The sequence below is a fragment of the Pleurodeles waltl genome, chromosome 8, assembly GCF_031143425.1.
Source record: "Pleurodeles waltl isolate 20211129_DDA chromosome 8, aPleWal1.hap1.20221129, whole genome shotgun sequence".
NCBI classification, from domain to species: Eukaryota; Metazoa; Chordata; class Amphibia; order Caudata; family Salamandridae; genus Pleurodeles; species Pleurodeles waltl.
In genome coordinates, this window is record NC_090447.1 from 242,709,969 (window position 1) to 242,854,147 (window position 144,179).

Here is a 144,179-nt window from a genome sequence, read left to right on the forward strand (position 1 = left end):
ATTAGCAATTACAGTGACAAAATGCTCTTTCAAGTTTATTGGCAACATACCTATGTCACACAGCTCTAGTCCATGAGGAATCTAAGCAGATGTCACACAGTGGGACCCACATCTGTGAAATCGTAAGGGAAAGTGAAAACTCAGTGACCATACACTGGGTGAAAACGACAGACAGTAGAGAGGTAGTAGTGTTAAATTACATGTAGTAGGCAGGTTTGTATTCTTACCTGTGTCTCACTGGAAATATTGCTGGATCACTGAGTCCCTGCTGTGCATGTCTTCTTCCCCTGCTTCCTCGTCTTCACTGTCCACAGGCTCCACAGCTGCCACAACACCGCCATCTGCACCATCCTCCTGCAGAAAAGGCACCTGTCATCGCAAAGCCAAGTTATGGAGCATACAGCAGGCCACGATGATCAGGCACACCTTCTTTGGTGAGCAAAATAGGGATCCACCTGTTATATGGAGGCACCTGAACCTGGCCTTCAGGAGGCTGAAGGTCCACTCGATCACCCTCCTAGTTTGCCCATGGGCCTCATTGTAGCGTTCCTCTGCCCTTGTACTGGGATTCCTCACTGGGGTCAGTAGCCATGACAGGCTGGGGTAACCAGAGTCACCTGCAAATGGTGAGGGACAACTGTTAGACACGCACTATCCCCAGACCCAGACAACCATTCCCACTGACTTGCTTCCAGGTGCTCACCTAATAGCCACACACTGTGCCTCTGGAGTCGACCCATCACATAAGGGATGCTGCTATTCCGCAGGATGTAGGCGTCATGCACTGAGCCAGGGAACTTGGCATTCACATGGGAGATGTACTGTTCTGCAAAACATACCATCTGTACATTCATCGAATGATAACTCTTCCGGTTTCTGTACACCTGTTCACTCCTGTGGGGGGGGGACCAAAGCCACATGTGTCCCATCAATGGCACCTATGATGTTGGGGATGTGTCCCAGGGCATAGAAATCCCCTTTCACTGTAGGCAAATCCTCCACCTGAGGGAAGACGATGTAACTCTGCATGTGTTTCAGAAGGGCAGACAACACTCTGGGCAATACGTTGGAAAACATAGGCTAGGACATCCCTGATGCCATGGCCACTGTTGTTTGAAAGGAACCGTTTGCAAGGGAATGGAGCACTGACAGCACCTGCACTTGAGGGGGGATTCCTGTGGGATGGCGGATTGCTGACATCAGGTCTGGCTCCAACTGGGAACACAGTTCCTGGATTGTGGCACGGTCAAGCCTGTATGTGATAATCAAATGTCGCTCCTCCATTGTCGACAGGTCCACCAACGGTCGGTACACCAGAGGATGCCGCCATCTTCTCACATGTCCCAGCGGACGGTGCCTATGAAGGACAACCGCGAGCGCAGAGTCAAACAACTCAGAGGTACGTACCCACAGTTTGCACAGAACACCATTCATACACAAAAGGCGGCCTGTATGTGTGTTGATTCTAGGCCTAGGTATGTGTGACGCAGTTGGAAATGAAGCCATGTGGACCCCTGAAATGGCGGCTGCCTGACCTCTAAAGTGGGACAATGGGATGTGAGGTAACTGCGCTGGTGTTGTACACCGTCGCGGTAGGCGGTCGAAGACCGTGGCGCAATGCTACATTGGACCCTAAGGGTCTCAGGGGCCAATGGCGACGTACGCCGGCGGTGACGGTATGCACCGCCGCGGATGTGACCGCCATTTTCTATCACTTCAATCACTCGATACCGGATCTTCGACAGGACCGGACCTACACTGCAAGTGCTGCTGTGACCTCGGTCTGGAAGAGACAATGGCTCGAGTGTCTGGGGAAAGGGCCCCTGCCTTCACATCGGAGGAGTTGGAGAAACTCGTGGATAGGGTCCTCCCCCAGTACACGCTACTCTATGGTCCTCCAGACAAACAGGTAAGTACACAGGGAGCATGTTGTATGGGCTATGCCTGTGTGGAGAGGGCTGGATGTAAGAAGGAAGGGGGAGAGTGCTGCGTGCATGAAAGACGGTGAATGCATGCGCCACATGGTGAGGGTAGGGATGGGGGCCAATCCCTTCGACGGTGAAGTTGGTAATAACTTCTCTTTTTCCCCTGTACATTTCATGTAGGTCAGCGCCCACCAGAAGAAAGATATTTGGCGTGCCATCGCCAAGGACGTCCGGACCCTGGGGGTCTACCACGGACGGAGCACCCACTGCCGGAAAAGATGGGAGGACATTCGCCTCTGGAGCAAGAAGACGGCGGAGGCTCAGCTGGGCATGGCCTCCCAAAGTGGGAGGGGTGCCCGTCGCACCATGACCCCCCTGATGTTCAGGATCCTGGCGGTGGCCTGCCCGGAATTGGATGGGCGCTTGAGGGCATCACAACAGCCACAAGGGGGTGAGTTCCCTCTCATTTATTATGACTTTGCGCGCAGTGCAGGGGTCTGGGTGGGGGAGGTGGGCTGTGGGTTTCCCTAGGCCAGGGCGAGTTCCGTAGGCAAGGCCCCTCTGTATGTCAGGCCATGTGGCACCCCAGCCCACCTCTGTAGAGTGCCAAGTACAGCTAGTCATGCCCCTGTGTCATCTATGTGTGAGGATGTCATCCATAGCCTCGTAGGCCATTTCCCAGAAATTGAACAGTGGAGCCCAAGAGCACGGCGTAGTGCAGGGGGCTGCTGTGTCTGTCATGTCCGCCAATGGTAGCGGTAATGCATGCACTCAACATGTCTTTCTTCTGTCTCCCCCCCCCTTTTTGTGGTCTCCCTGTTCTTGTGTGCATTAGCATCATTAGGCAGAGGAGCAGTGGCAATGGAGCACAAGGGAACTGCATCCCACATGGCTCTGGAGGGCGACACTACGGAGTCTGAATTCACCAGTAGGACGGAGGGCGAGGGGAGCTCCACGGCGGGGACAGGAGCTGACACCAGCGACACGGACTCGTCCTCTGATGGGAGCTCCCTTGTGGTGGTGGCAACATCTGTGCCTCCCGCATCTACAGGTACAGCCGCCAGCCCTCCTACCAGCACCGCCCTCCCAGCAGCCCCTCAGCCTTTGCCCCGTGCCCGCTCACCCAGGAGGGTGGGCATCACCTTCGCCCCAGGCACCTCCGGCCCTGCCCTAGTCACCCCTGCTGCCCTCAGTGAGGAGGCCATTGACCTCCTCAGGTCCCTCACTGTTGGGAAGTCTACCATTTTGAATGCCATCCAGGGTGTAGAGAGGCAGTTGCAACAAACCAATGCATTCCTGGAGGGCATTCATTCTGGTCAGGCGGCCCTTCACTGAGCTTTTCAGATTCTGTCCTCAGCACTGATGGCAGCCATTGTCCCCTTCTCTAGCCTCCCCCCTCCAACTTCCTCAACCCCGACCCAATCCCCTGTACCTCAGCCTATCCCAAGCACACATACAGACCAACATGCATACACGTCAACACCCAAGGAAAGCTCAGGCAAACATAAACACCACACATCCCACAGGCACTCACGGAAGCATCACACACATGCAGACACACCAACATCCAATGCCTCCACTGTGTCCCCCTCCTCCTGATCTCCCTCCTCCCTCCCAGTCTCGCCTACACTCACACCTGCATGCACTATCTCTACAGCCACTACGTCCATCACCAGCACACCCCGCTCACGTGCAGTCACCACCCCCACTACCATTCACACGTCCCCTGTGTCCTCTCCCAGTGTGTCTGTCATGCCCCCTCCCAAGATACACAAACGCACGCACACACCCACCCAACAGTCATCCACCTCACGACAGCCTCCAGTGCATGTACCTTCACCCAAAGTCTCCAAACGTACACCTCCTACAACCACCACCTCTTCCTCCACTCCCAAACCCCCTCCAGCTACCCGTCCCAGTGTGTCCCAAAAACCTTTCCTGTCCACCCTTGACCTCTTTCCCACACCTCCCCCACCCCGTCCGTCTCCTAGGTCCCGAACTAGCACCTCAGCCACAACATCTCCCGGACCAGTGGTGCCTGTAGTCACCGGAATCTGGAGTGCACCGGCCACCAGGGCAGCCAGTGTGGCACGGAGCCACAGCACAGACAGTCCCCCACCTGTGAAGCATCAGAAGTTGGCCAGTGCCCGGCAGGAGAGGGGGAAGACTCCAGCCACCAAAGCCGCTCCCAGGGGTCCCGTTGGGAGTGTGGAGTCAGCTGTGACACCTTCCAAGGTGGGGAAGGGCCACAAGAAACCCGGCAGGTCTGGGAAGAACAGCACGGCGGAGAAGACAGCCATCATCCCCGCTGCCCAGGAGGCCACTGCCAGCACCAGCCCAGCTGCCCATGAGGCCAACGCCAGCACCAGCCCAGCTGCCCAGGAGGCTAGCACCAGCCCAGTTGCCCATGAGGCCACCGCCAGCACCAGCCCAGCTGCCCAGGAGGCCACCGCCAGCACCAGCCCAGCTGCCCAGGAGGCCACCGCCGGCACCAGCCCAGCTGCCCAGGAGTCCAACGCCAGCACAAGCCCCGCTGAGCCATGAATGACTGCCAGCAAAAGGCCCGCTTGGCCATGAAGGACCGCCACCGCTAGCCCCGCTGGGCCATGAAGGACAGCCAGCAGATGAGACCCTGCAATGGAGACCGCCATCTGAAGCACCGCTGAACAGGACACCGCCATCTCAAGCACCGCTGAACAGGGCACCACCATCTGAAGCACCGCTGAACAGCGCACCGCCATCTGAAGCACCACTGAACAGGGCACCGCCATCTCAAGCACCGCTGAACAGGGCACCGCCATCTGAAGCACCGCTGAACACGGCACCGTCATCTGAAGCACCGCTGAACAGGGCACCGCCATCTCAAGCACCGCTGAACAGGGCACCGCAATCTCAAGCACCGCTGAACAGGGGACCGCCATCTCAAGCACCGCTGAACAGGGCACCGCCATCTTAAGCACGGCTACCCCTTGAGCGGGAGGGGCACTGACGCAACTGAGTCCGTCACGTGGTGAATGATGCACTCTGGGCACCATGCCCCCTCCAGAACCAGTGGAGACTGTCATCCACTACCTCTGTCCTTAACAGGATGAAGCACTCTGGGCACGATGCCTCCTCCAGAACCAGTGGAGACTGTCATCCACTACCTCTGTCCTTAACAGGAAGAAGCACTCTGGGCACCATGCCCCCTCCAGAACCAGTGGAGACTGTCATCCACTTGTGAGACTGTGGCTTTGCACTCCCCAGGATTGAACAGTGGGCAGACCACCCACTGTAGAGACTTGAGAGACTGTGGCTTTGCACTCCCCAGGATTGAACAGTGGGCAGACCACCCACTGTAGAGACTTGAGAGACTGTGGCTTTGCACTCCCCAGGATTGAACAGTGGGCAGACCACCCACTGTAGAGACCTGTGAGACTGTGGCTTTGCACTCCCCAGGATGTAACAGTGGGCATGTGGCCCCCTCGTGGATTTGGCGTCGTGCACTCAATCGGCTGAGGTGTCCCCCCTTTCCCTCCCCATGAGGTGCCTGTTTAGTTGCTCTCTGATGCCCCTGCAGTGTTCTCTCCGTCATGGTCGGGGATCTTGTGTGGGCCTCGCCCATACCGTGTGGTCCCAGTGTTCCACGGACTATCTTAGTGCACTACCTGGACTACTATGCTTGGTATTCATTTTGTAAATGGTGTATATATACATTTCTGCCTACTTGTTTTTAATATATTACAATGGTTACACTAATTTTCTATTGTCTTTGCATTCTTCCGGGGGATTTGGGGGGTGTAACTGTGATGTATTGATATGCATTTGTGTGTGTTGTAGTGGGTGAGGGTGGGGGTGTTGCGTGTGTGTGTCCCTGTTTTTTCCCTCCCCTGTGTCATAGGTGCAGTACTCACCGTGGTCTTCGCCACCGCCGTTCATGCTCCTGGTAGAGGAGCAGGAAGAATATCGCAGGGAGAATTTTGAGTTCCAGGTCCATGGTGTCCTCGTTCCTCGTGGGGTGTGTAGAGGTGAGCGTTTTACCTTCGAAATTCCTGTTTCCAACGTGTTTTTATCTGTGGTGAATCTGCCCCGATAAAGGTCTCGGATTGGCCTGTCATAATAGTCTCCCGCCTGTCTGTTGGCGGTGACCGCCGCGCTGTTTGTTTGTACCGCCGTGGCAGTCGGAGTGTTAAAGTGGCTGTCTTTGTTGGCGGTTTCCGCCACGGTCATAATTGCAATTTCTTTACCGCCGGTCTGTTGGCGGTTTTACCGCCACTTTAACACCATCTGCCAGGGTTGTAATGATCGCCAAAGTTATCATTGATGTTCTCTCCATTATCGTTTGTGAAAACTGAAAAACCTTGTCTATGGAAAGCTTTGAGTGCTCTGAAGTGCATAAACACTGTTAACCACTGACTTGCAGAAGTTCTGAAAACGCAAAAGAAACCCTGGCATTCAAAAAACAACAAAGATTGAAAACAAGAACATCTATTTATAGCATTGAAATGTTTTTAAGAACAAATTTTAAATTCTTCAATTATTTCAGGTCTTTTAAACAGCCTACTATATTCATGCAGGAGCAGTGTGGTACCTGCCACTGGCTTTTCCCTGGTGGGCTAGTCCTGATATAACATGTTTGTATGTATGTATGCGTGTCAATTATATTTATATAGTGCAAGCCTAGTCAAAAAGCAGCTGAGTGCTGTCATGTTGCCAAGCATGTAACAGTTGGAGGTGGGGATTTGGAATTAGTCACCTTGGCCCATATTACCATGAGTGCCCATTTTCTCTGTTTCTGTCACAGCACACCTTAAAACGTGCGCTGACCACAAACAGAGAAAGTGTGCCCTATTATGGTCAATGCACTGCCCTCAAGGCAGCGCAAAGTGGTGCTGCCCTGGGGGCAGCACAATTAAGTGAAATACGCTCCAGCTGCTTGCAAGGTGCTCCATCTGTCACTGTTCATGCAGCATCCATTTGCACTTTTGAGAGGGATTAGAGATCTTCCTCCAGTAAATGACTTCACCTGACTGGAGGAGGATGTCTGGTGGGTCCATTTGGCCTTTAGGATGCGCACTGAAAGTGTGCCACCTTTTTGAGGCGCACTTTCCATGTGCCTTTGCTCCTTCATCCATAATACAGCATAGAGGCAGAGGCTACATGTGCGCCAGAGCTTTCAGTATTAAAAAAGAGGTCGCACAAGCATCTGAGGCCCCTTTTGTAATACCAAAGTGCCCTAGGGGAGCACACAGCATGCAAACATTCCGTTTGCAACCCGGGGCAAATACTGTAACATGGTTCCAGGGAGTTAAACCTGTAAAGGCATCAGCTCTCTTGTAGACTCCATGGGGTTACACAGACCAAATTGGAATGAACCCTATTTACAAGAGGACTTTACCTAAGAGCTTTTACCACAGACTTGGATTTTTGTTTCATTTTGTGGGGGTACTGACCAAGGTGTTGACCCTGCAAGACAGCAGCAATTAGATGTCAAAGCAGCATGTGTAAACATATAACTTTGAATAACCTTCTGGCATTCACTGCCTTGGCACACACTAAAACTTGGAGGTTTCTGTTCTGGCATCTGTAATTATATCGTTTTCCTTACGTGGTTAGTGCCACGATGTTAATCGATAGACAGGGTGTTTCTGTGTTAATCTCTGTGATTAATGTTTCTCAATTTGCACAGTTACACAACACAGTTACAATTTTAGCAATCCTTGGCAAACAACGCTGTTAGCGACACAGTGATTAATAACACGTTGCTATAGTAGTAAATGTTCTTTGCTGCAAAATTAAAAATGATGTTAGTGGCACAGTGGTCAATAATTCTTAGTGATGTCTGAGGCAACAAGCAGTCAGTAAAGCGCAGTCCACGTTTTCAAGGGTTAGCATTATTCCTGGTGTTTTGAAGATAATAATCCCTAGTGATCAAAGTGTGTGAATAGCTTGTTAATCATACACCCCTTCGAGTGGTGCTCACTGACACATGGCAGGGCACTTAAAGATGAAGCAGTGTGTAAGGTCTGTCTTACGGTTTCTCACCGACTCTTCTCTAGGTAATGGATTTAGGTTTGGCAGAAACTGAATTGCTTCTTGAGCGTTCACAGTACCTGGCACAAGCTTCTTGGAATGACTAACTTTTTATTTAGTCACTCAAAACACAGCTGCTTTTCATCTCGTGGGATTTGGCAACATCGAAAATGGCTGCAGCTATTCTCCCGTCTGCTGTACTATGAGTACCAGTGTCGCAAACTGTTCTAGGAAGCTCTGGCAATGATGACGTTTTAAAAGGTGTCTATCACTGGATAGTACATCAGGAATAAACATAGCTAGAGTGCAAGCTCTCGCCAGTGGGCCCTCCCATAACCCAATTGAGCACAGAAGCCGAAGAAATGTACCAGGGCCTGCAAAATAGAACCAACCAGTCCACCAGTTCGTGGGTTCCTACTAACCAATATCTTAGATGTATGTGTCACTGTACATAATTTCTCTGTTGTAATCCTAACCATTTGTGGTAAAACTGGATTATTGCGTGCTGCCACCTAACAACATGAATGACGGGGAAATTCTGTAATTAGTCAGAACATCCACTGCAGCTCTATTATGTAATCACTGAATCAGGACAATGTATTTTGTGTTTATTGCACATTATTCTGATGCAGAACACATTTGTTTACAGTTAAAGAATCAAAGACTTTTGCGCCCTCAAATTTAAAAGAATTATAATGGCCCACCTGTTTTCCCTGTCATTTGAATAATCACAATTTACCCATTCAAGTCATAATGCTTGGTGAGACACATAAGACCGGCTTCAACTTTGATGTGGGGCTAGGGTTTTGTTCATACCCGTGTGGGAGCAAAAATTGTACACCATTATTTTAGGACACCTCAATTAAAAAAAAAAAAAAAAAAAAAACTCAAATGTTCCACGGAAAATTCTTGCACAAAGAGGCGACCTCCCCAATACCAGTTTAGCGGAGTACCAAAATAAGTAACTGAGACCACTCAATATTTGCGTTCTAATCACAAGGAAAAGGGTTTTATCACAAAAATCACAAAATCAAGTGGCACAGAATAAATGCCAAAAATTTGAAAATGAAAAGTTATTACAGAGTAGTCATAAAAATCTGAAATCATTCCAGTTCTCAAACGAACAACAAAATTAGAAAAGGGTCGGACAGCATCCTTACTAGCATCAATGAAAGCTCAAAAATGTTCTGGCTCAGCCCCAAAATGAAGGGATTCTTATACACAATTACAGAATAACAAATGAGCTAGCACAGCAATTTCAGCATGAAATGATGGTAACAACTTTTTAACAACTTAGAAGAAATGAAGTCAAAACTTTAACACATAACCACTATTTCACGATTGAAACACTGCCCATCCAGATATGTGTGGACAGAATATGAAGCATTTAAAAATATTAATTCGCACAAAGAATAGGACTCGTTTACCCAGCGAAACTACAGCACAAAGGCCTTCAGTGGTACAACATATAAGGAACACTACAATTTTCATTAAAAGCCTTGTATTCATAACAATGAGAAATCTTTAGATAAGATGTTTTTGTTTCTACAGAGCTTGTGAGGAGAGAAGATGTGCAGGGGGACATAATTGGAAAAGGTGGATACAGGTTAGAATGACAGAATCAGCATCCTTTTATTCAAGATGGATTTTTCACATAAATGTGACGCAATTAATTTCTGTTAATAAACGCACGCATATACCTCATAATAACCTTGTTTCAACTGTAATGATTTTAACTCATTATTTGCATATTGGATCCAACGTAAAAAAAAAATTCTAATAATCATTGCACAAAATTTAAGTTTTAAAACCGCTTCCACAATTTATTTTCCCCATTCAAGTCGTAATGCTTGGTGATTCACATAAGACCGGCTTCACCTTTGATAGTACCACACAACCGTACCACCTTTGGGGTACGGTTGTATTCATTCAGGTTCATTCAGGTTCCATCGCACTTGGCCCCCAAATACCCTGCAAGGAAAGGAGAAAGAACAGGTTCTTCTAGTTTGGGATATGAGCTGCACCACAGTAAAGATGACTTTTGGAACGAGAAGATAAATATGCCAAAAACTCAGCAGGATAGCTATAGGGAGGTTCCCCTTCTTCAGCAGCCTGAATCAGTGCATGTAATCAGTCTTGAATCTACAGGTCCTTACTATGAACGATCTGCAGATGTTTCCGCCTCCTGCATTGCTTCTCTGGCTTAATTTCGCACCAGGTTCAGGCCGTGTCAAAAACACTGGCAAAAAAAGGACATGATGTGCAGGGACCCGTTACAAATATTATAAAGGGATAAGGGGGGAACCTCTCGCGTTCAAAGTAAACAAAGGCACAGAAAAAGGAAGGTGAACAGCAGAGAACGAGAAAAGGAAAAACGCCCAGGTGCCTCCCACTCCATTTTCATCAAAACGAGAGTGCCATTCCTCCTTCTCCAAATCATAGAGAAAACACATACGAGCGGCATAAAAAACGTGACAGAAGGAAACAATTAAAAGTGTCTATTTGGATTTCACCAGTGACAGATACTGACACTAAACAATCATCTGTGAATGCCACTAAGGAAATGTCCTATAATCATTATGCACTATTCTTGTGTGAGTGTAGATACCACATTATAGCAGATATCGACAGAACATTAGCACAAGCAAATATTAGAAAGTTAATAAAGTGGATGTGATAAATACTTTATGAATAAATATTAGTTTATCTCAAGAAGCACCTTGTTTACAAGTTTGCCATGATGTGGCATTCTTCATTAGCCCCACCGAGGCCGGACTCACCGTAGCGGGTATCGGGCGTTTCCCGGGGAAGCTGGAAGGGTGGGAGCCTCTTTTGTTCCTGGGGGTCCGGTTTGGAGCAATGCAGCAAGTTTAAAAACATGCAGTTTCTTGTATATTCAACTCTTTTCAGGCAACAATACATGTGCCAATGGGCAGCTGTGGCACATCTAAAATAGCACAGAGGATTAATATGCCTGCGGTAAGGAACGTGTACTCTGCAGATCACATAGCTCAGTGGGTTACTGCTTTAGGCAAAGAGATCCTTTTGTTACTGTGCAGTTCATAACTTACAATTATAATCTTGTACAGTGAGCTGTGAACTACATGCATGGTTCTGGTTAGAGAGTTATGCCTTTCTCAGTCTTTCATTATCCCAATTTTGCTAAAAAAGGTTTGTTTGGGTAGAAATACATTCTTATTAGAAAAGTCAACCTTAACCACGGTGTTACGTTCTGAATCCCCATCCCCCTTTGAAGTGTTCAGGCTCGCTCGATATGCACCGTATTGGGACTGGTCTGATGAAATTATCCAGGGCTGCTTGGGGTACCCAGTCTGGCCCTGATCCTCACATAACTTTGCTTGGTTGACAAAGCCTCTGCCGAAGCAGCCAATGCATGTACTTAACTGCATACTACTGTCTGACAGATAGGCTTTCGCACCAGCTCCTTTGGATGAAGATGCCCCTTTCTGGTCATTAGAAGACTAACAAAGCCAAAAGGTAAAAGGTGTTTAAAGCAAAACATTCGTTCTCAAGACATGCCTGAGAATAAGAGCAACGTCTTTCTCAGACATTTGCCTTGAAAACTGGCATATCGACATCTCAAATAAGTACGAATATCTTAAACCTTAAGCTAATTTCATAATACACAAGAGTCTATGTTCAATGATTGCATTGTGAAAGTTTTGCCAAAAGTGGCTAAGGGTACAGGAAAAGGGTGAAAGAATATAGGCACACATGTGTATATGAGGTACCTTATCATGAAGGCTCACAGGCTCCTGCTGTTTGTCAAGGCTTTACCAGCATGTTGATGAAATGTTGATGAAATATTTAGCCAGCATGTTGATCAAATATTTTTTGAATTTCCAAGACTTTCCACCCCTGTGTAAAGGTCAATTAGCCGGTCAATATAGCGTTATCATAAACCGATACTTCTTCTTAAATGTGCCCTATCCAAAAACACTCTCACGAAGAACCCCAAATAAGTAAATACAAATAGTTTGCCTCTGCTGGCCAATTTGATATATGGTATCTCAGATACACTGTACACTGTTTAAATTGTTGGGGGTTGAGTTTTGAGATATGAAAACTTGGGATCAAAATTCTCTGACAAAAGAGAACACGACTAAAACGTGGTCACATTGTTGATCATAGCTTTCACTTTATCATAATTTGATAAATGTAACAGGGAGAATAGATAATTTTGTGGTGAAAATAACACATTCTCCGTTATGAGGCCAAGCTGTACTTGAAGGTTATATATGGCCATAAAATTGCCTAACTGAAGACTTGTCTTGATAAATAACAGCCTGGATACCCAGGACCTATTTCAGGTTGAACCTGACAAATAGTTATTCTTACAGCATTCAAACAACTGTCCACGAATGATTGAATGGATGTCTGCACTTCATGGCTTGTCAATACTGCCAGGTTCCTGTGCTGTCAAATTTTTGCCAATCTTAGTTTCAGAACACACATAGTACAAAGATGCAAGTCCACCTGGCATACATCTTCCCTGCTCCTCATAGTGAAGCCGTTTCCTCCAGAAACTGACTTTTGTGCTGCAGTCCTGAAAGTGATTCTGTCCCGTCAGAGGAAATAATATTTCAACCAACAGCTTGACCCCCTCCACACACACACCGAATCACTAGAAGAGCATTATTCATATTGCAGCGTGCCTCATAAAATGTTTTTTTTTAAATAACGATAATCCAATGTTAAAATGACCTGCCCCTCAATTATATCTTTTTTTTTTTAATTTGGTAATTGTTATGATGTCCTTAAAAGCTTTCCACTCCTCGTGTTCTATTTCTATACACCCCAGTAAATAGTATTCTAAGGGCCAGATGTATGAAAGGGTTTTACCCATTCTGTGTCTATGGGAAAATGTGTTTGTACATATGGCTCTTTGTGATTTATATTCCACATAGTAATGCATGTTATGTCTCCCGGAAAGGTTGATTTTCCCTCAAATTATTAGTCAAAAGTTGAAATTGCATTGGTCATTCCTTTGTGTAAAGATTTGCTCTGTTTTTTTTAATACTAAATATGTTTACTCTATTACCTTGGCGATAATTACTGTATAACTTCATAGTTGTTTCTTACAATTTAAGCAACAGTACCTCTTTCAAAATGTGTGGATATTACACATTTTTAGTGACACCCCATTATTCTTCCCTTTTCTGTCAGGATTTTCTGCTCTGTGGTTCCTCTACTACCTTTGCAGAAACTGAGTTCAGTTTAGGTTGCATCCACAACCCTGTTGTCAAAATTTCACATCATCTTTTCTACACAACCCATCCCCATCTGTGTCCCACCCGATCCCAAAGCCCGACCTCCTATTAGGCTGGTGGAATGCATTGCTAAGTGTGGTGGGAAGGCAAGAAAAACACACCGGCATGTCGCTGTGTGGTGCGCATCCACTTGCCTTAGTAGCCAGCCCGTCATTATTGCTGTTCTTGCGCTTGTCATCCGAGGGTGGCTGCACATAGAGGACGCTATTGGAGAACACAATGACAAAAATCCAACATACACAAACAAAGATATCAATTTTCAGATTAAAAAGAGTCTTAATCTATAAAAATCATAAGATGCATTATTTTAGCACAAAGTACCTGGAATGCATGAAAAATAAAGAAAAAATAGGATGAAGAAGGTAAAAAGTTGGTTGGATGACCATGCAAAAAGGGCAAGTCCAAAAAGGAAGTTAAGTCCAACTGGCAACCAGAGGCTAATGGTACTGGTCTCTTATACTGTTTGAGGGACAATAGAGGGATGGACCTGCTTTGGGAAACAATAGATGGTTCTCCAGGAACTTCTATGGACTGGTCCTGCAGATGAGTAACCTCCCTCAGGAAGGGGGCACTGACTCAGCTAACACATATGTGTACTACAATATGGCCAAAGACGTGAGCCCTAATTAGTGCTACAGGGGGTGTATTCTGCTGACACGCTAAAGAGGGGCTGCTGAGAGAGCCCTTGTGAAAAGGAAGATGCAGGCACCCAGGCAGGGGATATATTCAGCAAACAAGAGTCTTAAAAATACAGCCCACATTAAAAGTAACATTTATAAGCCAGAAAAGCTGAAGAAAATTCACTTAGTATCTAGAGCTGACAAACAGAAGTGAATCAATACCAACATTTAGCAAATCAGTCCAACGTGGTCTGTGAGATGGGCCTGTGAAGCCTATTCCCAAGGTGGGCAAGGGAGAAAATGAACTGTGCAGCATTTAGCTACAAATTCCTTAAGCCCCCCCTGGGAGATCTGAGTCCCTTGGGGTGTTTGCAACCTCCTATGATTTTTCATGGGGGGCATGTGTGGGTCACACACTCCAGAGCATTCTTTGACCCCCAGGGACCACATTGAAAGCAAACAATGCAAAAAGTAATCGCCATGGGGGACTCCATCCTCCCATAACAGACGAACATGAGCACCAACATGTGAGGATATGTTCCCCTTTATCTCCAGTCTCAAGTCCCAAGGAGAACGGTTGTGCAGCTTTACAGTAGTTGCCTAAGTCTTCCTGGGGTTACATTTATTCCCCTAGGTTAAGTTTAATGTTGTTTCAAACATTTATGAAATGTGTGATTTGCACATAGAATCTAGAGTGTAGAGACACCTGTCAGTTGGTCATATGACTGGAGTGGCATCAGGTTAATAGTAGAAGAAAGACTCATGAACACTACTGAGTTAAATCAGGAATATTTTATTCATTGGGTTCCATAGCTAGCCAGCCAAGATGGTGGTCTCTTGATTCTATCTATTGTTTCTGCATGTATGGTAGGATAGCTAGTTTTAACATGAGCTGAAACACATCCTTCACAGACCATCTGCACTGAAATCTAGATTAATGTTGCTCCCAGGACCTGTTGGGGAGCGATTGAGGCCATGAGGACAGTCTTGCTGTGGTCTGAAAATCCTTGTAACAGGCTTCAGCTGTTTGCTCTGACATCATTACTGAGGGACTGATCATTGGGCTAGTTTTGACCTGAGGCTGGAGTGCCAGGGACTGATATGACCCTATACGCAAGGATATAGTTCTGAAGCTACAGTCACCGCAGCACTCATGTCTGAAGGGGGCCAGGATTGGCTATTTCCAAGTACTGCCTGCTTCTGGAGCTCAGACAGGAGTAGATCCACTTCATTTGTGGAGCCAGAGCCCTGACCACCCTGCTGTTTCTGGACCTGTGTGCAGTGGGTTCAAATTCATGGACCCCCATGGGCCTATAGGTGGCTCTTAATTTCAAGTGAGCCTGGCTTTGATCTGGTGGCTGGTTCCACTTTCTGGAGAGGAGGAGCTGGAGGAGAGTGGTGCAGGTACCCTGCCTGGGATCTGTTGAAGTGCACCATGGCACTTTGCCACCCAGGCCTTAGATTGTGCTTGAGCCAAGAACGGGCAGTCTGCCTAAATGTTTTAATTTTTCCAACCCACCCTTGTTTGCCCCTTGGGCACACAGAAAAGTGTTTGCTGGCCTGTGGTGGTTCGGGGCCAGGACTTGGCCAAACTAGTGGTACCTTCTGGATAACTATGGCCAGAGCACTGCTTAGTTGGTCTGGTGGCCTCTTTCGCTGTGGGATGAGGTATTCTCCTGATTTCCTCAGAGGATTCTTACTTGGTATTTCTCCCCCTCCCCTCTATTCATTGGCAGCATACATCACACCTTCCACTTACCCTGGAATACACTGTTGAAGAAAGCCCTCAATCATCTGCAAAGATCACCTGCTGGGGATAATGATGGTGAAGGGGAAATCAACTCAACATGCTCAAACATAGATGGACTGGTAAGGCAAATCAATAAAAGTGGACCGTCCACATTCTGATGACACCTCACCCGGTGCTGCTTCCGTGCTGGGCACAGATGTCATTCTCCAAGCCATTAAGGATACTAGGACTGCACTAGAGGGTAAGAAGGAGGAGATGGGGCTAATGTGACAAGATCTTCACAACAAAATTGAGAGAGTGGTTGAAGCACAAACTCATCTATCAGAAGCTAAGGACCAGACTGAGGATATGAAGGGAACCCTTACTCAGTTGTTGGCCAGCTCCAGATGCCTAGAGAACAGGATTTAATGTCGAATAGAGTACGGTGCAAAAGCATCGGGTTGCTTAGGTTACCTGAGGAGGCTGAGGGTCAAGATTTCAAAACTTTCATGGCATCATGATTGCGCTCCAAGGTCCTGTCTTCATGTTGCATCATTAAGAGGACGCACAGGGCAATTATGTAATGACCACCTTCTGGTGCACAATCTAGTCTCTTGATAGACCCTCTTCTCAATCAAGGTTATCATGACACAGTTCTCAAGGCAGCTTGAAAGAATGTCACTGTACAATATGAAAATTCCATTATAATGCTTTCCCAGATTAAACATGTGTAGTGTAGCAATATCATCACTCATTTGCTGAAGTTAAACAAGAGCTGGAGCTAGGGAGATTACAAATGCCCTACTGTAACCAGCCTGGTTGCATGTCCAGTTTAATGGCAAGTACTTTAACTTAAATTTCCTTGATGAGGCATGGACTGGGTGAAAAAATGAAATGTGTAAAACAGTCCTGAGGAGAGATCTCAATGGCCAATGGCCATCCCTGGCCCCTCGCAATCACCCAGGCTGCAGCAGGAGCAATAATGCAAACATTCCCCTTCACAACATCAGGGCTCTTCACAGGACACACTGTTCAAGGAAGAGGCGAGTGACTCACCTACAAGGTACCATCTAGAGGCTGCAGTTTCATGGCATGCCTGAGCTGTAGGGACTCTTCTTCAATGTCCTGAATGAATGAACGCACAGGTGACTAAATATTTGCTTCTGCCTAGTTAATCCCATTTATCTTCACAAGTGCTGAATTATGAAGTACAGAAATTGCAGTACACGCAACTTGTCCTTTACAAGTTTACCCAAATGCAGGGATAGTGTAGAGGCCTCTCACCTCTATCACTCAATTATCAGTTCTTATATTTACATTGCTTAATGCACTACTGTTCTGTGGCAACAGATATTTAAGGGGCAGAAATATTAGCAGGGAAGTATTGGGTTTTATGTTTTCACAGTTTACCATTTTTGTTCCTAGTTTAGTTGTCAGCATTTTGATTTTACAGTTGATGGATATCGGTGGTCTGCACACTCATCTCACAGTACATGCACAATGGGGCCCAACATGGCAGGACATAAAGACTGATGTCCTAACTCTGCACTCATTACTGCCTCCATTGCCAGACCCTCTATTGATCTAATATTAACTGCACAGCATAGATATGGAATTCTGTAGAATTATATCTTGGAACGTAAATGGTCTTCTAGACAAAGTAAAGAAGGGAACCACCTGTGCCATACTCCCTGCCAAGCAAAATGCACCTGATGTCCTTATCCTACAGGAAACACACCTTATGAAAACGCAATGCAACCTCCTGAGCCATTTGGGATATATGAGAATCCTCCATGAATGGTTTGCCATGGGGTCAAGAACTCATTCCCTCTCACTTCTTTCACAACGTAGTCTGACCCACTTGGTCACTTTGTCATTTTCCATTGATCTATTAGAAGAGGCCAAATGGATGGTGATTAGCATCTATGCACCCTCGGGCTAGAGAAAATGACTCTCCAGTTCCTCTAGGTTGCCATACTTGCTGCTTCTTTGGGCACAATGGTGGTTACAGGTGACAGTTCTATTATGGACCCAGTGATGAACACACACACACACACACACACACACTAGGGACTTTTCATGTAGACGTGATGCCTTACAAGACTGGTCATCTTCCTTGGCCTTAACTGATACGTGCCTTAAGGGGCAAAAGCACACTAGACAATTCATATTGTTCTCACCCGTTTCTTTTAATCTCGGATAGACTACATATTCATGTCAATTGTTGATACTGCAGCAATCACAGATGTTCAGATGCTCACCAGAGGGGATTCAGACCACTTGCCTGTGAAGATGCATCTCTGAAGACAGGTAGAGGAAAACCATGGGATTTGAAGACTGAACGAGTCTGGATACCCACCTGGCGGATCTCTTACAGGAGGATCGAATCAAATAGTATGAAGAAAATAAGGACTCTGTATCATCAATAATGGTCATGTGGTAGGATTTTAAGATAGTCATTGGGGCAGGGCTAGGTCGCATTGCACGGTGTGAGAAATTGGGTTGTTTGTTTAGTGGGGTATTCAAGCAACAACCACAATCCCTGTCAGGGTGAACCTGTGCTTGTCGCTATGGTAGCTTGGCACAAAAGCAGTCATTCTTAGCTTACTGGCAATGTGTAAAATATTTATGCAGCACACAAAGATTAATGAAGTAAAAACATAACATTAGAAATAGCCCATACCAATTTTGAAAAAAAGTTAATCTTAATAAATGAATAGGCAATAAATTGTAAAATATCCAGTCAGTAGAACAAAAGTTAAGAACTTTTAAAGTTTATAAGAAAACTAGCACCTAAAAGATCACAGAGCCAACTGTAATCATCTAGTTGCACAAGACAGGGACAAAGTCGAAAGCAATGGTGAACTGTGAGGGAGCGCTGCTCAGATACAAAGATTGGCTTGGGTCCGTTTTCGGTTTAGCTTCAGGCTTAGAAGAAATTCTCAAGAAAATTGTCTGAGAAGACAAAAATCAGTAGAACAAAGAAGTTGACAGTGTCTGAGGAGGCTGCATTGTCAACTGGGAGTGGTTGGCCTTCATTCAAACTTAGGGCCTGATTTAGATCTTGGCGGTAATTGGCCCGCTGTCAGTTTTCCAACTAAAAACCCATGTGTTGTCTTGGCAGTCCCATAGGCGAAAGCTCGCTCGAGTCCCGGTGACTCCGCAAGAATTCCCATCCATGTTGATGACAGCATAGGAAATTGTGGCTAGCAGCAACACTTCAGCCACCCTTGCCCCCGTGCCTATTTGGATGTGCCTAATCGCCAAGCCACCTGAGGCAGTCTGACCTCCACATCTCAGTTGGCAAATGTAGGTGGAAAATAGGGTGAAAACATACCTTTTTTTGAGATTCTGCCTCTGTTTTTGAACTGGACACTACAGGACAACACCTTCCGTTGATGCTGCCAATGGACCATGGTGAAAACATGACCCCCCGTTGCCAGACTCGAAGGTAGGGAACCTGCATTGCCTGTTTATGTTGTGTGGGCAACGCATATCAGCTAAGGACTACAACAGTGATATACATGTCACAGTAATTTATTTAAAATATTGTGACATGCACATGTCAGGGACGCGATTGGGTCAGACATGGATAGGGGCACACTAGTACATTACACATATCACACACATAAGCAACTGTCATTTTGGTGTTAGAATTCATTGCAAAAGGAATGCTGGCACCACAATGACTGTACAATCACACTTGTCAACCGTGTCCATATGTGTGCATTGCATGGGGGCCTGTACCCGTTAAGTTGTGCTTCCAGTTCTGTATGTGAGTCAGTACGTATGTGTATGTGTGCACTGTGATTGCTGGTTCAGATGGAGGGAGCTGGAGTGGATTATGTGGTTGTGTCAGTATGTGTGCCACTTGGTTTTGGTGTTTGTGTCATGTGTGGCTGCAATGTCAGATGTGTCTGTATGCTGTGTCACAGATTTAATGTGTGTTTGTGGCATGTGCATGTTGTGATGGAATGGCAATGGATATTAGTGTATAGGTGGTGTGTTGTGTCATGTGTGATACAGGTGTAGACATGTGGAATAGATACAGTGCGTGTGACTTTCCTGTATTCGATAGTCACTGACATTGTCCAATTTCCATTGGGTCCAACAATGGTCTCTCTCTGTCAGAAATTCACTGGCAGTACATAAACCTGCAGGACTGTAACATCTAAATGTGTTCAGCAGGAACGTGGCCAGCTGACAGCTAGAAAGAGTACTCCATAGTAGTGTTGTGTGGCTGAACACGCCTGACTTGAATGTGTTCTCTGGGCTGCCACCACGGGGACTGGCAGTAAGACTGTCAGGATCTAAATCAGGCCTTCAGCAGCTTTTCTGGAAGTTAAGAATTTCTAGTGGGTGAAGCTGCAGGCTGTTGCAGATGATGACTCTATTAGGCCAGATACTACTACAACGAGGATCCGTTGAATAGAATTTGTGCTGCAGAGAAGGGCATAGGAGGAGCTTCCACAAACTCTGACGCTGCACCTTGGGCGGATTGACGAGCAAGTAAGTCCTGGTCTCCTCTCATTTCTCAGAGCACTATTTAGTCCCAAGGATTGGATTTGGGATATCTGGGTACATTTATCAACACTTCCAAGAGTTCAGGACTGGAGGGGCACCAGGTAGAACACCAGGACTCACTCAGACAGGGTACAGTCGACAGTTCAAGAATGTTAGAGACTTTTCTGTTCCAGAGGCTCTGATCAGGAGGCCAGATAACTAGCCCTTGGAGTCACTTCTAAAAGAGAAAAGCAGGCCTCTAGCAGCAGGTTAGATCTCTGAAGCTCAGGACAGGCTTCAGGCAGCAGGGCAGTCCTTCTTGGAACAGCAAGACAGTCGTTATGAAGTACACAGAAGGCCACAGCAACAGGCAGTCCTCTGAGAGTCCTTCCACGGGTCCGGAAGTGAACTGGAAAGTGAGTCTGAGAGTCTCTTTTTTTATCCTTGGTGCCTTCTTCGAATTGGGAGCACATTTCGGAGGTTCCTCTTTCAAATTCCTTGAAATTTCCAGCACCCCTTCCCTGGCTCTAGCCTGGCTACAGGTACATTCAATTAGTGTGAAGTTTATAGTGTGTTAGCCAGGTGCCTATACATGTGCAACGGGGCTGGGCCAAGCTCTGCCACCCCATCCTGCCTGAGATATCCAATGAAGGCACACCACATTTCTCTATGGTGTCGCTGTCTGAGAGGAATATGTAAGGGCCAACTGCCACTTCCACCTAGTCATGTGACACAGAAACAGGCTGAAGGCACCAAATAGTTAGGTCAGGAAAACGCCAGCTTTCTATAAGTAAAAGAACAGACAATGGACAGAATGATGAACAAATCAAACATTCAACGCTAGTCTCAGCCCTGGGTACAATCCATCCTCTTTTTGGGTTCCATACCATTCCAGCTTGGACCCAGTCATGTGCAAAAAAAAAATGATGGATTACTCCCAGATCTCTGTGACTGGGGGTGAACGTTTGCATTGTTCAGCATACCATCCATCATCTGTTTGTTTTCCTTTTGTCTCCCTAAATGGGAAGGGTATGCCCAGACGTGTTTCCCCTGCACACTGCACTACTGGACTCAGCCTAGCCTGACTGATAGGGGTGATACTCTGTAACCGGTTCCAGGATGCTTGTTTCCAGTATAGAGAGAACCTGGCCTGGCAGTTTGGGCTGGACTATTCCCTTAGTGAGCAGGGTTCAGACTGAATTTCATTCAGCTGGGTCCAAACTGGGGTGTAGTGGTGGGAAAAAAAACAATAGATTAAGGCCAGATTCCTGTGCCTGGAGCTGAATGTTTCTCATTGTTCAGCTTTCCGTCCATCATCAGTTATTTTTGTTTTTGTTGCCCCAAGTGGAAAGGGGTTTGCCGAGATGTGGGTTCCATGTTCACTGCGCTGCTGGATTCAAGCAAGCCTGGCTGATAAGGGGTGATACCCAGAAACAAGTCTCAGGATGCTTGTCTCCCATCCATGGATGACCAGGCCTGGCAGTTCTGGCTGGACTGTTCTCATGGGGAGCAGAGTCAAGACTGATTTTCATATGACTCAGTCCAAAATGAGGTGGCATGGTGGGCAAATAAATGATGGAGTAAACCCAGACATCTGTGACAGGGCGTCACTGGTCAGCATTCTGTCCATTATCTGTTCTTTTTGCTTTTGCCACCATAAGTGGGAAGAGTATGCCCAGACGTGGTTCCTGTGCTAACTGAACCACTACATACGAGTTTCCCTGGATGATGAGGGGTGATCACACATACTGGTCCCAGGTTGCTTGCTTCCAGTCCAGGGAGGACCTGCCTGGCAATTCAGGCTGGACTGTCTCCATGTGGAGCAGGGTCAAGACTGATTTGCATTATCGGTGAGCTGTAAACTCCGCTCCCCTGACAGAGTTCGCAGAGTTTTGCCACTCGTCGCTCTGCTTGGAGTGCAGATTTTCACAAAGGCGGAATTTACTGGCACATTCAATCCCACTTTGTTTTTAAAACTGAATTGTGTCTTCCTTGAGTTATTGCGAGTGTTGTGTTTATTTTTCATTTATTTCTATAATGAGTGTCACATATGCAAAGACGTTGCTGTGATCTTCCCGAAGCTGTTGTGTTTGTACTACTGTGGTCTGTATAGTGGGATCTTTGTGTCTCCTATCCTAGTCCTAATAATCTTCCGATGCCTGGGAACATAGAACTGAACTTGGAATGTCCTTACCTCGATCTCTACCATGCCTGTTGCAACACTTTGAGTTATTATAAGCACATGAGAGTTTTTTCAGATCAGTATTTAAATGCTTAGTAAGTGCATACTTAAAATTAAAGGTGATATTATTATTATTAACCTTGTGATTTTAGCTAAATGCATTCATTATTGAGGAAAATGAAATCTATACAGTTTTGAAACTGCATTTGATATCTTGTTGAGTTATGGTGATGGGGACCCAGTCTTTTACTGCTCAATGCTTTGAAGCAGGTGAGAGATGTTAGCAGCTCTTATGCTTAATGTACCTGGCACCCAGGCCATACTATATGTTGCAAGGTTGTGGCAGGAGATGGACGTTTGTTCTGCTGCCTCTGTGGCACGGAGCCTGGTCTTGAGACAGCAGGGGCCCTCTAGTGTTCTTTTCCATTTGTTTCCATGCAGCCAGTGATTCAAAAACATACTTCATCAGAGATGTCAGATCTGCTAATGAAGGTTGGGCACACCAAGCAAACTGAGGCCCCCTTTATGACTTCAGCGATCTTTCCACAAGACCACCCAAGTCGCAGGCTCCAGAAGACGGCCAGTGTTGGCGGTCTGAAGACTGCCATGTTGGGAGCCCATACAGATATCCGCCCATTTACAGGTGGAAATCTGACCCCGTTGCCCTGGCCGACGGCGGAAGAGAGGCATTTCCACTGTCAGCACTGACACAACAGGAATCTGCTTGCCGTGTTACGATACATAAGACGGTGCAGCAGTTACCTGAATAGCGGTGTGGGGGGGGCTGTGTTGTGTGCATGTGTGTGGTGTGCGCGTGTATGTGTAGCAGTATGGGTGTGCATGAGTACGTGTGTGTATGTATGTGTGCGTTGAGGGGGTGTGTGTCTGCATGTATGCAGAGGGGGATGTTTGGGTGCAAGTCAGTGGGTGTGTGTATTGGGATGTATGCGAGTGGGGGTGCATGTGTGCAAGTTTGCGTGTAAGTGGGGATATCTGTGTTAATGCATGCAGATGCGAGGGTGCATGTGTGCAAGTCTGCGAGTGAGTGGGGGCATATATGTGAATGCATGCGGATGAGAGGGTGTATGCAAGTGTACAGATGAAGGGGGTGTGTGCAATTATGCGGATGAGGGTGTATGCAAGTGTGCAGATTAGGAGGAGTGTGTGCATGTATGCGTATGCTGAGGGGGAGTGTAAATGAATGCATGCATGAATTAAGAGGGAGGTGGGAGTGTGAAAGACTGCGGAGGGGGTGCGTATGTGTGAGCGTCAGTGGGGGTGTGTATGTCAGTGTGAGAGTGGGTGGAAATGTTTGTATAGATGTGTGCGGTAGGGTGGGGGTATTAGCAAATGTATTGATGTGTGGAGGGGGTGTCTGCATGTGTGTGGACTTGTAGGGGTGTGTGTGCCGGCAACATAAATGGGGATTCCTGTCGCCCGGTGTGTTAACACCTGGGTTTTTGTGGCGGGGTAACCACCGCAAAAAGCATGGCTGTTCTCTCATTCCTAGTATGGCCAGTGGCCTTAGGCCTGCTGCTGGCCGGGAGGAGCTCACCACTGGCTGCAGCGGTCTGACACACGTAATGTGATGGTCCTTACTGCCGGGTCTGTGGTGGTTAGATCGCCACCGAGTTTGATGGTCTCATGACCACCAAACTTATAATGAGGCCCTAAGTGTCTGACCTGAGTGAGCTGCAGCGGCTGCAGAGCCGCAACGTGAACTTCCTTTCTGCTGCCACATTTATGGGGCTGAGGATCACAGAAGCAATTCCAGTCTCAAATTTCCAAACCGAGTCCCTGAGTCCTGGCCCGGGAGCTTATTTTAGGGCGGTTGAAGTGCTTGTGCTCATTCGGCCAGGCAACAGGCAGCAGTGCAGGTCTAGTGTACTGTCTCACCATCTGGTGTTACATAGATTGGTATCAAGTTGCCCTTGTCAGTCAACATTAGATAATGAATAGCCCATTTGTCAGGGCTGTGCAAAACGCATTAAGCTCCCAGGTGAAATCAGGAGGCAGCCACTAACTACCGGAAGTCTCAGGGCAGGCCGGTATTTACTATTAAATGTACCTCATTATTAGGCCTGGGTAGAGTTTGCAGAATTCGGGCACTCTGCATTACGTGAAGTAGCTCTGAGTTTCCATGTTTCACAAACCGGCAAGGAGCAGAGTATGTTTGCATCCATGAGATTTGGTTTTGGCATTCTCTCTGAACCGCCACGAAGCTCTAGCGCTACTAGCGAGCACACAAGAGACTATGTGCTCGTTCTTGGGTTTCCGGCCGCACATGCAAGATTTTGGGCCTCATTATGAGTTTGACAGTCTCAGGACCACCATTTTGGCGGTGGCGGTTGTAGTGCCAACAGACAGGTGGAGAAGACCGCCGACTTATGACTATGGGTATATTTCCAACAGAATCTAGCTAAGGCACCGCTGGCACCGCTATGGCGGTCAGACCACAGTGGATGACGGAAGGCACCTGCAGGCCAGCGGATACCCTGTTTCCACTGGACAGATTATGAGGCAGCACACCGCCAAGGTTTTCACTGCGTTCACTCTACCATGGAAACACAGACGGAAAAGAACTGCATAAAAGGAGACACCCACCGTCAGGAAGCCATACTCTCCTGGAGCTGCCATTAAACCAGAACTAGACGTCATCCCGCTGCTCCTGGTAGTACAAAGACTATGGAATGTTTGCTGTCACCACACACACTTACCTATTACTGTTGTATATTATCAATGTATGTACACCCACACAACATATCATCAGGAATGTGGTGCAAGTGCAACAACCACACCCTGCTACACACTGACACCCACATTCAAATACAACCGCACACACTCACATACACAGTACACACACAATGACTAACACACACACACACACGTCAAAAACACATGCTTATGCACTGTAACGCTGCACTGGTCCAGTCACACACAACAACAAACAACACCAAAACACGTCACAACAACACCACAACCACATCATCATCAATACGTTGGCAAACACTCACAATAGACACTAGCCAGGGACACATCACACATACAACATAACCAACAACCAACAGTCAACAAACACACACAATCACACAACCATACAACTTACTAATCGATACACAAATCACACACATTACATCATATCTATTACACTATACACTAAACATGCACAGTGTCAAAACACATCAAGCCACACGACACAGCAACAAACACATGTCAACAAAACACCACTCAATATCATGCCAACTAAATATTTCAAGCAGACACATGCCCATGACACACAACACATCCTACCACTATGGGACAAAAGCACTGCACACAACCTCACATATTGCACAAACAATACAAGTAGCACAAACACCATGAACACAAATACTGACACACAGCCAATGTCAGCCAGAAATACCTCCATACTGGGAAATTAAATGCATGACAAAGATGTAACCATTAAACCAATAACAGGTTGGTTTTAAATATATGAAAAAAATCTGAAATTGGAAACTCAAAAACCATAGGCCAGTCCAGGCACAAAAGTCTGTATGCATACAGTGCACATATGTGTGCCCCACACTTAACTCCTGACTGCTATGTAAACACCACAGATAGGGGCATGAAGGGGGCAGGCTGGCACTTCTGGGGTTATCAGAGAATGGGGTGGGGAATGGGGCATGTTTGGGAGGGGGGCCTTTGGGGTGTGGCTTGGGAGGTGGGGTTTAGGTTTATGCTTAGGGGATGGTTGGCTTTTTTGGTAGGGTTAGACTTCTTGTCAGGGGTAGGGGCATGGATACTTGCGGGGGAAAGGGTAGGCATTGGAGGTAGGAGGGACAGACTTGGGGAGTGTAGGAGACTCACAGGGGAGAGATGAGTAGGGAAAAGGGTAAACTCCGAAAGGAAGGCTTTTTTTGACACACAGTCGTAGCTAAAGGGTTTAGGTGTGTAGGGAGAGGGAGTGGTTGTAAGAGGTGTTGGTGTGGATGTCTTGGGTGCATGTTTGTGTAAGGTATGCTTGTGGTTGCTGGGTGTCTGTTGGGTGGGCGTTTATGTGTCTTGGGATGAGGGGGATTGAGGTGCCGGGGTAATGCATGGTGGGTAAGTGACTGTCTTTCGGGGTGGTGACTGCAGGTATGGTGGAGGTGCTGCCCGTAGGAGTATCAGTGGTTGTGGTGTCTCTGGGTGTGGTGACTGGGGTAGATGTCCGGGGGGCTGCTGTGGTGAGGTCTGTGGGTAAGGATAGGTATAGTGGCTGAATCTGTAAAATTTGGTTGGTGTGGTGTCATATGGTGTGTCAGGTGTGCTGTTTGTGGTGCTGGGGTGATGGGGGTGTCCGGGCAGTTTGTGAATGTTGCTGTGTGTGCATCTATATGTTGCTTGTGTGCATGCTGGTGGTGTGTCTTGTGGTGCTTATTTCTGACAGAGCAAACCATGGATGTTGAGGTGGATGCATGTGTGTATATTTGTGTGCTTTGACTGGGTCTGGGAAGAGGGGTTTGAGATTGAGAAGAGAAAGGTGGAGGTTGGACGGTAGACAAAGAGTGACTGGCTGCCATCAGTGGATGCCAGAGCCTGAAAGGATCTCTATAGGCTAGCCTGTGCACTGTGAATGCCCTCCAGGGATGCATTACTCTGTTTCATTTGAGTTGCCAGTCCCTGAATGGCATTCATGATGGTTGACTGACCCACATAGATGGACCTCAGGAGGTCAATAGCCTCCTCACTGAGGGCAGCAGGGATAACAGGGGCTGGGGCAAAGGTGCCTGCGGAAAAGGATACGCCCACCCTCTTGGGTGAACGGGCATGGCCAACTGGGTGGGGAGCTACAGGGAGGGTGGTGATAGAAAGAAGGATGGCAGACAGAGATGGTTCTGGCGTGGTCCCAGATGGGTCCCCTATCACCAGGGAGTGTCCACAGGAGAGGATTCCAAAGATGATGAACTGGATCCTGTCTCCCCCATGCACTCTCCTCGCTCGCTGGGCCACTAGGTCCCTCGGTGTCAGTGGCATCATGCATGAGGTCTCGTGGCCAGCAGATTCCCCACTCAGCTGTGCCCCATCGCCTTCGCTTGCTGATGCTGGAAAACAGAAAGAGCGGTAAGGTAATCATATTCTTTTTGAACACTAAAATCACACTGTACATATCAATCAAATTACATCCACTTGTACTACCCCCCCCAGGTAGAACCAGGTTAGTGCCAACATCACATCACAACTAGATACCATCTACACCCCTATATTACAACAATGTCACACACCAGCTAAGCCACTTCTTGCACACCTACTATACCATTATATCAGTAGAGCCATCACACTAACCATTCTATGACAACCTGACTTGCCAACATGATTCTAAATCCCTAGCCACAGCAACATAGTCAACCAACAGCCAAGCAATGGGAATTAGTGGTAACCTTCATTTCAAAGTATAACATAGACAAAATCCACACATACCTACATTTTTAGCTGATGTGATGCACCATGAAAGGAACCTCATCATAGCCAAACACAAGACAGCATGTTGCATAGAAGCCACAACCATCTCTTGTCAGAGTCCACAATCTTCACAACTGACATTTGCAAACATGCCACAACTACATTTCTCTTTTCATGAATTGAAGTATGATAGAGTCTAAACACATGTCACCAACACATGTCCCAATAGTCATGTAGGAAAGGATCAGACATAATTTGTGGAGCTACTCATCTTAGACATCCTTCAACTGTAAATAAAGTCATGTAACATACAGGGGCCATACAGGGGCCAACTTAGCCCACAGAATTTACCAACAGACACTTCCAGGTACCATACCGACACCTTAAATACAATGTATACCTGTCATGTGCATAAAGCCCACACACACACTGCAACTAATCATGATGAGTGGCAACATCAAAAGCCCACCATACAAGTGGAAACATTGATATCCACACCTTCGAAATTAGGAATCGCACATCTGTATATGAACATTACAATGCCACAACACCTTTCTGAGCTCAACACGATGGAAACAAACACCTTGAGGCAAACCAAATGACTGACTACACATACCATTCCAACAACATGTGAAGGTGAACTATCACACCTGTAGCACAATTACGCAGTACAAACAGTAGGATTCCATACAAAAAACCTTCAAAACAAATCCACAATAGCAAAAGTAAGTATGTTTAACTTGCATCACAATGTTGACATATCTTATCCAAGCACCACTTCTCATGACGATGATAGGGACATAAAGTGGACCACAGCAGAGTCTGGGTGATGCCAGGAAAGGCAAGGGCAAAAAAAAGTTCCAGAAACAATTATAACCATGGAAAGGGTTAATGATGAGGAGGATGATGACAACAAGTCAGTAATTGTGGAAGCTGGCACAGATGAGTCCGAAATTACTATCCAACCTGCTCTAAGGTATGTGGCTTAGACAGCACTGCCAGCTCCCATATTTGTAAACCCCCAGCAGAGACCTGTACCAACCCGTACCTCAGTATAAGTATGTACTGCTGAGAGGCAATCAACCAATCCACCTATCACCAGTTCTTCTTCAGGCAATCCCCCAGTAAGAAAGGACTTCTCTGCAGTTTGGGACTTTTTCATGAACATGAGGAGAACATTGCAATACACTCCAATTGACAATGTAGTATTCATCTTGATAAGCCTAGTTCATATTATGGTACTGAAGGCCTGCCAACCCATATGAAAAACCAACACGCAATCCCGTAGGAGGAGAACCTTAAAAAAGCTGAGGCATGTGATTGCGATGGTGAAGGTGTGCAGAGCCCATCTACAACTCATCAAATCATGGTGGAAGGTGAGAAAGAAGAGGGTGACATCCTCAAGCAAAGCATCCCTGTTACCAGCAGTGTACCAGAATCACCTGCCTCAGCAACGTCACAATGGGAAAGGAAGACTCAGAGTCAGATGGAGTCACCGCCCAATGTTACATCTTTACAATCGGAAACTGGCAAAAATGTCAGGCACGGACCTCCACCCTTTTTCTTTTCTGGAAGGAGTGAGATTTTTAGAGCTTGTGGTGCAACCATCTGCCTAAAACTGAAGGTTCCAAGTCAGGTTTAGTTTGCCACTGTTACTGTTCCAGCACTGCATCATGATGTGTTGCAATTGATTGGACACAGTTTGCAACAAAGTGTTGTCTATACTACCCACCTGACAACAGACATGTGGACCAGTTCTTAAGCTACTGATTACATAAGCATCACTGCGTACTGGATCTCTTTTGCGGGGTAAAGCAACAGCCATCTACAGGTCTTGGCCCTGAAGACATTTTTCAGAATGTTCAATGGCATGCAACAGTAGCCACGTTCACCATGGAGAAATACCATACAGCTGCAAGGATCTTGGTTGAATTTAATAGCAAGATGTTTGAATGGCTGTAATGCAAATGTCTCTGAGTTGGATTTGTTCCCTAAGACAATGGCAGTAACAGTGTCAAGGCCATGACAGATGTTGGCTATTTCAGGGTCTTGTATGTGGTGCACTGCATCAACCTGGTTCTACAACACTTTCTAAAAAAAGAAGACATAGGCCCTCATTACAACATTGGCGGTAAATGCCGCTTACCGCTGTGCAGAAGACCGCCAACACACCGCCAAGGCCGCGGAATTCTGCCACACCTATTACAACCCACAGCTCGGAATATGCCAAAATCTAAACACCCACACAAGTCTGCCACACCAAAGGTCAGTGATAAACTGGCGATAACAAAACCTCCACCGTCACGCCAACAGGAATACGCCCACACGATCACGACCCACGAATCCACGCGGTGGTCTTTCAACCGCGGTATTCCATTGGCGGCACACACTGCCACGCTCAAAATACACACACAGTTACAAAACACAACCATATTGGACAAATCGAAATACACACACCTGATACACATACACACACCACTCCCACACACACAATACAATATAAAACACACACCCACATTACCCACAAACCCTTACTACCACAATTGCGACTGAAGGCCAAAGAGAGACACCACATCTGCAAACTAGCATCCGCAGGCACTCAACACCATCACTCACACAACATCCACGCACAAAACACCACACACCCCTAAACATCACCCCACACATCACAACACACACCACCCCACACATCACCCACACCACCCCATGGCACCGCAAAGACACCCCACGTTTTCTGAGGAGGAAGTCAGGGTCATGGTGGAGGAAATCATCCGGGTAGAGCCACAGCTATTTGGAACACAGGTGCAGCACACCACAATAACTAGGAAGAGGGAGCTATGGCGCAGAATCGTGGACAGGGTCCACGCACTGGGACAGCACCCAGGAACACGGGATGACATCAGGAAGAGGTGGAACGACCTACGGGGGAAGGTGCGTTCCGTGGTCTCAAGACACCAGATTGCAGTTCAGAGGACTGGCGGCGGACCCCCACCTCCTCCCCCAGAACTAACAACATGGGAGGAGCAGGTCTTGGCTGTACTGCATCCTGAGGGCCTCGCAGGGGTAGCTGAAGGAATGGACTCTGGTAAGGCAAAGCTTTCACTACTTCATCCCCCACCCTACCTGCATGCTATCACATACCCCCACCCTCGCCCTCACCCCCATCACTCCTACTCCTCACATATGTCCCCCTATCACAAACCACACATCCCAACACCAAGCCCTGCATGCAACAACAGAGCATGGACACCCATCACCAATGCATGGCCACTGCACATACCCACACACACCTCTAAACAGTCAGCACACAAGGTCCTACACAAAAATGAAAGCACTGCAGTACAGGGTCACCCACCCATTGCACACCATGGCACACACAGATGCAATAATCATGCCTTTAAACCCCTGCAGGACCCCTACCCAACGTCACCGGACAGGAGGGTCCAGACATGTCCACTCCACCCACAGATGAGGCCGACAGTGATGACAGCAGCTCTGTCCAACTGGATCTAGATGACCAGCCCGGCCCATCTGGGACCTCGGGTCAGTTGGTTCCCCTCACACTGGCACAAGCCACAACAGAGACTCCCCCTCTGGAAACATCAGCACAGCACCCACCCAGCAGGGCCATACCTCTGTCCCCCGGACACGTCAACCAGCAGTGTGTCCACCACTACAGGGAACCCAGGCTAACTCACCACCCCAACAACACCAGGGACCTGGGGGCAGTGGTCACACGTTTTAGAGGATAGAGGCACAGGAACACAGGGGAACTGGGAGGGCTGCTGTGCGACAGGGGGAGGACAGGCCCAGGGAACCACTCTCCACGAGGCCCTCTCAAACATCATGGGAGCCTACCACCATTCCCAGGAGATGATGGCAATGGTACTAGCCAAGTTTCAGTAGACCCAGCGGCTGCAAGAGGAACAGTATTTGGGGTTCAGGGAGGAACTCAAAAACATCAATACCACCCTGGGCACCATTGTAGCGGTGCTGAAGGAACTCGTCAACACCAGGAGGGACACTGTGGCACAACAAGGGGCCCCTGACACTAGCCTGGACGATGAACTGCCCACCACCTCCGCCGGCACTAGTGGACAGGAGGCACCGCCACAGGACGACGACACCAGCACCCCACCCCCTGCAGATGGAGAACTACCCCGCAAACGGTCCCTGAGATCCAGGACAAAGACAGAGAACAATGCCAAGACCCCTGCCAAGAAATGAGACCACCCTGATTGTCACCTTTCCGTTCCACTTTGTCACCCTGTCCATCTATCAACTGCCCCAGCTCCACTTCCTATGCCCCTTTGGACAATGCACCTGTGAAACAAATAGACTGGACTCTGCCATGGACATTCCTCCACCATCACCCCTGCCCATTTTAAAACACCCTCTAATATTTTGCACTTAAATAAACACCCTTAAATCACAAAACAATCTGGAGTCAGTCTGTGCTTTCGAAAATGTGTATTTGCAATAACTGTGGAAAACTGATATATCCATTATATTGTCAACATACCTATGTCACACAGCTCTAGTCCATGAGGAAACAAAACAGATGTCACACAGTGGGCCCGACATCTGTGAAATGGAAAGGGAAAGTGACAACTCAGTGTCCATACACTGGATGAAAGTGACAGACAGATGAGAGGTAGAACAAGGGTATCAGATGTAGCATGCAGTGATGTCTTGTTACCTGTGTCTCACTGGAAGTATTGACGAATCACTGTGTTTCTGTTGTCATTATCCTCTTCTTCTGGCTCACCTTCTTCACTGTCCACGGGCTCCACAGCTGCCACAACACCTCCATCTGGACCATCCTCCTGCAGAAAAGGCACCTGTCGTTGCAAAACAAGTTGTGAAGCATACAGCAGGCCACGATGATCTGGCACACCTTCTTTGGTGAGTAGAATAGGGAACCACCTGTCATATGGAGGCACTGGAACCTGGCCTTCAGGAGGCCGAAGGTCCTCTCTGTAACCCTCGTAGTTCGCCAATGGGCCTCATTGTAGCATTCCTCTGCCCTTGTCCTGGGATTCCTCACTGGGGTAAGTAGCCATGACAGGTTGGGGTAACCAGAGTCACCTGCAAATGTCGAGGGCCAACTGTTAGACACACAATACCTCTTTAGGATATCCCCAGACACCTAGTCACACTGTATAGTGTCCATGTACTCACCAAATAGCCACACACGGTGCCTCTGGAGTTGCCCCATCACATAAGGGATGCTGCTATTCCTCAGAATGTAAGTGTCATGCACAGAGCCAGTAAACTTGGCATTCACATGGGAGATGTACTGGTCAGCCAAACACACCATCTGCACATTCATCGAATGGTAACTCTTCTGTTTTCTGTACACCTGTTGACTCCTGCGGGGGGGACCAAGGCCAAATGTGTCCCATCAGTGGTACCTATGATGTTGTGGATATGTCCTAGGGAATAGAAGTCACCTTTCACTGTAGTCAAATCCTCCACCTGAGGGAAAACGATATAGCTGCGAAAGTGTTTCAGCAGGGCAGACAACACTCTCGACAACACATTGGAGAACATAGGCTGGGACATCCCTGATGCTATGGCCACTGTAGTTTGACAAGACCCACTTGCCAGGAAATGGAGTACTGACAGCACCTGCACTAGAGGGGGGATTCCTGTGGGATTGTGGATAGCTGACATCAGGTCTGGCTCCAACTGGGCACACGGTTCATGGATTGTGGCACAGTCCAGTCTGTATGTGACAATTACAAGTCGCTCCTCCATTGTCGACAGGCCCACCAGCGGTCTGTACACCAGAGGACGCCGCCATCTCCTCACCTGCCCCAGCAGACATGCTCTATGGATGAGAACAATGAGCAGAGAGTCAGCCAACACTGAGGTACAAAAACACAACTTAATTCAATTTTTTTTTAAATCCGCTAGGTGCCTGTATTAGTGTGTATGCAAGGCCTAGATATGTGTGATGCATTTGAAATAAATGCCATGTGGCCCCCTGAAATGGCGGCTGCCTGACCTGTAATATGGGACAAGGGGATATGAGGTAACTGCGCTGGCGTTGTACACGGTTGTGGTAGGTGGTCGAAGACCATGGCGCAATCCTGCATTGGTTAACATTGGGCCCTATGGGTCCCAGGAGCCAATGACGATGTACGCCGGTGGTGATGGTACGCACCACCACGGACGTGACTGCCATTTTCTATCTGTTCACTCACTTGATACCTGATCTTCGTCAGGAGAGGACCTACACTGCAAGTGCTGCTGTGACCTCAGTCTGGAAGAGACAATGGCCCATGTGTCTGGGGAAAGGGCCCCTGCCTTTAGCATGGAGGAGTTGGAGAGACTAGTGGATGGGGTCCTCCCCCAGTACACGCTACTCTACGGTCCTCCAGACAAACAGATAAGTACACTGTGAGCATGCTGAATGGACAATGCCTGTGTGGAGTGGTGTGGATGGAAGATGGGGGGGGGGAGAATGAGGCGTGCATGAAACGACGGCGAGTGCATGTGCGTCATGGCAAGGGTAGGAATGCGGGCCAATGACTGATGGTGCGGACGGTTATATCTTCTCCTTTTCCCCAGTACTATTCCTGTAGTTCAGCGCCCACCAGAAGAAGGATATTTGGCGTGCCATCGCCAAGGAAGTCCAGACCCTGGGGGTCACCACAGACTTAGCACCCACTGCTGTAAAAGATGGGAGGACATTCGCTGCTGGAGCAAGAAGACTGCCGAGGCCCAGCTGGGGGTGGCCTACCAACGTGGGAGGGGTGCCTGAGGCACCATGACCACCTGTATGTCCCGGATCCTGGCGGTGGCGTATACGGAGTTGATGGGCGCTTGAGGGTATCACAGCAGCCACAAGGGGGTGAGTACACTCTCATTCAGTTGATTCTGGGAGCATTGGAGGTGTCTGGATGGGGGAGGTGGGCTGCAGGTTCCCCTAGGCCAGGGCGAGTTTGGTAGGCAAGGTCTCTTCGTAAGCCAGGCCATGTGGCACCCCAGCTCACCTGTGTTCAGAGCCAACTACACCTAGTCAGACTCCTATGACTTCCATGTGTGCAGCAATCGGGCATAGGCCTTGTAACCCATGTCCCTGTGATTAATTAGGGAACTCAAAGTGCACGGTGCAAAGTGCACGGTGTAGAGCAGGGGGCTTCTGTGTCTGTAGTGTCGGCCAACGGTAGCGGTATTGCATGCACTCAACATGTCTTTCTTCTTTCTTCCACCCCCTTTTTGTGGTCTCCCTGTTCTTGTGTGCATTAGCATCATCAGGCAGAGGAGCAGTGGCACTGGAGCAGGAGGGAGCTGCATCCCACATGGCCCTGGAGGGCGACACAACGGAGTCTGAAGCCACCAGTGGGACGGAGGACGAGGGGATCTCCACGGTGGGGACAGGAGCTGAGACCAGCGACACGGACTCCTCCTCTGATGGGAGCTCCCTTGCGGTGGCGGGCCCCTCTGTGCCCTCCGCATCTACAGGTACAGTGGCCACCCGCCCTACCAGCGCCGCCCTCCCAGCAGCACCTCACCGTGTGCCCTGTGGCCGCTCACCCAGGAGAGTGGGCATCTCCTTCGACCCAGGCACCTCAGTCCCTGCCCCTGTCAGCCCTGCTGCCCTCAGTGAGGAGGCCATTGACCTCCTCAGATCCCTCACTGTTGGGCAGTCTACCATTTTGAATGCCATCCAGGGTGTAGAGAGGCAGTTGCAACAGACCAATGCATACCTGGAGGGCATTCATTCTGGTCAAGCAGCCCAACAGCGAGCTTTTCAGACTCTGCCCTCAGCACTGATGGCAGCCATTGTCCCTGTGTCCAGCCTCCCCCCTCCAACTTCCTCCACCCAGACCCAAACACCTGTACCTCAGCCTATCCCAAGCACACCCTCAGACCAGCATGCACACACCTCAACACACAAGGGAAGGTCTGGCAAACATAAGCACCACACAGCCCACAGGCACTCACACAAGCATCATACCCATGCAGACAAACCAATAGCCACTGCCTCCAATGTGTCCCCCTCCTCCTCGTCTCCCTCCTCCCTCCCTGTCTCGTCTCCACTCACACCTGCATGCACTACATCTACAGCCACTACTTCCATCACCAGCACACCCATCACCACACCCGCTCGCATGCACTCACCACCCCCACAACCATTCACACATCCCTTGTGTCCTCTCCCAGTGTGTCAGTGAGCCCACCTCCCAAGGTACACAAACGCAGCCACACACCCACCCAACAGCCATCCACCTCACGACAGCCTGCAGCCCATGCACCTTCACCCAAAGTCAGCAAACGTACACCTCCTACAACCACTACCTCTTCCTCCACTCCCAAACCCCCTCCATCTACCCGTCCCAGTGTGTCCCAAAAACTTTTCCTGTCCAACCCTGACCTCTTCCCCTCACCTCCCACACCCCTTCAGTTCCCTAGGGCCTGCCTTTCATGGTCCCAACCCAGCACCTCAGCCACCACATCAGCAGGAACAGTGGTGCCAGCAGTCACCGGCTTCTGGAGTGCACCAAGCAGCAGGGCAGCCAGTGTGCCAAGGAGCCAGACCACAGACAGCCCCCCACCTCAGAAGCATAAAAAGTTGGCCACTGCCCGGCGGGAGAAAGGCAAAACCTCTGTCACCAAAGGCTCTCCCAGGAGTACAGTTGAAGACAGCTGCCCCACCATCCAAGGTGGGGAAGGGGCACAGAAAGAAAGGCAAGTCGCCGCAAACCTGCACGGCAGACAAGACTGCCACAAGCACTGCTGCCAAGGACACCACTGCCACAAGCACCGCTGCCAAGGACACCGCCGCCACAAGCACCGCTTCAGAGGACACCGCCGCCACAAGCACTGCTGCCAAGGACACCGCCGCCACAAGCGCTGCTTCAGAGGACACCGTTGTCACAAGCACCGCAGGCCAATGAGCGCTGAACTCTCCGATGCTACTGAGGCCGCCACAAGCAGGATGAAGCACTCTGGGCACCAAGCCCCCTCCATAACCAGTGGAGAGATACACCCACTACCTCAGACCTTGGCAGGATAAAGCACTCTGGGCACCAAGCCCCCTCCAGAACCAGTAGAGAAAGGCATCCACTACCTCAGTCCTTGGCAGAATGAAGTACTCTGGGCACAAAGCCACCAAGCCCCCTCCAGAACTAGTGGAGAAAGGCATCCACTACCTCAGTCCTTGGCAGGATGAAGCACTCTGGGCACAAAGCCCCCTCCAAAACCAGTGTAGACTGTTATCCACTTGAGAGACTGTGGCTTTGCACTCCCCAGGATACAGCAGTGGGCAAACCACACACCGGAGAGACTTGTGATACTGTGGCTTTGCACTCCCCAGGATAATGTAGTGGGCAAACCTCCCACTGGAGAGACTTGTGAGACTGTGGCTTTGCACTCCCCGGGATAATGCAGGGGGCAAACCACCCACTGGAGAGACTTGTGAGACTGTGGCTTTGCACTCTCCAGGATAAAACAGTGGGCAAACCACCCACTGAAAAGACTTGAGAGACTGTGGCTTTGCACTCCCCAGGATACAGCAGTGGGCAACCCACTCCCCAGGATAAAGCAGTGGGCAAACCACCCACTGGAGAGACTTATGAGACTGTGGCTTTGCACTCCCCAGGATAATGCAGTGGGCAGCCCACCCTCTTGAGAGACTTGTGAGACTGTGGCTTTGCACTCCCCAGGATACAGCAGTGGGCATGGAGCCCCCTCGTGAATCTGGTGTTGTCTGAGGTCTGAGGTGCCCCCCCATCCCTTCCCCCTGAGGTGCCTGTTGTATTTCTATCTGATGCCCCTGCAGTGTTCTCTCGGTTTTGAACGGGTACTGAGTGTGGGCCCAGTGGTCGACGGACTTTAATGGTGCAATACCTGGACTTGTATTCTTGGTGTATATATTTGCTTATAGTGTATAGATATTTTTGAGTACTGGATTTTAATAGATTACAAACGTTCAAATCATTTCCTTTTGTCTTTGCATACACCTGGGGGTGTAACTGTAATGTATCATGATGTATTAGAGTGTGTGTTGTAGTGGGTGAGGGTGGGGGTGTTGCGTGTGTGTGTCACTCTCTTTTCCCTCCCCCCTCCCCTATGTCGTAGGTGCAGTACTCACTGTGGTCTTCGCTGCCGGTAGAGGAGCAGGAAGAAAAAGGCAGGGAGTATCTGGTGTTCCGGTTCCATGGCGTCCGGATTCCTCGTGGGGTGTGTAAAGGTGAGCGTTTTCCCTTCCAAGTCTTGTTTTCACTGTGTTTTTGTTCGTGGTAAATCCGCCCCAGAAAAGGTGGCGGATTTGCCTGTTGTAATACTGTGGGCGGTACATTGTCCTCTGCCTGTCTGTTTAGCGGTTATCACCGCGGTGTTTGTTTCTACTGCCGTGGCGGTCGGAGTGTTAAAGTGGCTGTCTATGTAGGCGTTTTCCGCCACAGTCGTGATTCCATTTTTTTACCACTGGCCTGTTGCCAGTTTTACCGCCGCTTTAACACCGACCGCCAGGGTTGTAATGACCACCATAGTCAGCAACATAATGACCACCTGCAGATGAATCTACACTCACTTCAAATGTTCATCTAAAGCCTAGAATCAGTTGTGGATTTTTCAGTGTGGTGACAGTATACCAGTTAAAGCCCTGATACAGGAGGTGCAAATATGTTGGACACCTGCCACTTCTTGCTGTGGTTTCTCCTATCTTTTTGCTTCTAGCCTCCCACTTTTGATTGTATACTGAATTTTGTTTTGGCAGGCTTTATGACTCTAGGTACCTTACCACTGCTGACCAGTGCTAAAGTTCAAGTGATTTGTGTCCACATTTTCTTGGTGACTGGTGCATCGATGATTGGTATATTTGATTTACTAGTAAGTCAGTAGTAAGGTGCACCATGTATTGAGCCATCCACAAGTAGCCCTGTAACTATGTGTCAGATATGCAGCTACAGTGTCTGTGTGGGCAGTTTTAAACTACAATTTCAACCTGGCAAGTACCTCCACTTGCCAGTCCCAAACCATCCCTTTTGCTACATGTAAGTCGCACCTAAAGTATGCCCAAGGCAGCTCCATGAGCAGGGTGCAGTGTATGTTAAAGGTTGGACATGCACTGCTTTGTTTTACATGTCCTGATAGTGAAATATTGCTACATTTGGTTTCAAATATTGCAAGGCCTATCTCCATTAGGTAACATGAGGATTGCTTTGAAATATCTTTTAAGTGTAATTTCCTAATGGGAGCAAATAGAGATATGAAGCTTGGGGTCTCTGAACTCAAAATTTAAAAATACAATTTTTGGTGTGGGTTGGTTTTTAAACTGTAAGTTTGAAAATGGCCCTTTTCGAAAACTAGTCCTTTTCTTGCTTAACCATTCTGCAACTCTGCCTGTCTGTGGAGTGTACATCTGGGTCAGGGTGACAATTGGGCTCTTTGTGAATTCACCACAGACAGTCACACAAAGGGAGCTGAGGTGTAACCTGTATATACGGATGGGTCTTTCTGAGTTTCAGTGAATGGAGGAGCTGATACTTTCACCTGAAAAGGGCTGTGCATTTCCTAAAAAAAAAGTAATCTCCAACCCCCTGAAATGTATGTGAGGGCAGGGCAGGAAAGGCAGGGTCTTATGAACTACAAATACTTTTCTTTGAACTTTGCCTATTTCAAAGAGAGATATGGGTATAAGTACTGGACCTTTGACCCCACACAGTTAGACCACTTCTTGACTGAGAGCATTCTGCCAGGAAGAGGAGCCGGATGCTGTAAGAAGGACTAACACTTTGCCTGTTGCTTTGTTGCTGTGCTTGCTGCTTCTGTCCTAGGAGTGAAAGTACTAGACTTTGCTTTCTACATCCTGATTTCCAAGGTTCTCCAAGGGCTTGAGTTGAGCTTACCTCCTGTGAAGAAGTCACAGGGACATCAAAGGCTTTATCTGCAAGCATCTGGGCTGCTCTGCTGTGAGCCCTGTCCTGTCAAGTAGTGCTAAATCCAGTCTGAGCCATTGAAGGAGGTTTGTGGTGCTACAAGGAGAAAATCCATGCATTGACCCACAGCGTCAATCCAAACCGACACAGTGCTGTAAGGATTTGACACATAGCTGCTGCCCACACCAGAGGATGGTCCCCACTTGATTCAATGACCACAGTTTCAATACGGGTCCCAGCTTTTCATTGCAGTGCATCAGAAGAACCATTGCTATGGAGTTTTGAGCACTGCATCACCAAAGTCACTGATGCACTGACCTGACTCCAATGCAGCACTTGCTTAATCACTGTGAGATCAACACATTGCACCTTGATGTTTCTTTGATTGTCCCTGGGCACTATTTTGTTCATTGACACCGCACCACATTAAGGAACTGATGCTTCATAGTGCAAACAACACCCCCGAGGCAGTAAGGTACCTGTGCATCACCCCCCCTGCCTAACAGTAAGGAACTGATGCTTCACCTCACCTGCAACAATAAGAAACCAACACAGCTCTAGCTTCTTCAACACATCACCTCCCTGCAGCCCACATCATCTTTGTTTTTGATGCATCTCTGATACTTTGTTTCAGGCAAGCGCTTTATTGTTTTCAAGGAACTGCAATTAGATTTCATTTTCTGAAAGTTATAGCTCAGATAAATATTGGCTATTTTTTTAAACTGGTGTGGGGTATGTTTGGGGTGTTTTCACTGTTTTACTATGTGTGTGTATGAATATTTTATACATTGCTATGAGATAAGCTATGAGACAAGCATGACTGCTCGTACAAAGCTACCAAGGATGTTGAGCAAGGGTTATGTTAGCTGTGTGGCACCCTTACCCTGACTAGAGTGATGGTCTTTACTTCGACAGGGTACAAACCACTGCCAACTGGAGACCTCATTTCAAACATCAAGCTACTGTATGTTACAATATCTGTTTGAGCAGTACAGACAGATCAATGACTAAATATCATTCTAAGAGGAGGAGATGCAGTTGGGAAAGCTTTTACCTTGGATGTGGATAAATGGGACCTAGTCAAATGCATGACACAGATGCTGCTCCCTTTTGAGGTTTTCACATGGGAAGTAAGCAAGGAGGATTGTACAACGGGGCAAGCTCTCCCGTTGTTGCATCTGCTATATGACCAGCTAAATAAGCTGTGTGAAAGGTTTACACTTGGAGGTGTGAGCGAAAACAAGAAGACAAATGCCTTGGTTGAGAGCCTAAACTCTTGCTTAACTTGTAATTCAAGGCTGCAAAATGACACTATCAAGTCTAAAGAGTACATTTGTACCACCATACTCAATCCACACAAAAAAAATTCTTCCAACTTTCATTTCTTTTTCTGAAGGATATGTTTAAAAAAATTGATTGTTGAGCAAGCTAGAGAATCGGAGAAGAATGTCTGGAACTTAAAGTCCCAATCCGCAGTCCTGGGGTGCTGCCTTCAAATTCCAGGTAGGACAGCCTTGTCTCATACAAGCTAACACCAGCAACAAGAACACTGGCAACAACAGCATCAGAAGAATCAGACCCAACGTCTGCAATGGCTTGGCTTCAAGTGGCGGGCCTTAAGTCCAGTGCAGAGGTTAAGGCAAAAGATGTTGAGCAAGTCGTAGCACCAATGACACTTCAGAGGATGTTCCAGGAGTATCTGGATGATCCAAAAGAGGTGTATGTGGTTCAAAATTCACTGCTGTATTGGTATGGGAAGATAGGCCAATGGCCTCAGCTCAGCAGGCTAGCAATAACTTATCTGACTTGTCCTGTAGCCAACATGTCTGCTGAACTTGTGTTCAGTGCAGCTTGTGCAGTTTTTACAGTGAGTAGGACCCGTCTCTTACCTCAAAACATGGAGAGATGAACCATGATCAAAATGAACTAGCATTTTATATCACCCAATTACATTGTTCCCAAAACACCACAGGAGGAGGAAGTGTGTTTGCTGACCAACGTCTGGGTGAACCACGTTAGTTTGAGGACAAACTCTACTTCCCGGAATGAGTGTACCAGTGCCACCATAGAACTTTTAAATTATTTTTCATTAAACTTCTTTCTATCTTAATTTCTTTAGAAAAATAGCTAGTGGAACATTATTTGTGTCGGCTTATGCTACCACACAATTTATAATAATCACTTATGTGGCCAGATTGGAGTTGGACCCGTGTGCAGTGAAGAAGCCCCCACATTCCATTCACGTAATTCGTGACAATGCCTACCTCCATAACATGCCATTGCTTATCCTTTTTTAGTTTGTACACCATTTAGTCAGACTTCCCCAGAAGATCATTGAATAAAATACTTCTACTGCCAATATCAAATTCCAATGCGTTGCTACTGTCAAAAAGGAGATAATATATTTGCATCAACCGCTGTGCTTTGATTGGAAGAGGTAACTACTAACTATTGCACCAATGAGTGGCAATATATTGAGTTATTGTGAGTGATGATTGATGATATATTTGGTAGCTGACTGTGAGGGAGGGAATTTGTAAACTTGATTCCCATGACTTACAATGTATGGGGGCTGATGGTGAGGGTCCACTGCTTTTTCTGGTTCCTCAGAGACCAGACCAGTCACTTTAGTCACCAAACAAAAATCTATATATAACACTCCAACTCTTTTTCTCTATTTGTTCTTCAACAGCTGTGCATTACACAGGTCTACCTCGCTCCGTTTGGGACTGGATAAGAGATACTCAAAATCAGAAGGAGGAGGAGGATGGAAGGATTTGGGGGCAGGACTAACTCAACAGCTGAAAGGAAGTTATTGACTTCAAAGAGAAACCATGATGATGATGAAGACTCTGAGGTCTACTCAGCTCTGTGGACTGGAGAGAGGTGCATTGATTTAGGAAATGTTGCTGAATGTGTGTTTCCTGCATTGATGGCTCAAAAGTGAAACTCCTTTTTATGTTCTTGCTCTGCCTCTGAGCCTTCCTGATACACTCCTAACTTTTACTTTGCCTCCGTTTGTCCTTCTCCTTTACTCTGTAATACAGTTACTGTTTCTCAGTATGCAGGCTTTCTCCTAGACCTCTCCTGCAGGAACAAAACTTGATGGAAGCTCAACACTCCAGCCTACCTGCCGGACAGGTTTAGCTAGGCACCTACGAGAGACAGACATTCCCAAGAAGAATGGAGATGCAGTACCCAATTTGGCAATACAGTATTATTTTCCTTTTAACAATCATACATTTTAGGACTAGACGGGTAAAACTTAATCCTCCCTTATTTGTATTTTTTAAACCTAGAAGCCATAACATTTAGAGATATACTATCATGGGTCTCTCTAGGGCAGAATGACTGTTTGCAATGTATTTAGCTGAACTGTGTGATCCCTTGATGGTTTTCTTCCACAGCAGATTAAAGATGGTCTGCTGCTCAGCCCCCTGATGATTATTATTGTTGTGTTTCTTTTGTGAAGTTTTTGTCTTTGTGACATCTTTCCCCAAGTCCCCTTTCCCATCCATTCCTCGAGTCCCTAACCCTCTTCACCCAGGCTCTGTGAGTTATTGAGGTGTGGCTTAATTATATATCATAAATTAATCACACACTTGCTGGGGCAGAAGTTGTGGAAGTGTTACCAATTCACTGCATGACCTTCTATTACCTGAGCAATATTCCACACCTGCCCCATCAACATCATCATTATGCCGACTTGTGGGTTGCGTAAATGTTTAACCTTGTCCAACACGCCTGACTCTGAGCCTGACTCTGAGCCCACTTCTCCCTACTCAAGGATTTAATTTCCTACGTTTAGTTTTTAAATACCAGCTTCCCAATGCTCAGAAGATATTGGTATTGCTAGTTTTTATATCATATCAGGTCCTCCTTCTTGTGTGTAAAATACTGTCATTGTGGTAGTCTGATTGCAGTCTTCCTAAAGTTATAATATATTATCCACTAACACTCTGTTTTCTTTCAGTCTAGTTGATTGTGATGGATAACCCTTTGATTAATCCTGCAGTTGGAGTTCACATAGGTGGAAGTTGCACATTGCCTCTTTCCTATTATCATGCTAGCCTACTACTACAACTACCACCTTGGGAAAAACCCTGCAGTAAGAAGACTAAGGTATTAGCCCCTGCTTCATTTATTCAGGTAAGAGGAGAACTATGGATTGAAATGAACTTGTTTATTTAGTAACTGATTTCTACTGAAGAATATGTTGTTTGCATGTATATAGGTGTACGAAGGCAAAACAGGCAATGGCAATCATCCCTGAGTAATCAATATAGTTATAGAGGGCAGTAGAGAAAGGGTAAAACTAAATGACATACACTTTTGTTAGCAGATTTTTTTAAAAAACAGGCTACACTAAAGGATAGAAGTGCAACTTAAAACACCTAAATCACCATTTGAGACATAACTTGTCAGCACTACTGACTTGAAGAGCAGGTTGTCTGCAAGGGTGACAAATGCCCCCCTGACCTCCCAGGACACCTCTTAACACTTACTTCTCTCAAAAGACTCAGCAGGTGTCCCATAATGGAAGCGAGACTGGAGGTTAGAAAGAAGAGACAGACACTGCTTGCCTTGCCAACTGGTCCAACCGGACACCTGGTTCTTGGTTTGGCAATGGGTAGCTGTTCTCTGTCATGCTGCATTTCTGCAGGTTCTGGTATGAAGGAAACAATACTAGTATTAGTGACACTTACAGAGGGGCCCACTCAGGTTATGTAAAGCACAGTGTAAAGAACAGTTTGCAATCACCTGACACTTAAGTAGAGACCTTTCTCATGCAATCACTCCCATCAGTTTTAGGGTTATTCACCCTGGGGCAGGTTGATATCCCTCACAATAGGTAGGCCACATTCTCAATGGTTCATGTAAATAGGGTTCACTAACTTTGCTTCAAGGCTTTAGGAAATAACAGCCACTATCACCTGTGTCAATGTCACACAACACTCAAAAGGTAACTATAATCATGACAGGAAGTTAGCTTAAACACAGTGATGCTCAGTACATGAATGTGCATGCATAATGTCTATAATTGTCTTTAGTCCGATGCACCTGTGTCCCATAATGTTCCAAACGGATTCAAACAGTCTGATTTTAGGTCAATCGGTTTTTAAATTGTGAAGATTGTTCAATCAACAAAGTTTTGAAAAGCCTTACCTCATTCTGTACGGTTGCTCCATTCAGCTGTCACCCGGAGAGTTAAAACAATAATACACACTGCAGCAGACTCTAAAGGCAAGCACTCCACTTAGCAGTGAGGCAGGACCAAAATAACCTGTAAACTGGGGGTATGAGGGTTAAATAGCAGGAGAGCCTCCTTTCAGGAACTGGGCAGGAAATCAAAAGGAAGTCAAGCAGAGCTCTGTGATGGGTGTGGTCATTTATAGCCTTGCCGGGAGAGTTTGTAAACACATGGCCTCGACAGGAAGCAACAAGGAGTTGCCTAGCAAATTGTAGACACCTGTAGCAGGCAACTCGTGCTGGCACAAGGGAAGACATGGCCCCAGGGCTTCAACAAGCATTGAAAGGTGTAAGACCCCCAAATACAAAAAAACATTGGTCATTGCAAATTGATTTCCACACCAGTATTACAAGCAGCGACTATATCAGGGTGATGTGATAGCAATCATTGGTTCATACAAGTATTGGCCAGACAAAACAAGCATTGGTCCATACAAGACCGGTGCTGGTGATGGAATCCCCAGAAGGCTGGCTTACTGAACAGGGGCCTGGATCAGAGGAAACTTGTGTTTCCACCTCTTCATCCTCTAGGACCACCAGCAGCAGAATAACACCAGATTAAAAAAACTGTGTTTTGATTTGTTTTCTTTTAAAGGCTTTTTTATGGTAACTAAAGAGCACTTTGAGTGGAAAAATAAAAATAAATTACTTTTCATTTACTTGGAGTACAAGTTGTTGTACTACTAAGTTAATGGAGGCATGCTAGCCAGAGCTTCGGGTACCTTGCTACTGTCTGCAGCTGGGGCAGCTGTAGTGGACAATTATCTCCCTTTAATTCCAATTGTTCTGCTCTTCTTCAAATGCCTTTATCTTTCTACCCTGACTTCAAAGAGGCTGATGAATAATAAATAAGATACTATGTCACACATATCAAGTATAAAATGTGTATATTATTACCTGTCTGCTGTACGTAGATGGTAGGAAAAACAATGCACTGCACTAAAGGGAAATGGACAGGTTATATAGATTGTATTGCTTGTCACAGAGTATCCCTTACACCAAACTCAAAATCAAATCAGGCAGTTAATTCATTTTAGTCACTGGCCTCACCCACCACCATAAATTATTTCCAACAGATTCATTTGCTGGTCTGTAAGGAAAGTAAACTTGACTTCATGTCCTGCAGGGTAAGGTAGAGGGATTAGGTTGGTATTTAGAGCTTTTGCTTTAGATTTCAGGGGTGTCACTGATCATCGCTTTGTCACATACCTAAGCTTTAGCTCAGTCAGTCACTGTAATGGACAAATATCTAAAGGGAAATAAAGGCCATAGTAATGTGGCACATTTTTTTGGTAGGCTAGGACAGAAGAACTTAGGAAAGTATGAAGGAGTAAAGAACTAAGAGGTGACTGAGTGGGTAAAGGGAAACACACCTTGTGTTTTTAGTTTACAATGAATTGAAAACTTTGTAAATATGGCAACAATTGAAGCAGACACGCATTCCACAGCCAACACTTCAGTCACAAATTGAACCATATTGCATTTTGGTCATAGATGATGAAATGCCATGGGTAGGGAGAGGGTTGATGAATGATGATGGGCAGTACATATATTTGCATCGTTTAACAACTACATGGCCTCATTTACAAGGCCCTAGTGGCATACTGTACCACCATATCATCATTTATTTTGACATTCTGTTGGAGCAGTGTTCCAGCCCATATTTACAAGGCCACACAAAGCCACCTTGAGTGGCATAGCAATTATATAACAGGGAGAAAGATCTTTATTTCTCCCCTGTTTTTCCTCTTTCTATGTGGGCTGAAGTCTGCAACACTCATAGGAGGAAAATACCTTCCTGCACAAAAACAATCATCTCAACAATGCAGGCACCCTGCACCATGGTACAAGGGCACCTGCATTGGTGCATGGCAGCAATTTGTGCACCAGGACAGGCGGAGAGGACACAAATGCACTGTATCCTGTAGATATGGTGTATTTATTAACTTTCCTAATGGTTCAGGATGGGGGAGCAAGGCACTTGCTGCACCACCCTGTGCCAATGGCCTTGTAAATGAGACCCACAGTCAGTCAATGGATTAGAACAATCATTACATTGTATTTATCTAAATCAGTCTATGGTACTAGTATTGACTATCATTTAGTTAGTTATACTCTTAAAATCCCTATTCCAAATTTCCTTAAAAGCTTCATTTGGAGGTAATGCTTTGCAATGAATGGTCTTTGATCCTATTCTCATTTATCAACCACCTTGATGAAACAACTAGGTCTCCCTTTTTTGCAATACATAGATATGTTAGACCTGGCATTCTTGGCGTGGTGTCCCCTAACTTTTTGCCTCTACTTCCCAGGTTGTTCCTGTGTGCTGAACTCTGTTTTTAGGGTTTTTGTTACTCTGGACACTTTACCACTGCTGACCAGTGCTAAAGTGCAAGTGTTCCCTATGTGTAAATTGTATGTGTAATTGGCTTTACTTTGATTGGCATATTTACTTTACTAGCAAGTCCCTAGTAAAATGCACTAGAGATGCCAGGGCCTGTAAATCAAATGCTACTACTTGGCCTGCAGCACTGGTTGTGCCACCCACATGAGTAGCCCTGTAAAAATGGCTCAGACCTGCTACTGCAGTGGCTGTGTGTGCAGTTTCTAAACTGACAATTCGACTTAGCAAGTGTACCCCATTTTCAGGACCAAACCTTCCCTTTTTATACATGTAATGCACCCCTAAGGTTGGCCCTAGTTACCCCCAGGGTGCAGTGTATATTAAATTTGGGACATGTACTGATGTGTTTTATGTGTACTAACAGCGAAATACTGCCAAATTCGTTTTTCACTGTTGCAAGGCCTATCCCTCTCATAGGTTAACATGAGGGCTGTCTTTAAATATTCTTAAAGTGTAGTTTCCCTTTGAGAGCAGATGGAAGTGTGGAGTTTGGGGTCTCTGAACTCACAATTTTATAATACATAATTAAGTGAAGTTGTTTTTTAGGTTGATATTTTGAAAATGACACTTTTGGAAAGTAGGCATTTTCTTGCTTGAATCATTCTGTGATTCTGCCTGCTTGTGTATTCCTTTTCTGCGTCAAACTAACAGTTGGGCTGTTTCTGAATCCCCTCTAGACAGTGACACAAAGGGAGCTGGGGTTTAGCCTGCATATCCTGATGAGCCACCTGGGTGATAGTGGCAGGAGGAGTGGTCATTTACACATGAATGGGCTGTCCCTGCCCCCACACAATGTGGTCTCCAACCCCCTGATGTGAGTTTGGAGCCAGGCCTGGGCAGGACATGATCTTGTGAACAACAGACTCTTTCCTTTAAAGTTTGCCTACTTCAAAGGTGGAAAGGGGTATAAGTAGTGGACCCAAACTCCCATATTTTTAGATCACTTCTGGAATCAAGAGTAACCTCAGCCAACAATAAGAGCTGGAGGAGGAGTACTGCCACTATGCCTGTGCTTTGCTGGGTTGGCCTGCAGTTACTGCTTCTGCCTGAGAGAAGGCAAAGACTGGACTTTGTGGTTTATTCCTACTTGTGAAGAATCTCCAAGGACTTGGATGAAGCGTGCCCCCTGTTTTGAAGTTTCAGGGCCATCAAAGACTTCCTCTGCCAGCACCTGGACTATCTGCCAAGACTCCTGCCCTGCCAAGTGGTTCTCTATACAGTCCCTTGGCCCTTGAGAAGTAAAGTTGGCAGAACAAGGACTGAAATGCATGCAGAGAACCCTGTGTAGGGAAATTTCAACCCACCACCTGCAACAGGGCTAAAAGACAATGCACCACCTGCTTCGCAGCTGAAATCGACACTCCACCTGCATGGCAGCTGGGAGATCGATGCATCTTGGCTAGAGAAAAAAACGCAACACCTGCTTGCAGCTGCTGATAACAACACAAACCCCATGCAGTGCGTTTTTCAGACACCATGCAACCGGATTTCTCATTCATCATCGCTGGGCGTCAAAAATCAACGCAACCCTACACGGATCCGACGTCCTCCATCCGGAAATCGATCCATCACTCTCTTGTGGGAGGGAAAAATAACATTTCGCCGACACATGGCCTCACTTGCGAGTAAGGAATCAATGAATCTCTGACTTTTTCAACGCACACTCGCCTGTGCAGCTTTATTTTTGATGCAAACCAGGGACCTTGAGTAAAATAAACATTTCCATTGTTTTCCATGGAGTAAGACTCCTATTCTTTAGAAAAGTCATATCTTGACATGTGTATTTTGGATTTTTGTCATTTTGGTCTTGTGTGATTTAGATAAATATTACCTATTTTTCTAAACTGGTGTGGTGTCCATTTTGTAGTGTTTTCAATGCATTAGAGTGTGAGTTGGTACAAGTACTTTACACATTGCCTTTGAGATAAGCCTGACTGCTTGTGCAAAGCTACCACAGGAGTGAGCAGGGACTATCTAAGTGTGAACCTCAACTGCCCTGACTAGAGTAAGGGTCCTTGCTTGGACGGGGTTAACCTGACTGCCAACCAAAGACCCCATTTCAAACAAGATGCATGCTAGTACTTCAGATCATCATGAAATTCCTTAGGACTGGACGAGCTACATAAAGAAAGTCATATAGACCACTAATTCACTGATATCACTTAGTCACTATGGTGACTGGAGGACAGAGGAGTCTACATTGCAAAAGGCTTTTTAAATAATTAGTCAAAGCGAGCCTCAAAGAGTACAATGAGGTAGCACCCAGCACCTGCCTAGCTCAAACTGGATCACGGAATAATATTCTTAATGTGAACCAAATACAACTTACCTCTTAGTGTGAGTAGTATGCTATTTGCAAAAAACTTTAGCACTGTAGAACACAGACACAACAGATAATGTAGTTAATACTCATCGAGCCCCAGAATCTTGATGCCTAGCAGGTTGAACAGGTCCAGCTCCCGATTGAAGATATCCACCCATCAGTGAGCCAGCTTCTGGGTGGTGCCCTGGACCTGGCTGGCATAAGGCATATACCTGTGCACCCTCCACCAATGCAGCTGTAGCTCCGGCAGGGGGTTCCCGCTGCCAGGCCTGTCACCTGCTGCTAGCATGGAGAGGAGGTGGCACTGCACATAAAAAAACAGTGCTGCCACCTCTATAAAAAATAGAAATAAAACAGCCCGGAGCTGCACACCGTGGAGTTTACTAACTACTCCAAGTAGTTCAGCATAGTGTGACTCTGCAAAATCCACCGAGGTCTACACATAGTTAATCATATCTAATGTTAATTAATTAGCCATATATGTGCTTTGAAGGCTTGCTGTGCCTTTCATTTGTTTTAAGCATCTAAATGATAGCTTTTCCATTTGCATGTCAGTCTCTATTTCTTGTTCAGTGGGTATCAACTCTCACTCAAGCCACCCACAGAACTCCACTGAATTTGGCTAAGCTTTTTGGAAACTCCATGGAATTCTGTAGAGTGAAACTCCACAAACTCTGCCCAGGCCTAATTTGCATATGGTTGGGTCCAAACGGAGGTGGCATGGTGGGCATAAATATTCTGGATTAAACCAGGATTTCTGTGATTGGAGGTGAATGCTTGCATTGTTCGACGTATCGTTGTTCATCTGTTCATTTATTTTTTGGCACCCTAAGTGGGAAGGGTATGCCCAGACTTGGGTACCATGCTTACTGCATCTCTGGATTCAAGCTTGCCTGGCTGATTACAGATGATATCTCTAAACGAGTCTCAGGATGCTTGCTTTTGGGCCAGGGAGGATCTGGCCTATCAGGTTGGGCTGGACAATGGGGAGCAGAGTCAAGACTGGTTTCCATGTGTTTTGTTCCACACTGGGTTGGTGTGGTGTGCAACGTAATGATGGATTAAACCCATATCTCTTTGACTGGTGGGGAATTTTAGCATTGTTCATCGTTCTATCCATCATCTGCTCTTTTTTATTTTGTTGCCCTGGGTGGGAAGGGTATTCCCAGACTGGGTCACATGCTCACTACACCACTGGATTCAAACTAACCTGGCTGATGAAGGGTGACACTTCAAAACTGGTTGCAGGATGCTTGTTCCTGGTCAATGGAGGACCTGGCCTGGCAGTCTGGAATAGTCCCATGGGGAGCCGGATCATGACTGATTTGCATATGTTGGGGTCCAAACTGGGGTGGCTTGGTGGGTAAAAATAAATGATGGCTTGAATCCTGATCTCTGGGAATTGGGGGGGTGAATGTTTGCATTGTTCAGCATTCTCTCCATCATGTGTTCTTTTTTCTTATGGTGCCCTATGTAGGAACGGTATGCCCAGATGTGGGTCCCGTGTTCACTGCGCCACTGAATTCTAGCTAGCCTGGCTGATGAGGGGTGAGAACACAAAACCAGCCTCAGGATGCTTGTTTCTGGTCCAGGGAGGACCTGACTTGCCAGGGTTGGCTGGACTGTTCCCATGGGGGGGCAGGGTAAAGATTAATTTGCATATAACTTGGTCCAAACTGGAGTGCTGTGGTGTGAAAAAAAATGATGGCTTAAAACCTAGATATCTATGGCTGGGGGGTGAATGTTAGCATTGTTCAGCATTCCATCCTTCATCTGTTCTGTTTTGCTTTTGTTGCTCTAAGTGGGAAGAGTATGCCCAGTCAAGTGCTCACTGCACCACTGGATTAAAGCTAGACTGGCTAATGAGGGCTGAGACCTGGAAACCAATCCCGGGATGCTTGTTTGCTTTCGGTCCAGGGAGGACCTGTCCTTGAGGTTTGACTTTTAACTTGGCATTTCCAAATCTGTGTCTTAAAATCTGATTTTGCCATTAAAATGTGTTTTAAATTGCAATTTATCAGACACCAACTATGACAGGCCCACCTGCTCCTAACCAGGTTAGTACTTATTAAATGTCATAAATTAACCAAATTTGTCCTACAGAAGGGGTTGACTTTTACAACAAATTTGTGATTTCTTTACTACCAGAACATGTACAGCGTAAAAGCAAGGGAAATATTTATAAGCTACTAGTGCCAGTCATAATGTATGCACATCTATGAGATTTCCTTGAACCATTTATTCAGCACTTTTAAGGGGCTTCCATTATTTAGAATATACCCCTATGCACTCTGCAGAGTACATAAATAGCATCACATAGAATGATGCTATTGCCCCCTACCCTGCGCCATGGTGTGCCGTATTTTAAATATGGTGCACACATGGTTGCAGTGGGGGGGTGCTAAGGGGTGCAGGGAAGGTGGAGCTTCACTCGATGCAGCACCACTTTCATACGTTTGCCCCTAAATGTCCTACCTTTTAATTACAATGCACATTGTCCTCTGGGCTGAATAGGTCCTACTATTTGGAGATTTATAGACTTCTAAGTAAATTAAATGTGCCAATACGGTGTAAGTCAATTTATGTTTTAGGGATTGAGAACTGCTGGCACATTAGCACTGGTTAGAATTGATAAAGTGCACAAAGTTCTAAGGCAACAAAAGCAAATTCAGCAAAATAGGGGGTCTAAAGGTATGAGGGTTGAGGGAAGACCACCCTAAGGTTGACAGGTTTGATACAGAGGTAAAGAGAAAGAGGAGGTGAGAAAATGAACTGATCTTCAGGACTGAGTTCATCAACATTAGGGGACCCGAGTGAGGTCAAACTACAATCTATATTCACCACTAAAGAATCTCTTAAAAATAATCTAAACTCTGATACATAATCCTGGCACTGGTTCCAAAATAAAATCTATGAATTGTATGGCAAAGTAGGCAAGGTTCTCTATTGGCCACACTAGAGGGGTCATGGAATCACAATTTATACCAATTGTCCTAGATTCAAGGGACCTCCCAGCCCTAAAGACCCAGGAGTTTGTGCATACTTTTGTTAGTCATTATGCTGCACTATAAGCTATTTAAGTAACCCCCCAGCTGAAGCAATAGCATCCAGTATTAGCTGATCTCCCCACATCATGACTCTCAGCTTGAGATGATGAAGAACTACAAAGGACAAATGCAGAAATGCCATCTGGCAAAATACTGGGTCCAAATGCTATCTCCCGACAGTTCATCGTTCCTCACTGTTATTGTCACATCTTCTAGATTCCTTCCTGGAAGCATGAGAGAAGAAAGAACTCTCATCTAATATAAATGGCGTCATCACTGCAGTTCTTCTAAAATCCGGGGCACCTGCGCACCACTGTGAGTTGTACAAAACAATTTCACTTATAAATATATCAACTGGAATACTTGCTAAGTTCCTAACAAATAAATTGGTTGGGAAAATTTGCAGCCTGTTTGACTTCTTTATGTGCGGCAGGGGCAATAGGCACTTTGGGGGTTATTCTAACTTTGGAGGAGGTGTTAATCCGTCCCAAAAGTGACGGAAAAGTGACGGATTTACCACCAGCCGTATTACGAGTCCATTATATCCTATGGAACTCGTAATGCGGCTGGTGGTATATCCGTCACTTTACCGTCACTTTTGGGACGGATTAACACTCCTCCAAAGTTAGAATAACCCCCTTTCTCTGTGGGCTCAGCTCCTAGTAATGTTCACACAGACACACAGATTGCATGGAGGCGCCACCTGGCTTTCAGTGCATTTTCAGAAGACCTTTGACACTGTCAATCGGCATTCATGTTTCATATCATTTAAAATATAGGCTTTGGCTAGGGATTCATTGAATTGGTGTGGATCCTGTACTCCACTTCTTTAATAGAAAAACAGCCATACTAGATAAACTGAGAACAGGCCAAGCAAATTCTGCTTTTCATGTCCCCATGTCTGGTTCATTTGGGTCCACCCTTTTTTGAGCTACATCATGGGAAATGTCAGGGCTGAACTCTCTCCCCATCCACCTTCGTCCTTCTGATTGAACCCTGGCAGAGTAGATTAAGCGTGAAGCAGGTTTATGCTGTTTTTCCTAGCCTGAGGAAAATGAGGACAGAATTGCAATTAATGCTCATGGCCTCCTCCTCTTTGGGCAGATTTGTGCAGAGCCCTAAACTTACTGTACCTAGAAGTTTTCACATGCTCTGGGGGCAAAAAGATGCATTAGGGCAAATTGGGAGAAGTCAAACTATATGCCATTGGTGGCTTCATCACCACTAGCTGTCCACATTTCACAACTAAAACGGCCTCAACCCAAGTCAAATACCAGAGCTTGATGATCTTCCTTGACCCAGGACTTATCTGGAGCCTTAATAATGCCCCACTGAGAACAGGTTCCAAAGAAACTAAGACACCTGGGAAAAACTTTCACTCAATCATCTTAGGGTGTGGGGCTCTCTTCAAAATGGTTTTCCCACATCATAGTCCCGATATACCCTTCAGAAATACCCTGATTTGGTTCATCAGCATTTTTATCAGAAACTACATTATTCACTAACAAGCCTTTTATGGGCAGGTGGGACCCCATATGTTTCTTTCATTAAATGCAAACAGCCTACATATGATTGTGTGCTGGGAATTCCAGTCCCCAATTTAACTCTTGGGCACCTCATCATGGCCCTCATTCTGACCCTGGCGGTCGGCGATAAAGCGGCGGCCAACCCGCCAACAGGCCGGCGGTCCAAAATATGCAATTCTGACCCTGGCGGGAACCGCCAACACAGCCCGCCGCATTAACACTCCGCCCGCCACGGCGGAACAAACAAACAGCGCGGCGGTCCCCGCCAACAGCCAGGCGGCAGACAATGTACCGCCCACCCTATCACAACCCACCAATCCGCCACCTTTTCCGGGGCGGGAGCACCGCCGATAAAAACACGGCGGAAACAGACTACGAACGGGAAAACGCTCACCTCCACATACTCCACGCGAGATTCCGGCAGTATGGAACCCGAGTTGCAGGTCATCCCCGCACTCCTATACCTGCTCCTGTACCAGGAGCACGCCCGGCGGCGCGGAAGACATCGGTGAGTACTGCACCTACGACACAGGGGAGGGAAAAGATTACCGGCACACAACCACCCACCCACACCCACTACAACACACACATCAATGCATTCCCACAGATCACTGTCACAACCCACAAACCCCCCCCTTCCGAAATAATGCAAAGCCCAAAAGAAGAGATCTCAAACGGGCAGATATATTGAAAAATGGACAGCAGTAATCCAAATAAATAAATAAACTATGTACAAAATATATACAGCTACTAAATGTAGTCCAACCACTGTCCGTGGACCACAGGGGTCCTGAGCAAAGGGGCAATGCCCAGTCCCACGACAAGAACTCCACGGAGAGAACACTGCAGGGGCATCAGAAAGAAAAAAGGACAGGCACCTCAGGGGGAAGGGAAGGGGGGCACCTCAGCCACTTGAGTACACGACGCCAGATCCACGAGGGGACTCCATGACCACTGGCCCATCCTGGGGAGAGCAAAGCCACAGTCCAAACAGTCCATACAGTGGGTGGCCTGCCCACTGGGCCATCCTGGGGAGAGCAAAGCCACAGTCCAAACAGTCCATACAGTGGGTGGCCTGCCCACTGGGCCATCCTGGGGAGAGCAAAGCCACAGTCCAAACAGTCCATAACAGACTCCACTGCCACTGGAGGAGGCATGTTGGCCAGAGGACATCCTGCAGCCCTGCCCGAGACAGATCCTGCCCTGCCACGTCTGCCAAAGGGCCAGCGGTTCCTGCCTGGAAGGGCCCAGTTCAGCGGTTCTTGCCTTGAAGGGCCCAGTTCAGCGGTTCTTGAGACGGCGGTCCCCAGCGGAGCGGTGCTGGAGACGGCGGGGCCCAGTTCAGCGGTTCTTGCCTTGAAGGGCCCAGTTCAGCGGTTCTTGAGACGGCGGTCCCCAGCGGAGCGGTGCTGGAGACGTCGGGGCCCAGTTCAGCGGTTCTTGCCTTGAAGGGCCCAGTTCAGCGGTTCTTGAGACGGCGGTCCCCAGCGGAGCGGTGCTGGAGACGGCGGCCATTCTATGGCCAACTGCTCATTGCCTGGTGGTGCCCTCCTGGGCAGCGGGGATGGTGCTCCTTCAATGCCCACCTGGGCTGTGGGTGGTGGGGCCCTCCTGGCCAGCTGGGCTGGGTCCTCCCTGGGCAGCGGCTATGGGGGTGGTGGGCTCTCCCGGGGCAGCTGTGCCGGTTCCTCCCGGGGCAGCGGCTATGGGGGTTGCGGGCTCCTCCTGGGCAGCTGTGACGGGTCCTCCATGGGCAGCAGGCCTGCTGCCTGACTTCTCCGCCTTGCTGCCCTTGCCCTCCTTAGTCGGGAGTCTGTGGCCCTTTCCTCCCTTTGGAGCTGTGGCTGTTGACGGTGGCTGGCTAGTGTCCTGGGGGGATATCGAATCCGGGCTCCGGCGGCGGCCCTTCCGCCTTCTGCTCCTCTTCCCAGAGGGTGGGCTGGCTGTCCCCTTGCTGCTGGGCGAAGATCCAGACCTGCGGGCTGGTGGGCTCCAATACCCCTGCACCCTTGTCAAGGGGGCTGCAGGGCTGGTGGTGGCTGAGGTGCTCTTTTTACCCCGACGAGAAGGAGGGGGGGGGCTCAGGGTCAGGAAAGAAGGTAGCAGTAGAGAGATAGATTTTCTTGGGACAATGGAGAGTGGTAGGTACAGTGGGTATGGGAGTGGAGGGAGAGGATGTGGTTGTAGGCGAGACAAGTTTGCTGTCTTTGGGTGCAGGTGCAGGAGCGGGAGGCTGTCGTGAGGTGGATGGCTGTTGGGTGGGTGGGTGGCTGCGTTTGTGTGGTGTGGAAGAGGGGGTGACAGACACAGTGGGAGAGGACACAGGGGACGTGTAAATGGCAGTGGGGGTGGTGACTGCACGTGTGCGGACTGTAGTGGAGGGTATGCTGGTGATGGAAACACTGGCTGATGGTGAGGTGAATGAAGATGTGAGTGTAGACGTCACAGGGAGGGAGGAGGGAGACGAGGAGGTGGGGGTCACAGAGGTGGTAGTGACTGTTGGCATGTCTGCATCGGAATGTTGCTTGTGTGAATGTCTGCGTGATCTGTGGTGCTTATGTTTGGATGAGCTGCTCTTGGGTGTTGAGGTGTGTGCAGGCTGGTCTGATGGTGTGGGTGGGACAGGCAGAGGAACAGGAGACTGGGAGGAGGGAGTTAGTAGAGGGAGGCAGGAGACAGGGACAATGGCTGCCGTCAGTGCTGAGGCCAGAGCCTGGAACGATCGCTGATGGGCAGCCTGACCCGAATGAATGCCCTCCAGGTACGCATTGCTGCGATGAACCTCCCTCTCCACCCCCTGGATGGCATTCAAAAGGGTAGTCTGCCCAACAATGAGCGTTCGGAGGAGGTCAATGACCTCCTCACTGAGGGCAGCGGGGGTAACAGGGGCAGGGCCTGAGGTGCCTGGGGCGAAGGAGATGCCCGGCTTCCTGGCAGAGCGGGCACGGGGCGAACGCTGAGGGGCTGCTGGGAGGGCGGAGATGGTGCGCTGGGTGGCGGCTGTACCTGTAATGGCGGGGGGCACGGATGGTGCCACCCCCGCAAGGGAGCTCCCTTCCGAGGACGTGTCCGTGTCGCTGCAGGGTCCAGTCGTCCCCGTTGTGGAGCTCCCCTCACCCTCCGTCTCACTGGTCCAGTCAGACTCTGTGGCATGGCCCTCCTGGGCCATGTGAGATGCAGCTCCCTCCTGCCCCGATGCCACTTCTCCTCCGCCTGATGATGCTGATGCACACAAGCACAGAAAGACAAACAAAAAGGGGGGGGAGAGAGAAATAAAGAGATTTTGAGTACATGGATCACCGGTACAGTTAGCGGACATGACAGACACAGATGCCCCCTGCACTAAGTTGCGCACTTGGGGTCCGCTACGCATTCCGTGGAACATGCCCTACACGCCTAGAGTTGACAACTGTACCCATGGATGACACGGCCCAGGGATGGCTGTACTGACACACTACTGAGGGTGGTGGCTAGGGACACAGGGGCTTACGGAGGTGCCCAGCCTACAGATATCGCCCTGGCCTAGGGGGACCCACAGCCCTCCTCCCCCACCCAGACACCTCCACTGCGCGACAACAGAGTAGATAATGCTTGTACTCACCCCCTTGTGTCTGCTGTGCTGCCCTCACGCGCCCATCCAAATCAGGGTAGGCCACCGCCAGGATCCGGAACATCAGGGGGGTCAGTTGACGGCAGGCACCCTGCCTACGTTGGGAGGCCATCCCCAGCAGAGACTCGGCGGTCTTCTTGGTCCCGCGGCGGATGTCCTCCCACCTCTTGCGGCAGTGGGTGCCCCGTCGATGGTGGACCCCCAGGGTCCGGACTTCCTTGGCGATGGCACGCCAAATCCCGATCTTCTCATGGGCGCGGACCTATGTGACACGTACAGGGAGGGAGAAATACCACGTTCAAGTTTGTCTGCATTTTCGTTGCCAGTGGCCCAACGCCCCCCATCCCCGCCAGGCCCCCCGCCAGGCCCAACATGCCCCCCATCCCCGCCAGGCCCCCCGCCAGGCCCAACATGCCCCCCATCCCCGCCAGGCCCCCCGCCAGGCCCAACATGCCCCCCATCCCCGCCAGGCCCCCCGCCAGGCCCAACATGCCCCCCATCCCCGCCAGGCCCCCTGCCAGGCCCCCCGCCAGGCCCAACATGCCCCCCATCCCCGCCAGGCCCCCCGCCAGGCCCAACATGCCCCCCATCCCCGCCAGGCCCCCCGCCAGGCCCCCAAGCCAGCCAGTGGCCCCAAATCCATATTGAATTAAACTCACTTGTTGGTCTGGAGGACCGTAGAGTAGCGCATACTGGGGGAGGACCCCATCCACAAGTTTCTCCAACTCCTCTCCAGTGAAGGCAGGGGCCCTTTCCCCAGTCGCAGCAGCCATTGTCCCTTCCAGACCGAGGTCACAGCAACACTTGCAGTATAGGTCCTCTCCTGTGAAAGTTCAAGTCGCAAGTGGATAAGTAGATAGAAAATGGCGGTCACGTCCGCGGCAGTGCGTACCGCGGCGGTGCGTACCGCCACCGCCGGCGCCCTTCGCCATTGGCTCCTGAAACCCATAGGCTTCAATGTTAACCAATGCGGCTTCGCTCCGCGGTCTTCGACCGCCGACCGCCGCGGTGTGCCACGCCAGCGCATTGACCTCACATCCCATTGTCACACTTCACAGGTCAGGCAGCCGCCATTTCGAGGGTCCACATGGCTCAATTTCAACTGCGTCACACAGGCCTAGGCCTTGCATAGCCACTCAGACACGCCATTCACTGCATAGAGAATCGTTTACTGTGCAAGCTTTGAGTACGTACCTGTGGGTTGCTTGACTCTGTGCTCCATGTTGTCCTTCCTAGGCACCGTCCGCTGGGTTTGGCGAGGAGACGGATGAATCCTCGCGTGTACCGACCGCTGGTGGACCTGTCGACAATGGAAGAACGCCACATTATCCTGACCTACCGGCTTGACCGTGCCACTATACATGAACTGTGTGCCCAGCTGGAGCCCGACCTGATGTCCCCCATCCGCCAACCGACAGGGATTCCCCCTCTGGTGCAGGTCCTGTCAGTACTCCATTTTTTGGCAAGTGGGTCATTTCAGACAACAGTGGGAATTGCTTCTGGGATGTCTCAGCCCATGTTTTCGAAGGTGTTATCCAGAGTGTTGTCTGCCCTGATGAAATACGTGAGGAGCTACATCATTTTCCCTGAGGTGGGCGAATTGGCTACAGTGAAGGGTGATTTCTACGCCCTTGGACATATTCCCAACGTCATTGGTGCCATTGATGGGACCCATGTGGCTTTGGTTCCCCCAAGAGACAGGGAGCAGGTGTACAGGAACAGAAAAAGTTACCATTCCATGAACATCCAGGTGGTGTGTTTGGCTGACCAGTACATCTCGCATGTAAATGCCAAATTCCCAGGGTCAGTGCATGATGCCTACATCCTGAGGAATAGCAGCATCCCTTACGTGATGGAACAGCTAGAGAGACACCGTGTATGGCTATTGGGGGACTCTGGGTACCCCAACCTGTCGTGGCTACTGACCCCAGTAAGGAATCCCCGGAACAGGGCAGAGGAACGGTACAATGAGGCCCATGGGCGTACTAGGAGGGTGATCGAACGCACCTTTGGCCTCCTAAAGGCCAGGTTTAGGTGCCTGCATATGACAGGTGGATCCCTAATGTACTCACCTAAGAACGTGTGTCACATCATCGTGGCCTGCTGCATGCTTCACAACCTGGCTTTGCGCCGCCAGGTGCCTTTCCTGCAGGAGGATGGTCGAGACGGTGGTGTTGTGCCAGCTGTGGAACCTGTGGAGAGTGACGAGGAGGAAGACGACGGGGCTGAAACAGACAACAGGGACAGAATCATTGAACAGTTCTTCCAATAGGACACAGGTAACAATTCAAACATAATTCAGTAAATGTGAACTACTCTCCTGCATCTCTGCTGCCTGTCTATTTGCCCCAGTGTATGATGACTGAGTTGTGGCTTTTCCCTCCCTATTTCAGATCTGGGGTCCCCACTACGAGTCCTGTGCTTCGTTTCCCCATGGACTACAGCTTTGTGGCAGCTGTTTGTTGACTTCACTATGTACAAGGACATATTTGCACTGTCATGTCAATTACAATATTTTGAAATCACAGCCAGACTCCAGATAGTTTTGTGCAAAATAGGTGTTTATTTCAGTGCTCAAAATGGGATGGGTGGTTTCAAGTGGGTGGGGGCTATGGTGAAGGAATGTCCATGGCAGAGTCCAGAGTAACAGTCACACAGGTGCATTGTCCAGAGGCCTGTGGAGAGATGGAGCATGGGCAGTTCAAGGATGGACAGGGTGACAATGTGGGACAGTGGGATGACATCAGGTGGTATCCTTTGCTGGCGGGGGTCTTGACATCCTACTCTGTCTTCTTGCGAGATCTCAGGGCCCTCTTGCGGGGTGGTTCTTCTCCTGCAGGAGGTGGGGGTCTGGTGGGCTGCTGTTGTGCGGGGGCCTCGTGTCCACTAGCGCCGGCGGAGGTGGTTGGCTGTTCTTGGTCCAGGCTAGTGGCAGGGGCCCTTTGTTGTTGTTGAGTGTCCGTCCTGGTGTTGATGAGGTCCTGCAGCAGCCCTACCATGGTAACCAGGGTGGAGGTGAGGGCTCTGATGTCCTCCCTGTACCCCCGATAGTGTTCCTCCTGCAGAACCTGGATCTCCTGGAACCGGGCCAGTACCGTCGCCATCGTCTCCTGGGAGCGGTTGTATGCTCCCATGATGGTGGTGAGGGCCTCGTGGAGAGTGGGTTCCCTGGGCCCGTCCCCCCCCTGTCGCACAGCTGCCCTCCGAGTTGCCCTGTTTCCCTGGGCCTCTGCCCCCTGGCCGGTGTGCCCACTACCACTGCCCCCAGGTCCCTGTTGTTGTTGGGGTGGTGGGTTATCCTGGGTGCCCTGTAGTGGTAGACACACCGCAGATTGACGCGCCCTGGAGACAGAGGCATGGGCCCGCTGGGTGGGAGCTGTGCTGGTGTTCCCAGAGGGGTTTGGGTCTGTAGTGGCCTGTGCCTGTGTGAGGGGAACCGACTGTCCAGAGGTCCCCGATGGTCCGGGCTGGTCATCAGTGTCCAGGTCGACAGAGCTGCTGTCATCGCTGACGGCCTCTTGGGTGGGGGGTGTGGAGAATTCTGGGCCCTCCGTGGCGGTGTGTTGACGGTCGGGTCCTGCAGGGGTATAGAGGTATGGTTATAGTTTCAATGTGTGGCATATGGGTGTATCTGTGGGTTCCCGTGTCCCCAAGTGCTGGCATTCGTGTGTGGGGGCTTTGGTGAGGGTGGCTTGTGGGGGGGATGTGTATATGCATTGGGCATGCTTTGGTGATGGGTGTCCATGCTTAGTGGACGCATGCAGGCCTAGGTTTTGGGATGTGTGGGTTGTGATGGTGAGACATTGGCAGGGAATAGGTGTGCTGGGGGTGGGGGTGAGGATGGTGGTGGGGGTGAGGATGGTGGTGGGGGTGAGGGTGGGGGTGAGGATGGGGGTGGGGGTGAGGGTGGGGTTCGAGGATGGGGGTGAGGGTTGGGGTATGATTTGGCATGCAGGTGGGGGGGAAGTAGTAGTGAAGCTTCAACTTACCAGTATCCATTCCTCCGCCGACTCCTGCGAGGCCGTCAGGATGCAGGATGTTCAAGACTTCCTCCTCCCATGTTGTAAATTGTGGGGGTTGAGGTGGGGTTCCTCCGCCAGTCTTCTGCACGGCGATGTTGTGCCTGGATACCATGGAACGCACCTTCCCCCGTAGGTCGTTCCATCGCTTCCTGATGTCTTCCCGATTTCTGGGGTGCTGTCCCACAGCGTTGACCCTGTCGACAATCCTCTGCCATAGCTCCGTCCTCCGGGCAATGCTGGTGTATTGGACCTGTGTGCCGAAGAGCTGGGGCTCTACCCGAACGATTTCCTCCACCATGACCCTGAGTTCTTCGTCTGAGAAGCGGGGTGTCTTTGGGGTGCCATGGAGTGGTGTGTATGATGTGTGGGGTGGAGTATGTGTAGTTAAGTGTGTTGAGTGTGGTGGTGTGTGTTGTTTTGTGTGTGGATATTGTGTGGGTGATGGTGTAGTGTGCCTCTGTGTGATGGTATTCTGTGATCGCTGATGTGTCTCTCAGTGCTTCTTTCTGAATTTTTGGTCGTAGGGGTTTGTGAGTGATGTGGGTGTGTGTTTTATATTGTATTGTGTGTGTGGGAGTGGTGTGTGTATGTGTATCAGGTGTGTGGAATTCAAATCGTCCAATGTGGCTGAGTTTTGTTCGTTTGTGTGTATTCTGACCGCGGCGGTGTGTACCGCCAATGGAAAACCGCGTTTGAAGGACCGCCGCGTGGATTCGTGGGTCGTAATGGCATGGGCGTATTTCTGTTGGCGTGACGGTGGAGGTTTGGTCACCTCCACTTTTCCGCCGACCGCTGGTCTGGCGGTCTGTTGTGGCTGTCGGATTTTCGGAGGTTTGGCTGCTGCGGGTCAGAATGACCGTGGCGGGTTACCGCGACCGCGGCGGAATTATGGAGGATTTCTGACCGGCGGTAGGCGCCTTTTACCGCCGAGGTCAGAATGACCACCCATGTCTTTGAATTACTTGCCACTTGTGATGGGGGGCATGTAGGTACACCTTATGCAACTCATATTGCATCTTCACAATCTGTACTCCTTTTCAAATGGAGTCTGGGTCCCCCTTGTGTTGCTCACAATTACTAGAGTACCTCTTGAATGCTGCAAAGTGTCTTTTAAACACATCAGCATGTAGGGCAGTGTTACTGCTGAAACCTCTCTATGTCTTGATACGCTCCTCAAGCAAGTGTCTACACTACATCAATTCCAGGTTTGGGATCTTATTGGTATATATAATTTGGGCAACGTATGGGCCACCAACCATGTTAAATCCTTTGAAGAACTATTAGCTGAATATACACTTCATAAAACCCAGGGCTTATTCACAAGCCCCTAGCACCACCGGTGCATCACTTTTTTCCAAATAAAAGATTACGCACTGGCGATGCAAGGGGCCTGTAAAGAAGCCTCCCAGTTTTTTCAGATCCTTGCATCTCTGGAATGCTCTATGAACCTAGTGACCTGACTTGGTGCCACTCCCTAAATTCCACTCCCTGGAGTGAACATAACTATGTAGCAAATGGTTGAGAAGGAAATATCATATGTACAGATCCTTCATTGTAAATCACACTGACCCATTTGCCCTTCTTCAAGACATAAGGAGGACAGATTTATGGGAGTTGGACCACAATGAGTGGAGTGAGGCCAAGATGGCTGGCTGCCAGAGTGTTGGCAATGTCAGTTAAGCTCAGGCTCATACAATTCAAATACCTAACACACATACCTTCATCCCTCAAGGCAGTGAAAGATGGGTAGAACTCCCACACCAGTGTGCTGGTGATGCAACACCACTGAGAGTACATTCTTAAAAGTAATATTAATATGCCTTAAAATTATAACCTCATAGTTAGCTGGAATACATTAGCACCTAGATGGAGTACTGAGCTACACTTTCTTACTTTCTTACTTAACCCAAAGCTTGCTCTGCTGGGGATGATCGGGGCAAGGCAGATGTAGTGCATGTCTACTGGTGGGTGTGGGTTACCTGATCGCGAAGCAAGATATCAATAGGTAATGGAAGAGCATGTCCCATCCTGCACTTAGTGAATGGAAAACAGGAATGGGCGGGTGCCCCCGGTGCAAAAAGCTGTCTAAAAGGCAGAGGTTGAAAAAGCTAGTAGGCCTGTCTTTTTCATGATTGCACCCCTTACATTAGTAAATGTGGGGGTATGGTGGTAATAGGATTCAGGATTTGCTGGTGATATGAACTATCATGCAGGTGTTTCCAAAGGTATTTTCATCTAGCTGATTGTACATATTTGTAAATTATTATATAGAATTCAGTTGTGTGTATGTAATAAAGTACGTTTTTCTTTTTATAAGAAATAGCACTGACTGGACAATGATTTATTGAGTGCTGTTGTTGCGTACTAACCAGCTGAGGGTAGTTGTGCACACCACCTTCCTTGAGTAGGCCTTGGACTGCTCTCCTACCCTGAGTGAGTCAAGTGAGGTACTTGGGCCCATATTTATACTTTTGTAGTGCTGCATTTGCATAATAGTTTGACGCAAAAGCGGCGCAAACTTGCAAAATTCAATTGTACTTTGCAAGTTTGCGCTCTTCTGCGTCAAAAAGCGGTGCAAATGTGGCGTTAAAAAAAGTATAAATACGGGCCTTGGTTCCCATTAACTCACATCCTTCACAAATAATAATCCAATTTCACACAGGACTATTCACATTTCTTGTAAGACTAAAATACATGTGCAGAAAATGCACGATTGTCAGGGAAGTTGTATGTCACATTTGGACTGTAGTGTACATTGACACCACCCTCTTATATGATGTTAATAAATGGAGATCAATAGCTGGGGGCTTCAGTTCAATAGTTGCACTGAAACATGGTAGAATAAATTGCAGTGGCCATGTAAGAAAACATATGTTTATATCTTAGATAAGTCGTCCCTAAAATGTTGCCTTATTTGTTCACTGAGCTACGTGATCGAGCGATCCACATAGAAAAATATAGCATATTACATATTAGTTAAAGTATGCCTTTAAAGTGAATAATTACCCAAAGCTATTTGTACTTTGTTAAGTATGGTTAGGTGTAAATACACTTTTATTTATATTTCTGCATTAGAATGTCCAAGGAAAATGATTAGAGGTTAATGTTCACTCAGCTTCAAAAATCTAACTCAATGTTTAACCCCTTCGCTGCCAGGCCTTTTCCCCCTCCTGTGCCGAGCCTTTTTTTGGCTATTTGGAGCAGTTCGCGCTTAGGCCCTCATAACTTTTTGTTCACATAAGCTACCCACGCCAAATTTGCGTCCTTTTTTTCCAACATCCTAGGGATTCTAGAGGTACCCAGACTTTGTGGGTTCCCCAGAAGGAGGCCAAGAAATTAGCCAAAAAACAATGAAAATTTCGTTTTTTTCAAAAAAATGGGAAAAATGGGCTGCAGAAAAAGGCTTGTGGTTTTTTCCCTAAAAAGGGCATCAACAAAGGGTTTGCAGTGATAAAATCACCAGCTTTCAGGAACAGGCAGACTTGAATCAGAAAACCCAATTTCTCAACACAATTTTGGCATTTTACTGCGACATACCCCATTTTTACGATTTTTTGTGCTTTCAGCCTCCTTCCAGTCAGTGACAGAAATGGGCATGAAACCAACGCTGGATCCCAGACACCGCAACATTTCTGAAAGGTAGACAAAATTCTGAATTCAGCAAGGGGTAATTTGTGTAGATCCTACAAGGGTTTCCTACAGAAAATAACAACTGAAAAAGAAAAATATTGAAATTGAGGTGAAAAAAACATCAATTTTTCTCTATGTTTTACTCTGTAACTTTTTCCTGCAATGTCAGATTTTTTAAAGCAATATACCGTTACGTCTGCTGGAGTCTTCTGGTTGCGGGGATATATAGGGCTTGTAGGTTCATCAAGAACTCTAGGTACCCAGAGCCAATAAATGACCTGCACCCTGCAGTGGGTTTTCATTCTATGCCGGGTATACAGCAATTCATTTGCTGAAATATAAAGAGTAAAAAATAGCTATCAAGAAAACCTTTGTATTTCCAAAATGGGCACAAGATAAGGTGTTGAGAAGCAGTGGTTATTTGCACATCTTTGAATTCCGGGGTGCCCATACTAGCATGTGAATTACAGGGCATTTCTCAAATAGACATATTTCTGTGGCAGAAAGTTCTGGAATCTGATAGGAGCCACAAATTTCCTTCCACCCAGCGTTCCCCTACGTCTCCCGATAAAAATGATACCTCACTTGTGTGGGTAGGCCTAGCGCCCGCGACAGGAAACGCCCCAAAGCGCAATGTGGACACAGCCAAATTTTTGAAGGAAAACAGAGGTGTTTTTTGCAAAGTGCCTACCTGTAGATTTTGGCCTCTAGCTCAGCCGCCACCTAGGGAAACCTACCAAACCTGTGCATTTCTGAAAACTAGAGACCTAGGGGAATCCAAGATGGGGTGACTTGTGTGGCTCGGACCAGGTTCCGTTACCCAGAATCCTTTGCAAACCTCAAAATTTGGCTAAAAAAACACATGTTCCTCACATTTCTGTGGCAGAAAGTTCTGGAATCTGAGAGGAGCCACAAATTTCCTTCCACCCAGCGTTCCCCTACGTCTCCCGATAAAAATGATACCTCACTTGTGTGGGTAGGCCTAGCGCCCGCGACAGGAAACGCCCCAAAGCGCAACGTGGACACAGCCAAATTTTTGAAGGAAAACAGAGGTGTTTTTTGCAAAGTGCCTACCTGTAGATTTTGGCCTCTAGCTCAGCCGCCACCTAGGGAAACCTACCAAACCTGTGCATTTCTGAAAACTAGAGACCTAGGGGAATCCAAGATGGGGTGACTTGTGTGGCTCGGACCAGGTTCCGTTACCCAGAATCCTTTGCAAACCTCAAAATTTGGCTAAAAAAACACATGTTCCTCACATTTCTGTGGCAGAAAGTTCTGGAATCTGAGAGGAGCCACAAATTTCCTTCCACCCAGCGTTCCCCCACGTCTCCCGATAAAAATGATACCTCACTTGTGTGGGTAGGCCTAGCGCCCGCGACAGGAAACGCCCCAAAGCGCAACATGGACACAGCCAAATTTTTGAAGGAAAACAGAGGTGTTTTTTGCAAAGTGGCTACCTGTAGATTTTGGCCTGTAGCTCAGCCGCCACCTAAGGAAACCTACCAAACCTGTGCATTTCTGAAAACTAGAGACCTAGGGGAATCCAAGACGGGGTGACTTGTGTGGCTCGGACCAGGTTCTGTTACCCAGAATCCTTTGCAAACCTCAAAATTTGGCTAAAAAAACACATGTTCCTCACATTTCTGTGGCAGAAAGTTCTGGAATCTGAGAGGAGCCACAAATTTCCTTCCACCCAGCGTTCCCCCACGTCTCCCGATAAAAATGATACCTCACTTGTGTGGGTAGGCCTAGCGCCCGCGACAGGAAACGCCCCAAAGCGCAACGTGGACAAAGCCAAATTTTTGAAGGAAAACAGAGGTGTTTTTTGCAAAGTGCCTACCTGTAGATTTTGGCCTGTAGCTCAGCCGCCACCTAGGGAAACCTACCAAACCTGTGCATTTCTGAAAACTAGAGACCTAGGGGAATCCAAGATGGGGTGACTTGTGTGGCTCGGACCAAGTTCTGTTACCCAGAATCCTTTGCAAACCTCAAAATTTGGCTAAAAAAACACATGTTCCTCACATTTCTGTGGCAGAAAGTTCTGGAATCTGAGAGGAGCCAAAAATTTCCTTCCACCCAGCGTTCCCCCACGTCTCCCGATAAAAATGATACCTCACTTGTGTGGGTAGGCCTAGCGCCCGCGACAGGAAACGCCCCAAAGTGCAACGTGGACACAGCCAAATTTTTGAAGGAAAACAGAGGTGTTTTTTGCAAAGTGCCTACCTGTAGATTTTGCCCTGTAGCTCAGCCGCCACCTAGGGAATCCTACCACACCTGTGCATTTCTGAAAACTAGAGACCTAGGGGAATCCAAGATGGGGTGACCTGTGTGGCTCAGACCAGGTTCTGTTACCCAGAATCCTTTGCAAACATCAAAATTTTGCAAAAAAAACACATGTTCCTCACATTTCTGTGGCAGAAAGTTCTGGAATCTGAGAGGAGCCACAAATTTCCTTCCACCCAGCGTTCCTCCACGTCTCCCGATAAAAATGATACCTCACTTGTGTGGGTAGGCCTAGTGCCCGCGACAGGAAACGCCCCAAAGCGCAACGTGGACACAGCCAAATTTTTGAAGGAAAACAGAGGTGTTTTTTGCAAAGTGCCTACCTGTAGATTTTGGCCTCTAGCTCAGCCGCCACCTAGGGAAACCTACCAAACCTGTGCATTTCTGAAAACTAGAGACCTAGGGGAATCCAAGATGGGGTGACTTGTGTGGCTCGGACCAGGTTCCGTTACCCAGAATCCTTTGCAAACCTCAAAATTTGGCTAAAAAAACACATGTTCCTCACATTTCTGTGGCAGAAAGTTCTGGAATCTGAGAGGAGCCACAAATTTCCTTCCACCCAGCGTTCCCCTACGTCTCCCGATAAAAATGATACCTCACTTGTGTGGGTAGGCCTAGCGCCCGTGACAGGAAACGCCCCAAAGCGCAACGTGGACACAGCCAAATTTTTGAAGGAAAACAGAGGTGTTTTTTGCAAAGTGCCTACCTGTAGATTTTGGCCTCTAGCTCAGCCGCCACCTAGGGAAACCTACCAAACCTGTGCATTTCTGAAAACTAGAGACCTAGGGGAATCCAAGATGGGGTGACTTGTGTGGCTCGGACCAGGTTCCGTTACCCAGAATCCTTTGCAAACCTCAAAATTTGGCTAAAAAAACACATGTTCCTCACATTTCTGTGGCAGAAAGTTCTGGAATCTGAGAGGAGCCACAAATTTCCTTCCACCCAGCGTTCCCCCACGTCTCCCGATAAAAATGATACCTCACTTGTGTGGGTAGGCCTAGCGCCCGCGACAGGAAACGCCCCAAAGCGCAACATGGACACAGCCAAATTTTTGAAGGAAAACAGAGGTGTTTTTTGCAAAGTGGCTACCTGTAGATTTTGGCCTGTAGCTCAGCCGCCACCTAAGGAAACCTACCAAACCTGTGCATTTCTGAAAACTAGAGACCTAGGGGAATCCAAGACGGGGTGACTTGTGTGGCTCGGACCAGGTTCTGTTACCCAGAATCCTTTGCAAACCTCAAAATTTGGCTAAAAAAACACATGTTCCTCACATTTCTGTGGCAGAAAGTTCTGGAATCTGAGAGGAGCCACAAATTTCCTTCCACCCAGCGTTCCCCCACGTCTCCCGATAAAAATGATACCTCACTTGTGTGGGTAGGCCTAGCGCCCGCGACAGGAAACGCCCCAAAGCGCAACGTGGACAAAGCCAAATTTTTGAAGGAAAACAGAGGTGTTTTTTGCAAAGTGCCTACCTGTAGATTTTGGCCTGTAGCTCAGCCGCCACCTAGGGAAACCTACCAAACCTGTGCATTTCTGAAAACTAGAGACCTAGGGGAATCCAAGATGGGGTGACTTGTGTGGCTCGGACCAAGTTCTGTTACCCAGAATCCTTTGCAAACCTCAAAATTTGGCTAAAAAAACACATGTTCCTCACATTTCTGTGGCAGAAAGTTCTGGAATCTGAGAGGAGCCAAAAATTTCCTTCCACCCAGCGTTCCCCCACGTCTCCCGATAAAAATGATACCTCACTTGTGTGGGTAGGCCTAGCGCCCGCGACAGGAAACGCCCCAAAGTGCAACGTGGACACAGCCAAATTTTTGAAGGAAAACAGAGGTGTTTTTTGCAAAGTGCCTACCTGTAGATTTTGCCCTGTAGCTCAGCCGCCACCTAGGGAATCCTACCACACCTGTGCATTTCTGAAAACTAGAGACCTAGGGGAATCCAAGATGGGGTGACCTGTGTGGCTCAGACCAGGTTCTGTTACCCAGAATCCTTTGCAAACATCAAAATTTTGCAAAAAAAACACATGTTCCTCACATTTCTGTGGCAGAAAGTTCTGGAATCTGAGAGGAGCCACAAATTTCCTTCCACCCAGCGTTCCTCCACGTCTCCCGATAAAAATGATACCTCACTTGTGTGGGTAGGCCTAGTGCCCGCGACAGGAAACGCCCCAAAGCGCAACGTGGACACAGCCAAATTTTTGAAGGAAAACAGAGGTGTTTTTTGCAAAGTGCCTACCTGTAGATTTTGGCCTGTAGCTCAGCCGCTACCTAGGGAAACCTACCAAACCTACCAAACCTGTGCATTTCTGAAAGCTAGAGACCTAGGGGAATCCAAGATGGGGTGACTTGTTTGGCTCGGACCAGGTTCTGTTACCCAGAATCCTTTGCAAACTTCAAAATTTGGCAAAAAAAACACATGTTCCTCACATTTATGTAGCAGAAAGTTCTGGAATCTGAGAGCAGCCACAAATTTCCTTCCACCCAGCGTTCCCCCACGTCTCCTGATAAAAATGATACCTCACTTGTGTGGGTAGGCCTAGCGCCCGCGACAGGAAATGGCCCAAAGCGCAACGTGGACACATCACATTTTTTCATAGAAAACAGTGCCTACCTGTGGATTTTGGCCTCTAGCTCAGCCGGCACCCGGGGAAACCTAGCAAACCAGCGCATTTTTGAAAACTAGAGACCCAGGGGAATCCAAGATTTAGATTTACGGGGGGATTTACGGGGCTCTGACCAGGTTCTGTTACCCAGAATCCTCTGCAAACATCAAAATTTGGCCAAAAAACACTTTTTCCTCTCATTACGGTGACAGAAAGTTCTGGAATCTGAGAGGAGCCACAAATTTCCTTCCACCCAGCGTTCCCCTAAGTCTCTCCATAAAAATGGTACCTCACTTGTGTGGGTAGGCCTAGCGCCCACGAAATGAAATGGCCCAAAACACAACGTGGACACAACATATTTTTTCACAGAAAACAGTGGTGTTTTTTGCACAGTGCCTACCTGTGGATTTTGGCCTCAAGCTCAGCCGGCCCCAGGGGGGGGGAAATGCCCTAAAATAAATTTGACCCCCCCACCCCCCCAAACCCCGCCTGCCCAGGAGCGACCCTTGCCTACGGGGTCGCTCCCCCTGCGTGACATTGGCGCCAAAAAACAAATCCCCGGTGCCTAGTGGTTTCTGCCCCCTTGGGGGCAGATTGACCTAAAATCGACCAATCTGCCCCCAAGGGTGGCAGAAATGGTCTAAATACAGTTTGCCCCCCAGGGGAGGGACCCTTGTCTGATGGGTCGCTCCCCATCTCTAAAAAAACAAAAACAAAAAAAAAAAACACACAAAAAACATTTGCCCTGGCGCCTAGAGGTTTCTGCCCCCCCCCTGGTGGCAGATCGGCCTAATAATAGGCCTATCTGCCACCAGGGGGGGGCAGAAATGGCCTAAAATAAATTTGCATCCCCAACCCCCACCCCCCCCACCAGGAGCGACCCTTGCCTACGAGGTCGCTCCCACTGCGTGACATTGGCGCCAAAAAACAAATCCCCGGTGCCTAGTGGTTTCTGCCCCCTTGGGGGCAGATTGACCTAAAATCGACCAATCTGCCCCCAAGTGGGGCAGAAATGGTCTAAATACTGTTTGCCCCCCAGGGGAGCGACCCTTGCCTGATGGTTCGCTCCCCATCTCTAAAAAAACAAACAAACAAAAAAAAAACACAAAAAAAAATGTGCCCTGGCGCCTACAGTTTTCTGCCCCCCCCCTGGGGGCAGATCGGCCTAATAATAGACCGATCTGCCCCCAGGGGGGGGCAGAAATGGACTAAAATAAATTTGCCCCCCCAACCCGCACCCCCCCCTCGGAGCGACCCTTGTCTACGAGGTCGCTCCCCCTGCGTGTCATTGGTGCCAAAAAACAAATCCCCGGTGCCTAGTGGTTTCTGCCCCCTTGCGGGCAGATTGACCTAAAATCGACCAATCTGCCCCCAAGGGGGGCAGAAATGGTATAAATACAGTTTGCCCCCCAGGGGAGCGACCCTTGTCTGATGGGTCGCTCCCCATCTCTAAAAAAAAAAACAAAAAAAAAAAACACAAAAAAAAAATTTGCTCTGGCGCCTACAGGTTTCTGCACCCCCTGGGGGCAGAAATGGCCTAAAATAAATTTGCCCCCCAACCCGCACCCCCCCCTCGGGGCGACCCTTGTCTACGGGGTCGCTGCCCCTGCGTGACATTGGCGCCAAAAAACAAATCCCGGTGCCTAGTGGTTTCTGCCCCCCTGGTAGCAGATTGACCTAAAATCGACCAATCTGCCCCCAGGGGGGCAGAAATGGTCTAAATACAGTTTGCCCCCCAGGGGAGAGACCCTTGTCTGATGGGTCGCTCCCCATCTCTAAATAAACAAACAAACAACAAAAAAAAACACACAAACAAAATTTGCCCTGGCGCCTAGAGGTTTCTGCCCCCCCCCTGGTGGCAGATCGGCCTAATAATAGGCCGATCTGCCACCAGGGGGGGCAGAAAAGGCCTAAAATAAATTTGCATCCCCAACCCCCACCCCCCCACCAGGAGCGACCCTTGCCTACGGGGTCGCTCCCCCTGCGTGACATTGGCATTAAAAAACAAATCCCCGGTGCCTAGTGGTTTCTGCCCCCTTGGGGCAGATTGACCTAAAATCAACCAATCTGCCCCCAAGGGGGGCAGAAATGGTATAAATACAGTTTGCCCCCCAGGGGAGCGACCCTTGCCTGATGGGTCGCTCCCCATCTCTAAAAAAACAAACATACAAAAAAAAAAAACACACAAAAAAAATTTGACCTGGCGTATACAGGTTTCTGCCCCCCCTGAAGGCAGATCGGCCTAATAATAGGCCGATCTGCCCCTAGGGGGGGCCGAAATGGCCTAAAATAAATTTGCCCCCCCAACCCCCTCGGAGCGACCCTTGCCTACGGGGTCGCTCCCCCTGCGTGACATTGGCGCCAAAAAACAAATCCACGGTGCCTAGTGGTTTCTGCCCTCTTGGGGGCAGATTGACCTAAAATCGACCAATCTGCCCCCATGGGGGGCAGAAATGCTCTACATACAGTTTGCCCCCCAGGGGAGCGACCCTTGTCTGATGGGTCGCTCCCCATCTCTAAAAAAACAAACAAAAAAAAAAAAAAAAAAAAAAAACAAATTTGCCCTGGGGGCAGAAATGGCCTAAAATAAATTTGCATCCCCAACCCCAACCCCCCCACCAGGAGCGACCCTTGCCTACGGGGTCGCTCCCCCTGCGTGACATTGGCGCCAAAAAACAAATCCCCGGTGCCTAGTGGTTTCTGCCCCCTTTGGGGCAGATTGACCTAAAGTCGACCAACTGCCCCCAAGGGGGGCAGAAATGGTCTAAATACAGTTTGCCCCCCAGGGGAGCGACCCTTGTCTGATGGGTCGCTCCCCATCTCTAAAAAAACAAACAAACAAAAAAAAAAAAACACACAAAAAAATTTTGCCCTGGCGACTAGAGGTTTCTGTCCCCCCCTGGTGGCAGATCGGCCTAATAATAGGCCTATCTGCCACCAGTGGGGGGCAGAAATGGCCTAAAATTGCATGTCCAACCCCCACCCCCCCCACCAGGAGCGACCATTGCCTACGAGGTCGCTCCCCCTGCGTGACATTGGCGCCAAAAAACAAATCCCCGGTGCCTAGTGGTTTCTGCCCCCTTGGGGGCAGATTGACCTAAAATCGACCAATCTGCCCCCAAGTGAGGCAGAAATGGTCTAAATACTGTTTGCCCCCCAGGGGAGCGACCCTTGTCTGATGGGTCGCTCCCCATCTCTAAAAAAACAAACAAACAAAAAAAAAACACAAAAAAAATGTGCCCTGGCGCCTACAGGTTTCTGCCCCCCCTGGGGGCAGATCGGCCTAATAATAGACCGATCTGCCCCCAGGGGTGGGCAGAAATGGCCTAAAATAAATTTGCACCCCCAACCCGCACCCCCCCCTCGGAGTGACCCTTGTCTACGGGGTCGCTCCCCCTGCGTGTCATTGGTGCCAAAAAACAAATCCCCGGTGCCTAGTGGTTTCTGCCCCCTTGGGGGCAGAATGACCTAAAATCGACCAATCTGCCCCCAAGGGGGGCAGAAATGGTCTAAACACAGTTTGCCCCCCAGGGGAGCGACCCTTGTCTGATGGGTCGCTCCCCATCTCTAAAAAAACAAAAACAAAAAAATTTGCTCTGGCGCCTACAGGTTTCTGCACCCCCTGGGGGCAGATCAGCCTAATAATAGGCCGATCTGCCCCCAGGGGGGGGCAGAAATGGCCTAAAATAAATTTGCCCCCCCAACCCGCACCCCCCCCCCCTCGTGGCGACCCTTGTCTACGGGGTCGCTGCCCCTGCGTGACATTGGCGCCAAAAAACAAATCCCCGGTGCCTAGTGGTTTCTGCCCCCCTGGGAGCAGATTGACCTAAAATCGACCAATCTGCCCCCAGGGGGGCAGAAATGGTCTAAATACAGTTTGCCCCCCAGGGGAGAGACCCTTGTCTGATGGGTCGCTCCCCATCTCTAAATAAACAAACAAACAACAAAAAAAACACACACAAACAAAATTTGCCCTGGCGCCTAGAGGTTTCTGCCCCCCCCTGGTGGCAGATCGGCCTAATAATAGGCCGATCTGCCACCAGGGGGGGCAGAAAAGGCCTAAAATAAATTTGCATCCCCAACCCCCACCCCCCCACCAGGAGCGACCCTTGCCTACGGGGTCGCTCCCCCTGCGTGACATTGGCACCAAAAAACAAATCCCCGGTGCCTAGTGGTTTCTGCCCCCTTGGGGCAGATTGACCTAAAATCGACCAATCTGCCCCCAAGTGGGGCAGAAATGGTATAAATACAGTTTGCCCCCCAGGGGAGCGACCCTTGTCTGATGGGTCGCTCCCCATCTCTAAAAAAACAAACATACCAAAAAAAAAACACACAAAAAAAAATTGCCCTGGCGTCTACAGGTTTCTGCCCCCCCTGGGGGCAGATCGGCCTAATAATAGGCCGATCTGCCCCTAGGGGGGGCCGAAATGGCCTAAAATAAATTTGCCCCCCCAACCCCCACCCCCCCACCAGGAGCGACCCTTGCCTACGGGGTTGCTCCCCCTGCGTGACATTGGCGCCAAAAAACAAATCCCCGGTGCCTAGTGGTTTCTGCCCCCTTGGGGGCAGATTGACCTAAAATCGACCAACTGCCCCCAAGGGGGGCAGAAATGGTCTAAATACAGTTTGCCCCCCAGGGGAGCGACCCTTGTCTGATGGGTCGCTCCCCATCTCTAAAAAACAAACAAACCAAAAAAAAAAAAAAAATTAGCCCTGGCTCCTAGAGGTTTCTGCCCCCAGGGGGGCAGAAATGGCCTAAAATAAATTTGCATCCCCAACCCCCACCCTCCCACCAGGAGCGACCCTTGCCTACGGGGTCGCTCCCCCTGCGTGACATTGGCGCCAAGAAACAAATCCCCGGTGCCTAGTGGTTTCTGCCCCCTTGGGGGCAGATTGACCTAAAATCGACCAACTGCCCCCAAGGGGGGCAGAAATGGTCTAAATACAGATTGCCCCACAGGGGAGCGACCCTTGTCTGATGGGTCGCTCCCCATCTCTAAAAAACAAACAAACCAAAAAAAAAAAACACACAAAAAATGTGCCCTGGCTCCTAGAGGTTTCTGCCCCCAGGGGGGCAGAAATGGCCTAAAATAAATTTGCATCCCCAACCCCCACCCTCCCACCAGGAGCGACCCTTGCCTACGGGGTCGCTCCCCCTGCGTGACATTGGTGCCAAAAAACAAATCCCCGGTGCCTAGTGGTTTCTGCCCCCTTGGGGGAAGATTGACCTAAAATCGACCAATCTGCCCCCAAGGGGGGCAGAAATGGTGTAAATACAGTTTGCCCCCCAGGGGAGCGACCCTTGTCTGATGGGTCGCTCCCCATCTCTAAAAAAACAAACAAACAAAAAAAAAAAACACACAACAAAAATTTGCCCTGTCGCCTAGAGGTTTCTGCCCCCCCCTGGTGGCAGATCGGCCTAATAATAGGTCGATCTGCCCCCAGGGGGGCAGAAATGGCCTAAAATAAATTTGCATCCCCAACCCCCACTTCCCCACCAGGAGCGACCCTTGCCTACGGGGTCGCTCCCCCTGCGTGACATTAGCGCCAAAAAACAAATCCCTGGTGCCTAGTGGTTTCTGCCCCCTTGGGGGCAGATTGACCTAAAATCGACCAATCTGCCCCCAAGGGGGGCAGAAATGGTCTAAATACAGTTTGCCCCCCAGGGGAGCGACCCTTGTCTGATGGGTCGCTCCCCATCTCTAAAAAAACAAACAAAAAAAAACATTTGCCCTGGCGCCTACAGGTTTCTGCCCCCCCCTGGTGGCAGATGGCCTAATAATAGGCCGATCTGCCCCCAGGGGGGGCAGAAATGGCCTAAAGTAAATTTGCATTCCCAACCCCCACCCCCACACCAGGAGCGACCCTTGCCTACGGGGTCACTCCCCCTGCGTGACATTGGCGCCAAAAAACAAATCCCCGGTGCCTAGTGGTTTCTGCCCCCCTGGGGGCAGATTGACCTAAAATCGACCAATCTGCCCCCAAGGGGGGCAGAAATGGTCTAAATACAGTTTGCCCCCCAGGGGAGCGACCCTTGTCTGATGGGTTGCTCCCCATCTCTAAAAAAACAAACAAAAAAAAAAAAAAAAATATGTGCCCTGGCGCCTACAGGTTTCTGCCCCCCCTGGGGGCAGAAATGGCCTAAAATAAATTTGCCCCCGAACCCCCACCCCCCCCCCGGAGCGAACCTTGCCTACGGGGTCGCTCCCCCTGCGTGACATTGGCGCCAAAAAACTAATCCCCAGTGCCTAGTGGTTTCTGCCCCCTTGGGGCAGATTGACCTAAAATCGACCAATCTGCCCCCAAGGGGGGCAGAAATGGTCTAAATACAGTTTGCCCCCCAGGGGAGCGACCCTTGCCTGATGGGTCGCTCCCCATCTCTAAAAAAACAAACATACAAAAAAAAAAAACACACAAAAAAAAATTGCCCTGGCGCCTAGAGGTTTCTGCCCCCCCCTGGTGGCAGATGGCCTAATAATAGGCGATCTGCCCCCAAGGGGGGCAGAAATGGCCTAAAATAAATTTGCATTCCCAACCCCCACCCCCACACCAGGAGCGACCCTTGTCTACGGGGTCGCTCCCCCTGCGTGACATTGGCGCCAAAAAACAAATCCCCGGTGCCTAGTGGTTTCTGCCCCCTTGGGGGCAGATTGACCTAAAATCGACCAATCTGCCCCCAAGGGGGGAAGAAATGGTCTAAATACAGTTTGCCCCCCAGGGGAGCGACCCTTGTGTGATGGGTCGCTCCCCATCTCTAAAAAAACAAACAAAAAAAATAAATAAATAAATTGCCCTGCAAAGCATTTCTCTTTCAGCTTCCAGCGCGATGGGGGAGACCCTGTGACTAATCAGCGCGCGCTCGCGTGCTGACATCACAGGGGGGGTTGGGGGGGTCGGGGTGGGAGGGGAAGGGCTTCCCCTTCCATCCCTGACTTGGGGGGGTGGGGGGGAACCCCACAGAGGGAGCGCTAGCGCTCCCTCTGGGCTCTGTGCACAGGAAGTAATGGTTACGTCCTGGGCACAGCAGCACTGTGCCTCAGGACGTAACCATTACGTCCTGGGCACAGAAGGGGTTAAAGTAGATTTGAGATAACCTATGGAAATCCACACTGCCAGAACTGCCCTGATGTCTCTAAATCTGTGGTGACCTTCGGGAGCGTACTGTGAGTTCTTTGGAATTCAGGGCGCGAATGGCAGTGGAGGGTTTGTTCAATATAATGCTGAGAGAAAGTTAACAATATTGGACTTCGTTATCATTTCCTAAATGAATTGTTTGTCTTCCAAAATGAGGTTGTGGTCAAGCCTCACATGAAACACCTGCACAAATCAGTCCAACAGATGATGTTTAAGAATCCTGATTCAAGTTGAAGTAAGGTAATTTTTTATTTGAAGTCAGTTTCAATCCAGCTACAAATAAAGAGGTAAATCCAAGTGAATGATTCTTTACTACATATTTTTCCCTTATTTTTCAATTTGTTCTACATCCACCTTCTTTCATGTTTGTCTTAGATTGTTGATCCATGCAACTGAGACTTCTACTGGAGTTTTCGTCTTAAAACTGTCTTTCCTCTCCTTCCATTATCCCTATGATGAATAAGCACACATTTAAAAACAAAACAAAGCAATAGGAAAACACACACATATTTATATAAGGTGCAATTTCACATTTAATCCACATAATAGCCCCGAGAACCCACCAGAGTGGGTATCTCAACCAGGGTAGTGGAAAGTCTTGTATACAGAAATCCAAGCAGCCAATATCCAGACACTTACTAGTGCTTGAGAAATAGCTGGTTTATTCATGCACAATCATCGGAGCCAACATCTATTTGTTTCAGTTGTTTCAAGCCTTGCTCACGGTACTGGTAACATTTAAGTAAATGCACCACTGGTAAGCCCCATTATTTCTACCTCTTTATGTCTTCCTAAAATGTATTTTTTTTATTGAGCAGTGCAAGAAAAATCACAATTTTATCATTTGACAAATAGGATCAAAGGAATTGCATTAAAAATTAATATCATCTGATCCAAATTGCTGAAATTCAAAACAGCACCACGTTGTACATGATTGAATTGCAAAGTAGACACATCAAATTAGTAAGTACATATCTAACCTTAACAGGACAACTTTTAAAGTTCTAAATAGTGTTGTATGATTCAGAATAAAGTGTAATATACTGAAAGAAGTTCATCTAGGTACCAAAAATATATCTACAATATTCTTATCCAAAGTCTTCCAAATTGCATAATACTTTGCAAACTCTTATTTGTGAATGAGGGTGCAAGTGTAGTAACCTGACCATCTTGACTAGAATGGCATTCTTTTCAAATTTGCAGCCTGCAAGGTTTTGTACACCATATATGGAATATGCAATTCTCCATTTTTTTCTGCCATTAATGTTTGTTTAATGTTATCTGAAAAAAATGGGAACCAGCAATGAATTTGAAGTTTGATGTAGCACACTGTACCAGTTCCTAAGCATCAACAGTTTGCCCTTAGGCAGTAACTACAAAACTGTATGTGAGCATTCGTTCATGTGCATTATTTCAGAATTTCTGTTTTTCAGAAAGTTGATGTTTTTCAAACCTGAAGGAGAGCGACAGATTTTCTTGAACAAGCTTGTAATTTTACGAGACCCTAGCTGCACCCTGTGCCATGCTCCACTGGCACAGTATGCATGCAAACCACCTGGCATGGCTTTTCATGGCCTTGAAAATATGTACCCCTTTCAAGCATAGCACTGTGTGAAAGGGGCATTCTGTGGGTGTTTCTTGGGGTGTTCCCACACAACACCAATGGAACCTGGAGGAATCTGATGCATTCCCAAATTTACAAGTCTGGGAATGCATCAGATTTCTACACCACCTCAGGGGTAGTGTTAGGGTAGCACAACAGGGAGAATGTGTCTTTATTTCTCCACATTCTTTCCTCTTTCCATGTGTGCTGCATTCTGCAACACACATGGAAAGGGGAAAATACCTCTTGTGATTGTTTTTGTGTGGGAAGGTGTCTCTTCCTGCAAAAAACAATCATCCCCACAGCACAGGCACCCTTGCACCATAGTGCAAGGATACCTGCATAGATGCATGGCAGCAATGTGTGTGCCAGTGCAGGTGGAGAGGACAGAAATGCGCTGTATTTTGTAGACATTGCACATTTCTGCCCTTTCCCAGTGCCACAGGCCTTGTAAATGAGGCCCTCAGTGCCTTATTAAAAAAGCTGCCTAGTGGAAGCTGAAAAAGTGTGAACTATTTTATATCTTGTTTTTTCGTAAGCTGACAATTCTATTCCAGATTCCTTTACCAGCTCTAATAGAAAAAGAAATATCATAAAATACATTTTTTGAGTAATTCGCACAGTACTAAAAAAGATGATTGAAAGTAATATCTAGGCTGGGTTGGGACTAATAACCTAGTTCTTCATTTAGCTGTGCAACTGGCAGTAGAAACCTGGAATCTTTGTTATTCCTTATGAATTTCCTAAAGAGGGAACCAACCTTGAAAATATGATCCATTAACCTTGATTTGCACATTGGAAAAAATAAATAAGAATAATTGAAAAGTCAACATTTTAATAGAGGAAACACAGCCTATCAGAGATAATGGAAGCAGAGTCCATCTACTCAATAAATCCTTAACTCTTTTAACGTGACCAAATAACCCCAATGGAATAGATCTGAAAAAATAGAAGTGACTAAAATCCCTAACTAGCTGATTAGCTACTGAAGAACACACTTCTGTTCTTGAAGTTGAGGGAGTTCTTTAGCTTATGCATTGATCAGTAAAACCTCTCATTTTGAACGATTGATCTTGGAAGCCCCAATGTGGTAGACTCTTGTATGATGTCACCTTAAAGCACCTAGAATATCTATTTTCTCTGCTTTCAAATACCGAATGATACAGTCTGCTAAGAACTTTACTATAGACATCCCTTCTAATGAGAGAGTAACTGAGAGATCGATACATAATTCAACAGCAACAGACACAAAGAAGAAAGTAAAAAAGAACAGTGACATTGGGCAACCCTGACAGGTGCCCCTTCTAATGTCTACTTTTGAGTTTCACACTATTCTCACCTCTGGATCTTTCTTATGATTTTAAAGTGTTTTTAAAAATTGCCACTGTAAATCACACTTTGCAAGTATAGAAAATAATGTCACTTAGTTAACTACGTCAAATGCCTCTTCTGCATTTATCATAACAATTGCCATTTGGACATTGTTTAATTGATAAGTAATCACTAGACTGGACCAAAGAGCTTGTGTTTGCTACTATGGACAATACCTAACCTTTTAGTACTTTGTTGGACCCCAAAATCTTTTGTTGGACCCCACAATCTTTTGCCTTCACCCCTCCTGCTTCACTGAATTTGTTTTTGTTAGCTTTAGGACTTTACCACTGCTAATCAGTGCTTAAGTGCTTGTGCACTTTAACCATGGTACAATTGTCTAATACCTGATTGGAATATTAAATTTACTTTTAAGTCCCTAGTGTATGGTACTATGTGTTCCCAGGGCCAGAAATTAAATGCTACTAGTGAGTCTTCAGCACTGCTTGTGCCACCCTCTCCGGTAACACTTTAAAACGTGTCTCAGGCCTGCAACTGCAGCCTGTAGCAAAGTTGAAAACTGCCAATTTGATTTAACAAAAAAACCTTTTGCAAGTTCTCATCCCTCCTTTTTAAACATATCTCACCCCTAAAGTAGGGCCTAAATAGCATACAGGCCAGGGTGCATTGTATTTTAAAAGCAGGACACACGTGGTATAAGGTTTTACATTTCCTGGTAGTGAAAAAATCCTAAATTATTTTTTCACTACCACCATTCCCATTGGATAACATTGGGTTATCTCATTATACTTAATAAGTGATAACTTCTGATTGGGAACAGAAGTGATGCCAAGCTTGAACCCAAATGAATTGTAATGGTAAAGATGGATTTTAAATTACAATTCTATGAATGATACTTTTAAAAAAGTTGGTATTTTCTTGTACTAATAATTCGGTGGCTTCTGCCTGTGTCCTAAGTCCAATGATTGTGAATAACTTGGCAGATGGAATTTTTATATTCTTCCCAGACAGTGAGAGAATGGGGGGCTATGTGTTGGTAGAATGGGAAATCCTGCCCGGGTGGGTGGGGTAGAGCTGCTCCCTACCTCACTTCTAAGGGTTGCCTCCAGCACACACACAAAGGAACCTGACACTAGTCTTTAGTCACCCCAGACCACCTTGAGCCTTGGCAGGGTTTCCTTGACTTCTCCAGAGAAATGCCCTGCTGCTTGAAGGCTGCCCTGCTCCCTGTTAAGGAAGAAAGGACCTGCTTTCTTCATCAGTTAATATGAATGACACGAAGGGTCTGACCTTTTCTGAACTACAGGGGCACAGCAAGCTTCAGAGGCATCCCTGCAATTTTGCAGCTGACTTGCTGCAACTGAACCTGCAAGTGGATCTGCCTTAGCTATTTTTCCTTGTTAGATCTGTGAGCCTTAGGGTGGTCTTTCCCTAAATGTTTTGCCTCACCTCCTTTATTTTTGCTGAACTTATGGCTGTTGGCCATACGACTGTGCAGTTTACCACTGCTAACCAGTGCTGAAATGCTTGTGCTCCTCTCCTAAAATATGAATGTGTTGGCATGTATGCAGAAGGCATATTTAGTTTACTCTTAAGTCACTTGCAGAATGGTATACCACATACCCAAGGTGCGTAAATTAAATGTTACTAGTTGGCCTGCAGCACTGATGTGCCACCCACTCAAGTTTAACCCTAAATCATTCCCTGGATCTGCTACTGCAGCCTGAATACAGTTTTAAACTGCTGTCAATTTGACATTTAAAGCCTTGTGAAGCCTTAAGCTTCCTTTATACATACGTCACACCTAAGCTAGGCCCTTGGCAGCCCATAAGGCAGGGTACTGTGTAAGTAAAAGGTTGTACATGAATGTTTAAGCTCTGCATGCCTTGATAATGAAAAAGTTCTAAATTCATTTTTCACTACTGTGAGGCCTACCCCCTTCCACAGGATGACATTGTGGATTCATTATTACATTTACTAAGCCATACGTCCAAATTGAGAGGAGGTAGATTTGTCATCTTTGGTGTCTTTGGAATTGTGGTAGAGAGCCCTATTTAATGGTAAAGTCAATTTTTATCACAATTTTAGAAATGCCACTTTTATAAAGTTGGCATTTTTCTGCTCTTAGCCCTTGTGTGTCTATATCCTGGCCTGGGTCACATGACTTGGTGTAATTGACAGACTTTGTGAATTCCTCCCAGATAGTCACACAATAGAGGGATTAGGTACACCTCAGTGGGCCATTTGCTGGCAAGATGGGGAGCAGAGCTGAGCACAGCTCCACTTATGACTGAATAGCCTATGCTCTGACTTCACACAATGGGCCTAACAGCCCACAGTAGAAGCGCGCTCACTCCTTTTCACTAATCCAGGGTACTCTGGTGGCCCCAGGGGCAGCGCGGCACTCGCGCTTAAGGAATGCAGCCTAACGGGCTGTGGCGGTGATTCAGGCAGGAACGCACTCATGAGCGCTAAGTTGCTCCAAGAAGCCCGGGTGGTGGGGGTGTTTTCTTGATGGAAAGAAGTGATCTCCAGTGCTGGGGGAGAGCTATAAAATAAAGTACTTTCCAAAGCACTGCCCTCAGCCTGTGGCCCCAAAACAATGAAGCTGGAACACTCCTCGTGCTCTGGATAGTTACAGTGGTCAGGGGCCACAGCACCCTGCCCCTGGAGACAGAAGGGAGAGTAGCACAGCACTGCCAGGCTCCAACAACAGGCCAGCACAAGGGATTCAGGTGGTGACAGTTCCTCCTAGTGACTAGGGAGGTCACAGGTCAGCACAGCAGTTCAAGGTGGTTCCTGGTGAGTCCATTCAGAAGTGTCCTGTTTCCAGTTTCAAGTAAGTCTCTTCAAGTCCCAAGAATGTCTAACTGTTGGGGAAAATTCCCCTTTACTTATACTCAGTTTACAATGTGTTTTCAATGAGGAGGAGAGGGGGTTTCAACTAATTACAACTAGTCCTAGGAGTGTCCCCTCTCTCCTCCAGCACAGACGACAAACATCAGTTGTTGGTAAATGACCCTATTGTGTGTGGCCAGGGAGCAGCTTTTACATATGCAGGTGTGCCCCGCCTCTCCCTTCTCTCAGCCCAGGAGGACTATTCAATATGTAGATGCACCTCTGTAACACCTCTACCCTCCCTGTGTACAGGCTGTCTGAAAAGTATGCACAAAGCCCAACTGTCACTCTGCCCAGACATGGATTGGAGCCAAGCTGCAAAACACCAGAGTCATAAGCACAGAGAAATGCTCACTTTCTAGAAGTGGCATTTCTGTAATGATAATAAAAAATCCACCTTCACCAGTAAGCATCATTTCTCTCTATCATTACAACTATAGAAAACATGACTACGCCACCCCCATAAATCAGACAATATCCCTTACACTTAAGGCAGGGCATTTCCAATGCAATCCTATGAGAAGGCAGCACTCACAGCAGTGAAAAACTAAATAGGCTGTTTGTCACTACCAGGACAGGCCACATTACTAGGCACATGCCCTGCCCTCTACATACATGGCACCATGCCCATAGAGCTAGCTAGGGTGTGCCTTAGAGGTGACTTACATGTAGTACAAGGGGAGTTCTGGGTCTGGCAACCTAATTTAAATGCCAGGTCCCTGTGGCAGAAAACTGCACACACAGGCCCTGGGCTAGCAGGCCTGAAACAGGTTGGAAAGGCTACTTGAGTGGGTGGCGCAAACAGCGCTGCAGGCACACTTGTAGAATTTAATTTACAGGCCCTGGGTATAGGAATACCACTTTACAAGGGACTTATAGGTAAATTAAATATGCCAATTAGGTATAAGTGAATCATAGCAAGTTTACAAGTGAGTGTACATGCACTTTAGCACTGATTAGCAGTGAAAAAGTGCTCAAAGTCATAACGTCAGCCAACAAGGGTCAGAAAAATAAGGAAGAAAATGGCAAAAAGTTTGGGTATTGACCCTGTAAAAGGTCCAGGTCTGAAACATGGGAAATGCATGTTTTTTACCCCCCATTTTCTCAAACCCGCCCCCCCTTGACGGATTACCCCGAAAGCTTCTGTGCGCACCAAGAATCACGGGGCACTTTTTTTTGGAAAGTTTCATGTTTGATTCGTCAAACGGCATTAAAGATATAGGCAAGTCAAAAAATGCTTTTTCTATTCAAACATTATCCTAACTATGGGCTTCATTACATATTTGGCGTTTGTACCGCTAGACTACCTATTTGGTGGACTTGAAAAGACCACAATGTTGGTGGTCTACCAGAACGCCCTGTTACGAGTTATACAGGCAAGACCGCCAAACAAAAATGGCAGACCGCCAGCAGCGCAGAGGCCTGAAAATAGGTGACCCACCTCCAGCCCCAACAGCACTGAGACCAACCACTAACCTCATTACATGCACACAATCGCCATGGAGGAAACCCATGGTGGTTAGCCAACAGCAGTCCAAACCTCAGCGGTCCACAGTCAGCAAAGTAATACACAATTGCACATTGGATGAATTTGAAGAGAACACAGCTGACACACTTTGCCACACTGGACATACCTGCAAAGAACACTATAAAATACACCCCTTCACAGACCACAATTCTTTGTATTTCCGCTCAAAGAACCACGACCAGCAGATATTTGGTATTACAAATATTAGCACCCTTTTTTTCACCATCCATGGAAAACCCTGCACACACTTGTGTCCTTTCACACCCTATTGTGCTACCCCTGTTTAGTAGGTCACTGTCACCCATTCTTTTTTGTTCTGAAGATGAGTTGAGTTACAAGTCATGCTGGATGAAATCATAATAGTAGAGCCACAATTGTTTCAATAGTACAAGTCAGGCATTTTCTTCTTGGTGGGAAAACGGAAATGTTGGACAGGTTTGTTGACAGAGTGAATGCTGTAGCACAAGGAAGGACATCAGAAAGAGATGGAGCGATCTCAAGGGCAAGGTGCATTCCCTGGTCTCCAGGTGCCAGCTGCAGGCCAACAAGACTGTTCCCAGAGCCCCATTATAGCTCTTTCCTTGGGAGGAGAAGGTGTTTGCCACCCTTCCAAACTGAAGGCTTGACAGGAATACCTGACAAAGTGGAGTCTGGTAAGTCACAACACAAAAATATCACAAAAATTAATTGTATAGATATTTGTCCGACTTTGTCAACAACAACTGTCCAGAAGTATACTTCGGGTCCCAAGGATGGGAACACCTGTGGTTTAGGGAAACGGCACACAATTCAACTGACTCACCCTGCTAATGGATCTTGGGGAGTAACAGGTATTCAGGCATATGTCGGACTTCAGAATCCCCCCTACTGGTTCTTCTAAGATATCTAAGATATCTGATGAGGGTTCATATTGTGATGGGGTGAGTCGTTTTGTTATTGAGAATAGGGGTCGAGGCCTAAGGAGAGAAGGTGGTATTATTTACATGGTTGGGGTACCCAAGTTGCCCACCGGCTTTAGAGAAACTCAGGATTCTCTTATTAATAAGTTCACCTATTGGTTACGAATGCAGAGGAATTGCCTTTCTGTCATGCGGGCCGATATTCTGGAGGTGGGTAGACATAGTCAATCAGGATCAGATTCTGGCTTTATTTCTATTCATCTCGTAGATAAATTGTTGGTGGATAATCTTATTGATTTTGAATCACCCACTTTTCAGCTAAGGAGGTCTAGCGGGTGGGTATTAGACTTCAACTTCATCTGCCTTCGGGCAGCCCTTTAAGTTTACCAATCCTAGGTGACAACCCGGTGGATGAGGTCCATGTCTTTGGCATTAGTTCTGCTTCGACCATGTCAGTTAACCCTCCTCATACATCCTTGGAAGTGGAATGACTACCTAATGATCCCCTTTTGATCACTTCTGTTGTGGTTTCTGGGGCTAGTTCTGAAGAGGGGATCAACAACTCTGAGGATGCTCCTGGGGCTCAGATATCCTGCCCGGAACTTTTAATTATGTCTTGGAACTTGGCAGGGATAGGTAAGAAATTGGGAGATCCCGAGTAGCTGAATTTTATTAGTAAGCAGGACATTTGTCTATTTCAAGAAACTGGCACAACCAGCATCAGTGGGTTTTGGTCGTGCTAAGGGGGTACTTATGATTTTGGTCAATAAAAATTTGCAGTGCGACCATTTACTTTTTCACATTAACTGACCTGATTTATTGGGCGTCCGGCTTTAATTTAAACCAGATTTTAAAATGACCATAATCAACGTATATGCCAGGTCTGTTCCCTGGGGATCTGAGTCCCAGACACTTGCTCAGTTATATGAATATATGGAAACCCTGCATTTGCCAACTAAATTAGTGGTTGCAGGGGGCATGAAGTGTACTTTTGAATCTGATTGCCTTAGCAGTAATCTGACGGTTGAGGAGGATGAACTTTGGGGTATTCCCCAATTGAAGGGAAATGTCCAGTGTACTTGTTCCCATGCTGCTTCTCAGTTGACTTCCCTTTGTTTTAGGTTTGGACTAAGAGTGTGCAATGGATGAACTAGTTGTGACATGAACATTGCACCTACTTTCAAGAGAGGGCTGCTCCCTAGTGTTATTGATTACTTTTTAGTGGACGTCAGGCTTTGGTCCCTTTCTTTAGATATTAAGGTAGTCCACCGTTATGAAAGTGATCATAATCCTTTACTCCTCACTCTACACAGTAATGTGTTTAAGAGACTGCAGAATATCCGGACCCCTGAGGTTCCTGGACTTCCTCCGAACCATAGGCATACTTGGGTCAGTTGGCCAAAGGTAATGTCTAATTCTTATCTGATCAAGATAATCGATTCATCCTTTTCATCCTTTTCAGATATCATGTCCGGTTGTGAGGAGTATGAGGTTAGTAATATTCTGATTCTGAATATTCATGAAGAAATGGTAAGGAATCTGCAGGACATTTTTTTATAGGAAGACTACTATCAGGCAACCTTTTGATAATATTAATGTCAGGTATTGGTTCAACAAGGATTGCTCTAATGCTAAATCAGTCTTAAAATTAGCTATTATGACTCATTCACAGGGGGCGATTAGAACTGCTAGGTCTCTGTATAATAAAGCCTTGCGACTGGCAAAGAGAAAGTGGAAAGACCTCACTTGGCAGAAACTGTTGGACGCCACCAAACTTCGAGATAATAGGACTTTTTGGGAATTACTGACAAATAGACATTGAGGGGGTTATGGCACCATCCGTACACATATTCAGCCTGAAAGATGGGTGGAACATTTTTCTCAGCTCCATGCTTTACCTATGATACAGGACTCTTCCTCATCATCGCAGGCTGAATTGTGTTTTGAGATTGTTGATCAAGGAAAGTCTATGGATAGCCCCGCAGATTGCATTGTTTTCTCAATAACGGAAACTATAGCTGCCATTAACTCCCTAAAATTGGCCAAGGCTCCAGGTCCTGATAAGCTACTGGGGGATCTTTATAAATCTGAGCCAGTTATTTGGTCCTGGTATATTAATACACTATCTAATGCTATAGCCGCAGGAGGCCCTATTCCCAACACCTGGAAAGGGGCTGAATTAATTTCTATCCACAAGAAGGGTGATGTGGGTTCCCCTGTTAATTACAGACCAATCAGCCTCATTGATAATCTCCAAAAAATTTTTGCTAAGCAGCTTTTGGATAGGCTTTTGAACTGGGTCCATGTTCATCAGGTATTGTCTCCACTTCAGGGGGGTTTTCACCCGAAAATCAGTACAGTGGATCAGGTTTTTAGGCTGACTCTTATACATTGGAAATATGTAATCCTGGCAAAACAAAATTTGTATGTTGCTTTTGTGGCCCTTTGGTCTGCTTTTGATTTAGTCCCTAGAGAGAAGTTATGGGAAGTTCTATATACAATAGGCATTCCTGGTAATATTGTACACTTATTACAAAGGCTGCATGAGAACACATATGCCCAGGTGAGATGGGGTAGTCAAGGAGAGTTAACCGACCACATACCCATTCGGCAGGGGGTTCACCAGGGCTGTGTCCTTGCACCAACCCTTTTTACTTTGTTTATTAACGAGGTGGTGCATGTTGTGTCTTCTTGTCAAAATGATGCCCCCTCACTGAATGTGCAAAAAATCCCTATTTTGCTATTTGCTGATAACTCTCTCCTGATTTCTAAAATCCCCATGGGTCTGCAGATTCTGGTTGACAGGTTCAACGCTTTTTGTGCGGACCATGGTTTGGAACTTAATGCCAGCAAAACCAAATTAATGGTATTAAGTACGGGCCCTACTAGGAGATGTACTATTACCTTAGATGGGGCTCCCTTCAGTAAGGCATGTTCTATATATTACCTGGGAGTATGCAGTGGGAGGATAAGATTGGTAAGAGTGGTTCACTTCTTCAGCATAGGTCAGGTGCTATTCTGCGCTTTTATAATATCACTATTGCAAAAGTTGTTTCTCCGGGTATTAAAAGTTATTTAGCAAAGGCGCAGGGTGCAGCGATTTATGGTGCTGAGGTATGGGGTCCTTCTAACACCAACAACCTGACAGTGGGCTCTTCTTGCATGTCCTCACAGTACACCATTGATCCCGGTCTTTTTGGACCTTGAACTTCATTGCATTTCTGATATGATAGTCTTAAGACCTTTACTATTCTAGGTACGAATTTGAACCACACCTGAGCACACCGTTTACAGGGACACCCTTTAAGATATCTTAGATAGACCTAATGCTGTCTCTATTCTTTGGTCAAGCATGTTTCCAAGTGGTTTTACATGTTGGGACGTGGATATTTTTGGGAGAAACCACACAATTTGGGGAGGGCCCAGAAACAACTTTTGAAATCTGTTTACTGGTCTCACGTCAAGAATGATTATCTTTTACATACATCTTATGGTCAGTTGCAACACAATTTCTTGCTTTTAAATGTCATCAGCAGTTTGAATCTTATTTGGACTTAATTCCGGACTTACTAGGTAAGAGCTTGTATGCTCGTTTTAGATTTGGGTGTCTACCGCTAAAGTTTTTTACATGTAGCTGGCGATCATCATTAACACTTGATTTGTGTCCTAGCTGTAATTGTGTAACTGAATCTGTTGTACACTTTATGTTTTTTGTCCAGCTTATGCATCCGTTTGACGAAAATGGATATGACCCATCCGTAGGAGTATGGGAAAAAGACAATGTAAAGCTGCCTTAAGGATATTGCAGAGTGATACCTCCCTTATCATAATTTGTCCCGTTAGCAAGTTCCATGTGGCCGCATGACATATACAAACTCACTTTTTAAAAATGCATTTTATTAGTGATACTTGTTCTTAAATTTGTATATCTTTGTATTTATTACGTGCGTATATTTAGAACTGTTGTGATTTTATGCTTTGATGATTGTCTATTTGACTGAATAAAGCTTATGTGATTGATATCACCAAAATTCTTGTCATGCATCCTCATAGCTCACATTTTTCTATTTTTATTGTCACTCCACTAACTAGCCCTGTGTTTACATGTCCAAAGACCTCTACGTGGCAACTCACAATTGAAGTATACTCACCTGTTGAAATGACATTTGTATAGTGTGGGTAGTACAGGGACTGACATGACTCCAACTCCCAGTAGGCATTGTTTCCATAACTCCAAACACCAGAGCAATGGTCACTTGTCCAAATACCACTGCTTGTTATCTATCAATTTAAGGATACACACCTGGGGAGATACCATATGTATTTTGTGTGTAGTACAGGGACTAACGTGACTCTAACTCCCAGCAGGCACTGTTTCCAGAACTCCAGAAACACCAGACCGATGGTCACTTGTCCGAAGACCTCTATTTGGCAACTCACAATTGAAGTGTACTCACCTGTGGATGGCATTTATATAGAGTATGTAGTACAGGGACTGGCATGACTCCAACTCCCAGCAGAAACAGTTTCCATAACTCCAAACACCAGCCCAGTGGTTACTTGTCCAAATCCACTTGTTTGTTATCTGTCAATTTAAGGCTACACACCTGAGGAGATAACATTTAGTGTGTGTAGTACAGGGACTAACATGACCACAACTCCCAGCCTGCACTATTCCCATAACTACAAACTGACTGCAACTCCCAGTGACCACTGTTACTGTAACTCCATCCACCTGTACAGTGGGCACATGCCCCAATACATCTGTTTCACAACTATCAATTGAAGTGAACTCACCTGGGGGATAAGATTTGCATAGTCAGTGTAGTAGAGAGAGTGACAGGACTGCAACACACAGGAGGCACTGTTTCTCTGACTCCAAACACAAGAACGGTGTTTACTTTTCTAAAGACCCCTATTTGGCAACTCTCAATGTAGGTTTACTCAGCTGGGAGGATTCAATTTGTATAGCGTGTGCAGTACAGGGATTAACTTGACTGCTAAGGCCAGGATGCTCTGTCACTGTTACTTCACTCTCCAGCCCAGTATCCTCTTCTACAAAGACTTCTGTTTGATAACTTAATCATGAAGTGTACTCACCTGGGGGGGTACAAATTGTATAGTGTGTGTACTACAGGGACTGGCATGTCTACAACTCCCGGTAGGCCCTGTATCTATTACTAAAAAAAACAGACCAGTGGTAACCTACCCTAATATATCTGTTTGGCAACTCTCAAATTAAGTTCAACTCACCTGGGGGGGATGACAGTTACTAAATGTATTAAGTAGAGGGAGTGACATGACTGCTAAGGCCAGGAGGCTCTGTCTCTCTTACTCCAAACATAGGCCCAGTGCTCTCATGCCCAAATACCTATGTCTGTTAACTCTCAATTGAAGCTTACTCACCTGGGAGGATAACATTTTAATGGTGGTGGGAAGTAGAGGTAGTGACCGGAATGCAAAGCCAAATAGTCTCTGTTTATCTAACTCCAAACACAAAACCAGTGTTCACTTGCCCAAATCCATCTATGTGTGGACTTTCAAATGAGGCTTACAAGCCTGGGAGGAGAACATTTGTCAAGGTGTCTCGTATGGAGAGTGATAGGACTGCAGCTCCCAGGAGACTCTGTTGATATAACTCCAAACACCAATCCAGTGGTCACTTGTCCAAATACCCTTGTTTGCTATTTCTCACCTGGGAGTGACCAAGATACAGATCATGCTCACCTCTGAAATGTGTCTGGCTCCCTAGCTCCATCTTGACCTGCTTACCCATGATGAAACTATTGAGGACAGAGAGGGCAGCTTGCCCAGTGTGCAAAACAATGATCCCAAAGTCCTCAAGATGCATAACCAGAAGGTTATTGGCAGCAGGCACATTATACTGCACTGACCACATGATGACTCCAGTCACATATACATCAAACTCCTAGTTCTGCCTGCATCACAATCAGCTAGGCCTCAAAATGGCCAAAGACATATCTAGCATAGTCACACTTTTGCCTACACTGATGGAAACATGTAATTCTCAAGCCATCTTCCCAAGTGCTACTGATCTGCACATTTCAACTACTGCTTGAGTCAAAAAGATCTGCCATGCTGCACAAATGTCACGTCAATCCAACTAATACCATGATTACTTGCCACAATAGGATTAACTCAAATGTAACTTTGTAGATGGTCTCTGCCTGATCTTACACTAAATTGTTGGAGGTAGCTAGCACAATACAACCAGTAACGTTGTATCTTTCACATCAACAAGTCAAGATGCCACTGGACACACAGAGGCCACAGAAAAGATTGCCACTACCCCCAGATGAAGCCTTCAGTGAAAGAGACACTCATGGATGTTTAGATATGGAGAGCGGTTGTGGCCATCTGAGCAACCTTGTCAGACATCAACAATGAGTGTCAATATGGCCACATCAACAGTTCCTAGACTTGTTGCTTCAACATCACAGGCAACCATTCGCCCTACCAACCTTTGTACCAAGCACAGTGTCTTCCATCTTGTGCCCCCCAGTCCTAGATCCTGAGTTGCAGAGCAACACTTCGGACAATCAGGTTCCAGGAACCAGTAGGAGAGGGCACCCTGTGGCAAGGGCACAGGGATGTGGTGATAGGGTGCGTGGGAGGGATGCTGTAGGCCAGTGGGGTGAGGCACACTGGATGATGTTGTGGAGCATGCAACACTCCACAGTGATCTGACACACATTCCTGGGTGAGTAGAAGAGGGCTCTCCCAGTCCAGTCCAGGCACCTAAATGTGGACTTCAGGAGCCCAAATGCCCCCTTCACTATCCTCCATGATCTTCCATGGACCTCAATGACGTGGACTTCCCCTGGTGTGGTTGGATTCCTTAGTGGCATCAACTAGCAATGATGGTTTGGATATGCAGGGTCTCCTGTTAAGTAATGGGACATATGTGCAACAGTGAGTCACTCCGTTTGTGATTTTAGCACCAGTCCTTGCAAACACACAAACAGGATAGATGTGACTCACCAACCAGCCAGGTCCTCTCTGTGGAAATTTGTGACATCTGCTGGGGTATGGTGATGTTCTGCATTATGAAAGAATCATCGGCTGAAGCCCGATAACAGGAAAACACATGTGAAATGTAAAGATCCACCAATCACACAACTTGCATGTTGATGGAATAGAAGTTATTTTTGTTCTGATAAACTTGTTCATTCACCTGTGGTGGCACCAAGCTAACATGCATGGCATCAAAGGCCCCCACCATATGTGGGCGCATCGAAAACCATAAAAGACAGCCTTTACATGGGCTCAATCCTTACATCAGAGAAACCGGATGTAGCTATCAAGGTGTTTCACTGTTGTTGAGAGGGACATCCTTCAATACCAGACTGAACATAGGTTGGGACATACCACAAGATAGGATCTCTATATGATGGAAGGACCCTGTGGCTAGGATGTGCAGTACTGATATGACATGTACAATGGATGTTATGTTTGGTTGGATAACTGATAGCTGTCCTCAGATCTGACTCCAACTGATGGCATACGTCCACTATTGTTTGCCTATCCAAGCAGTTATTAATTGTTCATGTGCCTTTGCTCCATGGTCTGAAGGTCCAGAAGTGAAAAGTAGACTGGGTTATGTATGACAAGAATGTTTCCTAAAATTAATTAGTGTGTCCACAGCAACATACATGATGAATGTCAATGATATCATATGACAAAGCATTTCTGGCTGTACAGTCATGGCACCCAGTAGACATCATAGTTGTCAAATACACAAGGGTCACATGTGACCCCCCACCATTTTCAAAATGTGTGTCTGCAACATGGATTTGGACCAATCTAAAACATATGCAACACAATTGCCCCTCAAAATGTGACTGTATATCCCAACAACCATAATCACTGTCAGCGATGGTGGACTGTGCCCTGCTGTTAGATGCCATCTGTGCCCTGCAACATACTACAATGGTGGTTGAGTATTAGGATCTACATGACAAGAAATGATAAGGCTATTTGTGAGGTAAAAAAACTTGTTTTGCAGGTTTGATGCAGTTTATAAAGCCCAATACAGCAATTCATGCCGCCAAAATGGCAGATGCCTGACCTACTCTACTAGACATTAGGAACCATCCACAAGCACTGGCAGAGGTCATCATGGGGTTCGGTAGGTGCAACTGTAGAGGACATAGCCGTAGGCTAACGTTGTTCTCAGTGGTGGTCGCGACCCAATGGCTGTGTCTGCTGGCGGTGACAATGCTGCCAGCAACACCTCCACCACCTGAGATGCTGTGTGCCACCTTTGGGATCAATCATGCCATGTCCAGCAGGTGATACGGCCCCTGCCTTCTCTCCAAAGGAGCTGGAGAGGCCCGTCAAAGAGGCCCTACCCCTGTGTAGAACCTCTTCGACAGAGGAGCAGGTAAGTACCTCATGTGTACACTATTATCTGTATTTCTCCATCATTTTTCTCCTCACAAGCTACAATGTGCCCCTGAATTCCAGTTTGACTTTCTGTGTGCCAGTTGTTACAGTCAGTGTGGCATGAGTGGGCTGTACAATGTGCAAACATTGTTGGCCAGTATCATATGTTAAGTTCAGTCACATTGTGTTGTGTGAGGTTTTTGAGATTGTGGATCATTCTTGTGTTGGATGCACATTACTAAGTAAGGAAACATTACTGCCATTCCAAGTACATCTCTTTCCTCATGTTTGTTGTGAATGTCAGACAACATGTATGTGCATGACTGCATGAACTGTGTATGCATGTTGCATGAGTCATTTGAGAATCATGTGAGCAATGTGTATAGTGCCACTGATCTTCCAAACCAAATCTGGCCTTGCTAAACTGTTGTGTGGAAGGTATATCATGGCTCTCCCTGCCAATTGCTGATGGCCACATGATGTACTGTCATGCATGGAAGTGATGGGCATGGAGTGTCATGTAGGTTCTAGCTGCTCAGCCTGCAGAGATCAGGGCCTATCAAATGTATCTCCTAGTATAGGCCCTAGTCTAGGCTGTGGGAGAGTCACTATTGCTATGCAACTGTGGCTCTATGCCCACTCCCTGTACCCTAGAAGATCCTGGCATGTGGCCAATGTGATGCCCTAGTGGCGAAACTTGCCCTGATTGATTAATTCCTTTACATAGATTAGGAATGGGTACAGAGTTAAATCATTCACCTAGTCTATATGTGCATTTTACATCATTGTCAATGTGTGTCTTTGACTCATGAAAGGTCCCTTACTCCCAAAGCTCTGTTGTCACCTTCACACAGGTCATATTTGTCTTGTACAGGCTATGGCATAAATGACAGCCCCACAGTGCAGACAGTGTGCTGGTTCCTCGGAGGCCATGATTTGTGACTCAGTAGCTTGTCACATAACAGAAACTGTACAATGCATGACTTTCTATGTTCAATGTTATCTCTGTAGGTTAGACGCAAATGTCCAAAGGAGTGTTCTGTGGTACAGCTACATAAAACAGAACCTACCCCCTGAAAAGGCATGAGTCTGCATTTCTTAAGCCACATGTCCACACATGGACAAGGAAGGCATGTTCTGTACCCACCACGCCAGTCCCTTGATTGTTACTTCTGTGTAATGATGAAGCTTGTACTATAGTAGTTGCCTGTAGGGTCTGTAAGCAGTGAGACAATCTCACAAAGTGTGAATGTGTCCATTTAGGCTTAAGGTGTGTACCCTTCAGAAGCTGCACAGGTGTGTAGTGTTTCATTGTGACCCATCACAGTACACTTTGCTAGAGCATGGGCTACTTGATGTCAGTAAGCTTGCTTAGTAATTGTAGGCCTTGAGCAGGGTAGTGGGTTAGTCTGCAGATGCAAATACAGACGTCTGTAGTCATGTCCCTGTACTTATTGGCTTGCGTGTTTCACACTCATAGAATGTAAGCAAATTGAAAATGTCTAGCCTGGTATTTCTGACATGTATGTGACTTAAACATATGAGACAAAACTTGTGATTGTAATCTCTTTATTAGTCTTTTTCATACATGCAGGTCAATGCCCATCATAAAAAAGGAAAAATGGAGATCCTTCACCTAGAAGGTGCAGACCCTGGGGGTCCACAGCCAGCAGAGCACCCACTGTTGGAAGAGGTGGGAGGACCTGAGACTCTGGGCCTAGAAGATCGCTGAGCTCCAGCTCGTGCTGTCCTCCCAACGAGGGTGGGTTGCCCTTGGACCATGACCCCCCTAATGGCTTGCATTCTGGCAGTTTCTTACCCATACCTTGATGGAGGTCCAAAGACAACACAGCAGCCACAAGGGGGTGAGTACAGAGCATATTCCTGCCTGTCGCATTGCCAAGTGAGTGTGTTAAGTTCTGAAATTTCCTGACAATTAAGCATGGGCCACATGTAACACAGAAGAAGAGTGATTGTTTGCATATAAATCTCATGTGTTGCATACTGATATGCCTTGCCTATTAGCCCAGGGACCTAGGACACAACTGTATCCGATCCACAAACAATTTTCTCTCCAGGGACAACATAATGCTGCGTACATTGATCAATCAAGTACTGTTTGCTGTTGCAGTGGGTGTAAATTCTATGCATCAGACTCCACAGTTTTTACAGGTTAATCAAACGCTAGTGATGGATCATTGTCCCCAGCCATGTGTCTGGTGAAATAGGCATATTGGCATCTACCACCCAGAGGCTACTTGTCTTCAGTGTATGACAGATGCTATGCCTCACTACAGTATGTAATGTGAAGATGGCCATCAAACATGTGACAGAGCATACATTGTTCTTTAGGTGCAGCTACAGATCAATACTTTCCCTTAGTAAGTGGGGGATGTCCATTGACAAGATTTATGTGCCATCAGTGTTGCCAACATTTCTTGTGCCTTCATGTTAGCATGTGCCCCTTTCTCCTTGAAAAACATTTATAAGCTGCTGTTTAATGCATGGTCTACCTGTGTTGAGGGGATAATTTCTGTATTTTCTCACATAAATATCCATGACAACCTGTGTGTGGAATGAGACATTTACAATGGGGATACATTACATGCTGTGCCGCAGACAGCACTGTGTCACCATTGATTACTGGCTGACACATACCCTCAACCGTCATAGCACATCATTTGGCATGTACAACTGCAGTAGCAACGAGGGACATGTCAGGTAGGCCTAAAGTTTTTAGCCACAAAGTGCATTTACTTGCCAATGATGTAGAATCATGTTGCAAAGTGCTTTCCACATGTGAAATGGGTAACGTTTGCATCCTGAATGTTGGCATGTATCATGGAGTGACTTGCAGTTATGCTGGAAAAACATGTGTTTGGGTACAAGCATTCTTCCACAGACTTCTAGGTTTCCATGACCATGGAGTCAATGATGTAGCTTCCCATAGGGCAACATATTGAGGCAAATCTCTGGGCCTCTCCAACATCCAAGGGACTAATGGTGTCTACTGATGCACTCAGAGTATGACATTGTAAGGGGTGCCAGGCCTTAGTGGTGATTTCCCTGGGGCTTTCTGATTCGTTGTTTTGTTGAGTTTAGAGACACATCTCCTTGACATTTTGCACATTTTGTCTGCAGTGTCCATTCCAATGCCAAGTGTGTGGCCTATATTAGCAGCATTAGTACTACCTCTACAAATACACTGGGACAAATATCGCTTGGTGAAGTGTGCATTGTGGAACTGTTTCCAGTGTAACATAAATATTTCCATTTCACCATCTCCAGGCTATTGTACTGTTGTCAGGAACATAGTCTTATTGTTTGGTCATTATATATGAGACAAATAGATGTGTGCATGACCTTATGTGGGATCTGTTTGAATGGAATTCACATTGGCCTACTATTGTATGCTCCATGAATCAATGCATTGAAGGTTATGAGGTCTTCTATTTGTCCAATGGTTACTGTGATTGAACAACTTCAGCCATGCAGTTATAGTTGTGCGAGATTCTGATTTTCCTGTGGACAACTTCTGTCAGTTCAGTTGGCATGCATGCATGTGGTATTGTACATGTATGGGTCACTTAGGTAGAGTTTGTTGCTTTGCTTACTTGGCATCATGGTATGGTTGCTAATCATAACTGTTGTTCAAGTATGATCATGGACCTGTGATAACCCTATTTCTCTTTGTATTTTTAGCATCAGCCCAGGGAAGTGAAGCAGACAGGGAATAGCCGAGTAAAGAAGCATCTGGGCACAGGACCTCAGGTCAAGACACCACTGACACAGAGGGATCCAGTGACTTGGAGGGTGAGGGGAGTGCCACAAGGGAGATAGGATCTATATCCTCATGATCATTGGATTCCTTCTCCAATGACCGCTCCTTAGTGGTGGCAGACCCATCGGGACATACCCTTGTACCATTTGTCTGCAACCCCCTGTTTTATCACCACCCTCCCTGTTGCTCCTCACCCAGTATGCTATGTCTGCTCACCCAAGAGGGTAGGCATCTTTTTTGTCGCAGGCACCTGTGCTCGAGCCCCTGTTACCCCTGCTGCCTTCAGTGAGGAGGCTGTTGACCTCCTGAGGAGTATCTCTGTGGGTCAGACAGCTATTATGAATGCCATCCATGGGTTGTCTAACCAACTGTAGCTTGGAAATGCATTCATGGAAGGCATTCACAGTGCTATGTCTGACCTACAGAGATATTTTCAGGCTCTGGACTCCACATTGGTGGCAACCAGTCACCCCTCGCCATCCATCCCCCCCCTCCACCTCCCTCTTCCCAATCCAAACCCCCCACTCCCCAGCTTGCCCAAGAACACAGACCAATCCACATGCAACCACCTCAACACCCCAGAGCAGCACACATAATCACAAACACCATAAAAATACCTGCATGCAAGCAGTCAACAGACACCCACCTACACATCATCCACCACTTCCACAGACACCCCTACCACCCCTTCGGTACCACACACCTTATCAGGCATACCCACAGGCACTACTACAACAGACAGTGACACCCCCACCATACCCTGCCTAAGGGACTGAGTGTGTGTGTGAGAGTGGGAGAAAAAGATTGCAAGAGAGAGAGAAAAAGAGCGAGAGAGATAGAGATTTTTTTAGGTTTTGTATGTTTGTATGATCTACTTAGAATGAGACTTTTCTGTGCAATTTAAAATAAAAAATGTATCTCTCATTTTCACAAATTAAAACAATTTGAAATAAAAAAAAGGGAAGCAAGTCTGGCTGGACTCAAACCCTGACTAGCGACCTTCACACTGAATTATTGTTTTTTTTTTCCTTCAAAGGCTCCCCCATGGTCCCTCCATATTTTCATTTTCATTTTTATAAAAATGCCCTTATGGTCTATTTGGCACAGCAGGGGAAGCCAAAAAGTGTTGGCAGCAGCTCCGCGCTTGCAGAAGCATTTCATCTTTGTCCCCTGCATGCATGCATGGGTCAGAGATTAAAGGTTCAGTTTTTGACGGTGGGACCTGCTTTTCAAGTCTCCCTGTCAAAAACAGAAGCGTTTACTGTGGCTTTGCTGCAGTGGCACAACTGTAACCAAGCCACAGCAAACAGCTACGTCCTAGGGTGTACAACCCGGGACATAGCAAGAGCTGGTCCTGGGGGATGGCAGTCCCCAGGGCCATATGTGGCACACATCCCCCTCCAACTGTGCACACAGCCCTAGGGAGGTGGTGCTTGGGGGTCACAAAGGGAGCCCCTTTCTTTTTTTAAATATTTGTCACAGGGGGTTGTGGTCCCTGGGGTTTGGCGGTCCCTTTCCTTTTTTTAGATATTTACCTTGGGGAAGCGGTGATCCCCAGGGTGGCAGGGAGGGGCACATCCCCTGTATATTTAATCAAAGCCCTTGGGAAGTGGTGGTCCCCAGGGTAGATGGAGCAAATGACTCCCCCACAATATTACAATAAAGCCCCAGAGAGGTGGTGGTCCCCAGGTGCAGCAGAGGGGCATGCAGTCCCCCACCTACTAAATCACAATCATGGGGAGGTGGAGGTCCTCAGGGCAGCCGGGGGGGCACACTGCCCTCCATATAAATTATAGCCCCCATGGTGGTGGTAGTCCTCGGGGCAGGGGGCCAGGAGCGCCCCCGCATTTGCGCATTTTTAAACAAATATCCCTTGTATGTGGCCCACAATGGGGCTTTATAGTAACAAATTACTTTGTTTTATTTTTTTCATATTACGGATCCACTGCGACTCTGTTCATAAAATAAATAAAAAAGTGTTTTAGTCCGGGGGGGGGGGGGCACCACCTGGGCTAAGGGGTCACAGTGTTCATACCCTGGCCCCTTTTCTTTAATTTTTTTCTTCTTTTTAGGACCCAGCTTCAGCTGATTCCCAAGATGGCTGACAACATTTCAACTAATTCTGTTGTTCAAGTGTTATCAGCCAATCAGATCTCTGCACGAGATCGGGAGGGAATGTGAGTCCTTCGTGTCCCTATATAAAAAAATTGCATTTTATTTCAATTCTAAAAAACTATTGAACCGCATTAGACCAAAAAAACACTGTTGCTTTCTGGACCAGGACTTACCTATCTGCCACATTTGGTGTAATTCCATTCAGTAGTTTTTGCACTATCTCTGTTCAAAATCCCAATCAAAAATGAATGTGGAAAACGTATTTTGGGACCCCTCTCTTTTTCTTGGACTCCCTGGATGGATCACTTCGAAATGACAAGGCAGCAGCTGACAGTTTTGTGAAGATTCGTCAAGTGGCGCCAAAGATATAGGCAAGAAAAAAATGCTTTTTACATAGAAACTAGGTCCTGTCTGTACCTAGGGGCGGCTGCCACTAAGTAATATATATATATATATATATATATATATATATATATATATATATATATATATATATATATATATATATATATATATGTATATATCTCCAGTGAAGTTGTTTTTTCCTGCACTATTTTAAAATTCCACACATTGAATTTGTTCTAAACGATTTTCAACATTTGACTGACTTGAGACTGAATTGTGTGCTGCTTTCTTGTGATTTAAATATAATGGCAATGGCAGAGCCTAGATTGCTATGGGGACAAACAGCAGCTGAACTATTTGATGAAACCAGAGAGGCCAATGTACCTCATGGTACCCATAGTCGTACAACATCAAACAGTATTCACAAGCTGGAAAAAGCTTGTATTTCGGAACTAAAAAAGTGGTGGGAGATGACCTCACTAACAAAATATATAGAAAATGGCAGGGTACCACAAGGTTTACATATTTGATATTACCAACCCTAGGTGACAATCATTGAACAGCTGACCAAAGAATTAAAAAGAGCAGCCAATCAGCAAGAAGTACAACATCTATTAAAGAAAATGGAGGAACAAATTAAGAAAAAAGATGAGATCAAAATACCAAGGCACACAAGTGCAATAGAGACAAAATAGATTATGAACTTGGGAGCATCTATACCTTTGTACGCAAGTATGATACATTAAGATTGAAAGAGAAGATGAATAACAGAGGAGATTTGAATCTACATCATAATAATACAAATGAGAGTTCTGATCCATGCTCCTCAGTGGATGAGGCGCCACTTAATAAACTGGATTTTTTAGGGGAAATGCAACTTATGCAAATGGCCATGCCGCAATCAGGCAGAAACAGAGGACGTGGTCGGGTAGGTACAAGACGAGGCGGGGGAAGAGGAAGAGACAACAAACACAAGTAATAGTTATTGAGACCGATTTGAACAATGTTAACACCATTGTAAATATTTCTAAAATCAGTTTGACCCCTAATCAAGAACGCTTCCTCAATTTAGGACTCAGTTTCTGTCCATCTATTCATTGGGATTATGTGAAGACACGTATTGAAATACACAAATTTATTCGCAAATTGCTTTTGATTAAACACTTTTCCAGCAAAACTCCAGTTTTGCATTCTAACAGTGAACCAGTGAGGTAACGTTTTCAGGATTTAATATTGGTGAGACTTCTGAATTGGTTTTGATTAATGATCTAACAAATGAAGTGGCATTAGGCGAACAACAGATAACTGAAAATGTATGCACAGATATTATCACATTAAAGAGGATGGGTTTCATAACTAATTGTCATGCTACCAATTCCCTAAAACCTTTGAGTAAGTTTAATCCTCATCTACAATGTGGACATTTGATTGACACACTCCACAAATTGGTAGTTGGGGATATTGACAAATTTCACATGAACCTTCAATCTAAGAAGTCTAGATTAACTTCACTGTTAAGGATTGGAAAGATTTGAACTCCCTTAAATCCAATACCACCGTTATCATTAAGCCATTTGATAAGGGTGGTAACATTGTTATTATGGATGCACAAAACTATGTCAAAGAAGCCAATCAGCAACTAACTAAGGTTGATCATTGTGAGAAATTATATTTTAATCCCATGGCCCAATACCAACAAATTTACCGGGAGATGTTAGATGGGTGGCTCACAGAACGTCTCATTGATCATGATGAGTATCTATACTAAAAAATTGATTTTCCCAAAATTCCATGCATTTATTTTCTACCCAAAATGCACAAGAACAAATCTAATCCTCCAGGTAGACCCATTGTTAGCATGAATCAATCCCTGTTGGAAAACACTTCGAGATATTTGGATCTTTTCTTATGCACCTATGTCACTGAATTACCATCCTATTTATGTGATACCAATGATTTTTTATCCAAAATACACAATATTCCATGGCACGAAAACTATCTGTTGGTCACCATGGATGTAGCTTCTTTGTATACATCGATTAAGCATCAATATGGGATGGAAGCTTGCAGATACCTATTGAGTTCTCTCAGCATACAAATATGCTCATGTCTATGCTACTGTTTTGTCTTACACACAATGTTTGTCTTTTTGATAATGAATATTATCTTCAAAAATGGGGTACAGCTATGGGGGCATCCTTTGCTCCGACCTACGTGAATCTCTATATGGGATGGTGGGAGAAAGAAATAGCTTGGTCTGAGGCCCACAATATATATATGGATAAAGTAGTATTATGGGTGCAATATGTTGATGATCTCCTTTTTATATGGGATGTCATGAACAGTCCCTGTTGGAATATATTGGTGTGTTAAATAATAATGAGCTACATATCCATCTTAAATTAGTATATAGCAGACACACTATTGAATTTTTAGATGTCCTGCTGGAAGTCAAGAATGATAAGTTGGAAACCACAGTACACCGCAAACCCACTGCATGCAATTCTATATTGCATGGTGACAGTGGGCACCCTAAGGCATTAAAAATGGAGCATACCTTATAGCCAATTCCTGCAGGCTCGCAGGATCTGTTCAGAGGATGATGGGTTTGAAGCAGAAATCATGGCAATAACACAAAGATTCTTGAAGAGGGAATATCCTCTTAACATTTTGATTGATGCACAGAACAGGGTTAAGAGAAAAACTAGAAAATAATTGCTTTTTATGAACTCACTCAGTGAGAATAATTTGAACATTAAAAGATCTCCTCTGCAACAATTTTTTGACAAACAACAACATGTGGCACTTAAAAACATTTTACAACACAATTGGCACATTTTGCAACAAGATCCTTATGTTAAGGATAGTATTGGTCATCATCCCCAAATTACCTACCGTATGGCTCACTCATTAGGAGATTATTTGACTAGGAGCCTTTTTTCTATAAAGGACAGTACATCATGGCTAGCAAAAATACGTTTAGGGTTTTTGAAATGTGGTCATTGCAAAGCATGTAAATATGCACAGAATACACAGAATTATTGAACAATTGATGGCAAAAATTGTGAGATCAAATATCGGATTACTTGTGAAACTGAATATGTTGTATATGCCATTGAATGTGGCTGCCAGAAGAAATATGTAGGCAGCACCATTCATAAACTTAAGATCAGATGTTTACAACATTTTAGAGCAATCAAAAATCATGATAGATCTTACCCTTAATCTAAGCATTTCTGGGATGTACATGCGGGAGATTGTGGTCATTGACTTTTTATGGAATTAATTCGATCAGACTGAGTCCGAGGGCAGGTGATAGAACATTGGAGTTGAGACTGATGGAATCCAAGATGATATTATTGCTCGGCTCAGAAAACCCATGGGGACATAATCTTGATGCAGAACTACATGTCCATCTATGATGATTTATTATGATGAAATCAATTTGACATCAATAAGATTTTACCCTTCAGCTATATCTTTAGATTTTTCATCTCCTCAAGTTATGATAGAAGATATCCCAGATGGTTTACATATTGGTGCCATATAGAGACAGCTCGCTTTACTATATTTCAATATGTGGACTTTTTATATGTAGATGCTGGAAGTGTCACAAATATTTTTCTCTTTTATCACGCAATTTTGGTCTTAATACACTATATATATAGATGGGTTAGCACTTTTGCTCTAGGCACTTTATATAACTTGGTCGATATTGCACACTTTGATAATGCAACAGCTGTCTTTAAACTTTATTGATTATATATGTATATATGTTATGATGAATAGTGATCAATTTATCGACAAATCCATATATTGACGGGCATTTATTGATATATTGTTGCTACTAGTCATATTGTTCTTTATAGACACTTTAGGCACTAGGCACTTTAGCTGTGACCGAAAAGATCATTTTGATATAAATGAAGCATTGATTCCGCCATTAGGAACGTTTCGACTGCTACAATAGAGTTCTAAATAAGTTTGCAGTGGCCTGACTTAAATACTATTTATTATTTATCATTGTGCTTATATATGTAAAATGTTTGGCCATAATGTACTGTTATTTTAAATATATGCTGTCCTTCATCAAGGGTATGTGAATGGACAGTATCATAACAATGACAGTTTGAATTCAACAATATGCATGTTCAAAGATGGCCGCTATGTTAGTTTGCACTAGTGAATCATTGAAACAAATGAGGGTCTAGGTTTGTATTTGTAGGTGTGTCAAAGAGGGCTGTTAATGTCCAGTAGAAGGCGTTAGCCGAAACGCCAATACATTTTTGTGGAGACAGCGTTGATTTGATTAGAAGTGATAATAAATCTGATGAATTATTTTTGAAGAAATTGGTTTCTTCTGCCTCTTTGGATCAATGACTGATTTGGTGCAGCCGTCTGGTCAGCAGTTTCTCACCGCTTGTGGAAAATATATATATTTACATATACATATATATATATATATATATTAGGACCTACTGCTGCCTGAAAGGTTTCGTGGTGATCCGTCCGAGGCGGGCAGAGAAAAAGGGGCGGTCCCAAAACACTATTTTCCTTTTAATTTTTCTATAGGGATTTTGAACCGTGGTATCACAAAAACTATTGAATAGAATTACACCAAATTTAGCAGAAAGAAAGGTCCTATCACTACCTAGTGGCGGTCACCACTAGGTAGTGATAGTTAGGACCATATTTCAGTAGAAAATGCATTTTTTGACTTGCCTATATCTTTGGCACGATTTAACAAGTCTTCACGAAATATTCTAAGAAAGAATGAGCATTTTGGATGTTAACTACAGCATAAACTGCTGGATAGAATTACACCAAATTTGACTACATTTTGCTCTACAGATAGACCTTTGGTTATTTGATGTAAATCCGTTCAGTCGTTTTTGAGATACTAAAGGAAAAATACATTTGTATATCTAGGGCTGTGGATCCTCCCCCAGCACTTAAAGCATCATCGGAGCTTGTGCACAAAGTTGCAGAGCTCTGATTGGCTACCAGCACGTCAACCCAGCAAGTGTCGGCAGCCATCCTGGGACGGCTTCAGATGAGCCACAGAAAAAATATAAATAATGAAGAAAAGGGGCGAAGGTAGGGACACCCTGACCCCTCAGCTCTAGTGCTGAGGTCCCAGAGGGACACCTCCAGGGCAACAAATCACTTTAAAAAAAACAAATTTGTGGTGAATTTGCGATGACAATGCAAATTCATGGCAAAAATGTTTTAAAAAATCAAGGAAGACCCTAGGTGGGGCCAGCCACCTACCTGGGGCTTTATTTGTAATGAATGCAGAGTGGCTGTGTGCCCCCCACAGCCCTGGGGACCATCATCTCCCCAGGACTTTGATCAAATATAATACAGGGGCCACACAGCCCCGCAGATCAGGGGACCACCACTTCTCTGGTGCATTGATGAAACAAAATGCAGGTGTCTCATGGTCAGCTCCTGCTGTGTACTGAGTTGCCCCTGGGACATAGCTGTTTGCTCTGACTCTGCAGGAGTTTTGACAGCTCCTGCCAAGTCAGGTCAAACACACTTTCTGCAAGTGAGAGCTGTCAACCAACTGTCACTTGCAGAAAACTGAGTTTTCATCTTTTTCCTCTGCCTGCAAATATGTGTGAAGGGAAACTGATGAAAACCTGTTTAAAGCTGCTTCCTGCTTGTGGGAGCAATGCCAGCTCCTGCAGGATGTGGGGAGTCGGCTAGGACTGCAGGGGCCTTTAGGCTCCATAATAGGATGGAAGAAAGAGAGAGAGAGAGAGAGAGAGAGAGAGAGAGAGAGATTATTATTGCAATGGTCATTCCATGCATTGACTTCAAATTGTCAAACTATCAAGATGTTTGGCGCAAATGTGAGACTTAAATTTTGATTGATAGCAGACAAGGGTCACTTCTGGCCTAATGATAAAGCTCTTGGGCCGTCACTAGGTTGAAGGTTCAAATTCTAGTATCTCATGACAGTGTACCTATTTATTTTCAAGTGTTTTGATTGGTAAACATTTCTTGTGATGGAACATGGAAGTCTTTTTTCCCTCCAAATCTGAGGGTTGAATGTCACAGTTAGGTCTGAACACAGCATGGTAACGAGTCACCTCTAGCCTAGACTCAGACCTGCACTTTGAAGAATAAGGGTTCTAGTCTAGGTGAGTCTGTGGTCATTTCTTGCTTTAGTTTTTCTTCAACTGTAAATATTTAAGTTACATATTGAAAAGGTTATCTCGCTCTTTTTAATTGACAAAAGCATTGTGCTTTTCAATTTGTCTGGAAATATCTCATTCTAAGTATATCATTCATAAAAGCCTAAATTGCTCTCTCTCTTGCTTATTTTCATTCTGTCTCTCTCTCTCTCACTCTCTCAGAGTTGAGTGGTTATGGGAGTTGGCCTCAGAGATTGACTGCTGTGTAGGCCCTGTGGCCAACCCCACCATACACAGCCTTCGGACATGCCCTGCGCATGGTTCGGTGGTTATATAAAGTTGCCACACACAGCCGAAGGCCCTGCGTGGCGGTGGTTGAGTAATGACTTTACAATAAGAAGAAACATAAAAATTGAATGAAAAAAACAAACTTTACAGGGACCTTATAGTTAGTAAATAGAATAAAAAAAGTTATAGAAATTCACCTGAAAAACCAACGGTTACAGGGACATTATAGTAACGTTCACGTTTTACATGTATGAAACAATAGAAATTCACCTGTCATTGTTAGAGTTATCTCAAGCAACTATGACTCGTGTCCTACAGTAACTATAACTCACGCCCCCGGCAGTCGCCAGTAGGTTGTTATATTTGGGACCTAATTTACATTAAAAAAGGTTTTTTTTTACTTGCCTATATCTTTGCATTGTTTAACCATTTTTTGTCAACATTTTCCAAAAAAGTGTGCCCTAGAATCTTGCTGTGCGTGGAAAGCTTCAGGGTGATCTGTCAAGCGGGGCCAAGAAAAAGGAGGGGGACAAAAAAATGCATTGCTCATTGGGATTTTAAGCACAACTACAGCCTGAACTGCTGAATGGAATTATACCAAATTTGGTAGAAAGGTAGCTTTTGGTCCAGAAAGAAGCCTTTTTGTTATTTGGTGTAAATCTGTTCAGCAGTTTTGTATATATTAAAAGAAAACCAAATGTGTTAATCTGAAGGCCAAAGGCCTCGTAAATTCTCCAGACCTTGTGCAGAATTGGCTGCCAAAACTTCAACCAGTAAGTGTTGGCAGCCATTTTTAGACTCAGCCAAGTCAAAAAAAAAAAAAAAAAATATTAAAATATAAGGGGGCAGGGTACTGTTACTGTACCCCCTAGCCTAAGTGCACAAGTCTTCTAGAGCCCTTCCAGAACTAAAAAGCATTTTTTTTAAATCACAGTGAAAATCATGAATGTTTGAATAAAAAAAAGCAAGCATGGCCTCCAGCTCTTGCTGTCAATTGCGACCCCAGGTGAGCCACATCCCAAGGGCATTGCAGCCAAAAACGTAGGAGGTGCTTGGGGCCCTACTCCTAGGGTTTAGAGAAGCAGCAGGGACCACCATTTCCCTGGGCCTAAAAGTATGCAGGCAGCAGATACGAACTAAGCGCTTGGTGGCACCGCACAGAGAAGCTCCATGTTTGGCTTAAAATCAGGCCTTCAAGGCATGTTCCTGGGGCTGCTTACAAGTGGACATTCACAATGAAGTCTCTGAGTAGTACTCTGTGTCTTGTGCAGGTGACAGTGACAGTTTTTAGTCATAAGTTAATCTGGTGGTTAAAAACAAACACTCATGCTGTGGTGCCTTTGACAAACCATCTACAAGCTGGTGTTCAAGTGTGTGACATTCACTAGTGTTTCCCGCTGTACTGGCTTTGTCCTTATCAGGACACAGAGGGGATTTCTAGTGCTATTTAAGATGGTAACTTCAAATCCATTGCCCTAAAAACTGTAATTCAACACTCAACAATATCACAAGAATGCTCCCCCTCCAATCAGGGTTCTTTTTAGGGTAGCCTTATTAAAAATGACTGCTTGCACTGTAACGCTTTTAACAAAGCACCTACAATCTGGCATCTATGCTTCTGGCATTCACTTGTGCATCCTGAGGGCCTTTCTAGTGCTATTTAAGATGTTTTTTTTGTGGGAGAACCGGGCTGATTGCAGACACCCCCTCACTTTGTGCCCCCATTTTTGCTGATACTGTTGTTTTCTGACTTTGACTGGGCCCTGGGCACTGCTAACCAGTTCAGGGCCAGTGCTCAGTTTAAAATGGTATATGCAAATTAGGCCTAATTATAATTGGGTCTGACAACCTTCCTATAAGTCCCTAGTACATGGTGGGGCAAGTAGGTTTAGGAACCCCATAATAGTTAGTGCACCTATAGGTAAACTGCTGTGGTATCCTGTGTCATTGTAAAGACAGGCCTGCCTTGCTGGCTGCTTTTAGGTAAAAAATAACCCCAAATTCCACTTTACAATTAAAAGTACTACCAAAGTCTCAAACTACCTTATTTTTGCATATGTCACCCCTGAGGTCTATCCATTGTGCCCCAAGGGTTGGGTGCAGTGTAAATGTAAGCGTGGGCTTTATAAAGGATGTTTTATAAGCTGTGGTGAAGGGAAAACAGCCAAATTCATTTTCCCCATTGTAGTATGTGGGGTCCGTAGGGTAACTTTATTTAAAAATAATAAACTCTTATTTCTGACAAAGAAGAGTTAAATATATCAAATATGGTATCAAATTGAATGTTATAATAAACTCAAGAACTTGCCAGGACTTCCTGACACTTACTAAATTCAGCCCTGTAGTGCCCATTCCTGATTGGTCAGCCTCTGGCAGCCTGAGCCAAGCTACCTTAATGAGGTGTGAAGTTGCCTGGGCTGAGACAATAGGAAGCATCTGGTGTGAGGAGAACTACTATAGCAGATGGCAGAGCAGGATGGAAGAAGAGTAGCCAAATGGTCTTCAAAGGTGGGAAAGCTACTTGTGACTTTTGGACTCCCAATGATTAGATTAGGAGGGTGCTGAAAGGGTTGTGTTAAGGCTTGCCACACCAATGGATGGACTCAGCCAGATCTCACATCCAACTATGAATTTTTACCATGTTGCATTTTTGGAGAAGTTTGCATTTTGGGATTGTTTTTGCCACACTTCACAGGATGTGCCACATCAGAGGATGTTGCCGTACACCCCATTGGACAATAGCACGCCTCTGATTTGCAACCTAGGAGCCAAGATACATATGGCAGAGCTGCCCCACAATTCAGAGCCCTGCTAGAAGAACATACTGGAGAAGACGAATTGCCCTTTTGAACCCGTGGCCTGCACCTGAAAAACTGCACTCACTAGCTAGCTGCACTAACTAGCTGCACACTTTGGGCTTCATCAAGAAAAGGACTTTATCTTGCTTATGCAACTACAGGAGTATATTCCCCTTAAGGTACAGGTACAAAGGAGCTTACCAGAGTCCCCTGTATCAAGTACTGTAAGAAGAGCCCACCTGACCAGTGTCCAGTGGTCATTTGAGAATGCTGACCAGGTCTATTCTGGAAATTATAGTTCCATCTTGAAAGGAGCAACTCTGAGCTTCTGGAACCTTGAACCAAATTTGAGGACAAAGGTCCAGAAGTTTGGAGAAGTTTGGATCATTTATTGTATAAAGCTTCATAAGTTGAAGAGGTGCATTGTAGTCCCATCCCCTAAGAGGCAAACAAGAGCATCTGAACCCCTGGCTGGTGCTTTGGACCACTTTCCTGAATCAAGAAACACTTCTAAAAGTAGGTGTAACAGTGTTACATCATGGGTGGCCGGATCTCTGGACTTTGTCCTTTTCCAGTGTGACCTTTTTTTTAACCCTTTGAGAGTTATTTGTTTCTAAGTGCTAGCTTTACCTGTAATCTTTAGAAATTCACTTATCTGGTTCTCTACATTGGATTTTTGAATTTTGGTGTTATTGTAAAGATAAAAATATTTCCTATTTTTATGAATTGGTAGATTACTATTGTGTGTTGTATTTTACTTATTTACTGTGTTGTTGATCTTAAATGCTTTACACATCCGAAATTAAGGCTAACTGCTTATGAGCCAAGCTACCAAGGGTTGAGCAAGGATTAATTTACTGAGGCCTTGACTGGACCTAGTGGGGATTTTTGGTCTATTTCTAAGTGAAGGTACCTACCTGCAGTAAGCAATAATACACCAGTTTTTAAACAGCACACAAAAGCAGCTGTCTTATTGACATGTAAAACCACCTATTCACTGCAGTTTAAGTCTGCGTGTGGCAGTATGTTTTTGATGTAGGTAGTGTGTCTGTACACCACAGTATATGTGGGTTAGGCATACAACCACGTTACAGACATGCACTGTTCATTTGTGAAGGGAGGAGTGTATGTCTATATAGGTTTGTGAGGAGGAAGTTCTGCCTTTGTGGATGAGATTAGTATTTTCTGTGCATGCATGTGTGTGTTGCCTGTGTGTGTGTGTGTATGCATATGAGAGAGAGAGATTATGTTGTGTATGTTCAATCTATATGTATGTATTGGTTTGGTGGCTCAGGTGTTTGCATTAACCCCTTCGCTGCCAGGCCTTTTCCCCTTCCTGTGCCAGGCATTTTTTTGGCTATGTGGGGCAGTTTGCGCTTAGGCCCTCATAACTTTTTGACCACATGAGCTAGCAAAGCCAAATTTGCGTCCTATTTTTCCAACATCCAAGGGATTCTAGAGGTACCCAGACTTTGTGGGTTCCCCTGAAGGAGGCCAAGAAATTAGCCAAAATACAGTGAACATTTAATTTTTTTCAACAAAATGGGAAAAAGTGGGTGCAGAAGAAGGCTTGTGTTTTTTCCCTGAAAATGGCATCAACAAAGGGTTTGTAGTGCTAAAATCACCAGCTTCCCAGCTTTCAGGAATAGGCAGACTTGAATCAGAAAACCCAATTTTTCAACACAAATTTGGCATTTTACTGGGACATACCCCATTTTTACAATTTTTTGTGCTTTCAGCCTCCTTCCAGTCAGTGACAGAAATGGGCATGAAACCAATGCTGGATCCCAGAAACCTAATCATTTCTGAAAAGTAGATGAAATTCTAAATTCAGCAAGGGGTCATTTGTGTAGATCCTACAAGGGTTTCCTACAGAAAATAACAACTGAAAAAGAAAAATATTGAAATTGAGGTGAAAAAAACATCAATTTTTCTCTATGTTTTACTCTGTAACTTTTTCCTGCAATGTCATATTTTTTAAAGCAATATACTGTTACTTCTGATGGACTCCTCTGGTTGCGGGGATATATAGGACTTGTAGGTTCATCAAAAACCCAAGGTACCAAATCCAATAAATGAGCTGCACCCTGCAGTGCATTTTCATTCTATACCGGGTATACAGCAATTCATTTGCTGAAATATAAAGAGTCAAAAATAGCTATCAAGAAAACCTTTGTATTTCCAAAATGGGCACAAGATAAGGTGTTGAGGAGCAGTGGTTATTTGCACATCTCTGAATTCCGGGGTGACCATACTAGCATCTGAATTACAGGGCATTTCTCAAATAGATGTCTTTTTTACACACTCTCTTATATTTGGAAGGAAAAAATGTAGAGAAAGACAAGAGGCAATAACACTTGTTTTGCTAATCTATGTTCCCCCAAGTCTCCCGATAAAAATGATACCTCACTTGTGTGGGTAGGCCTAGAGCCCGCGACAGGAAACGCCCCAAAACGCAACGTGCACACATCACATTTTTTTAAAGAAAACAGAGGTGTTTTTTGCAAAGTGCCTACCTGTAGATTTTGGCCTCTAGCTCAGCCGGCACCTAGGGAAACCTACCAAACCTGTGCATTTTTTAAAACTAAAGACCTAGGGGAATCCAAGATGGGGTGACTTGTGGGGCTCTGACCAGGTTCTGTTACCCAGAATCCTTTGCAAACCTCAAAATGTGGCTAAAAAAACACATTTTACTCACATTTTGGTGACAGAACGTTCTGGAATCAGAGAGGAGCCACAAATTTCCTTCCACCCAGCGTTCCCCAAAGTATCCCGATAAAAATCACACCTCACTTGTGTGGGTAGGCCTAGCTTACGCAACAGGAAATGCCCCAAAACGCAACGTGGACACATCACATTTTTTTAAAGAAAACAGAGGTGTTTTTTGCAAAGTGCCTACCGGTAGATTTTGGCCTCTTGCTCAGCCGGCACCTAGGGAAACCTCCCAAACCTATGCATTTTTTAAAACTAGAGACCTAGGAGAATCCAAGATGGGGTGACTTGTGGGGCTCTGACCAGATTTTGTTACCCAGAATCCTTTGCAAACCTCAGAATGTGGCTAAAAAAACAAATTTTCCTCACATTTTGGTGACAGAAAGTTCTGGAATCAGAGAGGAGCCACAAATTTCCTTCCACCCAGCGTTTCTGCAAGTCTGCAGATAAAAATGATACCTCACTTGTGTGGGTAGGCCTAGCGCCCGCGACAGGAAATGCCCCAAACCGCTACGTACACACATCACATTTTTTGAAAGAAAACAGAGGTGTTTTTTGCAAAGTGCCTACCTGTAGATTTTGGCCTCTAGCTCAGCCGGCACCTAGGGAAACCTACCAAACCTATGCATTTTTGAAAACTAGAGACCTATGGGAATCCAAGATGGGGTGACTTGTTGGGCTCTGACCAGGTTTTGTTACCCAGAATCCTTTGCAAACCTCAGAATGTGGCTAAAAAAAACACATTTTCCTCACATTTTGGTGACAGAAAGTTCTGGAATCAGAGAGGAGCCATAAATTTCCTTCCACCCAGCGTTTCCGCAAGTCTCCAGATAAAAATGATACCTCACTTGTGTGGGTAGGCCTAGCGCCCGCGACAGGAAATGCCCCAAACCGCTACGTACACACATCACATTTTTTAAAGAAAACAGGTGTTTTTTGCAAAGTGCCTAACTGTAGATTTTGGCCTCTAGCTCAGCCGGCACCTAGGGAAACCTACAAAACCTATGCATTTTTGAAAACTAGAAACCTAGGGGAGTCCAAGATGGGGTGACTTGTGGGGCTCTGACCAGGTTCTGTTACCCAGAATCCTTTGCAAACCTCAAAATGTGGCTAAAAAAACACATTTTCCTCACATTTTGGTGACAGAAAGTTCTGGAATCAGAGAGGAACCACAAATTTCCTTCTACCCAGCGTTCCCCCAAGTCTCCCGATAAAAATGATACCTCACTTGTGTGGGTAGGCCTAGCACCCGTGACTGGAAATGCCCCAAAACGCGACGTGGACACATTACATTTTTTTAAAGAAAACAGAGGTGTTTTCTGCAAAGTGCCTACCTGTAGATTTTGGCCTCTAGCTCAGCCGACACCTAGGGAAACCTACCAAACCTGTGCATTTTTTAAAACTAGAGACCTAGGGGAATCCAAGATGGGGTGACTTGTAGGGCTCTGACCAGGTTCTGTTACCCAGAATCCTTTGCAAACCTCAAAGTTTGGCTAAATAAACACATTTTCCTCACATTTTGGTGACAGAAAGTTCTGGAATCAGAGAGGAGCCACAAATTTCCTTCCACCCAGCGTTCCCCCAAGTCTCCCGATAAAAATCATACCTCACTTGTGTGGGTAGGCCTAGCGCACGCAACAGGAAATGCCCCAAAACGCAACGTGGACACATCACATTTTTTGAAAGAAAACAGAGGTGTTTTTTGCAAAGTGCCTACCTGTAGATTTTGGCCTCTTGCTCAGCCGGCACCTAGGGAAACCTACCAAACCTATGCATTTTTTTAAACTAGAGACCTAGGGGAATCCAAGATGGGGTGACTTGTGGGGCTCTGACCAGGTTTTGTTACCCAGAATCCTTTGCAAACCTCAGAATGTGGCTAAAAAAACAAATTTTCCTCACATTTTGGTGACAGAAAGTTCTGGAATCAGAGAGGAGACACAAATTTCCTCCCACCCAGCGTTTCTGCAAGTCTCCAGATAAAAATGATACCTCACTTGTGTGGGTAGGCCTAGCGCCCGCGACAGGAAATGCCCCAAACCGCTACGTACACACATCACATTTTTTTAAAGAAAACAGAGGTGTTTTTTGTAAAGTGCCTAACTGTAGATTTTGGCCTCTAGCTCAGCCGGCACCTAGGGAAACCTACCAAACCTGTGCATTTTTTAAAACTAGAGACCTATGGGAATCCAAGATGGGGTGACTTGTGGGGCTCTGACCAGGTTCTGTTACCCAGAATCTTTTGCAAACCTTAAAATGTGGCTAAAAAAACACGTTTTACTCAAATTTTGGTGACAGAAAGTTCTGGAATCAGAGAGGAGCCACAAATTTCCTTCCACCCAGCGTTCCCCCAAGTCTCCCGATAAAAATCATACCTCACTTGTGTGGGTAGGCCTAGCGCACGCAACAGGAAATGCCCCAAAACGCAACGTGGACACATCACATTTTTTGAAAGAAAACAGAGGTGTTTTTTGCAAAGTGCCTACCTGTAGATTTTGGCCTCTAGCTCAGCCGGCACCTAGGGAAACCTACCAAACCTATGCATTTTTTAAAACTAGAGACCTAGGGGAATCCAAGATGGGGTGACTTGTTGGGCTCTGACCAGGTTTTGTTACCCAGAACCCTTTGCAAACCTCAGAATGTGGCTAAAAAAACACATTTTCCTCACATTTTGGTGACAGAAAGTTCTGGAATCAGAGAGGAGACACAAATTTCCTTCCACCCAGCGTTTCCGCAAGTCTCCAGATAAAAATGATACCTCACTTGTGTGGATAGGCCTAGCGCCCGCGACAGGAAATGCCCCAAACCGCTACGTACACACATCACATTTTTTTAAAGAAAACAGGTGTTTTTCGCAAAGTGCCTACCTGTAGATTTTGGCCTCTAGCTCAGCCGGCACCTAGGGAAACCTACAAAATCTATGCATTTTTTAAAACTATAAACCTAGGGGAGTCCAAGATGGGGTGACTTGTGGGGCTCTGACCAGGTTCTGTTACCCAGGATCCTTTGTAAACCTCAAAATGTGGTTAAAAAAACACAGTTTCCTCACATTTTGGTGACAGAAAGTTCTGGAATCAAAGAGGAGCCCAACATTTCCTTCTACCCAGCGTTCCACCAAGTCTCCCGATAAAAATGATACCTCACTTGTGTGGGTAGGCCTAGCACCCGCGACAGGAAATGCCCACAAACGCGACGTGGACACATCACATTTTTTTAAAGAAAACAGAGGTGTTTTTTGCAAAGTGCCTACCTGTAGATTTTGGCCTCTAGCTCAGCCGGCACCTAGGGAAACCTACCAAACCTGTGCATTTTTTAAAACTAGAGACCTAGGGGAATCCAAGATGGGGTGACTTGTAGGGCTCTGACCAGGTTCTGTTACCCAGAATCCTTTGCAAACCTCAAAGTTTGGCTAAATAAACACATTTTCCTCACATTTTGGTGACAGAAAGTTCTGGAATCAGAGAGGATCCACAAATTTCCTTCCACCCAGCGTTCCCCCAAGTCTCCCGATAAAAATCATACCTCACTCGTGTGGATAGGCCTAGCGCACGCAACAGGAAATGCCCCAAAACGCACCGTGGACACATCACATTTTTTTAAAGAAAACAGAGGTGTTTTTTGCAAAGTGCCTACCTGTAGATTTTGGCCTCTAGCTCAGCCGGCAATTAGGGAAACCTACCAAACCTATGCATTTTTGAAAACTAGAGACCTAGGGGAATCCAGGATGGGGTGACTTCTTGGGCTCTGACCAGGTTTTGTTACCCAGAATCCTTTGCAAACCTCAGAATGTGGCTAAAAAAACACATTTTCCCACATTTTGGTGACAGAAAGTTCTGGAATCAGAGATGAGCCACAAATTTCCTTCCACCCAGCGTTTCCGCAAGTCTCCAGATAAAAATGATACCTCACTTGTGTGGGTAGGCCTGGCGCCCGCGACAGGAAATGCCCCAAACCGCTACGTTCACACATCACATTATTTTAAAGAAAACAGAGGTGTTTTTTGCAAAGTGCCTAACTGTAGATTTTGGCCTCTAGCTCATCCGGCACCTAGGGAAACCTACAAAACCTATGCATTTTTGAAAACTAGAAACCTAGGGGAGTCCAAGATGGGGCGACTTGTGCGACTCTGGCCAGGTTCTGTTACCCAGAATCCTTTGCAAACCTCAAAATGTGGCTAAAAAAACACATTTTCCTCACATTTTGGTGACAGAAAGTTCTGGAATCAGAGAGGAGCCACAAATTTCCTTCCACCCAGAGTTCCCCCAAGTCTCCAGATAAAAATGATACCTCACTTGTGTGTGTAGGCCTAGTTCCCGCGACAGGAAACGCCCCAAAACGCAACGTGCACACATCCCATTTTATTAAAGAAAACAGAGGTGTTTTTTGCAAAGTGCCTACCTGTAGATTTTGGCCTCTAGCTCAGCCGGCACCTAGGGAAACCTACCAAACCTGTGCATTTTTTAAAACTAGAGACCTAGGGGAATCCAAGATGGGGTGACTTGTGGGGCTCTGACCAGGTTCTGTTACCCAGAATCCTTTGCAAACCTCAAAATGTGGCTAAAAAAACACATTTTACTCACATTTTGGTGACAGACCGTTCTGGAATCAGAGAGGAGCCACAAATTTCCTTCCACCCAGCGTTTCCCCAAGTCTCCCGATAAAAATCATACCTCACTTGTGTGGGTAGGCCTAGCGCACGCAACAGGAAATGCCCCAAAACGCAACATGGACACATCACATTTTTTGAAAGAAAACAGAGGTGTTTTTTGCAAAGTGCCTACCTGTCGATTTTGGCCTCTTGCTCAGCCGGCACCTAGTGAAACCTACCGAACGTATGCATTTTTAAAAACTAGAGACCTAGGGGAATCCAAGATGGGGTGACTTGTGGGGCTCTGACCAGGTTTTGTTACCCAGAATCCTTTGCAAACCTCAGAATGTGGCTAAAAAAACACATTTTCCTCACATTTTGGTGACAGAAAGTTCTGGAATCAGAGAGGAGCCACAAATTTCCTTCCACCCAGCATTTCTGCAAGTCTCCAGATAAAAATGATACCTCACTTGTGTGGGTAGGCCTAGCGCCCGCGACAGGAAATGCCCCAAACCGCTACGTACACACATCACATTTTTTTAAAGAAAACAGAGGTGTTTTTTGCAAAGTGCCTAACTGTAGATTTTGGCCTCTAGCTCAGCCGGCACCTAGGGAAATCTACCAAACCTGTGCATTTTTTAAAACTAGAGACCTAGGGGAATCCAAGATGGGGAGACTTGTGGGGCTCTGACCAGGTTCTGTTACCCAGAATCCTTTGCAAACCTCAAAATGTGGCTAAAAAAACACATTTTACTCACATTTTGGTGACAGAAAGTTCTGGAATCAGAGAGGAGCCACAAATTTCCTTCCACCCAGCGTTCCCCCAAGTCTCCCGATAAAAATCATACCTCAATTGTGTGGGTAGGCCTAGCGCACGCAACAGGAAATGCCCCAAAACGCAACGTGGACACATCACATTTTTTGAAAGAAAACAGAGGTGTTTTTTGCAAAGTGCCTACCTGTAGATTTTGGCCTCTAGCTCAAGCGGCACCTAGGGAAACCTACCAAACCTATGCATTTTTGAAAACTAGAGACCTAGGGGAATCCAAGATTGGGTGACTTGTTGGGCTCTGACCAGGTTTTGTTACCCAGAATCCTTTGCAAACCTCAGAATGTGGCTAAAAAAACACATTTTCCTCACATTTTGGTGACAGAAAGTTCTGGAATCAGAGAGGAGCCACAAAATTCCTTCCACCCAGCGTTTCCGCAAGTCTCCAGATAAAAATGATACCTCACTTGTGTGGGTAGGCCTAGCGCCCGCGACAGGAAATGCCATAAACCGCTACGTACACACATCACATTTTTTTTAAAGAAAACAGAGGTGTTTTTTGCAAAGTGCCTAACTGTAGATTTTGGCCTCTAGCTCAGCCGGCACCTAGGGAAACCTACAAAACCTATGCATTTTTGAAAACTAGAAACCTAGGGGAGTCCAAGATGGGGTGACGTGTGGGGCTCTGACCAGGTTCTGTTACCCAGAATCCTTTGCAAACCTCAAAATGTGGCTAAAAAAACACATTTTCCTCACATTTTGGTGACAGAAAGTTCTGGAATCAGAGAGGAGCCACAAATTTCCTTCTACCCAGCGTTCCCCCAAGTCTCCCGATAAAAATGATACCTCACTTGTGTGGGTAGGCCTAGCACCCGCAACAGGAAATGCCCCAAAACGCGACGTGGACACATCACATTTTTTGAAAGAAAACAGAGGTGTTTTTTGCAAAGTGCCTACCTGTAGATTTTGGCCTCTAGCTCAGCCGGCACCTAGGGAAACCTACCAAACCTGTGCATTTTTTAAAACTAGAGACCTAGGGGAATCCAAGATGGGGTGACTTGTAGGGCTCTGACGAGGTTCTGTTACCCAGAATCCTTTGCACACCTCAAAGTTTGGCTAAATAAACACATTTTCCTCACATTTTGGTGACAGAAAGTTCTGGAATCAGAGAGGAGACACAAATTTCCTTTCACCCAGCGTTCCCCCAAGTCTCCCGATAAAAATGATACCTCACTTGTGTGGGTAGGCCTAGCGCCTACAAAAGAAAATGCCCCAAAACTCAACGTGGACACATCACATTTTTTTAAAGAAAACAGAGGTGTTTGGCCTCTAGCTCAGCCGGCACCTAGGGAAACCTACCAAACCTGTGCATTTTTTTAAACTAGAGACCTAGGGGAATCCAAGATGGGGTGACTTGTGGGGCTCTGACCAGGTTCTGTTACCCAGAATCCTTTGCAAACCTCAAAGTTTGGCTAAAAAAACACATTTTCCTCACATTTTGGTGACAGAAAGTTCTGGAATCAGAGAGGAGCCACAAATTTCCTTTCACCCAGCGTTCCCCCAAGTCTCCCGATAAAAATGATACCTCACTTGTGTGGGTAGGCCTAGCACCCGCGACAGGAAATGCTCCAAAACGCGACGTGGACACATCACATTTTTTGAAAGAAAACAGAGGTGTTTTTTGCAAAGTGCCTACCTGTAGATTTTGGCCTCTAGCTCAGCCGGCACCTAGGGAAACCTACCAAACCTATGCATTTTTTAAAACTAGAGACCTAGGGGAATCCAAGATGGGGTGACTTGTGGGGCTCTGACCAGGTTTTGTTACCCAGAATCCTTTGCAAACCTCAACATTTGGCTAAAAAAACTCATTTTCCTCACATTTTGGTGCCAGAAAGTTCTGGAATCAGAGAGGAGTCACAAATTTCCTTCCACCCAGCGTTCCCCCAAGTCTCCCGATAAAAATTATACCTCACTTGTGTGGGTAGGCCTAGCACCCGCGACAGGAAATGCCCCAAAACGCAACGTGGAGACATCACATTTTTTGAAAGAAAACAGAGGTGTTTTTTGCAAAGTGCCTACCTGTAGATTTTGGCCTCTAGCTCAGCCGGCACCTAGGGAAACCTACCAAACCTATGCATTTTTGAAAACTAGAGACCTAGGGGAATCAAAGATGGGTTGACTTGTGGGGCTCTGACCAGGTTTTGTTACCCAGAATCCTTTGCAAACCTCCAAATTTGGCTAAAAAAACACATTTTTCTCACATTTTGGTGACAGAAAGTTTTGGAATCTGAGAGGAGCCACAAATGTCCTTCCACGCAGCGTTCCCCTAAGTCTCTTGATAAAAATGGTACCTCACTTCTGTAGGTAGGCCTGGTGCCCACAAAAGGAAATGGCCCAAAACACAACGTGGACACAACACATTTTTTCACAGAAAACAGAGGTGTTTTTTGCAAAGTGCCTACTTGTGGATTTTGGCCTCTAGCTCAGCCGGCCCCACGGGGGGGCAGAAATGGGCTAAAATAAATTTGCCCCTCCAACCCCTATCCCCCCGGTAGTGACCCTTGCCTACGAGGTCGCACCCCCTGCGTGACATTGGCGCCAAAAAAACAAATCCCCGGTGCCTAGTGGTTTCTGCCCCCTTGGGGGCAGATTGATCTAAAATCAGCCAATCTGCCCCAAGGGGGGCAGAAATGGTCTAAATACAATTTGCCCCCCAGGGGAGCGACCCTTGCCAATGGGTTGCTCCCCATCTCTAAAAAAAAAAAAAAAAAAAAAAAAAAAAAAAAATTGTGCCCTGGCGCCTAGAGGTTTCTGAGCCCCCTGGGGGCAGATCAGCCTAATAATAGGCCGATCTGCCGCCGGGGGGGCAGAAATGGCCTAAAATAAATTGGCTCCCCCAACCCCCCCTCCCTCCCCACCTGGAGCGACCCTTGTCTACGGGGTCGCTCCCCCTGCGTGACATTGGCACCAAAACAACGGCGCCTAGTGATTTCTGCCCCCCTTGGGGGCAGATTGGCGTAGCAAAAAACGGCCGATCTGCCCGCAAGGGGGCAGAAATGGCCTAAACACAATTTTCCCATCCAGGTGAGCAATCCTTGTCCAAGGGGTCGCTCCCCATCTGTAAAGTATTTCTCCATGTTGTTCCAAGCTAATGCTACCCCTGGGGGGCGTTACTTTTTGGTGCTGCCTCAGATTTACAATTCCTTGTTAATCTGAGGCAGCGTAAAAAGCAATAGGTGAGGTTGTGGACCCCCGACAGCAACACCCATTGCACGCCCCTCTTCCCAGAAAACTTTCATTACTACACATGAATCCAACCCCTGTTGTACACAGCCTTCGACCTTGCACTGAAGTGGTTGGCGGAGGCCAGGCCCTGAGGCCAACACCCCATAAGCACCCAACCTAGCACCATGCACAGCCCTTACCTGTGTTCAGGGGAGGTTGGTTGACCTACAGCCATACCATATTTCTAACACCCCCAAACCACCCAACCCTCTGCTGTGCAGGGGCCTTTGGCCATGCATGGTGGGAGATGGCGGTGTCAGTGGGTCTGTGAGTGGGTATGTGAGTGTCTGAGTGGGTCTGTGAGTGGGTGCATACATTTCTGAGAGGGTGTGTGAGTGAGAGAAATGTATTGCATGAGAAACAGAAAGAATGAAGGAATGTGAGGGGGAAGAGATAGAGTTTTTTAGGTTTTGATGTCTGATATACTTAGAATGAGATATTTCTGTTCAATTTAAATTCAAAAATGTAATTGTAATTTAAAAAAACTATAGTAATAATTTTTTTTTCTTTAAAAAAAAAGAGGGAAATTACTCCAGCTTGACTTGAAATCCCCAAAGTGTGAAGGTCTGCAAAACTTCACACTGAGCCATGGGTTTCTGTTTTAAAAATAAATAAAGGACTTAATGGGCAACCTGAGACTGTGAGGTGGCCCTCAAGGACTTCCCCTCAGTACCTACAATTTTTTTATAATTGTTTTTGTTTAATTTTATTATTTTCACCATAAAATCCTTTATAGGTCATCTGATTGATTCAGCATGCAGGGAGTTGCTTTAGGTAGCAGCTTTCTGTTTGCTGAAGCATTTCATCTCTGTCCCTGCAAGTGTGCAGGGAACAGAGATGAAAGCTTCAGATTTTGACAGGGAAACCTGCTCTACAGGTCCCGCTGTCAAAACCGGAAGTGTTTACTGTGACTTGACTGCAGCTGCAGGACTGCAGCCAAGCCACAGCAAACTTCTATGTCCCCATGGTGGGCACCCCGGGATATAGCAGGAGCTGGCCCTGGGGTTGGCAGTCTCCGGGGCCATCTGTTCCTTCACAAGGGGGGCATGTGGCCACTTCCAATATTAATATAGCCCGAGGAAAGTGGTGGTCCCCGGGGGAATGGAGTCCCAAATGCACCCCATTTTTTTTTTTTAGGTGTTTGTCCTGGAGAGTAGTGATCCCCGTGGCACAGGGGGGGGTACCACGAAGCACCTCCTCTAATGAATTACATTCATCCCAAGGGGGTGGTGATCTTTAGGGCAGCAGAAGGGGCCTGGCATCCCCGCATGCTATAACATAGCCCTAGGTCTCCAGTGCAGTGTGAGGGGGCCAGGCACATTCCTAATGAAATGCCCTCAGGACTTAGCCCCCCCGGGCGCTTTGTGATAATGAAGGACGAGAGACCACACTTCATTTATTTTTATTTCACAGCAGATCCAATGATCCACTGCAGATCTGACAGTAAAATTAAAATAAGTGTTTTTCAGTCCTTGGGGAGGGTCACTTTGGGAGCACACCATCAGAGCTAAGGGGTCATGGTGTTTGTACCATGGCCTTTTTTGTATTTTTTATTATGTTTTCTGGGACTTGACTTCCTAAGATGGCTGATAGCACTTCTGTATTTTTATCAGCCAACCAGACCTCAGCATGAGACCAGGAGGGGTCGCAAATCCTTTGCATCCCTATATATACAAATTTGGATTTTCTCAAATTTCTCTAAAACTACTTAACAGATTTACACCAAATAACAAAAAGGGCTCTTTGTGGACCAAGAGCTAGGTTTCTGCCAAATTTGGTGTAATTCCATCCAGTGCTTTTTGCGCTATTGCTGTTCAATTGTTCCTACAGGAATTAACATTGGAAACTCTCTTAATTTCACTCCCCTTTTATCAGAGCCCCCGCTTGACAGATCACCACAAAACTTACCAGACAGCAGCTCACATGACTGTCAAATTCATTTGGAAAATTTGGTGAAGATTCGTCAAGCTGTGTCAAAGATATAGGCAAGCAAAAAACAGCTCATTTGTGGGGGCCGCCCCACTCCATCAGGGCCCACCTCACCTCACATGAGCTAGAAGTACAATGATGCGGGGTGGCTGTGTGGCTCTCCCATAGCCCTGGGGACCACCACCTCCATGGGGCTGATTAGAACAATAATCACGGAGGTCAGTTTCATTGAGTTCTCAAATATCTTTCTTCTATTTGATTGAAACATTCTGACGTGGACTGAAACATGCACTTTCAGCACCATCAACTGACTGCTAGATCAACAGCTTACATTGTTCTAATGAGCAACTAGAGTTCTAACATTCTGAATTTATGCCAACAATCTAGCACATCTGAATGCCATCTTCATAGAATTGAAGTAGAAAACTGAAAGCATTTTCTACTGAGGATACTGAGGTAAATAAGGAAATTAGGGAGCTTTATAACAATTAAGTCTCCCAAGATGGCCACCAGAGAGAAAAGAGCCCTAATTGAGCGCACATAGCACCCAAATGTAGCCCAAGTATAGTCCAATGACAGAAGTGTGTAAAACACTTAGGATTTCATTTATGAGTTTTTAGTGCAGTGTAGCATCGCAAAGAATCTTGCTGTGCTGCACTGTGTCAAAAACAAAGCAGGAATGTGCTGTATCTCTAAGATACAGTTTTAGAGAAATTTGAGAAAATCCAAATTTGTACATATAGGGATGCAAAGGATTTGCGACCCCTCCTGGTCTCATGCTGAAGTCTGGTTTGCCTAGGTTTACAAAACATAGTAAATGTTACAAATGCCCTGAATGTTACGTGGGAACATGCACCGTAACATCCATGACCAACGCAGGTATCCGACACAAGGCCCTGGACTGGCTCACCTCCTTCCTAGCCGAAAGAACCCAGAACGTTTGCCTCTCCCGGTCCAGTCCCCAGCAACCAAGCTCATCTGCAAGGCCCCCCAAGGATCCTCCCTCAGCCCCACCCACTTCAACATTTAGATGACCCCACACGCCAGCATCCTCCACCCACACGAAATCACCATCATTTCCTATGCAGATGACACCCAGCTCGTCATCTCCCTCACCAGGAACCCCACCACAGCCAAGACAAACCTCCATGCCAGACTCCTCGCCACTGCCACTGGATGACAGCAAGCCACCTCAAACTTAACTCCAACAAAACCGAAATCATCATCTTCAGACCCAACAGGACAGTATGGGACGACTCCTGGTGGCCCACCACCCAGGGAACACCCCCATCACCATCCACCCACGCAGGCAACCTCGGCATCATCCCAGACTCCTCTCTCTCCATGACCCAGCAAATCGACTCTATAACTTCCTCATGTTTCAACACCCTCCGCATGCTGCATAAGACCTTCAAATGGATCCCCATAGAAACCAGGAAAACCATCACCCACGCACTCATCAGCTGCAGACATGACTACAGAAACGCCCTGTATGCTGGCACCACAGTCAAGCCCCAACAGAAACTCCAGCGGATCCAGAACCCAGCCCCCCGGCTCATCCTCAACCTCTCACGCCATGAACACATCTCCACCCACCTCAGACTCCTTCACTGGCTACCCATCAGCAAAAGGATCTCCTTCAAAATCCTCATCGACGCCCACAAATCCCTCCACAACACTAGACCAGACCACCTCAACGAAAGAGTGAACTTCCACACACCCACTCGTCTCCTCCGTTCGGCTGACCTTGCCCTCGCCACAGTACCCCGCATCCGTCGCACCACCTCCGGAGGGAGATCCTTCTCCTACCTTGCCTCCAAGACCTGGAATTGCCCTCCCCACCAAACTATGTAAGACCCGGTACCTCCTGACCTTTAGAAAACACCTCAAGACATGGCTTTTTAAACAGTAACTCATCACCTTCCCCACCCCTCCTCCTCCAGCGCCTTGAGACCCTTCCGGGTGAGTAGCACGCTTAATAAATGTGCTGATTCATTGATTGATTGATGGCAAGCCTCCCTGTTCCAGGATGAGGAAATGCAGCACTGCATGGTGCTTTGCCTCAGTCCACATTTACAAGGCCATGAAAAGCCACACAGTGGCTTTACGAGGCCTTGAAATATGGCCCTGCAGTGTGAGCCACCTGTTGATCACTAAAAGAGATGTCTCAGCACCACGGAGGAGCTTGCAAATAAGCCCCTTAATTTGTTTGTTTTTATAAAACTTTATATAGTGCGGACTTGACCCGAAGGTACTGGAGTGATTTACATGAGAATCAGTTCATCAGTTCCATTTCACAAGGGCACATTTATTTTGGTACATAAAAATAGCAAATCATTTAAAAGTGCTTTGTCGCTATTTGAGAACTCAGAAAATATATTCTCATTTTAGTTTTTTAGTGCACTCATTTTTAAGGGAATAAGACACTGATTTTCTAAAGGGAATGCTTCAGGTATTGCAGTTTGGTTACATCAAGATTAAGTCAGATGTGCCACATGTTTGTAATAAATATAGAATGTTAGCAATGTATATGTTCATTAGTATACTGTGGGGAGGCAGATTTCATAGGCACAGGCTCAGAAAAATTTTGCACATTTTGGCTAAACTTTGTCAAAATGTGCCTCGTCCTTAGAAAATGGCCATCTGGGCAACTTTAGCACCACAACCAAGAGATGGAGAGAAGACCTCTTGGGGGTTCAGGACTCACTCAGGCAAGGTCCAGGTGTGGGTTCAAGATGGTGGTAGTCTGTTATGATCCTGTGGTTCTGAACAGGAGGCCAGCAAAGTAGTTCTTGGACTCCCTTATGGTATTCTTGGGTGCTGATGTAGATGCAGGGCTTGCTTCTGATGGTTCAAGGCAGGCTCCAGTAAGCAGAACAGTAATACCAGGTACAGCAGCAGTCTGGTAGAGTACACACTAGTTCACTTTACCAGGCAGTCCTCTTACAGTCCTTCCCAAATCCAGTGGTAAGCTTAAGAGTGATTTTGAAGCCCTGTGGCTCTGAACAGGAGGCCAGCAAACTAGCTCTTCGACTCCCTTATGGTAATCCTGGGTACTGGTGTGGATGAAGGGCTTTCCTCCGAGAGTTCAAGGCAGGCTCCAGTCAGCAGAACAGTTCTACCAGGTATAGGAGCAGTATGCTAGAGTGCACACTTGGTCACAGTAACAGGCAGTCCTCTTAGTGTCCTTCCCCAAGTACCGTGGTCAACTGAAGAGTGAGTTTGAAGACCCCAATTTTATAATTGGGTGCCATTCTCCTGGAAGGTGGAGAAGCCTCTTGAAAGATTCTTTGAAGTGTATGGAATAACATGACTCCCCTGCCCTCATCTCAAGCAGCCTGCAGTAACCATACAGGGTTATTAGGCCTTTTGTGTGGACATAGGACACAACCTATTCATTTGTAGGTGGGGCTATGCTCAGCTTCACTCTCCGTCCTGCCAGTGATGGCCCATTGAAGCACACCTAGCCCTCTATTGTGTGACTCTCTGGGAGGAATACACAAAGTCGAACTGCTAGCTATACCCAGTCACATGACATAAGAGAGGCTGCAGGCATAAAGGACTGAGAGCAAAAAATGAAAACTTTCTTAAAGTGTACTTTTCAAAATTGTAATGAAAAATCCAACTTTACTGTTAAAGTGGGTTTATCATTACAATTCCGTAGGTACCAAACATGGTACAACAATGTTTTGGGATCATTTTTATGTGTTTGATCAGCTACTAAATTAGAAGCAATTTGGTGAGGTAGCATTCCATTGGAACAAAGTGGGTTTTGTGATCCATGCAAAGCAATGAACATTCTTTTTTGTGAGTGGTTCTGGCAAGGTTTCAGGATCTGCAAAATGTGAACTTCACATTTTAGGCAAATGATAAAGAAAATTCCTATTATTTTGTGTGAGCGGCAATTCCTTCACTTAATCAAACAAAATGTATGTGCCCTAGGCTAGGCAGGATACCTGTAGACTGCTTGGCACTAGAGGCTGCATTCATGCTATAACAATATCAATCTGTGGGGTCAAGGAATGCCATACATTTGCCCTGAAACGAGTAAATTCATTTTTATAATTTATATCAGATTGGTGTGTGCAGGCCATTCTGTACATATCCAAAACATTTTGTTGTTGTTAGTAGTTGTAGTGACTGATAAAGCCTACTGGGCACATTCACAAGAAAGTGGCACAGGGCAGCACAGCAAGTGACCTTGAGTGTGAGGCTACATTTTGCAATAAGAAACTAGCTCTAAATACCAGCAGAAAATTGGAGGAATATCCTACCCCAAGTGCACATTTAGCGAGCAAGAGTAGCTGCTTGCACTGCGATTCATGTTATGTTCCATTTAGCTATTTTTCCTTGTGTAAAATACATCACTGTGTCTTTTTTTGGATGTGAAGGGGAATTTTGGGACCAAGAAAACCACATTCAATGTACAATTACACTTTTGGTGAGGCTTTTCCATTGAAAGTTAAGTGTAAAGGAACATCTGGGCAAGAGACTTCTTTTCTGAGCTGAGGAAGCAATTGCTAATTACTCTAAACACACGTCTGGCTGGTACACAAGCTTCTTTCAAGGGCTTAAACGTTCTGCCGTGTTGGATTTGTCCCTGAATAGTGCACTAAGGCAGCATGTGCTGCAAAAGGGGGAACAGATGCCCCTGGGATTTTTTTTTTTCTAATTGGTTAGGGGGCATCCAGGAGTAACCCCTCCAAACCCACTTGCTAGTGAAACCTACAAAGCTGGCAAATAGTCTTCTACATTAGTCCCTTGTTCATGAATATCCATACATCTTTCAATTTTTCGTCTTTGCATCAAAAATGATAGCCTCTAACAGAGGCTTGTGTCTTGATTTGTGACATGGGAATTGCATCACTTTCAAAGGCTGGGGGTGCAGCCTATTGGCTGGTGGAACTGGACCCAGTTATAGAAGCAGTGGCATGTCCCGGGCCCTCCTCATCCACCAGCTGCTGGTAATGTACCCTGGTGGCCTCAAGCCTCTGCTACCAAAGCCGGGCCGTGATCTCCTGCCAGGTTGGTGGCAGGAGACCAGCAGGATTAGCTATATCAAGAAAGAAAAAAAGACAAATTGTAATGATCTTTCTGTGCAAACACTTGTTTTTTAATCATAGGAGCATAGTATCTGTACATTGCTGCTGGTCTCATAGGGTCATTGGAATTTTTTATGTGATGATTAAGAAAGTCAGTCACGGGGAGGGCCATTATTACAACACATGCTTCAGATAACCCCTTACTGGCTGAAAGGAGGCAGCATAACATTAAAAAAGTGATTTTTTTTAGGTGAAGGACTTCTCAAAATCTTAATCCACAAAGATACTTAGGCCCTCATTACAACAATGGCGGTCGGCGTTAAAGCGGCAGTAATACCGCCAACAGGCCGGCGGGAATACCGCCAACTGGCCGGCGGTAAAAAAAAATGGGATCACGACCACGGCGGAAACCGCCAACACAGACAGCCACTTTAACACTCTGACTGTCACGGTGGTAGCAACAAACACCACAGCGGTCACCGCCAACAGACAGGCGGAAGAGAATGTACCGCCCACCCCATCACAACCCGACAATCTGTCAGCTTTTCCGGGGTGGTACCAATGCCATCAAAAGCACGGCAGAAACAGGACTTGGAAGGGAAACCACTCACTGCTCAACACAAACGAAGAACCAGGACGCCATGGAGCCCGACCTACAGGTCCTGCCCATGCTGGTCTACCTCCTCATCTACCAGGAATACGAAAGGTGGCGGCGACGACCACGGTGAGTACGGCATCTAGTACACAGGAGAGGGGTAGGAAAAAGAGAGTAACACACACATGCAACACGCAACATTCCCACCCTCACCCACAACACCATATAAACAAAAACATGCATCAACATTACATTTACACCCCGTAACCCCCTGGAAGAACGCAAAGACAAAAGGAATTGAGTGAAATCAGTGATATATTAGAAATAGGCAGATAAACGTAATAAATAGTAAAACAATATTTTCAAAAATATACAATATAGGCAGTACATTTTCCATGCAAAATGTCCGTGGGCCACTGGTCCAAAAATCATGGACCAAGCCCACACTTGACTCCTGCCTCAATACAGAGAGAACACTGCAGGGGCATCAGGTTGAAAACACACAGGCACCTCAGGGGATTGGGAAGGAGGTCACCTCAGCGGGAAGATGGAATAACACCACTGCTCCCCGAGAGAGCTCTATGCCCACTGCGTGGTCCTGGGGAGTGCAAAGCCACATTCTCTCAAGTCTCTCAAGTGGGTGGTTTGCCCACTGCTTGGTACTGGGGAGTGCAAAGCCACAGTCTCTCAAGTCTCTCAAGTGGGTGGGTTGCCCACTGCTTGGTCCTGGAGAGTGCAGAGCCACAGTCTCTCAAGTTGGTGGTTTGCCCACTGCCTGGTCCTGGGGAGTGCAAAGCCACAGTCTCTTTAGTGGGTGGTTTGCCAACTGCTTGGTCCTGGGGAGTGCAAAGCCACAGTCTCTCAAGTGGGTGCCTTTCTCCACTGGTTCTGGAGGGGGCTTTATGCCCAGTCTGCTTCATCCTGCCAAGGATTGGATGAGTGGATGCCTTTCTCCAATGGTTCTGGAGGGGCTTTGTGCCAGTCTTCTTCATCCTTCCAAGGATTGGGTGAGTGGATGCATTTCTCCACTGGTTCTGGAGGGGGCTTGGTGCCCAGTCTGCTTCATCCTGCCAAGGATTGGGTTAGTGGATTCCTTTCTTCACTGGTTCTGGAGCGGGATTTGTGCCCAGTCTGCTTCATCCTGCCAAGGATTGGGAGAGTGGATGCATTTTTCCACTGATTCTGGATGGGGCTTTGTGCCCAGTGATGCAACACTTGGAGTGTGGCAGTTCATAGCCCCTCATCTGGGTGTCTGAGGCACGAGATTTGTAGGGATCAGGTTGCATGAGTGTCCATGGAGGCAGGGATAGACTCCATCCTGCGGCGGCTAAGGCTGCATACTGGTTGTAGTGCCGGTGCTGGTGGGGGTGCTGCCAGTGGTGGTGGGAGGCTCTAGCCCTTCTCCTGCAGCCTCAGACTGCTGCCCACTGGGGCTGCTGCTGCTGACAGTAGTGGTGCTTGCGGCGGGGCAGGTGGTGGTGCTTGCGGTGGTGATAACGGCGGGGGCTGCTGGCACTGCTGGCCGCAGTGCAGGTGGTGGTGCTGACGGTTGTGATGGTAGCCACCAGGCCTTCACCAGCAGCCTCCGATGGCTGAAGTGCCTTGCCTGGTTTTGTCTGCCCCTTCCTTACCTTGGCAGATGGTGGTGTCACCTTGGGTCTGGCAGCTGGAGTCTTTGAGGTGGCCTTGCTGGGTGATTGGTGCTCCTTCCCCTTGCTGCATGCTGTCCCCCTCTTCACCTTGGCAGGTGGCGGAATGGTTTTGTCCTTGGCAGGTTTTGGTGGCACACTGGCTGGGATGATGGGTGCCCCCTTTGAGCCTTTGTTAGCTGCAGGAACTACAGCGGACGTCGACTTGGTGGCTGTGGTGCTTGGCTGGGTTCTGGTGTTACATGCAGAGCTTGTTATTGGGATGGGTTGATTGTGATAGTGGAGCATATGTGAGGTGGTGGAGTGATGGGGTGAGGGTAGGGGTAGGAGTTTGTGATGCCTTGCAGGTAGGGTGGGGGATATAGTAGTAAAGATTTGACTTACCAGAGTCCAGTCGTCGTGCTACTCCTGCGAGGCCCTCAGGATGCATTATTGCAAAGACTTGCTCCTCCCATGCTGTTAGTTGTGGGGGAGGAAGTGGGTCCACCACCAGTCCTCTGTACTGCTACCTGGTGTCTTGCAACCACAGAACGCACCACAGAACGCACCTTCCCCTGTATGTCGTTCCACCTCTTCCTGATGTCATCCCTTGATCTTGGGTGCTGTACCACGGGATGACCCTATCACCGATTCTCCACCATAGCTCCATCTTCCTAGCAATAGAGGTCTGCTGCACCTGTGATCCGAATAGCTGTGGCTCTACCTGGATGATTTCCTCCACCATGACCCTTAGCTCCTCCTCTAAAAACCTGAGGTGTCTTTGGGGTGCCATGGATGTGTTGTGAGTAATATGTGTGCTGGTGTGTGGTGTGCTGTGTATGGGTGTGTGGTGTGAGGTGCGTGGATGGTGTATGGGTGAGGTTGTTCGTGGCTCTGGTTGAGTGGGTGCTCCTGGCTTCTATCTCTCTCACTTGCCAAAATGTTTGGGTCATAAAGGGTTGTGGGTAATGTGGGTGTGTGTTTTATAGTGGTGTGAGTGTGTGGTGTGTGTATGTGTGTTAGGTGTGTGTATTTTGAATTGTCCAATGTGGTGTAGTTGTGTTAGTGTGTGTGTATTTTGAGCACGGCTGAGTGTACCGCCAATGGGTTACTGCGGTTGAATGACCACTGCAGTGATTCGTGGGTTGTGATACTGTGGGCGTATTCCTGTTGGCGTAATGGTGTGGGTTTTGGTACCACCAGTTTATCACTGACCTTTGGTGTGGTGGACTTGTGTGGGTGTCTGTATAGTGGTGGATTTCTCAGCGTGGGTCATAATACCCGTAGCGGAATACCACCACCATCATGGTATGTTGGCGGCTGTCAGCACTGGGTAGGCGGCATTTACCCCCAATGTTGTAATGAGGGCCTTATTGCGAAAAAAATAAAATGAACTCTATTTAATGAGTGAGACATGATCCACAAGGGAGTACAAGTATTCTATACTTGTTGTGCTAAATGACTGGAAGCATGCTAGCTAGCGCATTGGGTACAGTACAGATTTGATATGGTCAGCAATCTATAGCTGAGGCAGCTGCAATAGACAAACAATTATCTTTGTTTCCAATGGCCCTGCTCTTCTACAAATGCCTTTCAATTCTACCCTGACTACAAAGAGGCATAGGTTGATTATATGTCATACACGTCATGTATAACATAAGCATAGTAGATATCCTTTCTGGTTTAAGTAGATGGTGAGGAAAACAAGGCACTGCAGTGCAGGGAAGAGAAGGTGATATATAGAATATTTTGGGCATGATGATCACAGAGTATCCCATCCACAAAAAAATAAAAAAAGTTACAGACACTTTGGGGGTCATTACGACCTCGGCGGTCTTTTCAAAAGACCGCCGAGGCCGCGGGAGACAGAATACCGCCATTGCAGGCGGTATTTCTGTCTCCCTATTATGACATTTCCACTGGGCCAGCGGACGGTTACAGTGTTACTGTCCGCTGTCCCAGCGGAAATGTCACATCATCATTGCAGCCGGCTCATAATAGAGCCGGCGGCAATGCTGATGTGCAGCGGGTGCAGTAGCACCCGTCGCGCATTTCACTGCCCGAAATTCGGGCAGTGAAATGCGGGACGGGGCTATGCCTGGGGGCCCCTGCACTGACCATGCCAAGTGCATGGGCAGTGCAAGGGCCCCCAGGGGCACCCCCAGTCCCCTTACCGCCGGCCTTTCCATGGCGGTGTGTACCGCCATGGACAGGCCGGCGGTCGGGGACTCATAATCCCCAGGGCAGCGGGTGCTTGCACCGCTGCCCTGGGGTTTATGACCGCCAGGCGGAATCCTGGCGGGAAAATGGAGGGGCCGGCGGTATGGCCGTGGCAATTCCACCACGGTCATAATTGCTGGCGGAACACCGCCAGCCTGTTGCCGGTGTTACCGCCAACATACCGCCGGCCGCCAGGGTCGTAATGACCCCCTTAATCCCATTTTACTTCCTGGCCTCACCCTCATGCACACATTATTTAAATCAAATACGTTCACTTAGCAGTAACGGAAGGAAAAGTAAATGAAACTTGACTTAGGGACTGGTTTAGACTAGAGGTTGGAGGATGGGCTACTCTGTCACAAACGTGACAGATATCCCACTTGCAGTATTACAAAGTGACGGATATCCTGTCAACCATGAAAAAGTGCTGGTAGTTATGGTAGAGGTTTTGTTGTATAATACTGGGGGGGGGTAGTGGTTCACTGATGATATAGTTTAGGTTTAGTCAGTCACTGTAGTTGAAAGTGAAACTGAAAGTTGATGAATGTAAAATCTGAACAGGCATAAATGTAGTATGGAAGCCATATGAAGTATGAACCACTTGTCCCTGCCGTAGCAGTTGGCACATGACAACATTTGTTTCAATTTGGACAGAAGTTAGGAACGAATAAAGGAGTGCGGTACTAGGTGAAATGACTGAGTGGGCACTGGGAGGGAAGAGAAGGACACCTTGATTTTGTTTTGGTTTGCAATCCGTTGAAAGCTTGTACATGCTACATCAACAGAAGCAGACATATATTGCACAGCCAAAACTGCAGTGCAGGAAAGAACCATGCTGCAGGTGGTTGGGGTCATCATCATCATCGTAGCCCATGGATCTCGAGTCACAACTCTCGAAGTGCCATGGGCAGGGAGGTCATGGATGATGATGGATGGGTGGTATCTGCCCGACCTAACACATACAGCGAGTATACTAACAATTGCCAATATCCAAGCAATGTGACTTACCATCACTTGTCTCTGTCACTGCATAGACTCCCACTTCAGGTATTGCATCTGGAACACTGATGCTGGTCCTGGCACTGGGTGGTCAGTGTGGCTAGAAAAACAACATTACACTTTTAGATACATACATAATTAAAATATAAAATAGTACCGCAACACATGACTACAGTTGAGCTTGTAGTATCTCCTCTCAGATCTAAAATATAATTTTGGGCATTTTGCTGGTTGCTAATGCTTAAAAAGCCAAGCCAACTGTAATGGAGGGACAGATATAGGCCCTCATTCTGACCCTGGTGGTTTGAAACCGCCAGGGCAGAGGGCCGCGGAAGCACCGCCAACAGGCTGGCGGTGCTTCATGGGCAATTCTGACCGCGGTCAGAAAAGGGCAACCGGCGTTTTCCTGCCGGTTTACCCCTGGCCCAGGGAATCCTCCATGGCGGCGCTGCTTGCAGCGCCGCCATGGTGATTCCGACCCCCTTCCCGCCAGCCTGTTCCTGGCGGTTTACACCGCCAAGAAGAGGCTGGCGGGAACGGGTGTCGTGGGGCCCCTGGGGGCCCCTGCACTGCCCATGCCACTGGCATGGGCAGTGCAGGGGCCCCCTAACAGGGCCCCATAATGATTTTCAGTGTCTGCTTTGCAGACACTGAAAATCGCGACGGGTGCAACTGCACCCGTCGCACCCCTGCAAATCCGCCGGCTCCATTCGGAGCCGGCTTCCTCTTTGCAGGGGCTTTCCCGCTGGGCCGGCGGGCGATCTTCTTGAGATCGCCCGCCGGCCCAGCGGGAAAGTTAGAATCACTGCCACGGTCATTTGACCGCGGTGCGGTGTGTGGGCGGTTTCCCCCATAGTCATTTTAAGTGCAAAGAAGGGGTAGAATTAATTGATCAATGAAGGGCATGGCTTTGCATACAATTTTGACAAGTGCAATGGGGCCATTCTCATACTAATATACTGTCTTGCTGCACTTTCATTGAAACTGCTGGTATGATTCAACACACCACTAGGGGGAGGGGTTTCACCATAACCTTGGCCGGTCTCTAGTCATTTGAGCATGAGCAAGAATTCAAAAGCCTTCTCAACAAACAAACTAAGAATTGCTCGCTTCGGTCGCAAACTCTGCAATCATTACAATAGACTCTCTAATCTAGTGTCTTAGACTTACCATACCAGTCAACAGGGAATAATAAAGTTAAGGGAGAGGGACATCATAATAAAGTAGAAGAAATCTTAAGCTACAGCTTAGTACAGATACAGGAGGTAGTCAACTACAGAAACAAGAAATATAGAAAAAAGGGTAATGCAGAGTGGGATAACAAGAATAAACATTGAATAGACAAAGAGCATTTGAAAAAAAGTCACAGCATAAGAGAAAGGAGGAAAAATTAATTTAATGGGGAGAGTTAAAAGTTAGAGAAAGAAATATTAACAAGAACTTACTGGGGCCAGTAGAGCGATCTGCCCTGGCGCTGGTGATGAAGGTGACACTTCCTCCTGCTGCGGCACTTGTGATGGCACCCTCCTCGACCCGACCCTCTAATGCCCTCTTCTTGACCTTGTATGCTGATGTAAGAAATAAAGACGATAACAAGAATATATTATTGGAAGTAGTACAGTTAACCTCCTAGAAAATATTTTGACAGGCAAACGCAGTAACATATTGACATTGTACTTTTCTGAATTAAATTGCCTAAAACCTATATGATTGAGTTGACCTATTCCTATTACCAATTTCTGATACCTTACCTAAGCTCTGTTTCAAATTTCCTAAAGTACATTTGGAAATACTAATGGATTACAACAAATGATCTTTGCTTCACAAATCGTATTTGCGCCCCCTTTTGATGGGCCAAGTCAGTCAACTTCCCTTTTCAATGCACAAATGCATGCATACATCACTGGAAGATTGCTTGGGATTTTAAGAGCTACATAAAAAAAGAGACACAAAGAACGCTAACTCACTGATATATATTACTTACTACTATTACCACATTAGTACCACTATCTTAGTGACAGGAGGATAGAGGACTCAGCACCCATAAGTTCATAAATAATCACTCAGCCTGAGTGAGTGCCTATGGCAATGAGCAGAACTAGGTAGCACCGATCACCTGCCTCGTTCAAATTGGACCACACATAATATTCGTAATGTCACATTATGTGTATTTAAATAAACTGAGCAGCATGCTATTTAAAAAAAATAGCATTCTAGATCAGGACACAACAACATTTGTAATAATTAATTACTAGTATTCAACAAACCTTCCAACATGGTCGTCCAGCAGATCGAGTAGGTACCTCTCTCAGTCAAGGATATCAGCCAGTGGTGCATCAGCTGCTGCTGGGTTCACCAAACCCCAGTGCTTTTGTGGCCACTACAGCATATCTTCCCCACAAGCAGCAGACACTCCCATAGGCCACATCCCCTCCTGGACCTGCCGCCTGCTGCCAGCATGTAGGGGAGGTGATACTGCATTAAAAAAAACAAGTGCGGTCACATCCTCACTAAAAATGGCACAAGGCTGCATGCCTTTGTGGCATTGGTACCCGCAGGGTGTGCTCTTCGCTGCACACCCTGCATTGGTACCTCCTTGTCCCCAACATTCTGCTGTGGTGCTTGGTGGGAGAATATCAAAAAAAGAGAGGGGGAAAGAAGGAATGAAAATGGAGAAATAAGATTGGAGAAGTAAGGGGAAAACTAATGAAGGAACAAAAATAAAAATAAAAGACACAAAAGTACAATGCTTAACACAAAAAACACACTAAGGAAATAGACGTAGAACAGGGGGTGATTAGTTAGATAAAGCAAGGAAGGCTAAGATAAAGTAATGACTGAAATGTAGGCTTAGCAACATTCACAGAATAGGAAAAACAAGATGGCCGCATGCGTGGGCTACCACGTGGTGCCGCTCACATTTGCATTGCACATGGAGATTCCAACTCACACCAATCAGTGCGAATGAGTGACTGAGCAAACCTCAACCCGCTCAAAAGGAGTTAAGCGGAGGTCGGTGAAGTTTGCAGAGTTTGTTCTTCACTCTGTGGAATTCCATGTAGTGGAACTCCACAAACTCTGCCCACCCCTAGTCAGAACATGGTCCAGACACAATAGCTTTTCATAATTCATGGGTGCTTAATTGTGAAAATTAGCTGCTGTCAGTTGAACCACCACATTCCATCACCTGCATAGCGTTTTGAAACAATTAGAGTAATTAGAAGGGCCCATCAGTAGGTTAGCATTCCCAGCATTGTTAAACAAATCTATGGACAGGTTCCCCATTCCCAGGAAGGTCAAAGATTTGAGTCATAGTTTTAAACAGACACATAAACAATGCAGTAACATCAATCTATGAGAGTCTGAATCAATCCTTGCATATTAAACAAGTGTGAGAAAGTTGGTTATTAGTTGTAAATCCTTCCTAAGAAATAAATCCATACTTTAGTCTGGTCCAACACACAAATTCAATAAAATATAATTGAGCACAAGCCCTGGTAGATTTGGTATGGAGCAGACAAGCCTTACCTTAGCAAAATATGTTAAGTATTAAGCAGTGCACAACACACTAGAAATCTCACAGTCAGTTTCTAAATTCTAATTATAGTTAGGTAAATAATGAATTAGTTTCTAGAAATCAAATTGCAAATGTTGCATTCAGGAACAGCTTGATAACCTAACAAGGAGGACATGCTTTAACATGTCCACCATAGAGAACAGCGATTTACAGATGAAGGCAGACTGTGTGAGCTGAGTAGATCTCAAAGTGTTTTGAATTTTTTTCCTAACATTTTCTGAGAGGATACTTAGAAAGAAGCTGGAGGGCTCAAAAGGAAGCTGAAATTTAGTGAGAAGGAGATCGAGGTAGTCACTTAAGAATGTGGGTTACATTACAATAAACTTTTTTAGAAAAAACATATATCATGTTCCAGATCCTAATAGTGGAAACGTCTGGAAGGACATCCAGAAGAAATTAAGTAATCCAGAAAGAACTGTTAGACTTTCAGAAATGGATGCCTCTGCCCCACCCACTACATCCAAAGGTAAGACAAAATTGTTATGCTATATTTTTGTCATGTTTAATAATTAGCCCGTTTTACCCTTTACATTTCTCAAAAATAAAAGATACTCCTGAGCACTGAAGCATTGTTGGAGTTGCAGTACATTGGCTTATTATACTCGGAGTTACAGTAAATTGTGACATTTTTCTCATTGCTAAACATAGATACACTGGGACTTTGTGTTAGCCTTTTTCGGAGCTCAAAACTTTTCAGCAGGAGAATCCTTTAAGCTGTAGTCGGGTAGGCCACACTGAAGCCAATAACATAGCTGTGATGATTAGCTAAAGCATTCTTGGTGGAGGCAAAAATCTCTGAGTTGGATTTTCTTGCCTGTTGAGGTTGCCTATTTGGCAGATACCTTTGAGTGGTTAGTTTCAGTGCTCCAGAGGTGAAATATGTTCCAAGGTCCAACCTTTTCTTCTTTTTGAAGCAGCTCCTCTTGATTGTTTTAAGGCTATAATACCTCAGGAATAGGACTTAGAATCCAAGACCTACTTCTGCAAAGACTACTACCACAGTCCAGTGGAGGTCCACTTGCCACTGGTCAAATATTCACTCCAGGGAAAGGCTTCTTCCAACTGTTGATGTCCATGTAGTGACCCCGGAGGCTAGCCAACGGACCCTTGGAATTCACTTCTCGGTCCTGTGTACATATGAGAGCAGGTCTAGCCAATCAGGCCTCCTCACAGCTCAGAGTCAACAGGCCCAGTCTTCTTCTCTTCAACCACAGGTTCATATATGTTCTGAGGAGCTGAGGATGAAGTACCAATTTTATAAAATTGACTTGCCGGTGGAAAGGAGTGACTTCCGGAAGTATCCTAAGCTATGGGCAAAACTTTCTCTCATCTCCAGAACATCCTGTTTACCTTACTGTAATCTATCAACTATACAATGCACCACCCCTTGTTTCATGTTCTGAGTTTGTGTACGCTCTGAAACCCACTACCATCCCCTGTCTTTATGCCCACAGCAAAACTTAACTTCCACTCTGCAACAAAAATGCACACAAGGCAGGAAAGGGGAAAGAAAGAGAGATTTAAACAGTGGACTGTACTCTCTTTTAAAACCTCAGCAATTATCGCAGGGTGTTGTACCTCATAGACAGCTGTTGATTGAGTTTGTGGAATTGATACTGTGGACCCACTGACTCATCTTCCATCTTCTCCAACCCTCCCAGCTGAGGCAGAATGGTGATCTGTCTCAAGCCTTAATCCTGACACAAAAGACATTCATCATGGAAGAATCAGTTCCTTACTCCTCATTCACAAAGAACCAATTCATGTGACCAGCTCTCCCATTCTAGTAGGATGGAGCTATGCTGTAGTGACTGCAATCCAGTGGCAGCTATGCTATCAACTGGTGACTAGAGGAAACCTACAAAGCAGTGACTTCCATCTCCTCCTCCTCATCAACTGCAATACTCTGCTACAATGACCTCCATTTTCTCGAAGCGCAGATACACCAATATCTCCTGCCTGGGTCCAGGGTCAGGCCTCTGGTAGGTGCAGTTGAATGGCCCAGGAAGGAAGAATAGAGCACAACACATTTTATTGTTTGTAAGAGCAGGTAAGTACCTATACTTATCAATAGGCCACTGTCCTCCACGTAGGTCCAGTTAGGTCTCAATAAATAAAACCCAGCTCAACCCTTGATAGCTTGGAAATGAGCGACAAGGCTTAACTTAGGAGATAAGTGTGTAAAGCATTTACAAATCACAAAGCAGCTAATAAGTAAAAAACAAAACACAATAAAAATCTAACACAATTTATAAAAATAGATTATATTTTTATCTTTAAAATGACGCCAAAACAATTGAAATCAGATAAGGGGAACCAGAGATAATAATTTTTAAAGAATTACATCTTTTCTAGCGCAAAGAAGCAATTACTGCTCAAAGGTTCAAAAAAGGTCACACTGGAAATTGACAAAGTCCAGATTTCAGGCCACCGATGATGTAACACTGTCACACTTACTTTTAGAAGTGTTTCTTGATTCAGGAAAGTAGTCCACAGCACCAGACAAGGGGCCAGAGGCTCTGATTTGCCTCTTGGGGTCTAGGACTACAACTCCCACAATGCACCTCTTAAACTTATTGAGTTGCTCCAAACATCTCTGAACTTCTGGATTGTTTTCCAGAGGTTGTTTTTGGGTCCTTGAAGTGTCCACAATTTTATACAAGGTTTCAGAAACTCTGAGTTTCTCCGATGGAGTTGGGACTACAATTTCCAGAATGCACCTGGTCAGAATCCTTAACTGGTCAGTGGATGCTGGTCACCTGGGCTCTTCTTGCAGGACTTGATGCAGGAGACTGTATGCAGCTCTTGCATACGTGTAGCAAACAGGGAGTCCCTTCTTGAAGCAGTGGAAGACAGGCAAAGTCCTTTTAGTGGTGAAGCCCAAGTGTGCAGCTGATGCAGTCCTGCAGAGTGCAGTGTCCAGATACAGGTCAGGAGTCCAGCAGCGCAGTCCTTCTTCTTCTGATGTTCAGCCTTGTAGGGATCTTTTGTGGGGGTGCAGCTCTGTAATATTTATACAGGGGGGTCCTGGTTGTCCAATCAGATGCAGGGTCCTTCCCCCTGTGATGACCACTTCCTGGGAAGTGTGGCAAAAATTAATCCCAGGGAGCAACATTCTTCAAAAATGCAACATGGCTGAAAATTATTTTTGGAGTTTAGGTCTGGCTGAGCCCGCCCACTGGTGCGGATAGAAATCATAAAACTGCCTCTCTCCTGCCCTCTCCTAATCTAATCGAGAGGGCGCCTAATTGTCTGGGACTGTAGGATGTGACTGAGGTTCTGGGTGCTTCAAACGTCCTTCCCTGCTTTTGAAAACAAGTTTGGCAGCCCTCCCCCTTCCTGAATCCCCATCTGCTGAGGCAGATATTGTCCCCGAGGAACATCCTTTGTGTTCAGCCCAGGCCACCTCACATCTCATCAAGGCAGCCTGGCCAGGCTTCCAGAGGCTGGCCAATCAGAGAAGGACACTACAGAGCTGAAGTTGGCACCTTTGAGGTAGAGTTTTAAAACTCTTTACCTGAACTAGTTATATTAAATCCAACAATTGTAAGTTATAATGATTATGAAGATTTATTTTATTAGTTAATTGAAACCATAAAATGTTCCTTCAACATAAAATTAAGCAAAACATTATTAGTGCAACAAAACATTAATAGTGCAATAAAATAAGAGATAATTAATACATTGTGCAGGTTATCTCCACTTAACTCTGATTACTAGTATAGGGCTTAATTGCAGGGTCAGTTAGAAAAGTGACTACATTAACTAACTGCCCTTCTTCTTTCCAACCTGTTTATGCATAGTAGGCAGATTTCGTATTCCGTGGTGGAGTGGTTTTAGCACCCCTGACATGGTTGCTCTTCAGTACTTTCTTTGGTGGGGCAAATTATGGAAATAAACATTTCTGGAAATTGAACAAGCCTGATATTCAGGATGGTGTTTCTTGTATTAAATGCTTCAATTAGAGCTTGTCTACATGATCTGACCCCTAGTTCATTTAGTTCTTTGTTCAGTATTTGTCTTCTTCCAATGGCCAAAGCTGGAAAAATGCAGACCATGTGCACTAGCTTTTCTACCGCCTGATGACATAGGCTGCATTCCTGGTTGTCTACTTGTGACCCCCTCTTCCATTTTGGCATGTGGTCTAGCATTGGAACATCACCTAGCCTTAGCTTCAGAAAGCGTTGTTTAATTTTGAGTGAATAGGGGAGGCCAATAGTGGTGATTCTCTGGGAACTTTATATGAATTAAGAACCAACGAGCCATGAGACATTTTAGGCAGTTCTTCCCTGTCTTTTAGCCAGCTGTGTAATTTGCTTGATTTGTTCACTTCTTTATTAATAGCCAGGCTAGGAAGCAACTGATGTCATACATCACCTAGGTTTAGATGTATTAGGCTTTTTTTCCAGATACTTTTAAAAATTACTATTACCTCTTTCTAAATTAATTTCCTGCCACACTAAGTTAGCCAATGTCCCTCTTGGGGCATGACAAAATGTGTAGCAACATTTGAAATATGCCACAGGTCAAGCCAGTGACTGCTTGACCAGCATAAATTCCAGTCTGACCTGGGCCGGGGAAGCAGTTCCCGGTAAACGGAAGACATGCTTGTAGGCCCTTTATCAAAACTTTATCCAGGAGAGTTTCCTCCAACCCCCTCATTATTTCAATCCCATAGGTGAGAGTTGGAAGTGAGTTTGCTCTCATTATGGCTGCAGTGGGTTCAGGTCATGGCCACAAATAGTATTTGCTAGCGTTCCAAAAGCATGAATGAGTGCATGTGCCATGTTTTTTATAGCTTCTTTTTGAGGCACATAATTGCCCTAGTGTCTACCATGACCCCTAGGTATCTGTATGAGGTTACTTCCTCTATGGTGTTTCCGTTCAGATACCACTTGCATTGGCTAGAGGGTCAATGGTTAAGGACCATCATTTTAGTTTTACTATGATTTATTTCTAATTAATTTATTCTTGCATACTCTTATAGGTTATTCAGCAGTTTTTGCATGCCAATTTTGGTGGTGCTAAGCAATATCAAGTCATCTGCATATAGCATGTTACATAAGTGTTGACCACCAAGTGAAGGAGAATGGGACGACTGATTGTTTAAATTGGTGGAGAGGTCTGCTAGGGACAGATTAAAAAGAACTGGCACCAGCACACAGCCTTGTTTTAAACCAACTGTTGTTTTGACTGCCCTAGATAGGTATGAGCCTCCCCCAAGTTTAACCTTTACCCATGTATCAGAATAAATCAATTTAATGGCATTTAAAATGGTTTCTGGCAGTCCCAATTGCTGTAGTTTAGCCCATAGTTTGCAGTGGGGGACACAGTCAAAGGCAGCTTTAAAATCAGCAAAACACAGGTATGTAGGAGTCCCAGTTGCTTTTGCTCTGTTGATAATCGGTCCCAGTGCCATAAGGTTTGTTAACATCCCCTGGTTCTTGGTGAAACCACTTTGATTTAGCGGAAGGATGTTATTGTGTGCAATCCATGCATCTGAGTGTTGCAGCAAGCATTCCAAAAATACTAAAGATTGACGGCTAAGAGGGCAATTAGTCTATAATTGCTTGGCGAGGCAGCGTTTTCTCCCTTATAAGTTGCTGGCACAATTCCTGTTATAAGAACGTGATCGAACATTGCAGCTAGGAAGTCAGCCCATCTTTCTGTTGCTTGCTTCATCAGAGCGTGCGGTAAACCATTGGGGCCAGGCGCAGTCAGTTTGTGACCTCCCAATGATTTTTATTAACTCTGATGCCATGATAGTCAGGGTATTCACGACATCAGTTTCCCAACTGTTGGGGGCCCGCATAGTTAACACTGCTTCTCTGGTGGACATCTCCCTTAGATGTGTCTTCAAGTGGCTTACGCAAGCTTCCTCAGTTATTTTGGCATTGTTGGCTGCTTTTGGACCCTTGTCAATGGAATTAATAAGTTTCCATAATCTTTATGAGTCTGATGCTTTTTACGCATGATCTAGCTTGGCCCACAGCGTATCCTGATTATGTTTTTCAAGGACCATATTTCCTTTTTAAGGAGTTTCCTGTGCTCTTGCAGGGTGCTCAATAGTGTTTCATTCTCCAGGGATTTGTGCAGTTGCCTCAGCAGCCCACCTACTGCTGCTTTCCTCCTACAAACAAGCTGCGATATTTCCGTGCAATTTCAATAGATCAATTGTGCTCAATTTTGTGCATTTCCAGAGGGGCCTTGGCTTGTGAAGTCAATAACGAAGTTCTCCCAGACCATTGTCCATTTTGAAGGGTCCATTGCCATGGATTTTAGCCTCAACAGAGCTTCTTCTGCTTGACTTTGAATGGAGTTGGATGACCATTTCAATCATGTATGGTTTTCAGTACCGATTACCCGTTCAGGGAAAATCCTGCCTCTAGCTTATGCGGTGAGGATCGGATCCTAATTGCCTGTGGTTTATGGTCGGTTTCTCCACGGTCCACGATTCTGAAGTCATCCACCAGCGTGTACAGTGTAGGATTTACCAGTGTGTAGTCTAAATATGAAACAATTTTTCTGGAGGATCTTGTCCATGCTGGTGGGATGTCGGTCAGATTGTGACCATTTAGCACAAAGAGGACTACAGACTCACACATATGTATGAACTTCTCCCCTAACTTATCTTTCTTACTGCTCACTGGGAGAGTTTGTCTAGGCACTGTTGCTACCTGGATTATGGAATAGATAGAGGTTAAAATCACCCAAAATTAGCCAATGTGCCGGGTGTATTGTGCTATTTAAAAACGCCAGATGCTTTAGCAGGTTATTAACTTCAACTGATTTCTTTTTTGGATTAATACATATGTGGACTAAAATCAGTGGTTCCTGCATATTCTTTCCCCAACCATTTAGCCTGACTAGCTAGAATGGTAGATCTTCCTCATTAAACTCTGAGGCCTTGGTGAGAATACTCATGCTGATATAAATTGCTAGGCCTCCCTTTGCCCTGTCAGATCTGCTGGTTTTTGTGGGCACTAAAGAAGTTTAAGAAATTCTGTGTATCCAATTTGGGGTATTGAGTCCTTAGCCCAGGATTCCTGTATCAATGTGATGTCAAATTAGCTAAAGAATTGGATTATTGCTGGGTCCTCCAATTTTGCTTGTAGGCCACCTATATTCCATGAGCAGATGTTTAATACCCCTTGTATGAGTTGTTCTTTTACTATTCAGCTTTTACCAGCCACTCCTGTGGATAATGCCAGTGGTAACCATCTCCAATCAGACTGATATTTCTGGCTTGATACTAGTCTCTTTCTCCCTTCTTCCTTCCATATTTGAA